The sequence below is a fragment of the Magnolia sinica genome, chromosome 17 (assembly GCF_029962835.1).
Source record: "Magnolia sinica isolate HGM2019 chromosome 17, MsV1, whole genome shotgun sequence".
Classification (NCBI taxonomy): domain Eukaryota; kingdom Viridiplantae; phylum Streptophyta; class Magnoliopsida; order Magnoliales; family Magnoliaceae; genus Magnolia; species Magnolia sinica.
Genome location: NC_080589.1, coordinates 21,138,470 through 21,282,648, shown reverse-complemented (window position 1 = coordinate 21,282,648; position 144,179 = coordinate 21,138,470). Strand labels below are relative to the sequence as shown.

The 144,179-nt window shown below is 40.5% G+C and overlaps 2 protein-coding genes across 4 annotated transcripts; one reads left to right on the top strand and one right to left on the bottom strand.

The window, feature by feature from the left end:
* Positions 1-85,492: 85,492 nt before the first annotated feature.
* On the top strand, positions 85,493-138,904 carry LOC131230225 (adenylate kinase 4). The gene is made up of 6 exons (XM_058226048.1): positions 85,493-85,768; positions 94,691-94,836; positions 94,993-95,112; positions 95,249-95,416; positions 96,985-97,074; positions 138,590-138,904. Exons 1-6 carry the CDS (start codon positions 85,660-85,662, stop codon positions 138,689-138,691), a joined length of 735 nt encoding a protein of 244 aa, XP_058082031.1. The 5' UTR covers positions 85,493-85,659; the 3' UTR covers positions 138,692-138,904.
* On the bottom strand, positions 100,634-108,172 carry LOC131230224 (RNA-directed DNA methylation 4-like). Of its 3 annotated transcripts, none has more exons than XM_058226045.1 (4): positions 107,974-108,172; positions 107,704-107,834; positions 107,080-107,581; positions 100,634-100,924 (listed from the first exon to the last, which is right to left on the bottom strand). In XM_058226045.1, the coding sequence occupies exons 1-4, from the start codon at positions 108,125-108,127 to the stop codon at positions 100,746-100,748; spliced, it is 966 nt and encodes a 321-aa protein (XP_058082028.1). In that variant the 5' UTR covers positions 108,128-108,172; the 3' UTR covers positions 100,634-100,745. The 3 variants fall into 3 exon arrangements, with proteins under 3 accessions (XP_058082028.1, XP_058082029.1, XP_058082030.1); XM_058226046.1 differs by having other exon boundaries at positions 107,083-107,581; XM_058226047.1 differs by having other exon boundaries at positions 100,634-100,891; positions 107,089-107,581.
* Positions 138,905-144,179: the final 5,275 nt, after the last annotated feature.

Below are 144,179 nucleotides of genomic sequence, written 5' to 3'. Positions count from 1 at the left end.
TCCAAATCGCCATCTCCGTTAATTATAAATAGGCCACACTATGAGTGTAGTTAATCAAACCCTAATAATTGTAGAATAATCTCCATCTCGTGGACTTGACGTTCATCGCGGGTGGAGAATCAAGATAGTACCCAAAATTGTGCAACTTCGGTCAGAGGTCGAATGCTTGAAATACGCAAATACTCTAGGCTGAAGCTTGAAACTTAAGTGAAATAAGTCCATTTATTCTTTCATAAAGTTGTAGCTTTCTGACCATCAATTCATGACCAAAGTCGGGGTACTGACTAAAGATATTTCTCCAAACTATCCATATAGCCGCGGCCCCGATCGACTATCGGTGACCGTTAAACAAACTTCTAATCATATCTGTCGATCGGCGCATCCAAATGGTGAGCCGATTATATCCATACGTAGATCATCATTAGGGCTAACTATCCTATGATTTATATCAATATGTACACCCCATAGTGGGCCCTAGAGGTTAGAAAAAAAACTCCTCTCATAGGGTTAGTATAGAAAAAATTCAGCCATTTAGCCCGTTTACATCAAATCTGGCACTATATAAGGGCTTTATTTGAGCACTCTATCTCTCCATACGAATTTGTATTTTCTAAAGGAGAGACAGAAAGAGAATGAGAAAGAAGAAGAATAAGAAGAAGAAGAAGAGTGAGAGTAGGAGTGAGAGGTTTTGATGCTTCTTTTCATTGGTCTCCTCCAACCAAGGCCCTGGCCTCGATCATTTTCATCTACCGAATCTACCATACTTACGATTGAAATGTAAGAAACCAATCATACTTCCTAACCTAGGTTTTTCTAAAATGAATTGCATGAATCACATATAGTTCTTGGTATTTATATAGGAATTTGTGATTTTTTTCAAATCCCTAACCCTATGAGCTCAAAATCGGATATTCCTTCTTAAGCTGCGGACCATTATCTTTAGGTTATTATTTATCAACCCTTGAGGGTCTCAGTTAATGATTAGATGCTTGTAGATAAATCTGTACATGCTAATATGTAAATGTTTTAATTTGTCTATAATATATGTTATTTATTGGATATGGATGCTCAAATGTTTGATGAAATGCTTGAATGATGGAATGTATTGCTTTTTGATGCTCATGTGCTTGATTTAATACTTAAGTGATTGTATTACTTTATATATGCTCATATGTTTGATTTAATGTCTTCGTGAACGTAGTATCCTATGTATGCTTACATGTTCGATGAAATGTCTAAGTGGTTGTGTAGCAGAACATATGCTATAATTATGTGATGTAGTGTTTAGTCCATAGCAATACTTAAGATTGCTATAATGTTGGGTCGGTTGGCTAACCGCCTGAACTAAAAGGGTGGCCCAAGTTAAGGCGACTACCCTGGGCTTGTTCGATTGACCCGGGTTGAACACGGCAGACCAACAGTAGGTGGACTACACGGGCTGCTTGCACCCAATGTCGGTTGTGTCGTAGTTCTCTCAGGTCAATCAAATTAGTCCACTAGCCGACTGATCATGTATGTTCACAATGTATAACACGACTAAATGAAATCTAGGATACCCCGTTCCCATTGGATGTGTTCATTCATAACTATTAGTGCGATACAATCCCACTAAGACTCATGAGCCGGGCATGGTGGTATGGGATACCGTGTCTGAGCTGTCGGCTTACGCTGAGGTGAAGAGCCTTCTTGTGGTGACCAGTGAGAAACTAAGATTTATAAGTCGGGTATGATGGTATGGGACACCGTGTCCGAGCTGTCGGCCTGTGCTAGGGTGACGAGCCTCCCCATAGTGACCAGTAAGCATAATGGTTGAACATAATGGAGGTGATATATCATTGTTCGAATGGACCCCGTCAAATTATCCGACCGATGGTTCCACACCAGAGTACCGTTCAAATGACTCGGGCGTGAATGGGGTGACGAGCCCCTTTCCTTTAAGTGTTTTGGCTTTATGTGACAAGCCCGCACCTCGGAACTGAGTGATCATACCCGGTATTGAGTGACGATTCATACCAGGTTGATCCTCAGACATTTAGGTATTATATCGTACCCTTAGAATTGTCGATTTATGAGATAAACGGGTGATACCTAAAGTTAGATCGAGGGACATTGGTAAGGAGTCATTACATGCGGCAACGAGCCACGTGATCCGGATAAGGACTCATGATATAACGCCGGTATCCTAGCTTCGCTAATATGCTGAATAAATGGAACTTAATAATTACTCGGCTAACATGACCATTTATCGCATCGTATTAGTTTATAATGTGGTGAAATAGGCGTTGAAGTCGCATGTTGAGGAAGTGTTGTCATTTGCGAACCAAGTGGTCGAAGTCGCGTGTGAGGGTGTGTTGTTTGGAAAGGGCATGCATCATGTCATATCTCCATATCCACATTTAATAAGAGTATTTAGGAATTATTTGATTTCTTGTTTATCATTAACCGCGTTGATCGTGTCGATAACATGCATAATTTAAAACTAATGGAATCACGGAATTAGCTACTCACTCCCTCCTGGGATGGTATTTTAAAACACAGACCGGCATATTATTAATGCAGGTTCTATCAAGGCCTCCGTCGGGTAGGCTTAGATTGGTTTGCACCACCACAGTTATGTTCTGGATGATTTGGAATAAACTGAAAACTTTACACTTTAATCATCTTGGATATGTATATTGTGGCTTATATAATCCTCATTAGGGTGGACACCATTTTTCAATTGTACTTTGACTGTTTGCCATATATTTATTAATTTTTATTATCTCTGCCTCGCTTTGGTTCCGCTAAATTGAATTGCGCAACTCTAATTATTCATGTGCGAACTTAATGTGAATTAGATGAAAACGCATGTGCATTTTATTAAGTTAACACCTAGGAACTCGGGATTAGAGTATATGTACTCAGGTGTCGATTTTCGATGCGTTACACCCAAACAATGAACGTTTTGGATTTGAAAACAAAGCATATAGTTGTTTCTATGGTGGTGGCACTCTCAAGGAAGAAACTCAAGCTCTGATGGCAGATTCTAAACGATGGGATATTTCTTTAAGGCGATTCCACTGTATGGCATAGATGGGCCTAAGGAAGCTTAAGGGACCCTAAAATCGAAGATTAGGATCGATTTATGTGATAGGTTTGACCGAAAGGAGGCTTTAGTCAATTTTTTTGGCGCATCCGCAAGAATAAGAGGGGAAAGCATTACTGTTTGATCTTCTTCTTTTATATCAAAACTTAGCTCTCCCAAACCGTTGGATGGATAATGAACGGCCAGGATCCGGTCTATGGCAACTTCTAACCGAAAGAATCTTAAGCTAGTTTCTTCCTTTTGTTGTGAAAGAAGCCCTAACATGGAGGGCGATTATGCTCTGACTAAACGATTAAGATGGATAGGAGGCACACGGATTTCCAGCTCACATAGCTTTAAATGGGATTTTCGTTTTCAAAAGTCTTTTGTCGTAACTCATCTCGCTTGCGAGCCAGCTGCTTATGCACGAAAGTACACTCTCATATGTGTGCCATATCATGGGAAATACCTAGGGTTTTAGTCGAAATTTTGATATGGAAAAGATGGATGGTTCATATTATTCAAACTTTTGATGGTGGTGGCCCATGCCTGGCTCAAACGAACCTGTTCGAGCCAAATCCCTCACACGCACATTGTCTATCCTCTCATTTACATCGCATGCATGCACCAACTAGCATGTGGATTTCCTTGGGTTTTGGTTGGAATTAGATGTCGCATTGGATGAAAGGCTTGAATCAGTCACACAATCAATGAGGGTGGGCCACAGATCACAACAACGAACATTGTCCGTTCGAATCCTGACCAAGTGGGAAAAGAAGGTGAGAATTCCTCTTCTGCCAAAAGGTTTTGGGTCAAACCCTGTTTGACCGGGAGTTTAATTCAATGTTTGGCAAGTGTGCACACGGTGCTTTATTGTGCTTTCCGCAGCAAAGTTCTGCAAGATCAACGGCGATCATACGCTTCTACTGATCCTGCTAGGGCCTCAACTTAATGATGAGGCCAATTAAAAACTCAGGTGGGCCACACCCAATAAATTTTGAATTTGTTTTACGATCTTTAGTGATCTAGTAGTCGAATCAACTTTGAATTTGAACATCAACAATTCAAATGTCCTAGGCTCCATTTTGAGTGAAAATCAACAGTAAATTTAGTGGCCATATGACTTGATGGTGATGATCAAGTGGTGAACTATTAAGTTGAATGTTGTAAGTCTAATAAATAGTGGATATGATTATTTGGATCTCAATTTTAAGATGATCTAAGGTCAAATGGCCCACTAGTTGGACAGTTTAGATTATTACAAGATGTCCTTAACTTATTGATCTAAATCGGTGGTTTAGATTCATTTTGATTCAAAGATAAAGGTTGGAGAGCCTTAAATTTATGATTTGATGGCCCACGGGACTTCTCGACACATGTTATGCATTTGTCAAATTAATGGTTGGATTGTGATCTTGCTAGGTTGATGTATACCATACGATATACACATGAGATTATTGTGTTGCTTTTTGTTTTAGAAAGTGGTTGATGAGTAAAATTCCTCCATGAGATCATTGTGTTATTTTTTGTTTGAAAAAGTGGTCGATGAGTAAGAGTCGTCTTAGATGTCAATGGAGGCCTAAAATGGCATTAGACTTGACCCGGTGGGGGTTGGAAACTAATAGAATTATCTAGCATTATTCATGCATCACAAGGATGGTCATTTTTTGAATTATCCAGCAATGATATGTGTTTTAGATTATATATTTTTCCTTACATATTAAATTAAATTAGCTCTTAATAATAACACCCAAGTACAAACCAACAGTAGGTGTTACAATCTACCTCCTTAAAGAGAATTTCATCCCGAAATTCAACACTTATATCGTAAATAAGAATGACAACAATACATTTTGCAATATTTCTAAACAATTATTAATTTTCAAAAAAGTAAATTTATATGCATGGACTACCTAAACTAGGATTATTACAATCATGGTGTGGTCCACTTGAGATTTGGATCTGCTTAAATTTTGGGACCACGTCCTAAATGGGCTGAAAAAACGGATGGACGGAGTTGATATATAACACTTGATCAAGGTGGGCCCCACGGTACTCAGCTGTTACCCGGGTAACACCTAATCCGCACCTCCAAAGTCCAGGACAGTCAACGGGCCCAGCCGGGCCTGGAGTAGGTTTTGAACTGAATTTTGAATTGTTTCAGGCCGGGCTGTCTTACAGGGCCTATTCAAAAATCTGATTAAGAGGCCCGAGCCCGGCCCATTTACATCCCTAGTCAGGCCGATCAACTCATCCCATGGGCCACACGTGGGAAAACAATCAATGGTTCAAAAAAATGCAAGTTTGGATTCTAGGCCTGGGTCATCGTGGACGCCGGTCCACCTGATACACCTCTCGGATATTTTTCTTCCATGCCATAGTGGGCCACAAGTGTGATAGTACCTCGCACGTGTGATAGAAGGAACATGCGCTTGTCTCTCACGCGCGTCGGCTCGTCAGCATTTATTACCTCGCAGGCGTTTGTTGACCGTTTATTAAACAAATGCGACCAAAAGGCATGAACCATGCGTGCGTTTACCTCAATCCAGACCAACCACAGTGTGGACCCCACTTTCGTTGGTGTAAAGCTCACCAGAAATCCGAAAGCGGATTGAGTGCTAAGTAATTCAGTACCCCTAGCGTACTGAGTAAACTCTGTGGGGTCCACCATTATTTATTTATTTTATCCACTCCGTTCATCCATTTTAACAGATAAATTTAGGCTTGAACATAGAAAATAAGCACATTCAAATCACGAGTGAACCACACCACAGGAAACAGTGTGATTGAACCTCTACCATTGAAAATTTATCGGAGGCCACCGAAGTTTTGGATCAAGCCAATTTTTGTGTTTTCTCTTTGTACATGTCTTTGTGATCTTATGATCAAGTTTGATGACAAATAAACATCGCTGTGGACTCTAGTAAGGTTTCAACAATGGAAAATCATTATTCCACACTGTTTCCTGTGGTATGTTTCACTTAGGCTTTTGATATACTTCAATTTTGTGCTTAACCCCTAAAATTAGTGGGAAAAACGGATGAACAGTGTGGATAAACTACATACACTCGCAGTGAGCTCCACTGACTCAGTGCGCAATCCGATTTCCAGGAATCCTTTCTCCCACGGAGGACATAAAATCTTACCTGCCCCTTCCTGCATTCCACGTGAATAATCAGAAATTTCCTACTGTACGATCCACTTATGGCTAACGAACCTATTTACGTCCACTTATTTTTAGCTTCCAAGAATAAGCCTCTCTGTACGGACGATTTTTCACCGGACCAAAATACCCCGCCATTTCTTCCGAAACCGGAGGGGGCTGGCGTGCGAAGACGAGCGCTGACGCTTCTCAAACTCTGAGTTGTACGAACGGTTCAAAAGAGGTCAAAGTTACATGGGCCCCCACAGTTATGTATTTATTAAATCCACAACGTTCATCCATATTTCGAGATCATTTCAGAGCATTATCAAATAAAAGAAAATCATATCCAACGATCAATTAGACCACACCACAAATAGCAGCGGGTAAATTAATTTTCACCGTTAAAAATCTCATAGGACCCGTCATAACATTTACTTTCCATCCAATCTATTCATAAGGTCACAAAGACCTTGATGAAGAGAAAAAACAAATTTCATATTGATCCAAAACTTCTGTAACCCTAAAAGGGTTTCAATGGTAGACGTTTAATTCCCCACTGCCTTTTACAGTGTGGTCCACTTGATAGTTAGATATTTCTTATTTTTCCTCTCAAGCCTTAATAAGAGGTGGTCAAATAGATGGACGGTTTGGATATAACACAGACCTCATGGTGGAACCCACAAAAGCAATAGGGATTCCGCGTAACTTTTTCCCTTTTCATTTTTCTCCGATACATATCTACCTAAATATGTATACATAAGTATATAGAAATATTTTTCTATCTTTTAATTCATTATTTTCTCTATTTATTTAACAAGTAAATCTCCTGAATTAGAATGAGTTACTTGATGTATCATATATGATTTTAGGGTACGAGAAGCTAATTTAGCCAACCAACTTGGTTATTTTCCAAGATTCCATCAAGCCGATGGTCAAAAATTCATTTCTTTCACTTCACGGTCAATTTCAATCAATTCGCAGTCAATTTCATTCATTTCATTCACTTCATGGTCAATTTCCATCAGTTCACGGTAAATTTCATTAACTTCGCGATCAATTTCATGTATTTCGTGGTGAATTACGGCGAATCACGCTCATTTTACTATCAATTCCATGCATTTCACGGTCAATTCCCTTCACTTCATGGTCAATTCCATGCATTTCGCAGTTAATTCCCTTCACTTCACAGTCAATTCCATTCATTTCACAATCAATTCCCTTCACGGTCAATTCCCTTCACTTCGCGGTTAATTCCATGCATTTCGCGATCAATTCCAACGAATTCCCTTCACTTCACGGTCAATTCCATGCATTTCACGGTCAATCCCCTTCACTTCACGATCAATTCCATGCATTTCACGGTCGATCCCCCTCACTTCACGGTCAATTCCATGCATTTCACGGTCAATTCCCTTCACTTCACGGTCATTTCCATTCATTTCACAGAAAATCCCCTTCACTTCACAGTCAATTCCCTTCACTACATGGTCAATTTCGGCGATTCCCCTTCACTTCACGGTCAATTCCATACATTTCATGGTCAATTCTGGTGATTCTCATTCACTTCACGGTCAATTCCATGCATTTCACGGTCAATTCCCTTCACTTCACGGTCAATTCCATGCATTTCACGGTCAATTCAATGCATTTCACGGTCAATTCCCTTTATTTCATGGTCAATTCCATGCATTTCACGGTCAATTCACTTCATTTCACGGTCATTTCCATGCATTTCACGGTCAATTCCCTTCATTTCATGGTCAATTCCATGCTTTTTACAGTCAATTCCATTCACTTCAAGGTCCATTCCATGCATTTCACGGTCAATTCCGGTGATTCCCCTTCACTTCACGGTCAAATCCCTTCACTTCACGATCAATCCCATGCACTTCACGGTCAATTCCCTTCACTTCACGGTCAATTCTATGCATTTTATGGTTAATTCCCTTTACTTCACGGTCAATTCAATGCATTTCACAGTCAATTCGCTTCACTTCACGGTCATTTCCATGTATTTCATGGTCAACTCCCTTCACTACACGGTCAATTCCAAGCTTTTCACTATCAATTCCCTTCACTTCACGGTCAATTCCATGCATTTCACGGTCAATTCTAGCAATTCCCCTTCACTTCACGGTCAATTCCTTTCACTTCACGGTCAATTCCATGCATTTCACTGATACTCGCATTCAATGCTTCACGTCATTTCCATATCAATTTGGCATGGTCAATCAAGATATCACTCGTGGATTAATTTCGAGATTTCGAGGTCGACCCCATTGGATCAAGACTCTTCTTTGGATATTGGCCCATTGAATGCCAATTGGCTGAAGTTTTCTCAATTCAATTTGGTGTATTAGATAATTATAACTCGGATTGTCCTAAATTGAGAAACGTGTCGACCCTTGGAATTGTCGCATATGAAGAATGTATAGTTTTCTCAACAAGTTTGGGTGGAAATCAAAATCATATGATAAATCCATAACTCAGGCATTGCCTAAAAAGCTTTGAGAGGGAACGGGGTCGACCCCATCTGGACCCGGTCGACCCCGTCTTGCTGGCACTAATTCGGGGTCGACCTTGACTCACTGTCCCACCCTAGTTGGCTTTTGAAATTTTCTGTTGTCCTCACTTTCTTTTACAATAATTTCATAAGCTCTTGCATCTGTCCTTACAATTCAACGAGCATAACATGAAATTCAACGAGCCTAACATGAAATTGAGCGAGCCTAACGTGAAATTCAACGAGCTTAACATGAAATTTATAGAGCCAAACATGAAATTCAATGAGCCTAACATGAAATTCACCGAGTCGAACATGAAATTCACAATATTAACATCTTTTATAGTGATTAACTACATGAGTTTAAAGTTTTCAAGTTTGAGTTGAGAAGAATGCCGGGGCAGCCTAATCAAACTATATGATATATGATATGTCGAAAAACTCATTCCGATTTGTAACATATGACTGTTTTAAGGTTTGACAGACATATAGCAAGTCGGGGTTGACCCCAACTGGACGGTCAATTCCGTTCACTTCACAATTAATTTCATGCATTTCACAGTCAATCCCGGCGATTCCCCTTCACTTCATAGTTAATTCCATGCATTTCACGGTCAATCCCCTTCACTTCACGGTCAATTTCATGCATTTCACGGTCAATCTCGGCGATTCCTCTTCACTTCACGGTCAATTCCATGCATTTCACTGTCATTTCCATTCATTTTACATTCAATTCTCTTCACTTCATGGTCAATTCCATGCATTTTACGGTTAATCCCGGCGATTCCCCTTCACTTCATGGTCAATTCTATGCATTTCATGGTCATTTCCCTTCACTTCACGGTCAATTTCATGCATTTCATGGTAAATTCCCTTCACTTCACAGTCAATTCCATGCATTTCACAGTCAATATTGGCGTTGATGTGAAACACGTTCTTCAGAGAAAAAGCCAACAACATTTCACATTTATCAATGCATTCACCTCCTCTCAGAAAACAAATGCAGGTAGCCTTGAATAGAATGGAACATGGAATATGTAATGTGATAGTAGGATGGAGATTTAATGAAGAGGATGGGTGAAAAGAAGGAATAAGGATGAAAGAGATGAGTTCGGACGTGTATTTGAGGGAATAGGGATGGCAGAGATAAGTTCAAACGTGTATTTGAGTGTAAGGGAGTGAATGGAGTGAAATGCATGGAATTGACCGTGAAGTGAAGGGAATTGACTGTGATATGCACGGAATTGACCGTGAAATGAATTGAATTGATTATGAGTAAAGGGAATCGTCGGAATTGATTGTGAAATGCATGGAATTGACCATGAAATGAAGGGAATTGACCGTGAAATGCACGGAATTGACCATGAAGTGAAGGGAATTGATCGTGAAATGCATGGAATTGACTGTGAAGTGAAGGGGAATCGCTGGGATTGACCGTGAAATGCATGGAATTGATTGCGAAGTAAATGAAATGAATGAAATTGACCACGAACTGATTGAAATTGACTGCGAAGTGAATGAAATGGATTTTCGACCATCGACCTAATGGAATCTTGGAAAATAATCAGGTTAGCTGGCTAAAGTAGCTTCTCCTACCCCAAAATCATATAGGGTACTTCAAGTAACTAATTTTGGTTTAGAAGACATTCTCGTTAAATGAATACAGAAAGAAATTTAAAAAAGAGAATAAAAAATTAATATGATTATATACACATATTTATATAAATATGTATTAGAGAAAAATGTAAGTAGAATAAAGTTCTCCGTATAAAAAATAATAATAATAAAAGTGTATAGACTGCCGCGTCACTACCGCCAGTCCGGTAGTACTACCGCGGCAGTCCATACATTTTTTTCAATGGCTACGGTTATTCCTATGATTATAATACGTAGTTATACGGAGCCCCCGAGATCACATTTTTGAAAAAGCAGTGGCATTTTTGGCATATGAAAAGCTGTCCGTACAGCTGGGGCTTATTCTGGGGACCTAAAAATAAGTGGGTTTAAAAAGGGTCGTGGACCATAAACGGGTCGTACGGTAGGAAGTTTCTCCATGAACAATAGCTCCTGGGGGCGAAGGAAGTGCATTTTCTACAGCTGGCGATTGCAACAAAAAACTGTGGGGCCCACCCTAATGCGTGTTCGACATCCAAGTCTGTTGACCATTTGCGCCTGGTCACGTTAGGACGTGAGCCCAAAAATAAGGCTGATCCGAAATTCAACTGAGCCACAACACAAGGACCCATTATTGAAGCTCCTTGGGGCCCACCGTGATGTTTATATTCCATCCCATCCATTCATGAGGTGATTCTCACCCGATGAAGGGAAAAAGCAAATATCAGCCCGATCCAAAACTTCGGTGGGCCCAAAAATGTTTCAACCCATCCCACTTTTACTTGTGGTGTGGCTCATTTGAGTCTTGGATCCGAATTTTATTTGAACTCACATACTAGCATGGGCTGGTCCAAATGATAGACCGATAGATGTCGAACACACATCACGATGTAGCCGACAAAGCTTTTCGCTGCACAGGGAAATTTGCATCCGTGGAATTTTTTTTAAAAAAAAGAAGCACCAACTCCTTTTAAACCGCCCCTTTTGCGGGCCACCGATCAAACACTATCATAATAAATGGACGGGCATTGTTGGGCCTCTAGGAAGTATCAAGCCGAAAACCGAGATTAGGTGCGAATCCAAAGGTTGGATATCGAGCGTCAGCCCAAATCCGGCCGGAACGCGGATTAGGTGCGACCCCGGATCTAGCCAGGTTGGTGAGGCTCTGAACGTGGGTCCAACATGGATGTCTGTTTTGTATATCAACGCCGTCCATCAGTTTTTAAAGCCCATTTTAGGGGATGGTCCCAAAACTGAAGCAGATACAAATATCAGCGTACCACACCAGAGGAAACAGTGGTCATTGAATGCCCACCGTTAAAAACTTTCTAGATTCCACCGTGATGTTTATTTTCCATTCAACCTTTTGATAGGCTCAAACAGACCTGGATGAAAGGAAAACACAAATGTCAGCTTGATCCAAAACTTTTGTGGTCTTAAAGAAGTTTTTAATGGTGAGAATTTAATCCCAGCTGTATGTTTCACCTGAGATTTGCATCTGCTTCACTTTTAGGACCGTGCCCTAAAATGATGTGGCAAAACTGATGGACGGCGTGGATATACAACACATACATCCAGGTGGGCCCCACAGTCAGGGCCGCGCCCACCTGGCTGGATCCGGCGTCGCACCTAATCCTCGTTCATCCGACCCAGGCTACTTTCTAATTAATGGTGGGCCCCACCGGGAGCAAAGTACGGATGGTAAGGATTTGTGATGGTGGCACAAGTCACGGACGCTTCTAATCTTGGCCCTGTCTCTGTCGCCTCACTCCGCCGTGAACTGCATGAACCGTGTACCCGCCTACTAGCATGAAATGCATGTAACCGTCCTATCTTAAATGTGTGCGTTTGCAACAACTCCTTCAGCGGCACAAACCTGTTCATCGTGCAATTACCTTAAGTAGGAGAAAATCGAGACCGTTCCAAATGGTCCACCACATTGAATGGATAATTTTAAGGTTGTTTGCTACCTTGGATTGGAGAGATTTGAGGGGATTTCGAATCCCCTTATATGTTTGGTACCTTAGAGTAACCGAGGGTTGTAAGGGTCCTTACTCTGAAATCGGATTGCGTACCGAGTTATTCAGTACGCTCTTATCGTACTGAGTAAACTCTGTTGGGCCCACTGTGAATGTATCTAGTCTATCCACGCCGTCCATCTATTTTTACATATTATTTTAGGGGTTGAGACCAAAATTTAAGCATACCCAAAGATCAAGTAGACCATACCATAGGAAACAGTTGGAATAATGACTTCCACTGTTGAAACCTTTCTAGGGCCCATAATGATGTTTATTTCTCATCCAAACTGTTCATGAGATCACAAAGACATGGATGAAGGGGAAAAAAAAAATACAAGCTTGATCCAAAACTTCTGTGGCCCCAAGAAATTTTCAACGGTAAATGTTCAATTGACACTCTTTCCTATGGTGTGATCCAGTTGAAGTTTATATATGCTTCTTTTTTAGGCTCAAGTGCTAAAATTATCTGTTAAAATGGATGGACGGAGTTGATAAAATACATAAATCACAGTGGACCCCACATAGGCGTACTGAGTTACTCAGTACGCAATCCTCTTCCCCTTACACTTGATCCGGTGGTAAAGTCTTTGGAGTTTCAACACCGGGTCAAGTGTTATGGTACGGGCTATATGTGGTGAAATTTCACCATTGTGTGAGTGTGTGGTCGTCAGTGTGCATGTGTAAAAAATAAAATTAAAACTTTATATATATATATATATATATATATATATATATATATATATATATATATGGGGGTTTGAAATCCTCTCAAAGAGGAGTATGAAATTCTAGGTTGAAGCTTGGATTATATGTAAAATCCTTTCAAAAGTGGCATGTGTAACAACATGTGTGTCCCTAAGCTATTAATCTATTGGGAATATGGTCCACTAATGATATCTCAAAACTATCATATTAGCAACATTGTCATATATATGAACATGCTTATTACAACTATTGTATCAAACATTACACATGTACACTAATTAGAGATATTAAAGTTGATTTGGTAATTAAATTCAAACCCCCGTGAATAGGTACTTTTGGATTATGGGTGATTTTGAATTCAGGGTGCCAAACACAATGGGAGGGTTCTAAATTCAGGAGTTCCTAATCCACGCTCCCAAATAGGCCCTTAGCGGTTTGAATTTGGTGGACAACTCGAACCACTGGCTATCAATTTAATAGTCACTTACTTATTTTGGATCATTACTCTTGCTTTGGTGCTAGACTCTAAGGAGTTTCAACAGCCGGTCGAGGGTTTGAGTATCCATAGGTGGTGAAAATCACACTACAGTGTGAGTGTGTGGGGTGTGTGTGTGAAAAAAAATAAAATAGCCACTTATTTGTCATATAGAAATGTTTGATCAGTGTGATTCATGGGGCTAAGATCGATCCATTAATGGGAGCGTGGTTGAGATGGTTTGGATTGAAGTGCATATATGCCACCGGCACCACAAATCGAATACCACAAACTTTTCCATGGTGCCAAAGGCACATTGGAGAACCGCAAATAATAACAAGAGTTTTTGTAATTCAGCCTCCAAAGTGCTTCTAAACTTTTTTCCAAATATCAGCTCAACATTTTCATAGTAATTTCGGTGCCTGCTGTCTTCTAACATTAAATATAATATAATATATTTTCTCAATAATAGAAATACTCTTTCATCTTAAGGCTTTCTTAAATCAAAATTTCAAAACTCTCTCTTCCTTACCACCCATCGAGAATAACCCAGCGCACACCTTCCTCCTTCAACCTTGTTATGAACCTAATATTCTCAAAATATAGATTTGTAATTTCTATAAATAATAAAAGAAACCAAAAATATTAAGGACAGACTAAAGCATGTGTGATCATGTCGTCCTTAAAGCATTATTCACCTCTTCTCATAGTAATTGAGATTGTTGATAGGTTGTAGGCAAATAGTTTATAGGATATGACAAGCCAATATGTGCTTCCGCGTTCAGCAAACATGAAGAAACTACTAATGGAACTTTGTGTACACAGTTTGCTGCCAAATAAAAAACTTAAAGAAAAAATCTCAAATCAGAGAGAAAGTCAAAAAAGAAATTGCTGGCTTAGACCACTACACTGGTCTATTTCTTGAGGACTTGCTTGTTAATGGCTAAGGTTCATATTGAACCTTACTAGCTGATCAGAGAACACTGAGTTATTATTGGTTGGTTCATATGAAAGAATGGTTCGAGTGGTTGGTGATGGTCCAATGAACCACTCAAGCCCTGTTTATTTAGGTTAGGGTTGCTAGACGTTTTGGTCTGAGGTCAAAACTTCAAATGACTGTTTCTGACTGTTGGCGAGAAACTAACCGTTATTTGACAGTTTCTAACTGTTTTACATGTGGGAAAACTAGCTACATGTGCTAGCCGTTTAGACTTAGTGCCTAGCCGTTTTTTACTGTTGTGCTAGCCATATGCAACATTTTCTACATAGTTCGGTTTAATACTGCATGAGCAGTTACACCACCTCTTAGACAATTGATTCCAAGTCCTGTATAAGGTCGACAGGTGTCTCTCATACCTATTACCCACAGCATTCTAACTACTTGACCCATAGCCACTGTCACACTGATTTGCGAGGAAGTGACCCATCTACTACACGATGCGCACATACGAAGTGCAAAGTTCACTACTAGGGCCTTTACAACCACACTACCTCATATGCCCACGCCATTGCTCTAAGCCTGAGCTCGAGACTGAGACTAAAACGAAGACTATGACCATGATCGTGCTTGAGCTCGTGCCCGTGCACGCGCATGCATGCACGAATTCCAATGCTTCTTACTAGAACATGCTAGTCTCGATGCTTGGAATTAAGACACAACCACTGATTTTTTACGAGGCCCATAGTGATGATTATACAAAATCCAATTCAACCGTGAGTAACCCACTAAGATTTATATATAAATACAAAAAATCAAGCTCAAAGGTTTTTAGATAGGCTACCCTAACGAAATCGTTTTAACAGGGAACGTTGTCCTCTACTCTTTTCAATGGTGTTTTCCACTGGAATCACCAATGGATGGTGAATTTGGTCCCTAGGCGTAATGTGGGGTAACAAAGTGGTGGACTGGTTGGATTTGACATTCATATCACATGGGCCACCTCAAAATTTGATGGGGTGAACGTGGACACTTCTTGCAATCCTGCAAGGCAGGTCTCAATTTTGAGGCAGTTGTAAAATCTACGGTCTCATCAAGGTGCATATCTTCTATCCACGCCATCTATTCATTTTGGATCATTATTTTAGGTCATGAGCCTAAACATGAGGTAGATTCAATACTTAAGTGGACCACATCGGAGGAGGAAATATTGGTAATTGAACACCCATCGTTACAAATTTTCTAAGGCTCACAGTCCTAATTTTTTTAGGTCAGATGTTTATGATTTCCCTTCATCTACGTCTGCGTGACATAATCAGCAGGTTAGATGGCAAATAAATATTACCTATGGGCCCACGTAGTTTTGAATGGCAAGTATTCAATTGCCAATATTTTCCAGTTTTGGAGTCTACCTGATGTGTGGATCTTCCTCATTTTTTTACTCATGCCCTAAAAAAATTATTCATAAAATATGAACGGTGTGGATCAATCAAATACATCATTGTGGGGCCTAGGCACGTTCACACGTACAGTGGATTATGCATTGGTCACCGGGAGATGTACCAGTTGAATTCATTTAGTAAAAAGGAGTAAATTCATCTTTTTATAAGACAATGGAATAATGCGTTAGCAATTTGTTGGTCAAAGTCAAACAAAGCAGGTTTCTGGCCATATATTCAAATGTTTAACGGGTACTTAGGAAGAGTTTAAAAGCAAGCGGGTTTTTGACAATGACCCAAAACTTAGGCGTCCACATGACAAAAACTAATAATAAAAAAATATATATACATGCACAAGCACCCCTTTAGATTTGCTCATGCACCTTTTTTTTTCATTTTAGAGCGTAGTCGTTGGATTCCCAAATTAAAAAATTGGTACGTTGGAAATAAAGAAAGAGGGCGTAAATATCAAAGAAATAGGTATTGACCCAACAACCGATGTGTCTACCAAACCTGAAAGGTGATCTCAGACAACGAACCTGGGTTTGGTGGGTGGGTCTAAATGGCCTAAATACCTTAACCTTTTGCTAAAACTACTGTTTGACCATTGAAACTTAGATTGACATAAACACCCTTAACTTTGCATTAAATACCTAAAATCCTTCGTAGTTTTATCTTGCTGACTTAGACAGATTCTCAGCAACGTTCCTTCCTATGAGACACGGTTTGCCTGGTGACCAAATCACAAGAGATATACTTGTGAGCCAATGTGGGCAGCTTTAATTGCGTCATGCAGATGGGGAATGTACAAAGCATGTTTAAAAGTTGTTCTCTTGTTTATCTATTGGATCAGAAATATTTCTAACACCCGCATGTGGATGTTTAGAATAATGTTTGAAAGTTGTTTGGTTGAAAACCATTTAAAGTAATGGTCCCACTAAGGCCTAAAATAAAACAACAATCACTTGAAAGTCAAATAAGGTATTTCTATATAATGTTTTATGGCAAATTTGGATGGTATGATTTAGGTCGTATTGTATGATATTGAATGTATAATGAGGCAAAGTTGTTGTTTGAATTATACCCAAAAGTGAGCTAGATTTCCACCTTTAAATCTAAGTGTTAAACCGGCATATTGGGCTGGTTTTCCAGCGCAATCTGAACCGATTCGCGGGAGATATGGTGATTTCCTGCCAATGCCTTTGGCTAGCAAACCAAGGTGGGGGGCCACTGTGATGTTTGTGAGAAATCCACCCTGGCGGTCCGTCCTGTGAGTTCATTTTAAGACTTGATTAAAAAAATGAGCCAAATCCAAGGCTAGAATAAGCACACGAGGAAAATTTAGAGAAAGAAATGTATATTGTTGAAACCTTCCTGGGCTTTACCTTGATGCTTATATGCCATCCAAACTATTTATAAGGTCATCTCCATTGGGATTATCTTAAAACACAAAATTATCTTGATACAAAACATGTGTGGCCATTTGAATGTTTTAACAGTGGTTGTTCAATTCCCAATGTTTCCTCTCGTCTGCTAGCCCACATGAGTCTTGGATTCGGCTCATTTTTGGCTGCGTGTCCTAAAATGAGCTCTCAAAATGGATGGACGGGTGGATTTCTCACAAGCATAACGGTGGGCCCCACCTAGGTTCCCAGCGTAGGATCTTCCTACCAAAGGCTTTCCTAAGAATTTTGCTTCAGATTTGGTCACATATCCGTGGCACAGTTTGGGTGGATCCCCTGTTGGTGGATCCTATGGGTCCACTGTGATGTATGTGCCTTGCATCTACATTGTTCATCCATTTTGACAGCTCATTTTAAGCTATGATCGAAAAAAAATGAAGTAGATATAAATCTTAGGTGGACCATATCATAGGAAACCATCGTGATTGAATTCCCACCGGTAGAAATTTCATGGAGGCCACCGAAATATTTATTTGCTATCAAACCCGTTGATAAGGTCAAAAGACCTGCGTGAAGAGACCATAAATATCAGTTTGATATTTAAATTTTGGTAGCCCACGAGAAGTTAATGTTCTATTCACTGTTTTCATGAATTACGGTCTACTTTAGATTTGGATCTGCTTCGTTTTTGGAATCACGGATTAAAATAAGTTTTCAAAACGGATGTATGGCGTGGATAAAAGGCATATACATCACAGCAGGCCTCATAGTCAGGGATCCCACCACCCACCTTAGTGGATCCACCAAAGCCACGCTCAATTTGCATGGTGGGCCACGCACTGACCAAGTGGTGTTTTGACATCACCAAGTTCTGTGGGGGCCATCATGATATATATATATATATATATATATATATATATATATATATATATATATATATATATATATATATATATATATATATATATATATATATACACACACACCATCCGTTCATTTGGCAAGATGATTTTAAGGCTTGAGCCTAAAAATGAAACTGATCCATAGCTTAAGCAGACCACACCACAGGTAATAATGGTGATTGAATGCCTACATTGAAAACTTCTTAGGGCCCACTGGAAGTAGATCCGTAATGTTTATTTGTCATCCAAACCATTGGTAATGTCAACCAAAACTGGATGACAGGAAAATACAAAGATAAGCTTCATCCAAACCTTTTATAGCCTATAAAAAGCTTGTAATGGTTGCTCACCACTTTTTTCTAGTTGTGTGGTCCACCGGAGATTTCGATCTTCTTAATTTTTGGGATAATGTCCTAAAGTAGTTGAAAAAATGGATGGACGGCGTGGATATACAGCACATTCATCAAGGTGGGCCCCAGATGGTAAGGGTAAGGTGTTACCTCATACCACCTAATCTACCCCATTTCCAAACACACGGTTTACTTGCTCCATATGGTGACTACAACTATATTTAGTTAATCCAAATGAACACTTATACATTACTTAGTACCAGCTAAACTCTATGACACCCATGATATCATGAAAAATTTCACTCACAACAATACAATACAACCTAAATCGAGAATCCCTTAGAAGTTGATATTGTGGATGCGTTAGCTTGAGTATGAATTTCGGGCAGTAAGATGTTGTGGTGATTTGGCTGAGAACTTGCTAGAGATATTAAGGAAAGTCGATTTCATACAAAAGCCTTTCGCAGAAATTTCTTAGTCCAGGATGCTAGGTGGGGCCATCGTAATGTTTGCTAGAAATTTACTCCATCCATCCATTTTTTGGGATCCTTTTAAGACAATAGACTAAAAATCAGTTGGATCCAAAACTCAAAGTAGCCATATGAATTCAATGACCACTGTTGAAACATTTGTATGGGCACAAAAGTTTCATATCAGGCTAAGTTTTGTGTTTTCACTTCATACTCGTGGGAATGACCTTATAAACGGTTTGGATGGCATATAAACATCAAGTGCAGCTCAGGAAGGTTACAATGGTAGGCAACTCTTTGCCCAGTTTTTCCTCTAGGATGGCTGACTTGAGTTTAAGATGCATATGGTTTTTTATCTCATGTCCTAAAATGATCTCAAAAAATGGATGAATAGAGTGGATTTTTCGCAAACATCACCGTGGGCAGCACAGGAACTTCTGCAAAAGGCTTTTACATGAAATGATCTGCATGGGAAAGTAAACCTAGCCCATTTGACAAGGCTGCAGCAGTGATTTTCTTGAAATGAGTTCCACAAGAAATTTCACTGACAACATTCTAGCTCGGATAAAACACCAGCGGGCATCTTCAGGTGAGTATGGTACAAAAAGGTTCTTGACAATTTATGGTCAAGAACCTTTTTGTACTGAAAAAAGGAGAATGCATGTCATCTCAGAACATGAGATGCAAGATTTAAGCCTCTTTAGGATGTGGACAAGGGCTATCTGTGCACATAGGATGAACAAGTAGGTGATAGTGGGTGACCCTAGTGAAGTCCCCTATTTGGTTTGATGAATCTACTAGGGGCTTCATCGACCCAGATCAAGAAAGATAGGATTTTAATGCATTCTATGACCCCCTCCAGATTTGCAAGGCATGTGGGAACTGGCCAATCTGTGGCTAGTTTCATGCATAGGCATGTAAGAATTCTATATGGTAGGCCTTATTGATCAATGGTCTGCATTGTCCTAAGGGTTGGATAATGTGATTGGGTATACCAGTGGGCCCCACTAAGTTGTGATACATTCGGAAATTCGTGTAAGGGGTAGAGTGCTACAATTGTGATACATACAGTATTATAGAGGAACTAGGATTGTCAAATTTGTGTGGAGCTATAGGGAGAGGAGTTTTGGTGAGTTTCAAACTCCTCTGCCCTCCGCATTATAAAACAGGGCTGGATCCCCAATCCAACACCACCGACAGAAGTTACAGCCCCATCATAGCTTCTCTAAAGGGTGTAAAGAGAGGAAGACTCCAGCGATCCTATCTACAACAAGGACGTCTCAATCAGGTACGCCATGTATTCAATATTCTTGATCTCCATGTCTAATGCACAGCTTGGTCCTTACTATTCCGCATTAAGAAAACTAACAAGGCAATCATACGATGGCGGGTTCCCAGCTGGCCCACTCCAATAGCGACATCTAGCAACTGTAAGCTGATATGGTGAGAATTTGTCAATTTCTCACCGATCCATTTGTACTAGAGTTAAGATAAGATTTGTCATTAGGTTCCCAGAGGCAAAGTTTTAAAAAATGAAAGAGTAAACCAATAAGAAAACTTTGCACGAGTATTCACTGCAGGGTTTCTTTCCTTATGCTTTCAACCGTTTCAACTGAAAATTTCCTCTCTGTCAGGAGCTGCTCCATGCCTCTATTCTGTCCATGTCTCTTTCGATTGAGAAGTCAAAAGCTAGGAATAAAGTCAAAGTCAACAAAGTAAGGCTAGAATCGGGGATATTCGACCATCCATTTTACAAAAAAGGGTGTCGGATCTCTCTTTTTCCTTCCTACATCAAATCAACTCGCATTTTATTCCACACATTACTAGTGCACACACTCACCTTTTTATTTCACTTCTGCAATCATCTCTCCTATCTATTTTCTTTTTATTTTATTTTGTCTATCTGGAACCTTAAACTCCGTGAAGCATGGCTAGATACAATGATGCCGAAACTTTGTCGAATCCCCCTAAAACCGTAAAATCCTATAAAGTAGAAACACTGCATTGCATGGGCGAAAAGAAGAGTGCTTAGTCTCTTTATTTTTCGTAACTAAGGCCCTTACTTAGAATCTACAGTTGCAGATTAATCGCATAAAATCACTTGAGTTGGAAAATCTTACAACTCGCCAACCTTTGAGCGATTCTACGATTTCTGGTCGGCCATAGATTCATAGCTTCATTTAGCTAGTGGCGACTCTAAGTCAAACACATTTTTACCTCTAAGTCAAACCCCCATTCAAACCAATTAAATCGGAATAGAACGGAACCAACGGACAGAAAAAAGCCAAGAAAGTCAGGGCATCATTCTGCCACATCTTCACACATGTGGGAGAGCGTTTACAAGATTCCATTGGGTGTATGCTTTGTTACTTGCAGGAATTTTGGGTTCTATCACATCAAAACTCATGGTCGCCTAATCTTACCAAATGTCATCCTATGTATCATCACATCTTCTCTTGGCCCCCTTCTTGTGGCTAGTTAGAATTTCGCATCCTATTGCATTAAAAATATAAGTTTGCCTAGTCTTATTTTCATATCTTCACATTCATAATAGAATCATCTTATCCCCTAGAAAGATACATGGGCACTATTTCCATCATTCACAGAATGGCGACTCCACTTGGGATTTATGACTAGCCACTAGCCAAGGCCCGACTCGAAATATGAGATTTATAGTTTTTTGGGATTCCACAATTTCAGTCTTTTTACTTTCTTGCAAGCATCTAACATTTTTATTTTCTTATGAGCATCTAACATTCTAGTTTTGTACTAGTCCTTTTTTACTTTCTTACGATCATCTAGTATTTTTATTTTCTTGCATGCATCCAGCATTCCAGTTTTATATTGGTCCTTTTTTACTTTCTTGCGAGCATCCAACATTTTTACTTTCTTGTGAGCATCTAGCATTCCAGTTCTATATTAGTCATTTTTTACTTTATTGTGAGCATCCAACATTTTTACTTTGTTACAAGCATCCAACATTCCAATTTTGCGCTAGTCCTTTTTACTTCTTACACGCATCCGACATTTTTACTTTCTTGTGAGCATCCAGCATTCTGATTATCTATTGGTTATTTCTTACTTTATTGCGAGCATCCAACAATTTTACTTCTACATTGGTTCTTTTTACTTTTTACAAGCATCCTGAGACAGAGAGAGGGAGAGAGAAAGGAAAAAGGGAAAAGAGAAAAGGGAAAAGGGACATGAGGTGAACCAACCTTCCGAAGGCGGTAGACCGTTTTGCAATCATTACACCCAAAAATTAGTCGAGAGTCATTGCCCTGCAAAGTCAACACACACATATCAAAGTATTATCCAAACATATGTACAAGCCAACATGTCAGTCCAAGGAAACGTGCCATAACCCATCCCTGGCCCACCCAGACAACAAGTCATCCGGCCCACAACCGATACTTAAGTAGCCAACCTAGCCCTCAATGTAAGTGGGCTAGAAAACCTGATGGCCCACTTCCTCCAGGCAGGGGCTATTAAATCCATCCATTGCGCACAACAACCAACTGCCTACATGGGTCTTTCCGATCCAACCATCAATCAGTTACATCCCATTCCCCTTGATAGAAATCGGGTCCATTTTTAATACTGTCAAACCATGGCATGTCAAACTCTAGCATAACCTTCCCCTAACGAGAGCTAACCAGTGCCATAACAAGCACACTTCTGCTAGTCTCAATCCAATTAACTCCAGCAACCTCCTCCTAATGGAAGATCTTTTCAATCCTAATTCGAACAACCATGGTGGTTGCATTCCAGTCCAACTCAGCCCCTACTCTCTATACCTGCATATCCAGATAGGCAAACTCGCCCCATAGTGGGGATTCCTCCCCAACCCCTTCAACTGACAGTTCCCTTTCAACAAAATCTCCTCATTAAAGACGACATGAACACTGAAGAGATCAATCACTATAAGGAAGAAGCCAGCCAAGTTTCACAAAAAATAAACCCCCTCCAGTCGAGTCCCTCTGAAATCAATCGGCTTTAGGAATATTTTGAGGAGCAACTCAGGGCCCATGAAAAAAGGGAACTCTAGAAGCAGCATGAGGCGGATCTTCCATCCACAAAATTTATGGATCTTTACACTTTCACGAATGCTAGGGTGCCTCAAAACTTCGAGGTATCAAAATTCAAACGATAGGACGATGCGGGATGCCCTGTAGCCCTCCTTAAAGCATTTTGTAAGGGACTTGATGCTCTGGAAGGCAAGGGCGGATCATTAATCCATTTATTTCAAAAGTCTCTAAAATGTGACACGTTAGAATGGTAGGTACACATCGGTTGATTATCATCAAATCAAGAGTTAGGAATAATTGGGGCAAGCATTTGTAGATGCTTCACGTACAATTTAAATGTAGCACTCGGAAGGATGGATCTTGCTGCCTTAAAACAGAAGGATGAGGAGTCCTTGTCAGCTTACGTTAGACGATGGTGGGCCATGGGTGCTAAAATGAAAACACCCATTGATGAGGAAGAATAAATCTATATGATTATCTACTCAGCAAACCCGAGCATATCTGGATACCTCGTATCATATTTGTAGGCTAATTTCATCCAACTAATCTACATCGAGGAACAAGTCAAAGTCGGAATAATGGTTGGACAATCTCCCCTTGGCCACATCAAGGCGCCCTGGAAAAGTGGAATAAAGTAGATGGAGAGCGTACCAAAATACGAGAGCGATGATGATGATATTCCTATCCACTATCCACTAGAAGAAGACAATCTTGCTGACTTTGCCCAAGGTGCATCGTTCGCCCCTCAACAAGGACAACAACAACAACCGAAGAGATGGAACCCACAATACTCCAATTAGAGTCAACAAATGCGAACAATTTAGGAACTTAGGCGTTTCACTCCATTGGCTCAACCTTATAGTGAAATACTAGCTATTCTAGTCCAAAGGTAATTTCTTGCCCTGTTGCAAACTAGGCCCCCTCCAAACCATTTGCCCTCAAATTATAATGAAAATCAGTATTGTGTATTTCTCAGTCCAAGGGGCACACAACGGATCGTTGTTTTATGTTAAAAACGTGTGGTCCAAAATTTAATCGACCAAAGAAAATTTCGAACGTGACCTTGGACACGGCCGCTAACAATATACTATAGAATCCTCCGTTACCGCACCAAGTGAGCCCTAAGACTTCGGGCACCCCCACCATCAATTTCATATAGGAAAGGTCTCCTCTCCATCCGAACCTATCCATCCATGTTGTCAAATCCCATATGGAGTTTGTACTACTCATCTTGCAAGGTGCATTATCCTCCACTTCGACGCCCTCTCCAGTTTTGGCCCTCCAACGAAGGGCCCATGAACTAGCATACACGCCATCCTCCAGATATGAAGTAACTAAACTTCCAAAGTCTCTCTCTCTCTCTCTCCCTTCTTTCTTTCTCTCAGATATGATTCTCGTCGATTGGATGGCGATCTTATGGCCCAATGTAATGTCCTGGATTTTCGTTATTTTGAATATCCAAAAACCCTTGAAAATATTCAATATGACTAGCCTACGTTGTTGCTTATTGGCCCTTGACGCTTGAAGTGAGCCTATACATGGGTAGTACCAGTAAAGGACCGCACAAATCCAATCAATCAACCGTAGGAAGCCAACAAATCTGTCCGATCACTTAAACATCGAGCTTAGCTTCGGGATTTGTTCGCGTAGGGTCCAAATCTAACCAACCTATCACTGACTAATCGAGACAACCATAACTAAATAAAGATCTACCCAAAGCCAAGACAAGTAAGAGTTAGATCTTAATTAACAAACTAAATCAATCCAGTTACTCCTTCAGCCTAAAAACCAACCGTTTAGGATTATTAAGACAGAATCGTCGTTTTCACTACTTATAAATAGGTCACACTGTGAACATAGTTATTCTAAACCCTAATAATTGCGTACAAGAAATCTTAATACCTAATTCATTCCAGAAATGCCCCGATTTTCTGAACAAGCTCTAAACCGCTCCTTAGTGGGCCATTAGTTCCGAAACTATAGAATAATGTTCGTCTCACTGGGCTTGACTTCTATCATGGGTAGAGAATCAAGATAGTACCCACAACTACACAACTTTGGCCATAGGCCGAGTGCTTGAAATGCGCAAATACCCTAGGCTAAAGCCTGAAACTTAAGTGAAATAAGTCCATTTGTTCTTTCACAAATTTGTAGCTTTTGGACTGTCAATTCATAGCCAAAGTCAGGGTACTGATTAAAGATATTTCTCCAAACATATTCGTATAGCCGCGACCCTGATCGACTATCGGTGACCATTGAACAGACTTCTAATCATATCTGTTGATCGGCGCATCCAAATAGCGGGCCAATCATATCCATACGTAGATCATCATCAGGGCTAACTATCTTATGGTGTATATTAATTTTTACACCCCATAGTGGGCACTAGATGTTAGAAAAGACCCTCCCATATGGCAAGTATAGTAAAAACTCAGCCCTTTGGGCCATTTACACCAAATTTAGCACTATATAAGGGCTTCATTTGGGCACCCCATCTCTCCATACGAACTTACATTTTCTAAAGGAGAGAAAGAGAACGAGAAAGAAGAAGAAGAGGAAGAGTGAGAGTAGGAGTTGAAAGTTTTGGTGCTTCCTTTCATCGGTCTCCACCAACCAAGGCCCTGGCCTCGATCATTTTCCTCCACCGAATCTACCCTATTTGTGATTGGGAGGTAAGAAACAAGTTCTAGTTCCTAACCTAAGTTTTTCTAAAATGAATTGCATGAATCTCATTTAGTTATTGGTGTTTATATACGAATTTATGATTTTTCCCAAATCCCTAACCCTAGGAGCTCAAAATCGGATATTCCTTCTTAAGGTGCTGACCATTATCTCTAGGTTATCATTTATCGACCCTTAAGGGTCTCAGTTAATGATTAGATGCTTGTAGATGAATTTTTACATATTAATATGTAAATATTTTGATCTGTCTATAATATATACTATTTGTTGGATATGGATGCTCACATGTTTGATGAAATGCTTGAATGGTAGAACGTATCGCTTTTTCGATGCTCATGTGCTAGACTTAATACTTAAGTGATTGTATTACTTTATACATGCTCACATGTTTGATTTAATGCCTTAGTGAACATAGTATCCTATGTATGCTTACATGTTCGATGAAATGCGTAAGTGGTTGTGTAGTAAAACCTATATTATAATTGTGTGATGTAGTGTTTAGTCCATAGCGATTCTTAAGATTGTTACAATGTTGGGTCAGTTGGCTAACTGCCTGAACTAAAAGGCTGGCCCAAGTTAAGGCAACCACCCTGAGCTTGTTCGATTGACCAGGGTTGAATACGAACGATCAACAGTAGCTAGATTATACGGGCTGCTTGCACCCAATGTCGGTTGTTTCGTAGTTCTCCCAGGTCAATCAAATTAGTCTACTAGCCGACTAATCATGTATGTTTATAATGTATAACACGACTAAATGAAATCTAGGATACCCCGTTCCCAATGGATGTATCCATTCATAATCGTTAGTGCGATATCATCCAACTAAGACTCATTAGCCGGGCATGGTGGTATGGGACACCGTGTCCGAGCTGTCGACCTACGCTAGAGTAACGAGCCTCCTCGTAGTGACCAGTGAACAATTAAGACTCATGAACTGGGAATGGTGATATGAGACATCGTGTCCGAGTTGTCGGCCTATGCTGGGGTGATGAGTCTCCCCATAGTGACCAGTGAGCACTAATGGAGGTGATATATCATTGTTCAAATGGCTCTTGTCAAATTACCTGGCCGATGGTTCTATGTCAAAGTACCGTTCAAATAACTCAGGCGTGAATGGAATTGGGTGACGAACTCCTTTCCGTTATGTGTTTTGATTTTATGTGACAAGCCCACACCTCAGAACTAAGTGATCATACCCAGTATTGAGTGACGATTCATACTAGGTTGATCCTCATACATTTAGGTATTATACCGTACCTATGAAATTATCAATTTATGAGATAAACGGGTGATACTTAAAGTTGGATCAAGGGACACTGGTAAGGAGTCGCTACGTACGATAACGAGCCACGTGATCCGGATAAGGACTTGTGATATAACACTAGTATCTTAGCTTCGCCAATATGTTAGATGAATGGAACTTAATAATTACTCGACTAACATGATCATTCATCGCATCGCATTAGTTTAGAATGTAACGAAACAGGCGTTGAAGTCGCATATTGAGGAAGTGTTGTCATTTGCGAACCAGGTGGTCGGAGTCGCGTGTGAGGGAGTATTGTTTGGAAAGGGCATACATTATGTCATATCTCCATATCTACATTTAACAAGAGTATTTATAAATTATTTGATTTATTGTTTATCATTAATTGCGCTGATTGTGTCGATAACATGTGTAACTTAGAAGTAATGGAACCACTAAGTTAGTTATTCAGGGATGGTGTTTTAAAACACCAACCAGGCATATTATTGATGCATGTTCTTTCAAGGCCTCCGGTGGGTAGGCTTAGATCGGTTTGCGCCACCACCATTATGTTCTAGAAGATTTGGAATAAACTGAAAACTTTACACTTCAACTATCTTGGGTATGTATATTATGGCATGTATAATCCTCATTAGGGCGGACACCACTTTTCAATTGTACTTTGACTGTTTGCCGTATATTTATTATTTTTTTGTTATCTTTGCCTCACTTTAGTTCCGCTAAGTTGAATTGCGCAATTCCGATTATTCATGTGCGAACTTAATGTGAATTAGAATGAAGACGCATGTGCATTTTATTAAGTTAACACTTGGGAACTCGAGATTGGAGTCTATGTAATCGGGTGCCGATTTTCAAGGCATTACACCCAAACAATAAATGTTTTGGATTTAAAAACAAAGTATCCAGTTGTTTCTATGGTGGTGGCACTCTTAAGGAAGAAACTCAAGCTCCAATGGGATATTTCTTCAAGGCGATTCCATTGGATGGTGTAGATGGGCCTGAGGAAGCTTAAGGGACCCTGAAATCGAAGGCTAAGATCGATTTATGTGATAGGTTTGACCGAAAGGAGACTTTAGCCTTTTTTTAGCGCATCCACAAGAATAAGAGGGGAAAGCATTACTGTTTGATCTTCTTCTTCTTTTATATCGAAACTTGGCTCTCCTGAACCTTTGGATGGATAATGAATGGCTAAGATCCGGTTTAGGGTAACTTCTAACCGAAAGAATCTTAAGCTAGTTCCTTCCTTTTGTTGTGAAAGAAGCCCTAACACGGAGGGCGATTATGCTCTGAATAAACGATTAAAATGGATAGAGATGGAGGCACATGGATTTCCAGCTCACATAGCTTAAAATGGGATTTTCGTTTTCAAAATTCTTTTGTTGTAACTCATCTCGCTCATGAGCCAGCTGCTTATGCTCAAAACTGCACTCTCATATGTGTGCCATATCATGGGAAATACCTAGGGTTTTAGTCGAAATTTTGATATGAAAAAGATGGATGGTTCATATTATTTAAACTTTTGAAGGTGGTGGCCCATGCCTGGCTCAAACAAAACCTGTTTGAGCCAAATCCCTCACACGCACATTGTTTTTGCTCTCATTTACGTCGCATGCATGCACTAACTAGTGTGTGGATTTCCTTGGGTTTCGGTTGGAATTAAAAGTCACATCGGATGAAAGGCTTGAATCAGTCACACAGTCAATGAGGGTGGGCCACAGATCACGGCAACGAACGTTGTCCGTTCGAATCTTGACTAGGTGGGAAAAGAAGGTGAGAATTCCTCTTCTACCAAAAGGTTTCGGGTCAAACCCTATTTGATCGGGAGTTTAATTCAATGTTCAGCAAGTGTGCACACGCTGCTTTATTGTGCTTTCCGCAGCAAAGTTCTACAAGATCAACGGCGATCATACGCTTCTATTGATCCTGCTAGGGCCTTAACTCAATGATGAGGCCAATCAAAAACTCAGGTGGGCCACACCTAATAAATTTTGAATTTGTTTTACGATTTCAGTGATCTAACAATCAAATCAACTTCGAATTTGAACATTAACAATTCAACTGTCCTAGGCTCCATTTTGAGTGAAAATCAACAGTAAATTTAGTGATCATATGACTCGATGGTGATGATCAAGTGATGAACTATTAACTTGAATGTTGTAAGTCTAATAAATAGTGGATATGATTATTTGGATCTCGATTTTAAGATGATCTAAGGTCAAATGGCCCACTAGTTGGACAGCTTAGATTATTACACGATGTTCTCAACTTATTGATCTAAATCAGTGGTTTAGATTCATTTTTATTCAAAGATAAGGGTTGGAGAGCCTTAAATTTATAATTTGATGGCCCACATGACTTCTTGCCACATGTTATGCATTTGTCAAATTAATGGTTGGATTGTGATTTTGCTAGGTTGATGTATACCATACAGTATATACATGAGATTATTGTATTGTTTTTTCTTTTAGAAAGTGGTTGATGAGTACAATTCCTCCATGAGATCATTGTGTTGTTTTTGGTTTTAGAAAGTGGTTGATGAGTAAGATTCTTCTTAGATGTCAATGGAGGCCTAAAATGGCATTAGACTTGACCCGGTGGGAGTTGGAAACTAATATAATTATCTAGCATTATTCATGCATCACAAAGATGGCCTTTTTTTGAACTACCAAGCAACCGTATGTGTTTTAGACTATATATTTTTCCTTACATATTAAATTAAATTAGCTCCTAATAATAACACCCAAGTACAAAACAACAGGAGGTGTTAAAATCTATTTCCTTAGAGAGAATTTCATTCCCGAAATTTAACACTTCTATCATATATAAGAATGAAAACAATACATTTTGTAATATTTCTAAACATTTATTAATTTTCAAAAAAGTAAATTTATATGCATGGACTACCTAAACTAGGATTATTACAATCATGGTGTGGTCCTCTTGAGATTTGGATCTGCTTAAATTTTGGACCACATCCTAACATGGGATGAAAAAACGGATAGACCGAGTTGATATATAACACTTGATCAAGGTGGGCCCCACGGTACTCAGCTGTTACCCGGGTAACACCTAATCCGCACCTCCAAAGTCCAGGACAGTCAACGGGCCGGGCCGGGCCTGGAGTAGGTTTTGGATGAATTTTGAATGGTTTCAGGCCGGCTGTCTGATGGGGCCTATTAAAAAATCTGATTAATGGGCCCGACCCGGCCCATTTACATCCCCAGTCAGGCCGTTCAACTCGGGCGCGGATTAGATACTGACAATGTCAGTAGCCAAATCGCTACTGAAGTGACGTCACCAAGATTTGTGGGCCCCACCATGATGCAGGTGTTGTATCCATACCATCCAACCATTTTTAGAGATCATTTGATGGCATTAGCAAAAGAATGAAATAGATTTAAAGTTCAAGTGGACCCACCACAGAAAACCGTGGGATCAGTAACACCCACTGTTGAAACATTTATAGGGCCCACCATGATGTATTTTTTTAGATCCAACCTGTTCATAAGTTAACATAGACATAGATGAAGTGAAAACAAAATTATAAGCTTGTTCGGAAACTTTTGTGGCCCCTAAGAAGTTTTGAATGGCGGATGTCACTGTCCCCACTGTTTTCTATGGTGAGGTCCACTTGAATTTTAGATCTATCTCTTTATTTTTATCATGCCATGAAATGTTCTCTCCAAATGGATGGACGATATGGATATAACACATTCATCATGGTGGGGGTCCACAGAGCTTGGTGACGTCACTTCAGTAGCAATTTGGATACTGACCTTTTCAGCATCTAATCCACGCCCGTTCAACTCATTCCATGGGCCACACGTGGGAAAACAATCAATGGTTTTTTTTAAAAAAATGCAAGTTTGGATTCTAGGCCTGGGTCATCGTGGAAGTCGGTCCACCTGATACACCTCTCGGATATTTTTCTTCCATGCCATAGTGGGCACAAGTGTGATAGTACCTCGCACGTGTGATAGAAAGAACATGCGCTTGTCTCTCACGCGCGTCGGCTCGTCAGCATTTATTGCCACGCAGGCGTTTGTTGACCGTTTATTAAACAAATGCGACCAAAAGGCATGAACCATGCGTGCGTTTACCTCAATCCAGACCAACCACAGTGTGGACCCCACTTTCGTTGGCGTAAAGCTCACAAGAAATCCGGAAGCGGATTGAGTACTGAGTAATTCAGTACCCCTAGCGTACTGAGTAAACTCTGTGGGGCCCACCGTTATTTATTTATTTTATCCACTCTGTTCATCCATTTTAACAGATGAATTTAGGGCTTGAGCACAGAAAATAAGCAAATTCAAATCTCAAGTGAACCACACCACAGGAAACAGTGTGATTAAACCTCTACCATTGAAAATTTATTAGAGGCTACGGAAGTTTTGGATCAAGCCGATTTTTGTGTTTTCCCTTCATACATGTCTTTGTGATCTCATGAACAGGTTCGATGACAAATAAACATCACGGTGGACCCTAGGAAGATTTCAACAATGGAAAATCATTATTCCACACTGTTTCCTGTGATATGTTTCACTCGGGCTTTTGATATACTTCAATTTTGTGCTTAACCCATAAAATTAGTGGGAAAAACGGATGAACGGTGTGGATAAACTAGGTACACTCGCAGTGAGCTCAACTGAGTCAGTGCGCAATCCGATTTCCAGAAATCTTTTCTCCCACAGAGGACATAAAATCTTACCTAGCCCTTCCCTGCATTCCACGTGAATAATGAGAAATTTCTTACCGTACCACCCACATATGGCCAACGCACCTATTTACGTCCACTTATTTTTAGCTCCCAGGAATAAGCCTCTCTGTACGGACGACTTTTCACCGGACCAAAATACCCCGCCATTTCTTCCGAAACCGGAGGGGCTGGTGTGCGAAGACGAGCGCTGACGCTTCTCAAACTCTGAGTTGTACGAACGGTTCAAAAGAGGTCAAAGTTACATGGGCCCCCACAGTTATGTATTTATTAAATCCACAACGTTCATCCATATTTCGAGATCATTTCAGAGCATTATCAAATAAAAGAAAATCATATCCAACGATCAATTAGACCACACCACAAATAGCAGCAGGTAAATTAATTTTCACCGTTAAAAATTTCATAGGGCCCGCCATAACATTTACTTTCCATCCAATCTATTCATAAGGTCACAAAGACCTGGATGAAGAGGAAAAACAAGTTTCATATCTAAAACTTCTGTAACCCCTAAAAGGGTTTCAATGGTAGACGTTTAACTCCCCACTGCCTCTTACAGTGTCGTCCACTTGATAGTTAGATATGTGTTATTTTCAGTCTCAAGCCTTAATATGAGCTGGTCAAATAGATGGACGGTTTGGATATAACACAGACCTTATGGTGGAACCCACAGAAGCAATAGAAAAAGGAAAAAAAAAAAAAAAAAAGGGCCAGACTGTCGCGGCAGTAGTAGCGCCGCGGTCTTTTTCCACGAGGAGAACTTTTTCCTTGTACATTTTACGTAGAAATATTTTTCTATCTTTTAATTCATTATTTTCTCTATTTATTTAACAAGTAAATAACTTAAATTAGAATAAGTTACTTGACGTATCAAATATGATTTTAGGGTACGAGGAGCTAATTTAGCCAACCAACCTGGTTATTTTCAAAGATTTCATTAAGTTGATGGTTGAAAATTCATTTCATTCACTTCATGGTCAATTTCAATCAGTTTGCGGTCAATTTCATTCATTTCATTCACTTCGCGGTCAATTTCATTCACTTCGTAGTCAATTTCAATCAGTTCGTGGTAAATTTCATTAACTTCACGATCAATTTCATGTATTTCGCGATGAATTTCAGCGAATCACCCTCACTTTACGATCAATTTCATACATTTTGCGATCAATTCCCTTCACTCATGATCAATTTCATGCATTTCGCGGTGAATTCCCTTTACTTCACGGTCAATTCCATTCATTTCGCGGCCAATTCCCTTCACTTCATGGTCAATTTCATGCATTTCATGGTCGATCCCCTTCACCTCACGATCAATTCCATGCATTTTACAGTCGATCCCCTTCACTTCACGGTCAATTCCATGCATTTCACGATTAATTCCATGCATTTCACAGTCAATCACGGCGGAATCCCTTCACTTCACAGTCAATTCCATGCATTTTACGGTCAATTCGCTTCACTTCACGGTCAATTTCATACATTTCACGGTCAATCCCGGCGATTTTCCTTCACTTCACGGTCAATTCCATGCATTTCACGGTTAATCCCGGCGATTCCCCTTCACTTCATAGTCAATTCTATGCATTTCACGGTCAATTCCCTTCACTTCACGGTCAATTCCATGCATTTCACGGTCAATTCCCTTCACTTCACGGTCAATTCCATGCATTTCATAGTAAATTTCCTTCATTTCACGGTCAATTCCCTTCACTTCACGATCAATTCCATGCATTTCACGATAAATTCCCTTCACTTCATAGTCAATTCCATGCATTTCACGATCAATCTCGGTGTTGATGTGAAACACGTTCTTCGAAAAAAAGCCTACAACATTTTACATTTATCAATGTATTCACGTCCTCTCAGAAAACAAATGCAGGCAGCCTTGAGTAGAATAGAACATGGAATATGTAATGTGATAGTGAGATGGAGATTTAATGAAAAGAATGAGTGAAAAGAAGGAATAAGGATGGAAGAGATAAGTTAGGACGTGTGTTTGAGGGAGTAGGGATGACAGAGGTAAGTTCGGACGTGTATTTGAGTGTAAGGGAGTGAATGGAGTAAAATGCATGGAATTGACCGTGAAGTGAAGGGAATTGACCGTGATATGCACGGAATTGACCGTGAAATGAATTGAATTAACCGTGAAGTGAAGGGAAATCATTGGAATTGATTGTGAAATGCATGGAATTGACTATGAAATGAAGGGAATTGACTGTGAAATGCATGAAATTGACCGTGAAGTGAAGGGAATTGACCGTGAAATGCACGGAATTGACCGTGAAGTGAAGGGAATTGACCGTGAAATGCATGGAATTGATCATGAAGTAAATGAAATGAATGAAATTGACCGTGAACTGATTGAAATTGACCGCAAAGTGAATGAAATATATTTTCAACCATCGACCTAATGGAATTTTGAAAAATAACCAGGTGAGCTAGCTAAAGTAGCTTCTCCTACCCTAAAATCATATAGGGTAAGTCAAGTAACTAATTTTGGTTTAGAAGACATTCTTGTTAAATAAATAAAGAAAGAAATGAAAAAAATAGGAAAAAAAATAAAATCATATGCTAATATATACATATTTATATAAATATGTATTAGAGAAAAATGTAAGTAGAATAAAGCTCTCTCTCTCTCTCTATCTCTATATATATATATATATATATAAGTGCACAGGTTGTCGTGACACTACCACCGGTATGGCAGTACTATCGTGGCCGTCTGTACATTTTTTTCAATGGTTACGGTTATGGCTACAATTATAATACATAGTTATATGAGCCCCAGCTTCCAAAGATCACATTTCCGAAAAAGCAGGGGCATTTTTGACATACGAAAAAAGCTGTCCGTACAGCTGGGGCTTATTCTGGGGACCTAAAAATAAGTGGGCTTAAAAAGGTTCGTGGGCCATAGAATGGGCCGTATGGTAGGAAATTTCTCCATAAATAATAGCTCCTGAGGACGAAGGAAGTGCATTTTCTACAGCTGGCGCGTGCAACAAAAAACTGTGGGGCCCACCCTAATGTATGTACGACATCCAGTCTGTTGACCATTTGCGCCTGGTCACGTTAGGACGTGAGCCCAAAAACAAGGCTGATCCGAAATTCAACTGAGCCACAACACAGGAGCCCATTATTGAAGCTCCTTGGGGCCCACTGTGATGTTTATATTCCATCCCATCCATTCATGAGGTGATTCTCACCCGATGAAGGGAAAAAAGCAAATATCAGCCCGATCCAAAACTTCGGTGGGCCCAAAAATGTTTCAACCCATTCCACTTTTCCTTGTGGTGTGGCTCATTTGAGTCTTGGATCCGAATTTTATTTGGACTCACATACTAGCATGGGCTGGTCCAAATGATAGACCGATAGATGTCGAACACACATCACGATGTAGCCGACAAAGCTTTTCGCCGCACAGGGAAATTTGCATCCGTGGAATTTTTTTTAAAAAAACAGAAGCACCAACTCCTTTTAAACCGCCCCTTTTGCGGGCCACCAATCAAACAGTATCATAATAAATGGACGGGCATTGTTGGGCCTCTAGGAAGTATCAAGCCGAAAACCGAGATTAGGTGCGAATCCAAAGGTTGGATATCGAGTGTCAGCCCAAATCCGGCCAGAACGCGGATTAGGTGCGACCCCGGATCTAGCCAGGGTGGTGAGGCTCTGACCATGGGTCCCACATGGATGTCTGTGTTGTATATCAACGCCGTCCATCAGTTTTTAAAGCCCATTTTAGTGGATGGTCCCAAAAATGAAGCAGATACAAATATCAGGCGGACCACACCAGAGGAAAGAGTGGTCATTGAATGCCCAACATTAAAAACTTTCTAGATTCCACCGTGATGTTTATTTTTCATTCAACCTTTTGATAGGTTCAAACAGACCTGGATGAAAGGAAAACACAAATGTCCGCTTGATCCAAAACTTTTGTGGTCTTAAAAAAGTTTTTAATGGTGAGAATTCAATCCCAGCCGTATGTTCCACCTGAGATTTGTATCTGCTTCACTTTTAGGACCGTGCCCTAAAATGATCTGGCAAAACTGATGGACGGCGTGGATATGCAACACATACATCCAGGTGGGCCCCGCGCCCACCTGGCCGGATCCGGCGTCGCACCTAATCCTCGTTCATCTGACCCAGGCTACTTTTCTAATTAATGGTGGGCCCCACCGGGAGGAAAGTACGGATGGTAAGGATTTGTGATGGTGGCACAAGTCACGGACACTTCTAATCTTGGCCCTGTCTCTGTCGCCTCACTCCGTCGTGAACTGCATTGAACCGTGTACCCGCTTACGAGCATGAAATGCATATAACCGTCACATCATAAATGTGTGCGTTTGCAACAACTCCTTGAGCGGCACAAACCTGTTCATCGTGCAATTACCTTAAGTAGGAGAAAATCGAGACCGTTCCAAATTGTCCACCACATTGAATGGATAATTTTAAGGTTGTTTGCCACCATGGATTGGAGAGATTTGAGGGGATTTCGAATCCCCTTATATGCTTGGCACCTCAAAGTAACGGGAGTTTTGCTCCGGTGGTAAACTCTCTGAAGTTTCAACCCCGGCTCAAGCGTTAGAGTACCCATAGGTGGTGAAATTCCACTATGGTGTGAGTGTGGGGTGATCAGTGTGCATGTGTATGGGGGTTTCAAATCCTCTCAAAGAGGGGTTTGAAATTCTAGGTTGAAGCTTGGATTGCATCTAAAATCATTTCAAAAGTAGCACGTGTAACATCATGTGTGTCCCTAAGCTATTAATCTGTCGGGAACATGGCCCACTAATGATATCTCAAAACTATCATATTATCAACATTGTCATATATCTGAACATGCTTATTACAACTATTGTATCAAACATTACACATGTACTGTAATTAGAGATATTAAAGTTGATTTGGTAATTAAATTCAAACCCTTGTGAATAGGTACTTTTGGATTACGGGGGATTTTGATTTCAGGGTGCCAATCACAACAGGAGGGCTCTAAATTCAGGAGTTCCTAATCCGCGCTCCCAAATAGGCCCTCAGCTATTTGAATTTGGTGGACAACTCGAACCCCTGGCTATCAATGTAATAGCCACTTACTTATTTCGGATCCTTACTCTTGCTCCGTTGGTAGACTCCAACAGCCGGTGGAGGGTTCGAGTATCCCATAGGTGGTGAAATCCCACTACGGCCTGAGAGTGTGTGCGGTGTGTGTGTGAAAAATAAAAATAAAATTAAAAATTAAAAATAGCCACTTATTTGTCATTTAGAAATGTTTGATCAGTGTGATTCGTGGGGCTAAGATGGATCCATTAATGGGAGCATGGTTGAGTTGGTTTGGATTGAAGTGCATATATGCCACTGGCACCACAAATGGAATACGACAAACTTATCCGTGGTGCCAAAGGCACATGGGAGAACGGCAAATAATAACAATACGAGTTTTTGTAATTCAGCCTCCAAAGTGCTTTTAAACTTTTTTCCTAATATCAGCTCAACATTTTCATAGTAATTTCGGTGCCTGCTGTCTTCTAACATTAAATATAATATAATATATTTTCTAAATAATAGAAATACGCTTTCATCTTAAGGCTTTCTTAAATCAAAATTTCAAAACTCACTCTTCCTTACCACTCATCCAGAATAACTCAGCGCACACCTTCCTCTTTCAACCTTGTTAAGAACTTGATATTCTCAAAATACATATTTGTAATTTCTATAAATAATAAAAGAAACCAAAAATATTAAGGACAGGCTAGAGCATGTGTGATCACGTCGTCTTTGAAGCATTATTTACATCTTCTCATAGTAATTGAGATTGCCAATAGATTGTAGGCAAATAATTTATAGGATACGACAAGCCAATATGTGCTTCTGCATTCAGCAAACACAAAGAAACCACTAATGAAACTTTGTGTACACAGTTTGCTGTCAAATAAAAAACTTTTAAATTTTTTTTTTCAAATTAGAGAGAAAGTCAGGAAAGAAATTGCTGGCTTAGACCACTACACTGGTCTATTTCTTGAGGACTTGCTTGCTAATGGCTAAGGTTCATATTGAACCTTACTAGTTGATCAGAGAACACTGAGTTGTTATTGGTTGGTTCGTATGAGAGAATGGTTCGAGTGGTTGGTGATGGTCCAATAAACCACTCAAGCCCTGTTTATATAGGTTAGGGTTGTTAGACGTTTTGGTCCGAGGTCAAAACTTCAAATGACTGTTTCTGACTGTTGGTGAGAAACTAATCGTTATTTGGCAGTTTCTAACTGTTTTACATGTGGAAAAACTAGCTACATGCTAACCGTTTAGACTTAGCGGCTAGCCGTTTCTGACTGTTGGGTTAGCCACATGCAACATTTTCTACATGGTTCGGTTCAATACTGCATGAGCAGTTATACCACCTCTTAAATAACTGGTTCCAAGTCCTGTATAAGGTCGACAGGTCTCTCTCATACCTATTACCCACAGCATTCCAACTACCTGACCCATAGCTACTGTCACATTGATTTGTGAGGGAGCGACCCATCTACTACACGATATGTACGTGCGAAGTGCAAAGTTCACTACTAGGGCCTTTACAACCACACTGCCTCATATGCCCACACCATTGCTCTAAGCCTGAGCCCGAGACTGAGACCGAAACCAAGACTATAACCGTGATCGTGCTCGAGCCCATGCCCATGCATGTGCATGCACGCGTGCGTATTCCAATGCTTCTTACTAGAACATGCAAGTCACGATGCTTGGAATAAAGACACAACCATTGATTTTTTACTAGGCCCATAGTGATGATTATACAGAATCCAATTCAACCTTGAGTAACCCTCTAAGATTTATATATAAATACAAAAAATCAAGCTCAAAGGTTTTTAGATGGGCTACCCTAACGAAATCGTTTTAACATGGAACGTTGTCCTGTACTCTTTTCAATGGTGTTTTCCACTGGAATCACCAATGGATGGTGAATTTGGTCCCTAGGCGTAATGTGGGGTAACAAAGTGGTGGGCCGGTTGGATTTGACATTCATATCACATGGGCCACCTCAAAATTTGATGGGGTGAACGTGGACACTTCTTGCAATCCTGCAAGGCAGATCTCACTTTTGAGGCAGTTGTAAAATCTACGGTCTCATCAAGGTGCATATCTTCTATCCACGCCATCTATTCATTTTGGATCATTATTTTAAGTCATGAGCCTAAACATGAGGTTGATTCAATACTTAAGTGGACCATATCGGAGGAGGAAATATTGGTGATTGAACACCCATCGTTACAAATTTTCTAAGGCTCACAGTCCTAATTTTTTTAAGTCAGATGTTTATATGCTTTCCCTTCATGTACGTCTGCGTGACATAATCAGCAGGTTAGATGGCAAATAAATATTACCTTTGGGCCCACGTATTTTTGAATGGCAAGTATTCAATTGCCAATATTTTCCAGTTTTGGAGTCTACCTGATACGTGGATCTTCCTCATTTTTTTACTCATGCCCTAAAAAAATTATTCATAAAATATGAACGGTGTGGATCAAACAAATACATCATTGTGGGGCCTAGGCACGGTCACACGTACAGTGGATCATGCATTGGTCACCGGGAGATGTACCAGTTGAATTCATTTAGTAAAAAGGAGTAAATTCATCTTTTATAAGACAATGGAATAATGCGTTAGCAATTTGTTGGTCAAAGTCAAACAAAGCTGGTTTTTGGCCATATATTCAAATGTTTAACGGGTACTTCGGAAGAGTTTAAAAGCAAGCGGGTTTTTGACAATGAACCAAAACTTAGGAGTCCACGTGACAAAAACTAATAATAATAAAAATATATATATATTCATGCAGAAGCACCCCTTTAGATTTGCTCATGCACCTTCTTTTTTTTTCATTTTGGAGCGTAGTCGTTGGATTCCGAAATTAAAAAATTGGTACGTTGGAAATAAAGAAAGAGGGCGTAAATATCAAAGAAATAGGTATTGACCCAACAACCGATGTGTCTACCAAACCTGAAAGGTGATCTCAGACAACGAACCTGGGTTTGGTGGGTGGGGTCTAAATCGCCTAAATACCTTATCCTTTTATTAAAATTACTGTTTGACCATTGAAAGTTAGATTGACATAAACACCCTTAACTTTGCATTAAATACCTAAAATCCTTCATAGTTTTATCTTGCTGAGTTGGACAAAATTTCAGCAACCTTCCTTTAGACACGGTTTGCCTGGTGACCAAATCACAAGAGATATACTTGCGAGCCAATGTGGGCGGCTTTAATTGTGTCACGCTAAAGATGGGGAATGTACAAAACATGTTTGAAAGTTGTTCTCTCGTTTATCTATTGGATTAGAAAACATTCCTAACACCTTTACGTGGATGTTTAGAATCATGTTTGAAAGTTGTTTGGTTGAAAACTATTTAAAGTAACGGTCCCATGAAGGCCTAAACTAAAACAACGATCCAGTTGAAAGTTAAATAAGGTATTTCTACATAATGTTTTATGGAAATTTGGATGGTATGATTTAGGTTGTATTGTATGATATTAAATGCATAATGAGGCAAAGTTGTTGTTTGAATTATACCCAAAAGTGAGCTAGATTTCCACCTTTAAATCATAAGTGTTAAACTGGCATATTGGGTTGGTTTTCCAGCACACTCTGAATTGATTCGCGGAACGTATGGTGATTTCCTGCCAATGCCTTGGCTTACAAACCAAGGTGGGGGACCACTGTGATGTTTGTGAGAAATCCACCCTGGCGTTCCGTCCTGTGAGTTCATTTTAAGACATAATTAAAAATATGAGCCACATCCAAGATTAAAATAAGCACACGAGGAAAATAAAGAGAAAGAAATGTGTATTATTGAAACCTTTTTGGGCTTTACCTTGATGCTTATATGCCATCCAAACTATTTATAAGGTCATCTCCATTGGGATTATCTTAAAACACAAAAAATTATCTTGATACAAAACATGTGTGGCCATTTGAATGTTTTAACAGTGGTTGTTCAATTCCCAATGTTTCCTCTCATCTGGCCCACATGAGTCTTGGATTCGGCTCATCTTTGGATGCGTGTCCTAAAATGAGCTCTCAAAATGGATGGACAGGTGGATTTCTCAAAAGCATAATGGTGGGCCCCACCTAGGTTCCCAGCGTAGGATCTTCCTACCAAAGGCTTTCCTAGGCATTTTGCTTCGGATTTGGTCACATATCCGTGGCACAGACTGGGTGGATTCCCTGTTGGTGGATCCTATGGGTCCACTGTGATGTATGTGCCTTGCATCCACATTGTCCATCCATTTTGACAGCTCATTTTAAGCTATGATCCAAAAAATGAAGTAGATATAAATCTTAGGTGGACCATATCATAGGAAACCATCGTGATTGAATTCCCACCATTAGAAATTTCATGGAGGCCACCGAAATATTTATTTGCTATCAAACCCGTTGAGAAGGTCAAAAGACCTGCATGAAGAGACCTTAAATATCAGTTTGATATTTAAATTTTGGTAGCCTACGAGAAGTTAATGTTCTATTCACTGTTTTCATGTATTACGGTCTACTTCAAATTTGGATCTGCTTCATTTTTGGAATGACAGTCTAAAATAAGTTTTCAAAACGGATGTATGGCGTGGATAAAAGGCATACACATCACAGCGGGCCTCATTGTCAGGGATCCCACCACCCACCTTAGTGGATCCACCAAAGCGGCGCTCAATTTGCATGGTGGGCCACGCACTGACCAAGTGGTGTTTTGACATCACCAAGTTCTGTGGGGCCCATCAGGATATATATATATATATATATATTTAAACCATCCGTTCTTTTGGCCAGATTATTTTAATGCTTGAGAGCAAAAATGAAACTGATCCATAGCTTAAGCAGACCACACCACAGGTAATAATGGTGATTGAATGCCTCCAATTGAAATCTTCTTAGGGCCCACTGTAAGTAGATCCGTAATGTTTATTTGTCATCCAAACCATTGGTAATGTCAACCAAAGCTGGATGATAGGAAAATACAAAGATAAGCTTCATCCAAACCTTTTATAGCCTATTAAAAGCTTGTAATGGTTGCTCACCACTTTTTTCTAGTTGTGTGGTCCACCGGAGATTTCGATCTTCTTAATTTTTGGGATAATGTCCTAAAGTAGTTGAAAAAATGGATGGATGGCGTGGATATACAGCACTTCATCAAGGTGGGCCCCACATGGTAAGGGTAAGGTGTTACCTCATACCACCTAATCTACTCCATTTCCAAACACACGGTTTACTTGCTCCATATGGTGACTACAACTATATTTAGTTAATCCAAATGAACGCTTGTACATTACTTAGTACGAGCTAAACTCTATGAAACCCATGATATCATGAAAAATTTCACTCACAGCAATACAATACAACCTAAATCGAGAATCCCTTAGAAGTTGAAATTGTGGATGGGTTAGCATGCGTATGAATTTTGGTCAGTAAGATGTTGAGGTGATTTGGCTGAGAACTTGCTAGAGATATTAAGGAAAGTCATTTTCATGCAAAAGACTTTCGCAGAAAGTTCTTAGTCCAGGATGCTAGGTGGGGCCACCGTAATGTTTGTGAGAAATTTACTCTATCCATTCATTTTTTCGGATCCTTTTAAGATAATAGACTAAAAATCAGGTGGATCCAAAACTCAAAGTGGCCATATGAATTCAATGACCACTGTTGAAACATTTGTGTGGGCACAAAAGTTCTAAGTTTTGTGTTTTCACTTCATACTCATGGGAATGACCTTATAAACGGTTTGGATGGCATAAAAACTTCAAGGTGCAGCTCAGGAAGGTTACAATGGTAGGCAACTCTTTGCCCACTTTTTCCACTAGGATGGCTGACTTGAGTTTAAGATGCATATGGTTTTTTTTATCTCATGTCCTAAAATGATCTAAAAAAACGGATGGACAAAGTGGATTTCTTGCAAACATCACCGTGGGCAGCAGAGGAACTTCTGCAAAAGGCTTTTGCATGAAATAATCTGCATGGGAAAGTATACCTAGCCCATTTGACAAGGCTGCACCAGTGATTTTCTTGAAATGAGTTCCACAAGAAATTTCACTGACAACATTCTAGCTCAGATAAAACACCAGCGGGCATCTTCAGGTGAGTATGGTACCGAGGATTACCCAAATTAATATATTAACTCACTTCTATGTAATAAGTGTTTATGGTCGAGAACCTTTTTGTACCGAAAAAAGGAGACTGCATGTCATCTCAGAACATGGGAAGCAAGATTTAAGCCTCTTTAGGATGTGGACAAGGGCTATCCATGCACATAGGATGAACAAGTAGGTGATAGTGGGTGGCCCCAGTGAAGTCCCCTATTTGGTTTGATGAATCTACTAGGGGCTTCATCGACCCAGATCAAGAAAGATAGGATTTTAATGCATTCTATGACCCACTCCAGATTTGCAAGGCATGTGGGAACTGGCCAACCTGTGGCCAGTTTCATGCATAGGCATGTAAGAATTCTATAAGGTAGGCCTTATTGATCAATGGTTTGCGTTGTCCTAAGGGTTGGATAATGTGATTGGGTATACCAATGGGATCCACTAAGTTGTGATACATTCAGAAATTCGTGGAAGGGATAGAGTGCTTCAACTGTGATACACACAGTATTATAGAGGAACTAGGATTGTCAAAATCGTGTGGAGCCATAGGGAGATGAGTTTTGATGAGTTTCAAACTCCTCTGCCCTCTGCATTATAAAACAAGGCTGGGTCCCCAATCCAACACCACCGACAGAAGTTATAGCCCCATCACAACTTCTCTAAAGGGTGTAAGGAGAGGAAGACTCCAGCGATCCTATCTACAACAAGCACATCTCAATCAGGTACGCCATGTAATCAATATTCTTAATCTCCATGTCTAATGCACAGCTCGGTCCTTGCTATTCCGCATTAAGAAAACTAACAAGGCAGTCATACAATGGCGGGTTCCCAGTTGGCCCACTCCAGTAGCAACATCTAGCAACTGTAAGTTGATATGGTGAGAATTTGTCAATTTCTCACCGATCCATTTATACTAGAGTTAAGATAAGATTTGTCATTGGGTTCCCAGAGGCAGAGTTTTAAAAAATGAAAGAGTAAACCAATAAGAAAACTTTACACGAGTATTCACTGCAAGGTTTCTTTCCTAATGCTTTCAACCGTTTCAACTGAAAATTTCCTCTCTGTCAAGAGTTGCTCCATGCCTCTATTCTTCCATGTCTCTTACGATTGAGAAGTCAAAAGCCAGGAATAAAGTCAAAGTCAACAAAGTAAGGCTGGAATTGGGGATATTCGACCTTCCATTTTACAGAAAAAGGGTGTCGAATCTCTCCTTTTCCTTCCTACATCAAATCAACTCGCATTTTATTCCACACATTACCAGTGCACACACTCACCTTTTTATTTTACCTCTGCAATCATCTCTCCTATCTATTTTCTTTTTATTTTATTTTGTCTATCTGGAATCTTAAACTCCGTGAAGCATGGCTAGATACAATAATGTCGAAACTTTGTTGAATCCCCCTAAAACCGTAAAATCCTATAAAGTAGAAATATTGCATTGCATGGGCAAAAAGAATGGTGCTTAGTCTCTTTATTTTTCGTAACTAAGGCCCTTACTTAGAATCTACAGTTGCAGATTAGTCGCATAAGTCACTTGAGTTGAAAAATCTTAACCTTTAAGCGATTCTACGATTTCTGGTCGGCCATAGATTCATAGCTTCATTTAGCTAGTGACGACTCTAAGTCAAATGCATTTTTACCTCTGAGTCAAACCCACATTCAAACCAATTAAATTAGAATAGAACGGAACCAACGGATAGAAAAAAGCTAAGAAAGTGAGGGCATCATTCTGCCACATCTTCACACATGTGGGAGAGCGTTTACAAGATTCCATTAGGTGTATGCTCTGTTACTTGCTGGAATTTTGGATTCTATCACATCAAAACTCATGGTCGCCTAATCTTACCAGATGTCATCCTATATATCATCACATCTTCTCTTGGCCCCCTTCTTTTCTAAGCTTATACGGACACATGCTCTGTGGCTAGTTAGAATTTCGCATCCTATCGCATTAAAAAAATATAAGTTTGCCTAGTCTCATTTTCATATCTTCACATTCATAATAGAATCATCTTATCCCCTAGAAAGATACATGGGCACTATTTCCATCATTCACAGAATGGCGACTCCACTCGGGATTTATGACTAGCCACTAGCCAAGGCCCGACTCGAAACATGAGATTTTATAGTTTTTTGGGATTCCACAATTTTAGTCTTTTTTACTTTCTTGCAAGCATCTAACATTTTTATTTTCTTATGAGCATCTAACATTCTAGTTTTGTACTGGTCCTTTTTTACTTTCTTATGATCATCCAGTATTTTTATTTTCTTGCATGCATCTAGCATTCCAGTTTTATATTGGTCCTTTTTTACTTTCTTGCGAGCATCCAACAGTTTTACTTTCTTGTGAGCATCTAGCATTCCAGTTCTATATTAGTCATTTTTTACTTTATTGTGAGCATCTAACATTTTTACTTTCTTACAAGCATCCAACGTTCCAATTTTGCACTACTCCTTTTTTACTTCTTACAAGCATCCGACATTTTTACTTTCTTGTGAGCATCCAGCATTCTGATTATCCATTGGTCATTTTTTACTTTATTGCAAGCATCCAACAATTTTACTTCTACATTGGTTCTTTTTACTTTCTACAAGCATCTTGAGACAGAGAGAGGGAGAGAGAAAGGAAAAAGGGAAAAGAGAAAAGGGAAAAGGGACATGAGGTGAACCAACCTTCCGAAGGCGGTAGACCGTTTTGCAATCATTACACCCAAAAATTAGTTGGGAGTCATTGCCCTGCAAAGTCAACACACACATATCAAAGTATTATCCAAACATATGTACAAGCCAACATGTCAGTCCAAGGAAACGTGCCATAACCCATCCCTGACCCACCCAGACAACAAGCCATCCAGCCCACAACCGACCCTTAAATAGCCAACCTAGCCCTCAACGTAAGTGGGCTAGAAAACCTGATGGCCCACTTCCTCCAAGCAGGGGCTGCTAAATCCATCCATTGCGCACAACAACCAACTGCCTACATGGGTCTTTTCGATCCAACCATCAATCAGTTACATCTCATTCCCCTCGATGGAAATCAGGTCCATTTTTAATAATCTCAAACCACAGCATGTCAAACTCCAGCATAACCTTCCCCTAACGGGAGCTAACCAGTGCCCTAACAAGCACACTTCAGCTAGTCTCAATCCAATTAACTCCAGCAACCTCCCCCTAATGGAAGATCTTTTCAATCCTAATTCGAACAACCATGGTATTTGCATTCCAGTCCAACTCAGCCCCTACTCTCTATACCTGTATATCCAGATAGGCAAACTCGCCCCATAGTGGGGATTCCTCCCCAACCCTCTCAACTGACAGTTCCCTTTCAACAAAATCTCCTCATTAAAGACTACATGAACATTGAAGAGATCAATCACTATAAGGAAGAAGCCAGCCAAGTTTCACAGAGGATAAACCCCCTCCAGTCGGGTCCCTTTGAAATCAATTGGCTTTAGGAATATTTCGAGGAGCAACTCAAGGCCCATGAAAAAAGGGAACTCTAGAAGCAGCATGAGGCGGATCTTCCATCCACAAAATTTATGGATCTTTACACTTTCACGAACGCTAGGGTGCCTCAAAACTTCGAGGTACCGAAATTCAAACGATAGGACGATGTGGGATGCCCTGTAGCCCTCCTTAAAGCATTTTGTAGGGGACTTGATGCTGTAGAAGGCAAGGGCAGATCATTGATCCATTTATTTCAAAAGTCCCTAAAATGTGACGCGTTAGAATGGTAGGTACACATCGGTTGATTATCATCAAATCAAGAGTTAGGAATAATTGGGGCAAGCATTTGTAGATGCTTCGTGTACAATTTAAATGTAGCACTTGGAAGGATGGATCTTGCCACCTTAAAACAAAAGGATGACGAGTCCTTGTCAGCTTACGTTAGACAATGGTAGGCCATGGGTGCTAAAATGAAAACACCCATTGATGAGGAAGAATAAATTTATATGATTATCTACTCATCAAACCCGAGCATATCTGGATACCTTGTATCATATCTGTAGGCTAATTTCATCCAACTAATCCGCATCGAGGAACAAGTCAAAGTTGGAATAATGGTTGGACAATCTCCCCTTGGCCACATCAAGGCGCCATGGAAAAGTGGAATAAAGTAGATGGAGAGCTTACCAAATACGAGAGTGATGATGATGATATTCCTATCCACTATCCACTAGAAGATGACAATCTTGTTGACTTCACCCAAGGTGCATCGTTCGCCCCTCAACAAGGACAACAACAACAACCGAAGAGATGGAACCCACAATACTCCAATTAGAGTCAACAAATGCGTACAATTTAGGAACTTAGGCATTTCACTCCATTGACTTAACCTTACAATGAAATACTAGCTATTCTAGTCCAAAGGTAATTTCTTGCCCTGTTGCAACCTAGGCCCCCTCCAAACCATTTGCCTTCAAATTATAATGAAAATGAGTATTGTGCATTTCTCAGTCCAAGGGGCACACAACAGATCGTTATTTTATGTTAAAAACGTGTGGTCCAAAATTTAATCGACCAAAGAAAATTTTGAACGTGACCTTAGACATGGCTGCAAATAACATACTATAGAATCCTCCGTTACCGCACCAAGTGATTCCTAAGACTTCGGGCACCGCCACCATCAATTTCATATAGGAAAGGTCTCCTCTCCATCCGAACCTATCCATCCATGTTGTCAAATCCCATATGGAGTGTGTACCACTCATCTTGCAAGGTGTATTATCCTCCACTTCGACCCCCTCTCCAGTTTTGGCCCTCCAATGAAGGGCCCATGAGCTAGCATACACGCCATCCTCCAGATCTAGCCAGTAGTGGGCTAATCAACCATTGGTCCTCCAGGGGCAGGCCCTAGATTCGGCATATTCCCCATCTTCCAATATCAACCAGACATGGGCCAATCAACCACTGGTCCCTCGAGAAACCCACCCCCCCCCCCCCCCCTCCGCCAACATTCTGTTGCGTAACACGCTAATAACGCTAGTGAACCGAGATCCAATCTCCAGTCTCAACCATAAACGATAAACAGAAAGAAATATGATCTAGAAGAAGAATCAAAGCATTTCAAACAAACCACAAGACAAGATATATATGAAAAAACCCCAACAAGGGTAAAAAACTATGGGTGCAAACTTCTACTATGAAGAAAAAATGAAGATTACAAGCAATATATTAACCTCTTAATGCTCTCATGCACAGAGATAACCCTTATCCTAGCTTAGAAAATCATTTCTCATCCACTAAACTAACCCTAGGACCCCTATTTATAGTTTAAGCAACTTTTCTTTCACACCCTTTTAAAACCGCCTCAAAATTCCGCAGTCCATGTGAAATCTGCAAAACGAATTTGCGTAACTTCGACTGGTTGAGCATGCTACTCGACCAGTCGAACGAACCCTCGACTAGTCGAGCATGGACCTTGACCGGTCGAGCACCTCGAACCCAAAAAACTACAGCTCGCTGGACTTTGAGTCAAGCAAACCCTCGACTGGTCGAGTAGCCCTGTCCAGATGTGGCTTCACATCTCAACAATCTCCCACTTGGAGACACATCACCATAAACCTTTGTCTTTTACATCCAGAGTGCACCACCTCCCCATCTTCAAGCCTGAAGACCAATCAAAGCTGAATAAAGCTTCTACTTTTCCCATGTGACCGCTTTGGTCAGCATATCCGCAGGATTCTCACTTGTATGAATCTTCTCCAGAGCAATCGATCCATCTTCCAGTAACGAACTATGAAGTGATATCTGATGTCAATATGCTTGGTCCTTGAATGAAAGGCTGAATTCTTAGCCAAGTGTATTGCAATCTGACTATCACTGTACAACTTGCAATCTGCTTGCTTCTTACCCAACTCTTCCATAAAACCTTGCATCCATACCATCTCCTTACATGCTGCTGTAGCTGCAACATATTCTTCTTCCATTGTACTGATAGATACTATCTTCTATAATTGAGAGACCCAACTGACTATAGTACTACCTAGAGTAAAGGCATATCCTTTAATGCTTCTTCTGCTGTCAATATCTCCTCCCAAATCTGAATCTACGTAGCCTTGTAACTTGATTTCTGATCCACCATAACACAGCCCTACATCCTTAATGCCTACCAGGTATCTAAGGATCCACTTCACAGCTTCCCAATGTTCCTTCCCAAGGTTGTTCATGAACCTGCTAACAACTCTCACTACTTGAGTAATGTCTGGCCTCGTACTCACCATAGCATACATAAGACTCCCAATAGCTGATGCATATGGGACTTTAGCCATGTAGTCCTGTTCCTTCTGCATCTTCACACCTTGCTCATTATAAAGCTTGAAGTGATTGCCTAATGGAGTGCTAACCGACTTAGCACCTCTTATACTGAATCTATCAAGTACCTTGGCTATGTACTCTACCAGTGACAAACCTAGTTTCTTGTTTTCTCTGTTATGCTTTATCCTCATGCCTAGGATTTATTTTGCAGCTCCTAAATCCTTCATAAAAAATTCTTTAGACAGTTGTCTTTTAAGATCTGAGATATCTTTCATCCTTGATCCGGCCACAAGCATATCATCAACGTGCAGAAGAATGATGATATATGACGTATCAAACTTCTTCAAATAGCAACAGTGGTCAGCATGACATCTCCTATAACTGTTTCCCGACATGAAACTGTCGAACTTCTTGTACTATGTCTTGAGGTCTGCTTTAGGCCATATAGACTCTTCTTCAATCTACACACCTTGTTCTCCTTTCCTGGTGCCACGTATCCAGTCGGCTGATGCATGTATATCTCTTCTTCAAGGTCCCCATGAAGAAAGGTTGTCTTAACATCTAGCTGCTCTAGATGTAATTCCTTTGTAGCCACTATACTCAAGACCATGTGAATCATAAACATTTTCACTACCGGTGAAAATATTTCAGTGAAATTGATACCTGCCTTTTGTTAAAATCATTTCACAACCAATCTGGCCTTGTACCATTTCGAACTAGCATGCTCCTCCTTCAGTCTGTAAACCCACTTGTTATAAAAAGCTTTCTTACCCTTACGTAGAGTGACTAACTCTCATGTATGATTTAACTTAAGAGAATCCATCTCATCATCCATGGCTTGCTCCCACTTGACCCGTGTATCTGACTGTAATGCCTCTTCAAAACACTTTGATTCACCATTATCTGTCAGCAGTAGATAATGTAAGGAGGGTGAGTATCGGACTGTGGGTCTCCTCTCCCGAGTAGACCTCCTCACAACCGGTGTCTGCGGCTCTTCCTCATAATGTTCCTGTGCATGATCATCCTCTAGCACTGTAACACCCGTGTCCGGTAACTCTTCCAACTTTATGAATTCTTTCTCCTTGGCCTTATTTTGCTGCACATTATCCTTATGCATCACTTTTCATTGAAGACTACGTCCTTGCTTCTGATGATTTTTCTATTCTTTGTATCTCAAAAACGATAGCCAAAATCATGCTGTTCGTAGCCTATAAATGTGCACATCTTGGATTTCGCATCCAACTTGTTTCTGTGCTCTGCATCAATGTGAACATATGAAGTGCAACCAAATACTTTGAGATGTGTAAGGTTCACTTCTTTCCCAGTCCACGTTTCTTCTGGTAGCCCACCATCCAATGGTGATAAAGGACTTCTATTGATGAGATATGCGGCAGTATTCACAACATCTGCCCAAAACGTCTTGGGCAACCCTGTATGTAACCTCATGCTCCTAGCGCGCTCAAGGATAGTCTTGTTAATGCGCTCAGCCACACCATTCTGTTGTAGTGTCCCTGGAATCATTTTCTGATGTTTGATTCCATTTGTTGCACAATACTCCTTAAACCTCTTATCAGAGTACTCTCCCCCATTATCTGATTTGAGATATTTTACTGTTTTACCTATCTTGTTTTCTACCATTACTTTTCACTTCTTAAATACATCAAATACATCAGATTTGTGCTTTAAGAAATAAACCCACAGTTTTCTACTAGCATCATCAATAAAGGAAACAAAATAACGTGAACCATTAAGAGATGATACTTGTGTCGGACCCCACATATCGGTGTGTACAAGCTCCAACAGATACGTCTTTGGAGCACGTCATGTTTCCTTGAAACTTACCCTCTCTTGCTTGCCATACATGCAGTCCTTGTAGAATTCCAAGTCAATAGACTTCAGCCCTAGTAGCTTCCCTTTTGACAATAACACTTTCATCCCCTTCTCACTCATATGTCCCAACCTCTGATGCCATAACTGCCCATTCACTCCAGTTAATGCAACCGTGAGTGAACTATACGGTCCTGAAGTCACATACAAAGTACCTTCCTTCTTGCCTCGAGATATCACCAAGGTACCTTTTATGATCTTTCAGAATTCACTAGTGAATGTCGTCACATATCTGTTATCGGCCAACTGCCCCACTGAGATCAAGTTTCGTTTCAAACTCGGTACGTGTCTAACATCCTTCAATTTCAAAGTTGTTCTATCTTTCTGACTTATGATCGTCTCCCTTTCCAACAACACTGCACGGCTCATCATCACTCAGGTAGACTCTCCCGAAGTCACCTAACATATAATCACGCAGAACTTCCTTACACGAAGTGGCATGAAACGAAGCACCCAAGTCTATGACTCAAGACTCATTCCTTGCATCAAGAGATAAGATCAACACCTTTGTGTCACTCTCCTTAGATAGATTCACTGAATCCTTCCCGCCTTGAGAGCTTCCTTCTTGTTTCTTAAGTGCCCTGCAATCGCGTTTCATGTGCCCCTTCTTCCTGCAATGCCAACACCCGTCTTTGTCTTTTGGTCCCTTGGACTTTTTCCTTGACTTAGAACGTCCGTGTTTATTGCCTCCTTTGTTCAGCGATCTTCCTCTTCCTTCAACGTTTAGAGCATTCCTTGAATCCCCTGAAACTCCTGATGTCTTTCTTCTAGATTTTTTGCTGAGAATTAGACCGACCATATCATCAAATTTTAACTTTGTCAACCCTGAAGAATTGCTCACGGCAATCACCAGACCATTCCAACTGTCTGGTAAACTGGACAAGATCAATAATGCCCCGACCTCATCTTCAAAAACTATGCCAACGGATTCCAACTGGCTCGTCACTGTATTAAACTTGTTTAGATATTTAGTCACGCTCCCACCATCTAATATCTTCATGTTGAATAGCCGTTTCATAAGATGAACCTTATTATACGCTGAGGGTTTTTCATACATCGTAACTATGGCTTCCATTAATTCTTTTGTGGTTTTCACCTTGAATATATTGAAGGCGACGCTCTTAGACAAAGAGAGTCGGATCGTTCCTCAAGCCTTCTGATCCAATAAAAACCATTCATCATTTGTATCCTCTCTGGTTTCTTCTCTTTTCCTTCTAGAGGAATATAAAGGTCCTTCTAATACAGATAATCCTCCTTCTGCATCTTTTAGAAGGTAAAGTTTGAGCCATCAAACTTTTAATTCTAGTATTTCCTTCTTCCGTCATCGCTCCCACTTGAACTAAACCAATAGCTCTGATACCAGTTGTTGCGCAGCATGCCAACAACGCTAGTGAACCGAGATCCAATCTCCGGTCTCACCACAAATGATAAAGAGAAAGAAATATAATCTAGAAGAAAAATCAAAGCATTCTAAACAAACCACAAGACAAGATATACGTGGAAAAACCCCAACAAGGGTAAAAAACCACAAGTGCAAACTTCCACTATGAAGAAAAAATGAAGATTACAAGCAATATACTAACCTCTTGATGCTCCCGTGCACAGAGATAACACTTAGCCTAGCTTAGAAAATCCTTTCTCATCCACTAGACTAACTCTAGGACCCCTATTTATAGTTTAGGCAACTTCCCTTTCGCACCCTTATGAAACCGCCTCAAAATTCTGCAGTCCGTGTCAAATCCGCAAAATGAATTTGCATAACCTCGGCTAATCAAGCAGGCTACTCGACCGGTCAAGCGAACCCTTAACTGGTCAAGCATGGGCCTCGACCGGTCGAGCACCTCGGACCCAAAAAACTGCAGCTCACTGGACTTTAAGTCAAGTGAACCCTCGACACAGGCCACTCGACCAGTCGAGTGGCCCTATCAGATGTGGCTCCACATCTCAACACATTCATCACTGCACCCCACTATAATCAAAAGTGGTCAAGTCAACCTCTCGTCATTCGAGGAAAGGCTCCTGAGTTGAATCTCATACCGCATGTCACGCCCCAAACTCAGAAACTGGGCTCACAAAATTTTCGATCGCCGAATCCGGCCTTGACAGCCTCCGTAGTACCCCATTCTCAGCTCTTGGCACCCATACACCAGGTTCTGATCCTGGGATGCTACAAGGAGGATTTCTTACATGATTTTGATTCGTAATGAGTATAACCATAAGCATAACCCATGAACAATAACCACAAGAACACCATCACAAAATTTATTATGATAACTTTGAGTACAATGCGTATGAAGGAAAATACAAGATAATGATAATAACGAAAACTCTTGAAGCTTGACTGCACGCTCCTGCTGTGACTAAGATGCGGCTGCGTCCTGGCGTCACCTACACGCATCAATCATGCATAAGCTTATAGAAAGCTTAGAGGGTGGTGTAAGTGTGTGCGCAATATGAGCGTGCTCAGAATGCAATGTCAAAGTAATATGGAATCATGTACATGAATGAAATCAGCTGTACCAAGGCTATGCGGTGTAAAATATGAATGCTATCGGCCATGTCAAGGCCATGCGATGTGAGATGCAACTCAAGCATACCAAACCTCATCCAAATCCACATATCAATGCAGCTCATCACTAGAGCATCAAATATTAGTATAGTTCTCAGTCTAGATAATATCAGGGTTTAGTACACTCCAAATGGTATTGCCCCTTTCCCAAATACACAGTCCAAGTGAGCGTAAGAAACCTCACTATCCGCCTGGCCAATAGTCTGTCAATACCTATCCGGCATGTCGATAGCAGACCCATTCACGAGCTGGTCAAACTCAGCCTAGTAATGCCCCCTACACTCGGGCAAGTAAGGCCACACCCCTTTCCAACCGACCATGACACAATGGTAGATGCGGCCTCCTGGTATGTGGCCCTCGTGCGCTCATGTATCCACTCGGTCTCAACGTTGGAGTCATCCTCTGGTACTATCAGGTTTAGAAATTTTCACCCAGGGACATGTATGGCGCCCCGATGCTAGAAACAATATTTTCGGTATCCAATCCGACCACCCACGATGTATAGCCCTGATGTCGTTAGGGCATACAGTAATCACAATCACACAAATGCAAAGTGCATGAGTCACGCAGTCCAATCATGCATCAATCCTACGCATATTGTGTGCTCATGTGGGGTAACTCTACCTATCAGGGAGTCTCATAAACTACCTACACTAGGGCATATGCAATGACCAATCACACCTCATAACAAACATACAGATGATGCGTATGGGCATGTATCATAATGCTATGTTGTCACAAACTCATAATCGGCAACGGTAGCCAGTATCAGAAATCAGCACCGATAATCGGCATTGATAAGTAACCTCGACGCAAGGCGGGGTCCATAGATAGACAGCCAATGATGGATTGATTAAAATTAATGGGGCCTAAGCGATTGGGTTAGCCCACTAGAGAATGATGAGCATAGGCCTAACAAGGCCTAAGGGAAGGTCACAATGTGGACATCCAACCATCATTGCCCATCAATGTGGACCTTTAACCAATATTACTCTCAAGGAATGATGCTCATAGGGCCAATCGTATAATGGGCCCATGGCCTTATACAAGGGCCTTCGAATCAAATGGGCTGATTCAAATGGGCTGATCAAATGGGTCGAATCAAGTGGGCCGATTCAAATGGGCCAAATCAAATGGGCCGAGTCGATTGGGCCGAGTCAAATAGGCTGAGTCGAATGGGCCGAGTCGAATAGGCCGAGTCGAATGGGCCAATTATAACACAATTCATCTACGTTTAGAGATCAATATAGTGTATCATATAAAAAAATGAATCATATCAAAAGATCAACCAAACCATTCCACATCTAACAGTAGTGATAATGATTTCCACAGTTAAAAATTTAGAGGGCCCACCATAACATTTATTTCCCACCCATACTGTTCATAAGGTCACAAGGACCTGGATATAGAAGGAAAAACAAATATCACATTGGTCCAGGACCAGGACCCTATAACCCAAAGGGGTTTTTAATGGTGGACGTTCATCCCACTGTTTTCTGCAGTGTGGTCCACTTGATATTAGATCTGCCTTATTTTTTTTAGTCTCAAGTCTGGAGACAAGCTCGCCAAATGGATAAACAGTAGGGATACAGCACATGCATCATGGTGGGGCCGTACCTGGCGTGGCACGCCAGTTGATGGATGGTCAGGATGGATGGACGGTAGAGGTACAACACATACATTATGGTGGGGCGGTGTGCACGTCAAATGGATGGACGGCATGGTATAAAATGCATGCATCAAAGGAGCCCACCGTCCCAGCCTACGGACGGTGTGAATTAAGCCCATACATCACGTGTGGTCCACACGTGTGGACCCATACACCTCGTAAGATCCCTGGCCGTCCAGCGATAGTGGGTCCCACCAGATAGATGGACAGCTTGGGTTTACTCCCACGTACAGAAGCTGACAGAGGGTGGGTCCCACGTAGCAGTGGCCCACCCATTTAATATTATTAATATATTATATATTCTATAATATAATAGTATATTATGTATATGTATGGTGGCAGAGGGCTGCCCATTCCCACCATCCAGATCCATCTGGACAGTGAAGATGTCATGATAAAGGTGGGTCCCACGTAGGGCCCACTAGCATATATATAATGATATATATATATATATATACATATATATTATAATAATATTATCTTATATTATATTATATACATTTGTCTTTCTTTCTTTCTTTCTTTTTTCAGGACATTACACTCCACTGCCAGATCACACTTCTATGGAGGCCACGTCCAGCGTCCAGGGACGCTGGATGGATGGGTACATCACAGGCATCATGGTGGGTCCCACATGGACATGGCCCACCTGTTTGGATTAATCTAATATTTGTGTTTTTCCTTTCGTCCAGGCCCGGTAATGGGCTGGACGATGTAGATCCAACACATCCGTCAGGTGGGTCCCACGAAGGCGGTTGGCATGGATAAAATATATACTTCGTGGTGGGCCACACACACAAACACACCATCATCCATACAAGAGAGAGAGAGAGAAAGAGAGAGAAACGATGAGATAGAGGGACCCCGCCACTATGAGCCACTCTCTACATTGCATACATCAATGTGGGTCCCACAACAAGTGAGTTCTAAAATTGAAATCAACGGTGGATCACCCACCTATCGACATCCTTCTTTAATTCCTTGGACTGCTATGCTCATTGCCTTCAATTTTGATGGAGGTAGATGATGAATGAATGGTTGAGATGGGAGATGAGTGAGTGGGAAAGTGGGCCACCCTTGAATTTGGGAGAGAGAGTTTGGACGTTTGGAATTTTGTTGCTTGGGAGATTATTTTGAGAAATGAGGGAGAGAGAGAAGTGATGGGATGATTAAGGGATAGAGTGATGGGTGACGGGTGATGGCTGGAATGATGGAGTTGTAAGAAAGGGATGGGTGGAGAGAGAGAGTTGACTTTAGGAATGGGAAAGGGATGGGTTGCTTGTACTTGTGGTATGGTGTGTACTTAACTTGATTGATTGATTGATTAATAGGACATATTGTAGAGATTCTCTCAAAATTCGCAACATGCAGCGTTTTTCCTTGAGATGAACATGGGCCCACATCTCCTGGCCTGGGTATCAGATTGGTGCGCGAGTCGCGACGACGGCGAGGTCACTAGGGTACAAGTTTCGGGTCAATCTGACTTTGGTATGCAGGACTCGGCTTATGATCGTGCGCAAACATCGGATACAGGTCGAGGGTTACCGAAATTCGACCGGGAGGACCGCAGAAGCCTACGGAACAGTACGGACTATGATACGGGCCTTACAACTCTCCCCTCCAAATAAAAATTTCATCTTCAAAATTTACACAATTATTGTAAATAGACGTAACTCATAAAGAAGAGAAAACATTGCATCATCATATAAAATCAGAAACAGCATACAAGATACAAGATACAACACACAATCAATCATCAAAGAGATGAGGATAGCGCTCTTAATCTCAGCCTCGCGCTCCCAAGATGCCTCATTAACAAAATGGTGACCCCACTGAACCTTCACCAAGGGAATGACCTTGGTCCAGAGGACCTGCTCTTTCCGATCAAGGATACGAACTGGCTGCTCAATGTAAGAAGTGTAACGTCCCGTCCAACCAGAACAGTGTCTTGGGGTGTCCATGTAGGATTTACCGCAGGACCATTCATTTAAACTACGCCAGGTGAGGTACCACAACTAAATTAATCTAGGATTAGCCCAATTGAGTAGATCAGACAGGCCATGATAGAACCAAGTATGGGCCGTCAAGCCAAATGGCCGTTTACACTTAGCAACAGCCTGTGCGGGCCATACAGCGACCAAGGAAGGTCAGAAAAATCTAAAAATTTAGGGAACCGAAGATCTTACTGGGCTTGTGGTCCATCGCGGACCGCGGACTCAGTGGACACTCAGAAATTAATCATTAGCACCGTTCCAGCGACACTTTCCAAATGCAACCCACCCAAGGCCATAATTGAAATCTCGCACTTGTAAATAAAACTGAGATTCCAGGATTTCTAACCATTGGATCTCTTCTACATTTACGGTGAAGGTTTAATGTATTTTTCTACGCCCGTCCACAAACTCTAGGACCTGATCGTGGAACGGTGACCGTTGATCGCAAATCGGACCTGTACAACCAAACCCCATATCCGATCGTCCCCAAATTTTACATGGCCCTTCATCGGGCCGTGGAGTACTTATACTATAAGTTTCATGGCCAGAGGACCACCAGAACCTCCCCAACAACTGGAATGGACCCCACAGGGCCACTTAAAGGTTAGAACCGTATGATCAAACCCCATATCCATTCATCCGTTTGTTTTCAAATTTTGCATGGCCCCTCATCGCGCCATGAGGCACCTACAACCAAATTTGGTGGCATAGGGGGCATTAGGGCTGCCTCAAAGCCAATATGGAGTCCTAGATGGCCATTGTGGGCATTTGAGGAAACTTAAGGCCAAATGGCCCAAGTCTAGGAAATAAAACCCTAGCTCTTTTTCTCATAACTTCCACCATTACTCCACAACCAAGGAGAGTAAAGAGAGAGCAAAGGGAGTGGTGAGAGAAGGAAGAGCAAGGGTGGACCATAGATCGAGGTGGGGCCCAAGGGAGACCGATTTTTGGAACTCCTCACCCTCTTCTTCAACAAATCCTTCACCCACAACCGGGAGAAACCCTATCCACCGATCGTATAGGTAAGATCTCTCATCTCTTTTCTTGAAACCCTTGTGTTAAAAAGAGATTTGCATGAAATTCTAACATGCAAATGTGTGCTTTAGGGATTCCAGCCGGTCGACCCCAAAGCCCTCATTTCATATGTGCAGATTATTATCCTTAGGTGGCCTAGCACTAATTATGCTATGAGTCTAATGATTTTGATTACTTGGATAATGTATTTGAAAAAAAAACTAGAGAAGACTCAGGATTTGGATGTTTGTTTGGGGATTGTAAGGGATTGTATGTTTTGTTTAGTTCTCACATGATGTTTTTCATGCTTCTTACATGATTAGGTTACAATAGATTATTACATGCTCATGTCTTGTTTGATTTTCTCATATGGTGTTTCTTTGTAACATGTATGATTCGTTAACTCTTATGCATTTGATCTACGAGTCATAGGAAGTGCTTAACTTCCTCACTAACCCGCACAACACACATGCACCTTTATTCATGATAATGTTAGTTTTGCTCGTTAAAAGATTTGAATCGTATGTTGAGAAGTATGAAAACATGATATTGTTTATGCTAGTTGATACATTGATAGTTGGCATGTTATGGATCACCATAAAAAATCCTTGGGTTGGTCAGGAACATAAGAAGAGCGAAGGTGGTCCCGTTGGTAGGACTATCCTGAGGCTAAACCCATGAATTTGGGCGGGTGCGTGTAGGTGACAGTAGTTAGACTACATGGGTCGCCTGTACCCGATGTCATTTGTCGCGTACTTACCTGAACCCGTGCGGTTTAGTCGACTGGCTGGCCAACCTTGTTTGTTCACTTATGTTTGGAACCTGGAACACCCTACAACCGTGGTAGCCCATTGATAACTAATTGAAGCTGATCCACTGACTTGTGAGCCGGGCATGGTGGAATGGGACAATGTGGCCAAGCTGTCGGCCTACGCTGGGGTGATGCACCTCCCCATAGTGACCGTGAGCAATCCCTTTCTTAGCACTCCCTAAGTGCTTGAAGTCGGAGATGGTGAACCTGACGGGATCAAGGATCGCGGTGCCCTGGCCCGCACGTTGAGGGGTCTTGACATCACAACCAGTTGAGGGCATTGATACATGGGGTGTATCAGTTTTCCCAACCTACTGGATGACTGGAAGTAACTAAGAACTCGGCTAACACTATCATCGCATCGCACTAGCTAGGGTGGCGACTAGGCAGTCGAAGTCGTAATAAGGGAGTGTTGTTCATACGTGATCATTAGACAGAGTCGCTTGAGGGAGTGTCGTGATGAGGGCATGCATCATATCATCTATCATACATACGCATTAATAAGATTAGTCAGGTGTTTATGAATGATTACCTTTCATTAAATTCATAATATAACTGATGTCTGTTACAACTTGAGACTAATAGCACCCACTAAGTTGATCACTCACTCCCACTCTAGGACGGTGTTTTAAAATACCAACCAGACTCTCCCGTAGTTGCAGGTGATGAGGAGTATGAGGAGCCTAACTGCACGAGCTTAGACGAGGAGGACGAGCTGTCCTACTTTCAGTTGATGGGAGGCTCTCCATCGGCTTGACAGGAGGGATTTAGAGCGCTGAGTTGTGAACTCAGCTTTATTCTTTTGGACATATCATTCTTTTATGATTTTATTGGGCAACGCCTTGTGTGACCCATTTATATTCTTTTGGACCTATATATACTTGATTTCTTTCATTTTAGTAGACTTGTGTGGTTGTGTTTCATGTTCCAGGGAATTCTAGGATGTGCATTTAAACCAGATTAAACACATATTAATGAAAATCGGTTACAAGTGATGCCCTGAAACTCGGGAGTCGAGTGTATGCACGACCCCCAATTTTCAAGGTGTTACAAGAAGTGTCATCACGAACCTCCAACGGCTGTCAATCAATAACAGGAACGATGTTTGACTCATACTTCCTTAGCATAGATACATGGAAAACATTGTGAATGTCAAACAACTGATATGGTAAGGCAAGCCGATAGGCCACGGCACCAACGCGCCTAGTGATCTCGAAAGGTCCTATAAATCTCAGGGCAAGCTTACCTTTCACTCTAAATCGAACTACGCCCTTCATGGGCGAGACCTTGAGATACACATGGTCCCCTACAGCAAACTTAAGGGACAATGCCGGCGATCAGCAAAACTCTTCTACCGGCTCTAAGCTGTGTGCATCCTCTGTCTGATGATATCGATAGCTTCTGACGTCTACTGCACAAGCTCGGGACCTAGGAGACGCTGCTCTCCGACCTCGGTACAACAACTCGGAGATCTGCACGGTCTGCCGTATAATGCCTCAAAAGGAGTCATGTCAATGGTCGCCTGATAGCTGTTATTGTATGCGAACTTAGCCAATCGCAAATGCTTATCCCAACTACCCAAGAAGTCGATCACGCAAGCTCTGAGCATATCCTCAAGGATCTGGTTAACCCTTTCGGTCTGCCCATTGGTCTGCAGATGATATGTGGTGCTGAGCTGTAAATCAGTACCCATCGCTCTCTGAAAGCTCACCCAAAACTGAGACGTGAACTTCGGGTCTCGGTCTGAAATGATCGAGACAGGAACACCATGCAGTCTCACGACCTTATCAACAAACAGCTTGGCAAGTCGGTTCGCATGCTGAGTCTCATGAATCGTAAGAAAATGTGCCGACTTCGTCAGACAGTCCACGACAACCCAGATGGCATCATGACCGCGCTGAGTCCTCGGTAAACCCATGATAAAATCGGTAGATAGGTGCTCTCACATCCACATCGGGACTCTCAACGGTTGTAATAGACCAGGGGATCTCTGATGATCAGCCTTTATACGCTGGCATGTGTCACACTCGGCCACAAAACTAGCGATCTGGCGCTTCATCCCCGCCTAAAAATACTGTCGTCTTATATCACGATGCATCTTCGTTGAGCTAAGGTGGACAGAAAATCGCGATCGATGTGCCTCGATCATAAGATCTTTCCACAACTCAGGAATATCCAGGACACATAGTCAGGCTCTGAAGCGAAGTCCACCATCAGAACCAATCTGCCACTGTCTGACTCTCAGATGCTGCCTCTACTCAGTAATCCTGTAATAACTTATCTGTCTGTTGAGCCTCGATCACCCTTGCGACAAGAGAGGGTTGAATCGATAGGCTCGACAGCTGAACGATAGAAGACTGCAGACCAAAATCGAAGTCATACTCTACTATATCCTCAAGCATCCTCCGCTCCTGAATCATCATGTGTGCCACCAGGCCTCGTGGCTGACGGCTGAGGGCATCCGCTACCATATTTGCCTCGCCTGGATGGTACTGGAGATCAAAATCATAGTCTTTTAGGAGCTCCATCCAGCTTCTCTGCCTCATTTTCAGCTCGGACTGAGAGATAAATATTTCAAGCTCTTATGGTCAGAGAAGAGCTTGAACCTGACCCCATAGAGATAGTCTCTCCACACATTCAGTGTGAAGACGACTACTACCAGCTTCAAATCTGCATAGGGTAGTTCAGCTCATGGACCTTGAGCTAGCAAGACGCATAAGCAACTGGTCTCCCGTGCTGCATCAGGACAGCACCCAAGCCAATACGCGAAGCATCAGTAAATACAATAAATCCATCACTCTTAGAGGGAAGAATGAGGACAGGAGCGGACGTGAGGCGGTCCTTCAACTCCATAAATGCTTACTCACAGGCGTCACTCCAAACAAACTCTATGCCCTTCCGAGTCAATCTAGTCAACGGGGTTGCGATACGAAAAAAGCCCTCAATGAAACGCCGATAGTATCTCGCTAAACCAAGGAAACTGTGGATCTCAAATGCAGTCGTGGGTTGGCCCCACTGACGTACTACCTCAACCTTCGAGGGGTCCATTGTGATACCCTCCCTCGTCACCACGTGACCAAGGAATCTCACCTCCTTTCGCCAGAACTCGCACTTCTCCAGCTTCGCATATAGCTGGTGGATACGAAGGGTCTGTAGTGCAATCTCCAAATGCTGCACATGCTCCTCACGGGTCCTTGAATAGATCAAAATGTCGTTGATGAATACCACAATAAACTGATCGAGATACAGACGAAAGACCTCATTCATCAACTACATGAATACTGCGGGCGCATTGGTCAGTCCAAAGGACATGACCTGAAACTCAAAATGACCATAACGTGTCCTGAAAGCCGTCTTCGGGATGTCCTCCTTTCGAACCCGAATCTGATGATAACCAGAACGCAGGTCAATCTTCGAAAAGAACTGTGCACCCTACAGCTGATCAAACAAATCATTTATCCTCAGGAGAGGGTACTTGTTCTTGATCGTGACCCGGTTGAGCTCGCGGTAATCTATGCAGAGCCTCAATGAGTCATCCTTCTTCCTGATGAAAAGTACCAGCACTTCCCAAGGTAAACTGCTTGGACGAATGAATCCTAACTTACGCAACTCGTCCAACTATCGTTGCAGCTCACGCAACTCCATTGGTGTCATACGGTACGGGGCCTTCAAGATAGGCGCGGTACCGGGCACAAGATCTATCTGGAACTTAATATGACGGCGCAGCGGCAATCCTGGAATCTCTTGGAACACGTTAGAGAAATCACAGACAATCGGCAACTGATCAATACAAGTGGCAACAAGCTTCTCAACAGCATAGGACATCAAATAAGACAACGGCTCTCCTTTAGGCTCGGCAACAAACTGAAACTGCGGCAAGCCTGATATGCAGAATGTGACTGTCCTCGCGGAACAGTCCAAGATGGCGTAGCACTCGGTAAGCCAATTCATGCCCAAGATAACGTCAAAATCTGACATCAGCAGCACGTACAAGTTGGCGGGCAAGAAAATCTCTCCCACTAACACGGGATAAGACGAACAGAAGCGGCCTAATACTGTACTCTTCCCCAAGGGCGTCGATGCGGTCAACTCCTCTCGAGCAGACTCTATCGGCAATCTAGTCGAACGGCAGAATCCCTTGGACATAAACGAGTGTGAAGCACCGAAATCAAATAAAACTCGAGCGATGCATGCAGAGACTGCAAGTATACCCTTAACGACTCCTCCAGAGGTCTGCAGGTTCTTCTAAGCTGTGTAGAACCTAGCTTGAGCTAGCTGGGGAGGTGTCTGTCCCCTCTGAGGTCTCTTGTGTTGCTGCTGCCTCTGCGGCGCCCTGTACTGTTGTCTCTGCTGCTAATGGGGCCTCGGCGGCTGAGGTGGCTGCGGTTGTTGCTGATGGGGTCACTGCTGCTGCAGTCGCTGCTGCCCTGGGGGCTACTGTGGCCCTCTCGGCTACTACAAATGAGGTCGGGAGCACTCATACACGCGGTACCCAGTCCCACCATATCCATAACAAGTCCATGTAAATGGCTGCTCGGGTGGCGCTGGAGGTATTGATGGTGCTACTGGTGCACTAGCGGATGGGTGGATCCTGTGCCTCTATGGCTGTCGATGTTACTGGGAGCTACTGGAGGAGGCTTGCCTCTTTCGACTTCTCCTCTGATCTTAATCACTCTGTGTGTCGTCCCACTCAGTCTCGTAAATTTAGGCCCTCCGTACTACTACCTAGAAAGTCGGGAGCTCATGCCCAATAACATGGCCTCGAAGATCGTAACGCAAGCCATTCTCGAAACGGCAAGCCTCCACCCCTCATCATCAACCAAATACAATGTGAACCTCGATAACACCACAAAATGAGCCGCATACTATGCCACGAACAGTCCTCCTGCACCAGAGTCTCGAATTCTAATGCTCTCTGACGATGAATGTGGTCAGGGAAGTACTGCTGCTCGAATCGATCAATAAAATCCTCCCATGTCCAGACAAAATCAGGCCCTGCAACACGGGTAATGGAGGTCCACTAATGCTCGGCCTCACCCTGGAGAAGAAATACTGCCAACCGAACTCGTTGATGGGTCGTACATGCCATAGTATCAAAAATCTTCTCCACATCAGAGTGTCACCTCTCAGCTGCAGTCAGATCTGGCTCGCCCTAGAAACGCGAAGTATGGAGCTGTTTGAACTCTCGAAGAAGGGTGCTCGCGCGATCCTGCTCTGCCTGGGCTGGAGAAACAACTGGGTGCCTGCCCAATCCCTGAAGCGCAGCCGTCACAGCCTACAACATCTATTGTAACTAAGAGGCACTCACAGGTATGGTCGGATCCGCACCAGTCTTAGGTGGAGGAACGACATCCTCACACTGAAGAGCAGAGATCTCTTGGGGTGGAGTGAGAGTCGTAGGTGGTAAAGTGGGAGCCCCAGGTGGTGGAGCCGAAGTCGCTCTCCTGGGCAGCATGTCCTATAGGAAAGAACAAGGACGCCAATCAACCTTAAGAATCTTCGAAGGCATGCACGTTAGGGAATTAGATTGGAAGGTTACGCACTCAGAACCTAATCATCCTGAACTCATAACAAATGTGTGATGTTGTTCTCGGTTATTCCCAAGTTATGCTCGGATACCAACTTCGTTAATATATTATATAATATATAATATATTAAGAATATTTAATGAGTAGGCTATTGCTACATGGGACCCACCCTCTGTCAGCCTCTGTACATGGGAATAAACCCACGCTGGCCATCTATCTGGTGGGACCCACCGTCGCTGGGTGGCCAAGGGTCTCACGAGGTATAGAGGTCCACACGTGTGGACCACACATGATGTAAGGATTTTATCCACACCGTCCGTAGGCTGGGACGGTGGGCCCCTTTGATGCAGACATTCTATATCACGTCGTCCATCCGTTTAATCTGCTTCATGTGCCCCACCACGATATGCACATCAAATCTGCACCGTCCAGATGGGTCTGGACGGTGAGTAAGGGCAGTGCTGCCACCTGCTCACTTATATATAATAAATAATGTTATATTATGTAACATATATATATATTATTAAGATTATATTGGTGGGCCACCTACGTGGACCCCACCCCCCTGATGTATTTGGATATTTATGCCATCCGTCCGTTTGGAGTAGGACACCACCATGATGTATTGTTTCATCCACATCGTCCAGCTACATGGGGCCCACCTTAGTGACATGCTGAGTGCAGCACATGGACTCCATGATGAATGTGTTACATTCAACCGTCCATCTCTCTCTCTGAACGTGGATCTACCCCATATGTGTGAAGGTGGGGTTCACCCTAATATATGTATTATATACCTTAGCCGTTCGTCCGTTCTAGATGGGCGGGGCCCATGTTAATCTACTTATTATATCCCTACCGTCCATCTGATTTTCGGGACGATGGGTCCAGTCCTGTGGGCCACCAAATGTATGTGTTTTCCTTAGCCGTCCATCAAATGGGCGTGCTAGATTAACGACCAGCAACCCTGCGACCACCATGATGTATATATTTTATCTAAATCGTCCATCTGCTAGTGGGTCGGTATCTACAGGTGTTGTACATGATATTAACAGTGCTGTGGAGCCCACGTGATGTATGTTTTGTATTCCAGGCCGTCCGTGCCTGGACGGTTCTGTGGGGCCCCACCATGTTGTATGCATTTCGTCCACACCATCCACATATCTGGACAGTGCTAGACAATGTTTGGTTAGTGCTGATTTACATGGACAATGTTTGGACAGTGCTGATCACATTAGTGAGCCATGTACCCCTATGATAGTGTACAGTGATACACATGTTACACCTTCAACTATTAAAATGATTTTAAATGTAATCCCAGCTCATTTGAGACCCATTGGTGCGGCCCATCCTTGAGGCCCACCATGATGTATATTTGAGGCCCATGTGATAGGGCCACCTGTTTGAATCTGAGGCCCATGAGCAAGGCCCAATGTGATGTATTCGAGGCCCATGGGCAAGCCCAATGTGATGTATTCGAGGCCTATGAGCGAGGCCCATTATCATATATTTGAGGCCCATGCGATGCGGTCCACTTGATGTGTATCTGGCCCTTATTTGAGGCCACGAGCTCATTATATGTTTTGAGTCTATATGTAGGCCACTACTTGGGAGCAATGTTGGTTAGATGTCCACATTGATGGGTAATGATAGTTAGATGTCCATATTGTGACCTTCCCTCAGGCCTTGTTAGGCCCATTCTCATAATTCTCTTGTGGGTTAACCCAAATAAGTGGGCCTCATTCACCATAGACGGATAGTTTTCGCTATTGGATTTGATATAACCACGGCTGAGGGTCGATATTTATATTATGGTTGATCGGATATTCATCTATGGATCCCGCCTTGTTTATATGCTAATTATCGGTGCCAATTATCGATGTTGATTGTTGGTGCCGATCGTCAATGCTAATCATTGGTGCCAATTGTCGAGGTCGATCCCGGTTGTCGAGACCGATTTTGATTGTCGAGGCCGATTCTGATTGTCGATGCCGATTCTAATTGTCTAGGCTGATTCTAATTATCGAGGCTAATTTCGATTATCGAGGCCAATTGTCGAGGCCGATTGTCGAGACCCATATGATATATATGCGGCCCGTAGTTGAGGTCCATTGTGATGTGTATTCGTCCTGTGTTTGAGGCCCAATGTGATGTATATACAGCTCGTGTTTGAGGCCCAATGTGATGGATATGTGGCCCGTGTTTGAGGCCCAATGTGATGTATATGTGGCTCGTATTTGAGGCTTATTGGGATGTGTATTCAGCCCGTGTTTAAGGCCTAATGTGATGAATATGAGGTATATGTGATGAGGCTCATTGTGGTGCATTTGAGGGTTAGGCGATAAAGCCCATTGCGATGTATATTAGGCCCATGTGAGAGGCCCATCGTGATGTGTATTAAGCTCTTGAGTAAGGCCCATGGTGTTGTATATTAGGCCCTTGTGCGAGACCATGGGTCCACTATATGTTAGGCTCTATGTTGGTCATTCCTTGGGGGCAATGTTGGTTAAATGTCCACATTTTCGAGGCCAATTGTTGATGCCGGTTATTAATACCGATTATGAGTATGTGACAGTATAGCATCATGATACATGCCCATATGCATCATCTACATGTTTGTTATGAGATGTGGTTGACCATTGCATATGTCATTAAGTAGGTTGTTATGAGACTTTCTGATGGGTGGAGGTTATCTCACATGAGCACACGATATGTGTAGGATTGATGCATGACTGGATTGTATGACTCATGCATCTTGCATTGTGTTGTGACTACTATACATCCTAGCGATATCAGGGCCATAGCCTCCACAGGCATATCATGGATGGCCAGATGGGACACTGAAAATGTTTAGTTCTAACATACGGGCACCATAGATGTCCTTGGGTGAAAATCTTTAAACCTCTGTGGCCAGGAGACGCCCCAACGTCGAGACTGAGTGGATATATATGAGCGCATGAGGGCCGAATACCTAGAGGTCGCGTCTCTCACTATGTCGTGGTCGGTTGGGAGGGAGTGTGGCCTTACCCGCTCGAGAGTAAGGGGCGTTACTAGGCTGAGTTTGACCAGCTCATGAATAGGTCCGCTATCGACGTGTAATATCTCGAAAAATTTCGTGCAAAGACCCGAGTACTACCTCAATCAAGATTCTCTTAGGACTCAATCCTTTAGAAGTTAAGTGTGAGTTAACTAGTACTAAACTCGATTACCTATGAAATTGGTACCGATCACTTTAAATTTGATCTGTAAGACCCAAAACTTGTAGAATCATTAGCACTACGTTACCCTGAAATCTAGGATTCAATGCTAAATCCAGTTGCTCTCGGGAGTACTTGAAAACTTTGTATCGGGCCTGGACCGCGCGTCGAAAGTTCGATAGCGATCATCTTAAACAATTATGATCACCTTGTTGGGCTTGACAATCACCTTAAAAATCAAGTCTAGATGATGTCCTGAGACGATTTGCTTGAGTCCGGAGTAAAGAGTGTGAGAAAGGTGAAATTGTTTAGAAATTAAATATGAATTTAAGAAATCTGAGTCGTATCGCTTGCGCACCGATTTTAAGCATTCTGACTGTTGGATTCTGACTTAAATTTACCCTCGGATCAGGGAAGATGGCCCACACCTGTCAAAGTGCTTGTGGCCATGATCGAGTTTCGGTGACCGTTGAATTGAAATTAGTCCGCCATGAGCGATTTGGAAACCCGATAGGACTGAAAATTTAACTTGCTTAAGATCCAATATTAGTGAGCTTAAGTCCGACCACACTCAGAAAAAGGACCTCCAGAAATGCTCCATTAGATCGAAATAGACCCGATTTGGTCATACCATAAGTATACATTGGTCCTGGGGCTATTTCCATCAATTTTAGGCCTATATAAAGACCTTAAACCCTCACTCTCAAACTCCATACGAATTTTCTAAACCCTAGCTAAGAGAGAGAGAGAAAGTGAGAGAGAAGTTAGTGAATCATCTTGGCATTCTTTCCTGTTACTCGGCATACTTAATCCATCGCATCTGAATCGTTATTCCGACGATTCTAATCTCATTCTTGGGTAAGTCAATTAAACCCTAACCTGTTTTGGAGCTTAGAATAGTTTAAGTATTGATGAAGCTAATTTAATTCATGCCTTAGGTTGTTTAGTCACCATTGACGAAGACTTATCGTCTAAATCAGATCTGTTGCACACTTTCTTGTGTAAGGTGCGAACTATATTCGTATAGGTTATGGTTTTCAAGCCTCTTAAAGTCGGTTGATGGTTTATTATTGTTGCGGGTGAAATTTCACATGCCAAATGTGATGTTTATATTATGTTTTTGATATATATGAACTATATTGAGATTTGTGTATTCCGTGTATAGGTAGAAAGTACCGTATACATATGAAATACGAGCATATGTTTGCCATGATCAATTGTCGTGTGTTTGTGCTAGTTGTACGTGTATCAATTCCTTGGCGAAAGGAATTGTCCAAATGTGTGTTATCACCAACATACGTCATGTATGTTGGAACATGTAGTCTAAGTCTTTGTAGAAATATCTGAATGATCAAGTGTGTAATATATTATCCTGTTTATGGGCATTGAGAAGAGATTCTCAACTATCTTATTGATGTGTATGATTTCCTACATGCAATTTACATTCTTTATTTGTTTAAATTCAGGCGTTACTTAGGTGTGAATTCATGTTAAGTTGAAACCCATCAAATTGCTCACATGCTTGTATGATTGGGATTGTTGTTCCTTTACTGTTCTGAATTGCTCGTATGAATATCTGTTATAATTGAAGGTGTTTGGGACTATGAAATAATCCAGAAAATCGGTAACGAGCTTAAGTTCGTGGTTGAGATTATTTTCACCACGTAGGATGTGTTTGACGAACCCGAGTCGTATTAGGGTTGTCGGCAATGGTTTGGCCACACGGGGTGTTTACACACTTTATGTCGTTCAACTCAACGTGCGCTCGTGCTAGTCGAGCTCGTCAAGTAACCCGATTGTCCCGGTGGATGTTCACCATGTATGGACGCTACTGTCTGAATCTAGGATACCAAACTTACCAGTGCAATCCCATTAACCATTGTACCTTGATCCGCTAAGACTCATGAGTCGGGCATGGTGGTATGGGACACCGTGGTTGAGCTGTCGACCTACGCGGGGTGACAAGCCTCCCCGTAGTAACCAGTGAGCAATTTAGACTTGTGAGCCGATTATGGTGGTATGGGACACTATATTCGTGCTGTTGGCCTACATTGAGTGACGGGACCTTTGTAGTGACCTCGAGCATACCTTGATACTGCATTGAGGCGACGAGCCTTATTGTAGCAACTAAGGTATGATTAGGCATGCATTGATTGGTGACGAGCCCTTTGTAGCGACCTAGAGCCATAATATCGTATGAGATTGTCTAGGACTGACGACCCTAGAATGAATCACTGTTTGGGAACCGATATAAGGAAGGTACCTTAGCTTCCCAATCCTGCTGTATGAAAAGGACTAATAACAACTTGGTAATTATATTCATGCACCGCATTGTATGTGCCTTGGCGTCGTGGAGCACTGCGGGAGGTTATCATGCGTACCGTAAGATGAAGATGCTGAGGGAGTGCAGGCGAGAGCATGCATCATTTCTACATACATCCTTGCATTAACAAGAGTAATTAGGACATGTTTGATTGTATTGCCTTATCATTACTGCTTGATTGAATTGATAATATGTTAACTTTTACTGTATAGTTCCACTGAGTTGATCACTCACTCCCACGTTCTGGGACGGTGTTTCGACACCAACCAGACTCTGTCTTAGATGCAGATGATGATGCGACCCCCGAGGGAGAGCAGGAGTATGAGGATGATGAGGAGGCGTTCTCCTCTATGCAGTTCTCAGGCGGGTTCATGTGAGCCGTGTCCTGATCTACGGGGATTTAAGGTTTATTTTGTAATGGTTTATTTCATTTTGATACTTATATTTTGAGACAAACACTTGTAATTATGACCTGGCAGAGCATACTTATCTCAGGGACTTATACATATACACATATTTCTTCAGTCTTCCGCTTGCGTCTTTCACCTATCCTTGGATTATGTTTGCAATTTGGCTTAATCTATTCCATGTTTTATGCACTATTACAGACAACATACATCCATTATTGCATATGTTGTATAAGTGATGTTTTGAAACTCAAGAGCTGAGTTATACTCGACCCCCGAATTTCAGGGCGTTACATGACGTGCCGGGTAGATATTGGCTAAATACTGGCCAGGCGGATGGTAAGGTCTCTTCCACTCGCATGGTCGTTTGCCAGTGGCCAGCGATTTGCATGTAGAGTGTACTAGACCCCGGTGATGATACCAGAGAAAAACTGTACTGATATGTGGACTTATCGAGTAGGAGTTGATAATTCATTCATTTATTCATTTACTATCCACTTGGGTTGGTGGTGCGCAACTGATTGTTGTGAACCGTCGTAATGGTAAGGATTTTGGTTGGGCGCGCGACTAACCTAAGATCAAGAGTCTACTACATTGAGTCTGGCTATCAAAATTTAGGTATGAGACCAGTTTGGATAGAAGTCCCTTGTGATGGACCTCATAGTCTACAATACTACGTACTATCATCGACTTCACTTCAGCTTGGTCATTTCATTCGCACCGCATATTGCATTGCATCATCAGCATCTGATATTTGGCTTACTGTCCCCGCATTGCATAGCTGATCTACATTACCTCATCAGTATATGATATTGTTTTTATTATATTTTTACATTGCATAGCCTGGATAAGGCTAATGGTATTTATGGGCCTATCGGCATGTTTTCGCATTATTCTGATATTGTATGATCATAGGCTTATCAGTATTTTCGCTTTCTCTGATTACTCTGATATTGCTTACTAGGCACTTACCTTGTGCACACACTTTCACCACCCACTAAGCTTTTTATAAGCTTATGCACGATAGATGCGTGCGGGTGACGTTAACTTGTAGCAGCGTTGAGCTTGGAGCATGCAGTGGACCTTTGGAGCTTTGATTTTTTCATATGTATTTCCCTTTCAGCACTGTATTTAAATGTTTATATTGGTGGATATGTGATGATGATGTTGCCTTTGTGATTTAGGTAAACTTGTGGTTTTGTTTATTACGAGTTAAATGTATGTTGGAAAATCCTCTTTGTAGGATCCCAGGATCGGAATCTGGCGTATGGACGCTGAGAGCCGAGAATGGGGTACTACGGAGGCTGACGGCACTAGATTCGGTGATCGGAAATTTTGTGAGCCCGGTTTTCAAGTTTAGGGCGTGACACCGCATACCTTAGCAAAGTTAGAATGCCCCTACGGCCAACCAATTTTCTTCCAAGCTTGGAGCCCAGCTTCCTCCTCAGGTCCCCCCGACATGCAATGAGCCATTAGTCCTCCAAGGAAAGAGCTTGGTAAGTCACTCTGATTCGCTAGGCTCCATCTCTATTTATCCTCAAACCCTAGTTCTCAATCCTCGGCCATAACCATACAATAATTTGAAGAGGACGCTCCACACCACAATTTTTAACTCGAAATTGTTAACTATATTACGACTGCGTGTCCCATCAGATCAAACTATGTCTTCCTTCCCATCTAGCACCAAATTTTTTATTATCAAATTGAATAACAAGACTCAACCCAAGTCGTTGATGTTTGAGAAAATTCAGGCGGACCGGATCAAGATAGCAACCTACTTCAAATACGAAGCAAGTGCAACAAGGTCCTATAAAAAGAATGAGTCCATGGAAAGGAAAATGATCCATTCACTTGCACCCCAATCAGACATATCAGTGTAGGAATCGTCTATCCCAATGACAAGTCAGACTCCTCCCTAAAAAACCAACTGTAGCGGCCAACCTTGACTAAGTTGATCAACGAAGACCCGAGCAAGGAGCAGAAACTGCATTTTATTGATTAGACCATTGTCCACATCCCATTTGAGCTGCAAGAACCCGAGGAGCCCCAATACCTCTGGAATACCCAGACGCTACTACATCCTCCACCGCGGAACCCAATCCCAAATTCATCATGATGCTTGGGCACGATGGTGAAGATCTACCTATTACATTATCTGGCCTTGCCTCCTAAGGGGAAGGAGCGTAGGGCATCAATCAAACCACAATCCCCATGATGACGAAATAAGCTAACCAATCCTCTAATGATGTCATTCACAGTAAAGGGAGCCCCTGGTTCGCTTTGCCATCCTTCTTGGGTACATAAAAATTCAAAAGTCATAAAACTCAGAAAAAAATTAAAATTAAAAAAAAAATCAAAAATTTCAAAAGATGCTAAAAAAATTAGAACATTTACATAGCTCTATAAGTAAATAAATAAAAAAATTAATCCAAAAATATCAAATTTTGTAAAAACGCAATAAAAATATTCTAAAACAAACAACAAAAAAAATTCTATTTTTTTTTCATATTTTCCAAAAAGAAAGCAAAAAAAAAAAAAAAAAAAATCCAAAATCCAAAATCCAATTTTTTTAAAAAACTGTAAAAATCCAGCAATAAAGTGTTAAGCCTGTCTGACAATCCACGTGAATTCAAAGTCAACATTTATGATTTTGATCTAGAATTTGATATGGAACTCATGGGTTTAGATGAAGTCAAGGAAGTGGGAAATGATGATTCAAATCCCAAACTAGAGGACCTACTTCAAAAACCAATGTCTTACCTATTGACTTTGAGATCATAAACTTGGGGGCATCTAAAATTCCTAAGGAAGTGCGTATTAGATGAATCCTACCCCTAAGCCAAGGAAGATCGAATTCTTGAAATCACGATTATCAGAATCTTACCTTTTCCCATGAAGACACATTTGGACTCAACCAGGACCCAACATTTTGCCTACAAGTCAAACTGTTACAAGACAACCGCCCTCGATACATTGACGCCAAGCCCTGAATCGTCATACCATTTGTCATTAGGCAGCCCAACGCATGATCCACAATGACATTCCATACAAGCAAATCTCTCAAGTAGGTCTTTTAGCAATACGTGGACAAAATAAAAAGAGTATAAAAAATAGTTGAAGTACATACACGAATAAACACATGATGACTAAGAAGGTCTAGCCACAAAGATACCATTGGATGTTTATGGAGACAGAATGCTCCTAGCAGGTCAAGAAATGTTTCAAACGTCGGGATTATGTGAGTCACATCCATGCGCTCACTTATGAAATTTACAACTTGACATCATTGGCTAAAGTGAGCTTGAAAGCATTCAACGATTGTGATTGCATCATTGAGGCAATCAGTTACGTCACTAAATGGGTGGGAACAACATCTCACGCCACCATAGCAACATCTCTGAAAAGCAACGTCACTAGCCATCACGAAACCATGCAAGTCATCATTTGAAAATGGGACACCCTTCATGCCCTATAAGAAAAAGAACTTCTTCGAAGCATAGTGGCCATTAGCTCACTGCGATCAAACACATTGGATTGACGAGAATTTCACACGAGCACCATCACACTTTCTGAGACACCAAAGAGGAATTGCGAGAGTGCCCGATAAGTGAGTTTGAACAAGACTTCAAACAAGGGGCATGATAGTCAAAAGTCATGTCCCCTCACCTGCTTAATCTTAAGCCAAGTTCAAACCCATGTGGGGGTGGCGCGCTAATTGTCAAAGAAGTTCTTTCAGGAGGCGCTTCTCGTAAAGATATTCCTAAGCCGATCAATGCCAACCATGTTAAGGTCAATCACAAATAGTGTGCAAGATCATGAAAGAAATCCGAGGTTAGCAATTAGAATGAAAATTTTCATCCTTCCCCCAAAATGTCCCCTGGGTATAACAAAAGAAAAGGAATAAGAAAATGAGAGGAAAAATAAAAAAATAGCCCAAGCTCTCAAGAATAATAATGGCATACAATGAAGAGAGAGAGAGAGAGAGAGAGAGAGATAAAAATTGGCCCCTGAGGGCAAAACTCTCCACCCATGTCATAAAAGTTTCTCAGACTAGTCTAAAGCCATAGATTATGTTGCCCAAGGTCTCTTGCTCCCTTAAAGACACCATTTAGGTCAAAAATGAAAGAAATTCCACCATCGATCACAGCTTTTAAAGAAAAAAAGTATGTCCAAAGCAGAATAGGGCAAGGTAAAAACCTAAAAAGACCTCTAGAGTAAAAATAATGGACATATAGTAGAATTGGTGAAAACTTGAAAGAGCACCATGAGCAAGAAGGTACAACTACTAAAGGGCAGGCAAGATCAAATACCCGGGATGTGGTGAAAAACTGAAAGAGCGGCATGGGCAAAAATGATAGGCAGATTAGACGTAGCGAAAACTCAAAAGGGCACTACAAGTAAAAACAATCAAAGAAAGAAAAACGAAAGAAAAGTTACATATATAGGGAGGCAGTTTTTAAGCGAGGTAGATATGACTGTCTTGATGTTTCAAAATCCTTCAACCATGCTCAAACTTATGGCAGAGTTTCCTTTAAAGACTTTTCAAGGATATCATAACTCCTAAGAATTCACCCAAAAAATGTGTATGATCCTTGTAATCCAAAGCACTAAAACTCAAACCATGGATCGTACAGACGAGACTGGCACAAAGACTTTTCATTTAATTTCTTTCATAAAATGTTATATTTGTCTTTCCAAAAAAAAATGGGTGCACATAAATGTATATAAATAAATACAAAAAAAAATCCATCTCTTCAAGCCATGGCGTCTCCATGAAACACCCAATCAGGCAACAACCTCACTCGACTACCTAAGTGAGTCTTGCTCCATCTACTCTAACTCTTCAACCCTCTAACTAAAGCGATCTCTTTCTCTCTGTGGGCTGCACACCATTGATAATAAAGAATAGATCGCTACAAAACATGTCTGAAGTTGGACACCAACCAGTAAGCCCATCTAAATAAAAGCTTATATAAATCACATTCATTGGATTATGAGATAAAAAAGCTAGATTTTTTTTCTTTTAAAGACTCTGATTGTAACCATTACAATCCCTAGTGGAAATGAAAGTTAGTCAAACTTATTTGAAAATCTAGAAAAAAAGAGCCAAAATAAAACTACCTAACGACGCCCACTCGTAAGATTGAGCAAATATTTTCAAAACAAATGACACAAAAAAAATAATCTTTCAAAGACATTTTTCAATATAAAAAATAAATTTAAAAAAAAAAAAACCTCATCAAAGAATGTTCTACAGATGAGGATTCTTCTAAAATTTTTGAAAAATTTAAAATTTTCAAAAACGCCAATGTGTGTAACATTCGAGGCATTAGGCCGTCTTTCATACTTATCGGTGGGTGCCAATGCAATATCAACAATTGATTTTGGTTTTTTTTGCTCATCGGTCTTCTCTGAGGTCATAAGTGGAACCTAAGATGGCTGACCTAACTTCCAATGTTAACTCGATCGTCCCGGAATGCAAGATGATTATGTCCAGGTTAGCGCAACCATACTTAAAGTTGTTAAAAAAGTCTATTAAAACCTAAGTGTCAAAATCAAGAGCTCGAGTGGTAAAAGAATAACTCAGGTGACTCTAATCCCGGACACTTGTATGCCAAATACACTTGTAATGTAGGAGATCCGTAAAATCGCAAAATGTGCATGCAATTGTCCGTTACAAATGACTCATCTTACAAGTAATCCTAAGGGATCGTGCATCATCGAGAACAACCTTAACATATCCAAATAGGTTATCCTCGTAAGGCCATAAAAAGCGTGGGGGCTCTAACCACAAAAATTTAGACTCGTACACACACTTGATGTACAAATGCTAATTATGGTGTGAAAGGGTTGCGATTCAATGCCCCCATAAAGCTACAAAAAGCGCAGGGACAAATCTCAATATTTTCCTCAACTCTCGAGAGATGCACGAGTTATCCCTTATCCAAACAAACATTTCGATAATGACACTTCGGTTGGATAGACTAGACCACATTTATGTCTAACCCGGAAGGTGAGGTATCCACTCACTTTGACATTCGGTTGCATCCAACCTCTGCAAAAGGGGGCATCTGTACACACCCCACTTGGGAACCGATCACTTCATGACCGGTTATGAGTGATATCGATCACTACATGACTGGTTCTGTGTGATATCGGTCACGGCAAGATTGGTTTATTTTTAGATGACTTCGGATGACCCCCGATCAAGGCACGTGTAAGGCTAAAGACATATCCTAAACACACTCATTGGAGTATATCAGCTGCCGCTAAAGCACACAAGAAGGTGGACCCAATGTTGTGCATGGCCCATTTATCACTAACAAAGAAAAAAAAATCAAATACTGCTTTCCACAGCCCCAGGTTTTGTGAAAGCTTTGTAAAACTAATTGTATGGGAACCAGCCACCCTATGGCCGGTTCTACGCATAACTAGCCACCCTATGGTTGGTTTCAGGCATAGTTGGGCATACGGTGATCAGTTCCCAGCTAGTCCACTCTAGTCGCAACATATGGCAATCGTTCAGTTGACCGATGACAATTTGTCGATCTCTCGTTGATTTGTTCGTACTAGAGTTAAATAAGCTTTGCCATTGGGCTCACCCTCAGTGACTATTTTAAGGGGTCCCCATAGTGAAAGAAAGAGGAGGGGCATATGCATAGCCAATTAAAAAAGAAAAAGAAAAAAAAAAGAGAGAGTATAGTTACTCTGAGTCAGTAACGACAGAAGAAGCCAAGAAGAAAACTCTATACGATTATTCACTGCAGGGTTTCTTTCTTTTTTGCTTTTAACCGTTTTAACTGAAATTTTTGTGTCTTTATTAGGAGCTGCTCCCTGCCTCTATTCTATCCCTTTCTCTTTCAATTGAGAGGTCAAAAGCGATGAATAAAGCCGAAGTCAACAGAGTAGGGTTAGAATTAGGAATATCTGACCATCCATTTTATAGAAAAATGGTGTCAAATCTCTCATTTTCTTTCTCACATCTCAAATCAACTCGTATTCCAATCCATACATTCCAAGCATATGACCAATACACATACACACACACATTCACCTTTTTTACTTTACTTTTGCAATCCTCTCTCCTATCTATTTTCTTTTTTTATTTTTTTTCTTGTCCGGAGTTTTAAAGTTCGTAAAGCATGACTAAATGTAATAATGTCGAAATTCTGTTGAATCCTACTAAAAATTGTAAAATCCTGTAAAGTAACGAGTGTATATTGCACTGGTAGAAAAAGGGTGCCTAACCCCTTCCTTTTTCGTAATTGGGGCCCTTAGAATTTATGGTCGCAAACCAATCACAAGAGTCACTTGAGTTGGGGAATCATACAATTCTTTGACCTTTGAGTGATGTTATAGTTTCTAGTCGGCCATAGATTTCAAGCTTCATTTGGCTAATAGTGACTCTAAGTCAAACACATTTTTTTCCTCTAAGTCAACTCCACATTCAAGCCAATCAAATCAAATCAAATCAGAAGATAATTGATGGATGGAAAAAGCCAAGAAATTGAAGGCATCATTCCTCTATGTCTTCTCTTATGCGGGACGGCGCTCACAGGTTCCTATTGGGCGCATGCTCTGTGACATGTCGAAATTCCGGATCATATTACATCAGAAACTCATGGTTGCCTAGTCTTCTCACATGTCATCCTATGAATCATCACATCTTTTCTTAGCCTCCCTTTCTTTTTTAAGCTCTCTCTGGACATATGCTTTGTGGCTTGTCAGATTTTTGGATCCTTTCACATAAAAATTTTGAGTTTGGCTGGTCCCATTTTTATATCTTCGCATTCATAATAAAATTATCCCATCCCCAAGAAGGACACATGGACACTATTTCCAACATTCACAAATATGAAGCAATATAATCGAAAATAAAAATTAAGCAAAAGAGAGAGAAGGAGAAGTGATGAATAATTTTACATATGTTCCACACTCAACAAGTACATGGTTCACACTTGATAGAGTCGACTCGACTCGATCAAATTTTGAGCTAAGTCACTAGGAAACTTGCTAACAGGTGAGACTAGATTATGATTCGGAAAGACTCATCAAGTTGGCTTGACAACTCACTTAACATGTATGACTGGGCATGACTCAATTCGAGTCACTAGCTGTGTGAACGGCTATCTAGTAAACAATTATCAAAACTAGCTAATGAAATGCATCTATAATTCTTGTCTTGCCATTCACCATATATCTAACGAAGTAATTAATTAATTAATTATTATTTCTTTATACACTCATGCTTTCATTAGCATCTATCATGAATCTAAACACTTCTTAGTTCACATGGAACCAATCAAATTGTGCCACATCACCATGCCATGCTAAGTGTGTCGAGGGCCTCGCTACCTAATTCACATCTATTTAAAATTAGTTTGGGGTAGTATGGAGCTGGTTAAGTGTGGCCTTGACCATGAGCCCACCTTGATATATCATTAGTATATCCACTCTATCCATCCATTTTTCAGGGTCATTTTCAAGTATGATATTGTTGTAGCCTGATTTTAGTCGAGTTGATTAGAAAGGACACGCATTACTATAGGGAAATATGTAGCATGATCTTTGAGGAGACTTGGAGACGCGGCCGAGAAGCTTGGTCGAGCGAAAATGTATGAAGAGATGTTGAGCAGAAATGTGCGGGGAGCGGTCGAGAGAAAAGCGACCAAGAGAATTAGAAGCAGAGTGCAATTAAGAGAAGAGGAACAGTTAGGAAAAAACGTAATAAGAGAAGGATCTAATGAGAAGCTTTTTTACTACTATAACCGCTAGAGTAATGAAAGAAACATACAAAAGAATAAGTTATACAACAGAAATCTATAAATAACATATAAAGTCTATAGAGAAAATAAACCAACACATACCCAAATCAAATATCAATCAAATCGAATCTAATTTATTAATTTATTTTATCTCAACTATCTTATGAGCACCGATAATCCAATAGTAATAGTTCTTAGTTCTTAGTTATAATTTGAATCTACGCTTATACATTGGATTTGTCTTTTATCCAATACTAAGTAGTTTTTTCAAGAGACGTATTTTTACTATTGCTCGTAACGATCGATTGTGAGTTTTTCATTTTATTTGATTGCATTAGTATTTTGAAAAAAATTAATTTTTACATAAGTCACAAAGTAATTCATCTTTAGAGAAACAACCCCACCTTCCGAATATCACTTGACTATTATAAATTTATATAAGTGGTTGAATAAGTGATTGATCTTCTCCTATTTTAGTCATACGCATTCATTTTAGGCATATAAGCCGCATATGCTTATTTTGGTGCTTAATACCAAAAGTTGATTTGATTTAGATTGAGCTGCTTTATCATTCCTGGCATGCAGTGCATTCACACGCTTGAGAAAAGATAAACTAAAGAAAAAAGAGCACCAATAGATACCAAAACTGGTCCAAAACTCAAGGGGGCCAAGGTGATGATAGCATTTTTCTCTTCATCGAGGCCCTATTGTCAGGTTGAATGGCAAATAACCGTTACGACGGGGCCTTAGGAAGTTTTTAAATGTAGGCATTCAATCCCCGTTATTTGCATTCATTCCCCATTATTTCATGTAGTGTGGTCCAGAGATATTTGTACCTGCTTCAATTTTGGGTTTACGCAAAAAAAAAAATAATAATAATAAAAAGAGCTGGCAAAGTAAATGGACGGCACAGATAGACTAGGCACACGTTAAGGTATACCAGGCCTGACGGTCAGGGCTGTACTGTGTTGGTATGCTGGGGCGTACCTAATCTGCTTCCGTGCTGTACATATACGGCCGACATCTCACATGGGCAGGGCCAGTCAAATCTCACCACGCAAGGCCTCCCTCATTTTCCTCCCTGCCTCAACGAATCCGGTTCCGCCCGGGTCGATGAAGAATCAGACCCGCTCAGGGGTGGATCCTTGATTGTTTGTCCCACCGTGATGTATGTATCGTGCATCCATCCATGCTGTTCATCTGTTTTGAAGCCCATTTCAGGGCATCATCCCAAAAAATGAAGCAGATTCAAATCACATGCGGACAATACCACATGAAATAGTGGTGATTGAATACCCACAGTTAAAAACTTTTTAGAGCCATCAGAATGTTTATTTGCCTAAGCCATCGGAATGTTTATTTGCCATCCAACCCGTTGATAAAGTCACAAAGACATGGATGAAGTGAAATATCAACTTGATACAAAACTTTTGTAGTCCATAAGAAGTTTTTAATGGTCAATCACCATTGTTTTCTGTGATATGGTCCATGTGAGATTTCGATCTACTTTATTTTTGGATCATGTCTTAAAATGAGCTGTCAAAATGGATGGACGGCCTGGATGTAAGGAACATACATCACAGTGGGCTCCACAGTCACGGATCCTATGTGGATCGGGGGATCTACCGAAGCCGCGTGCAGAAGCATCGGTTCCATCTATACGGACTAACCGGGGCCCATGGCTGCGAACCGCGCTGTGTACCGAGAGCGGCTTAGGTGAGATCCGGGATCTACCGAGGTGGTTGGCACCTTAATTGTGGGGCTCACAGTGATGTATGTACCTTAAATCCACACCGTCCAAACATTTAAAAAGATCATTTTAGGGCATGAACCCAATAATGAAGCATGCCCAAACCTTAGGTGGACCACACCACAGGAAACAGTCGAAATTGAATCTTCACCATTAAAAACTTCATAGAGGCCACTAGAATGTTTATTTTCCATCCAACCTGTTGATAAGGTCACAAAGACCTATATAAAGAGACCACATAAGTATCATCTTGATCCAAAGCTTTTGTTGCCACACAAAGTTTTTAATGGTCAATTAATAATGTTTCCTGTACTATGGTCCATCTGAGATTTGAATCTACTTCATTTTTTGTGTCACGACTTAAAAGGAGTTTTCAGTACAAATGGACGGCGTGGATACAGTCATATACGTTTAGGTGGGCCCCACGGTCAGGGGTCCCACGCACGCGACCCCATGAACCCATTGGGATTCCGAGCGACTCGCGCGAGCTCATATTTAAGAGGTGAGTCGCAGCTCACATGCCAACTTGACATCCATTGAGAGATGCCATCCAATTAACAAGCGGAATAAAGTTAACATGTACAGTCACAAAATCTAAGGATGGTCTACCAATCAGATGTCCAGCATATTGGATTGATATCCGCCGTTCATTTTTCTGGTAATAGCTGGTGGTAGAATTTCCACCGATGAACTAATAAATTAACGCAAACCTTTTAATATGCGTCGATACACGTGTCACACGCGGTTCTCCTTCTTTATTCCTTCTTGCGCGAATCACCCCACTATTTGTAGAGATAAAAACGCTACCACCTCGAGATGCGAGATAATAAAAGAGAGATGAATAAAACTTTGACGCTCTCATAGGGTACAAGGATAAATACACGCGCACTTAGAATTTTACAGGTTGAATGCAAGAAACTCCAATCAAATTGTTGAAATTGCTTGATTTAATTTAGCTGTCTTACAAAAGGAAAAGAGCACTTTCATTAATGTTGGCTGAATTCAATCAAATACAAGTCCACACAGGTAATAGATGGACCCTTTATTTAAATTTTGTGTATGATTACGACGGGTGGGCATGATAAAATCTTAATGGACTCAATATTTGATTAAACATTGGTACCCTTGCGTTGAGTTGATTGATTTAAGATTGGAGATAGAATACATTTATCCTCTTAACCACTGGTTGAGATCAATAGTCAAGTGATTTGTGAAAGAGTAATGATTAATCCTTCATCATGGATTCTTTTTGTCTAGTATATGAGGATTTATCTTTCAACATGATACATGATAGTGCATAAGTTTAATAACGGAAAATCTATATAAAAGCTGAAAATTATTATTCTATAATAAATTTTACAATATTGGCACTCATAATTAATTTAAGGGACATTGATTCATTTGTCTATCCAATCATGGACCGAGCTTTATAACAAAGGAGTTGTAATATGTGTGGTGATCGTCCGTTCATTGCTCAATTAGAAATCTGGCCTCGTGGCGAGATGAACAATGGATGGTGGATCTTCGACAAATTTGTTTGTTAATTAGTCGGAACCAAGCTTCGTTGTGAGATGACCGTTGAGGTGATTGTCTGTTTATGGTCTTGGTGAGAATCGAGCACATGGTGAGACGATTGTAAATCAACCATTCATTCGTCGTCTGATTTGAACTAAATTTCGCGACGAGATGGCAAGCGGAATCATCTGGCACGTAATAGGAAAGCCTCTACAACCTTCCATTCAAAACTGGTTGATCTTCCTTGCTGTCCAACAGTATTGTTAATAGAGGGTGGAGAGCTAAACCAATGATTAAAAAGTAGGGTCACATGGTATGATTAGTGATTAGGGTTAAACTAAAATAAAATAAAATGATAAATATCCATGCTGAATAGGTAAATAAAGCCGGGTTTGATTGTTGTTGCGTGAGGCCTGAAGCTCTTCGTGAAGTGTTGTTTATATAGGTTTATGGGCTATAGCATCTTTGCATAGCCTTTAGCATCGTGAAGTATTTGGGTGATTGGCTGTGGAAATTTCCTTAATGACTATGTGTATAAGAAATATATTTGGCCAAAGTACTTGCATTTTTAGACTCTCACGTTGAAAAGTTATTGTGGTGCTTATGTCATTTGGCTTTGGCATTGGTATATAGTAATTTTAATAAAATTCCATCACTTTATGCTATATACAAGTATGCTTTGATATGACCATAATATTTAATATAGATAGAGACTTGTTTTAACAAGACTATTACTTTTGTAGAGAATATTTTTTTATAAAACTCTGGCATTTGCTCCTCTATCATGTGTACATCTATAATTCATCTTCAAGTCATTTACACCACATGCGACATGGGTGCCATGTGATATTTTTTGAATTATTTGATATGGGCATACTAGATCAAGTGTGAACAATATTTTCGGTATGCGAGTAAGATTTCGCCCATAATTTAGCACGTAGTGACAACGTGTGACAATATCTCATTAGCCTGTGCCAGTGTGCCAAAAACGAATATAAACATTAACCAAATAATAAGTAGCAGCTCTAAATTATTTGAAATAAGGCTTTATATGAAGATGATAACTATTGAGAACACGATACCTAAGTGAGTAGTATAAATAAATTCCTGTAAAAACTGTCCTTTGGAATTGATATTAGAATTATTCATATAGCCTAATTTTGATACAATAGTTTACCAAGAGGAGCTATGTTACTCTATAGCTAACAAAGTACACCCCGCATCAGATCCAACCCGGGTGTGCCATTATGTTTTCACTATGGATCCTAAAACTCAGACCAATCCAATACTTATGTGGGCTACGAAACCGGAAACAGTGTAAAATCATACCTAGAAGTTTAAATTCTTGTGAAGTGACCTGTGTCCTACCCCTGCCTTCTCGGAACACTGACATGCAAATCTATGTGGGAGCCCACCTTGGTGTATGTTTATACATGCAGTCTATACCTTTTCTCAAATCATATTAAGATTTAAGCCCAGAAATATCCAGCTCCGACACTCGAGTAATCCACACCAACCAATAAACGTGGGTTGCTTTAAATGCAAGTTGTATTAAATGAGAATCATATGCAATGTGGTCCACTTGAATGAATGTTAGATCTGCCTCATTTTTGAGCTCACACCATAATTATGGTCCGAGAAAAGTATGAATAGCATGGATAAGCAGATACATTGAGCCCCACACGTGTCTGCCAGTTCTTGGCTAGAGACAAGTGGGGTAGGACTGTCGCCTGCTTGAATCTTGGGCTCTGAGAATCCATTCTCATCCCTCTGGTACGCAAGGGATCTGTAGATTGCGTGTCCACATCACGGTAGGCCTCAAACAGGATTTGGATGATTCTGACGGTGTATTTCCCAAGCTCACCTTTGTTATTGGATCGGCCTGATTTTTGGGTTCTGGTTGGCGCCTTCACATCTAGAATGTGGACGGTTAATTTGAGTTGAAGTATGCTACGCTTGCAATAGTGATCCGGGGTGGTTTTTGTGGCTGTGGGACCCACCGACATGCACGTGTTTTATATCCATGCTGATTTATCTGTTTTTCAGCTCTTTTTAGTGCACGAGCCCAAAAATGAAGAGGACCCAAATCTCAGGCGACGTGAAACAATGGTGATTGAACACTCACCGTTAAAATTTTGTTGAGGGCCACAGAAGTTTTGGATCAAGCTGATATTTGTGTTTGGGCCTATTTGACCTTATCAAAGGGTTGGATGGCAAATAAAAGCTGCGATGAGACCTTAGGAAGCTTTTAGTAATGTGTCTAATCTCCACTATTTCATGTGGTGTGGTCCACCTGAGGTTTAAGATCATCTTTTTTGGACTCAGGTCCTACAAAGATCCGAAAAAACGGATGTACGGTGTGGATATTAAAAAAAGTACATCAAGGTATGCCATACAGGCATGGACCCACCGAAGCCGCACACATATTGAAGAGCGTGCATAGCAACCATCATGCACGTTCAGAGCCTTATTATGTCTTTCTAAGAAAGTTAGAGGGCATTTTAGTCATTCTACTCTCTTAGCTTTGAAGTATTGCTGGCGGATTAGGTAAGACCCCGATCTAATGAATTGGGACCCTGACTGTGGGGCCTGATGTGATGTATGTGACTGCATCTGCACCGTCCATCTCTATTGAAAGTTCATTTTAGGTCATGATCCAAATAAAACTAAAGCATATCCAAATCTCGGGTGGGCCCAATATAGGAAACAGTGTAACTGACCATTAAAAAGTCACCGTGGGCTACAAAAGTCTTGATCTGACCTTATGAATACGTTAGATGGCAAATAAACATTCCGGTGGTCCATGATGTATTTTAATGGTGAGGATTCAATCAATACTGTTTTCCAGTGGTATGGTCCATATGAGATTTGGATCTGCTTCATTTTTGGGATCATACCGTAATATGAGCTTTCAAAACGATTGGATGGTGTGGATTTAAGGCACGTACATCACCGTGAGCCCCACAGACAGGGTTCACACCTACCTCGGTGGATCCACGGTCTCACCTAATCCGCCCCCTCGCAGGACCGTCGCGGTATCTGCCGCTCTTCAAAGCCCCAAAACCCTGCGATCGAACTTGGAGAGAGCGCGCGCGCGAGAGAGAGATTTGCAGGAGAAGCGAAGAGAAGGAGAGATGGCGAGCTCCGCAGATTTGGCTGAAATCCCATCCGTCGATCTGATGACGGAGCTCCTCCGCCGTATGAAATGCGCCAACAAGCCCGACAAACGCCTCATTCTCGTCGGTAATCTTCTGAAACCCCGCCTCATCTCTCCCTTTAAACGCCTCACCCATCAAGATGGAGTTTTTGGGTTGATTTCGACATCAAATGCTTTAGATGCATATCCCCCCCTTTTTTTTCAATCTCTGGGTTCCATCATTCATGATTTTTGTTGTTGTTGGTGTTGTTGTTGTTGTTGTTGTAGTAATTTCCTTAAAATGGTTGTGAGCTGCAGCTGCATGAGGTGTCTATTGATTAGTGGGTCTGTTGTAACATGTGCTGATAGTTGCTTTTTGGTTTTTAATTTGTGCCATGGAGTTTTTTGGTTAATATTGATTTCAAATACATTCAGTTGCCGTTTCCTCTGCTTGTTATTATTTATCGTTGTCGTCGGCATCATGACAACTTTTGTCGACTTGTCGTTGGTTGCAATCTACGTCCGGCTGAGATTTCTCATATCTTAGTGGGTTTTGCTAATGCATGTCCCAAGGGTTTGCATCCCATATTTTATTTTATTACGGTGAAATTCAACATCAAAATTCTTTGAACTCATGCTCTGAAATCTGTTGCTTTGATGGTCGTATTTGATTGCTTTTGGGTATTGGTTGCTTTAATCTGTTTGCCAGCTGCAGCTATATGAGATTACTCATTTGCTTAGTGGTTTTGCTCATAGATAGTTTGCAAAGTAGAAATTGGGTTGGGACTGGTAAGTCACTGGTTCAGGTGGTCGTAGGACTTGATTTGTCATCTTCATTGTCATCATCGAAGCCTTCTCCAAACTAATTGGGGTCAGCTACACGAATAATGTTTGCTATTCCTCTCTATCAAAGACTTTATCTTCAGCAAGGTCTTCCGTAATGGTTACGGTGGCTGAAATGGCCACTGTTGTTACTGTTATGATATGGGCTGTAATGGCTGTTACAACCCCTTTTTTTTTTTTTTGAAAAAAAAATGGTTTTGGAGCGTTATAGGGCTGTTACGGCTGGTTTTTTCTGTAATGGCCGTCTTGAACCAAAACCAGCCCAGGTTTCCCAACCTAGTCACCTAGTAAGTGATCAGTTGAGTTGCAAAGTGATGTAGAGCGGGTCGCGGACAGTTTCATTGCCAAGATGGATCAGAAAAGGCCCGGTCGACGACAGAAGTGATCCGGACCATCGGACCTTAGATTGGGCGTATCTCGCAATTCGGAATGAGTTAGCTGACGTAAAATATATGATTTTGGGGTAGAACGAGCTACTTTAGCCAACCAACCCAGCTATGCCGGGTTGCGCAGCCCGGAATTGCGAAAAACCCCTTGATCGATGGTCGTTTCCCTGTTTTAATTTCGTTTTTACTATAAATAGTAAGTTTTAGTTTGATTATAACTCTTCATCCGTTGGGCTTTAGGAGTTGCGCCCAACGTGAAAAGAGCTTAGAATAATTAGGGGAACGGTTTGGTGAAGCCAAATAGGACACTTACTATTTTTGGCCGAAAACCTTGCGCACTAGTAGACATCACGACCGTCTATAAATAGTAAGTTTACTATTTATAGTAAGTCGCGGATTCTAGGAGTTTGAGTTGTAGTTTGATTATGATTTCTTTCCCATTGCTTGATACCCTTATTTAAAGGGTTGTGAACTCGTTTTTAATCATTCATCAATCAATTTCGAATTTATTAGAATTTACTTCTATTTTCTGCTTTCTTTCCTCGTGGATTCGAGAAGTCTCTGTGAGGAGTCCAGAGAAGTTCCGTGGATTCGGAATAGTTATCCTCTTGAGGAAGACGGTGCTCGACCTCACGTCCTCCCCTGCGTCACAAAGGGTCCGAGGTTAACCAGCCCTCACTTGTGAGTTTTCTGTGCTTTGTCGATCTGTTATAATGAGATGGATCCCTTTTGGAGCTAAGCTGAATTATTCGATCCTTGACCTGATGATATGCATATCATCCTTTTGATTTGTAGTTCTGCAGGTGGGGTTCATGGATTAGTGATCTAGATGGTATTATAGTTGGTCTAATGGGACCAGTAGTGGAGGTAGTGTGCCCTGAAAGTCTCCTCAATATGATTATGCTAACCCTTTGATTAGCAGCCTGCAAGTAGACATTTGAGAAAGGTAATATAGTTTCAATCCACATTCAATTGAAAAAAAAAAGATTGGATGGCTAGGCTCTTCCAACTTCAACTTATGGTCCATGTTGTGGCTTGTCAGACTAATGGTCTGGATCACTCAACCACGGACCCCACTAGTAGAGACTGAAAAGTCAGAGATTCTATGCATATCCTCGGTTTGAGGGTCTCATAATCCCTCGAGGGACTAATATTTGAAGGCAGTTTTTGTCTTTTCCAACTGTCCTTTCACAGGATGTTTTTATGTATGTTGAAACCAGTGGGACCTGTAAAAATCTATAGTTTCATGATTTTGGATGAATTCCACCTTTAATATGTACTTCGGGATTGTTTTTACAAACATGATTTTTAAATGAATGCAAGCTTATGTTAATGTGGCCTTTAACCACAAGGAAATTCTAGGCATTAACGTACATGAATTTGGTTTTGATTTGGTTAGATATTGGTTTTTATAATGGAACTCCATTCTTGTTTTTCTTGTCTTTTGAATCTTTCAATTGTGCATGTTAAATATTAAATGGACCCATTTGTGGGCTCTTTGGTTTGTTTGGGCTTAAATGTATGTTTTGGGTAGTATTTAGGAGCATGGGTGGTTTGCATTATATATTACTTAAGCAAGGAGGTTACTATTGTAATTTTATCTCTTAAACAAGTAAGCCCTAATAAAATAGAGAGTTGGCCTCCATGGGGACGTGTTTGGGCAAATTAGAGCAGCCATCCCCCTCTCTCCTTTTCTCTCTTCTCTCTTTTTCTTTCTTTTCTTCTCTCTCTGTCTCTCTGTCTCTCTCTCTCTCTCTCTCTCTCTCTCTCTCTCTCTCTTTTTCTTTCTTTCTATTAATCTCACAAATTTGACATGATATCATAGCTAACTTGTGTGTGATTCTATATCAAGTCTCTCCCATTTAAAACCCTAATATATAACATCAAGTCTTAGAGGAACCCTAGTGTGTTGATTGGACCTTATAAAAGAGTGTTTCAGGACCTTAAAACATGCAGGATGATTGGTGGAGGTTGTGAGCAGAATGGTCTGTGCCATTGATTCCAATATCAATAATATCGGCCGATATTATCGGTATTGCAGGTCTTATATGAAACCTTGCCAGAGTATCTAAAATCTTTGATATTGCACTATGTATCCTTGGATATCTTCTAATATCGTGATATATTGCTCGATATCGTCACAGTTCCCTTTGTATTTTTCTTATGTATGGATGATGCCTGTCGATATTGACAGATATTATCGATATCGTCAGGGAAACCGTAGTTGTCTTCACAAAAACAGTAAAATACTCAATTTTTTGCATTTCCTTCTTTCTTCCCTCTTCTAAACACCTCTAGGGTGTATTTCGGTCCATCCTTTTAAATCTTTTGGGAGAAAAACAAGGTTTTCAGGCCGGAATCAATATCGAAGTGGATTTGGGGCCTGTTTTGATTAGGTGAGTATTTTTGTATTTGATCCTTATTTGTTTAAATCATACCAAATTAGTGCTAAAAGGTTAGACATGTAAAAATCAAGGATTTAAACCTTTGATTTCAAGATTTGAAGGTAGGTGGTCCGATTTGGGAGAAATTGGGGAAAAATTGAAAATTCCCCAATTTCTCATAAATTAGTTGCATTCTTTTAGTCCAAACATGAAATCAAACATGTATGAGGCCTAATCTACTACTTCATATAGTTTCGAAGAATTTTTGTAAAAAATATTTTTAATTAAAAATAGTTAAAAAATAAAATTTTCCTCAAAATTCTATTTCTATTAGCAATCAATTGGGCCTGATTTTAGAGTATGTAGGAGCGTTTGATAAAATTATCATCACAAACACTCTAATTTTGGGATTTGGGGGTAAGAGGTCCAATTTGGGGGAAATTGGGAAAAATTCAAAGTTTCTACAATTTCTCCTAATTTGGTTGCAATCATACTATCCAAACACGAAATCAAACATGTATGAGGTTTTATCTACTTGAGTCATGTAGTTTTGGAGATTTTTCGAAAAAATAATTTTTAATTAAAAATTTCTATAAAGTTATTGAATTTTTTTTTTTTCAAAACTTCTTTTCTATCAGCGGTCATTTGATTGCATTTTTAGAGCATTTAAGAGTGGTTAATGATTTTTATAAATATAATTAATAATTTAATTTAAAAATAATTAATATATGTTAAAAATTATAGATGTAGTGTTGTGCATTTGCTAACATAATGTTCTTTTGCATTAGTTCAGTTAAACAACACATAGCTTAGAACCCTAATACGCAGGAAACTAATTATGTGCACTTGTTTTTTGTGATGTTATGATTTAAAAGTGAGTATTAATATGTGTTTTTAAACAATCCCAGAACTTTCATTGAAAAATTCGACCAATTTCCTAATGTTTCCCAAAACGTGCATTACTTGATACAAATGATATGTCCCATGCGATAACTGATATGTATCTAAATCCCGATGGTGTGATATGTAACGCGATATCGATACGATAAACATTGGTCTGCACTAATTGGAGAGAGAATCAGTATGGGTTGTAGATTGTGGTGCTTCTTAAGGATCCTGAAATCTAGTGGCATCATTTTTTGGGTCATTCGTCTATCCCGAAACTACAAACTCCTTTTCTATTCGTTTCAAGGTTGTTAAGTTTGGAGTGCGAAACATGCTGGCTGAGTAAACATCATACAATACATTTTCCTTCTAGAGTTGATGAAAGAAGTGATGTTCCATTTAACTTAAATCATTGTGACGTGTGGGGACCAGCTCGAGTTTCTAGTTTGTTAGGTTTTAAGTATTTTGTTCTTAAGAGTACATCTTCCTGTTAGAGTTGATGAAAGAAGTGATGTCCCATTTAAGTTAGTTCATTGTAACATGTGGGGACTAGCTAGAGTTCCTAGTTTCTAAGGTTTTAAGTATTTTATTCTTTTTATTGGTAATTATTTTAGAATGACTTGGTTAATCTTGCGAAATATGTCAGAAGTATTTTTTATATTTTAAAACTTACAAAGTAAAATAAAAATTCAGGTACAAATATTTGCATATTTTGATTTGATAATGCTTTAGAATTTAATTCTGAGAAAAAATAATTCTTTGGAATCTTAGGATTTTCGATCCTATTTACAATGAACATGTATAATTCATCAGACTTCTTGTGCTTTTACCTTAGCAAGATGGAGTGACTGAGCGCAATAATCAAGATATAATTGAAGTCATTTGTGCTTAGTTATTGTAAATAAATGTTTCACAGTCTTTCTGGGGTGATGCAGTTCTTTTTTCTTTTTAAGATTGTAATATTATTAAGGGGCCGCACCCCCAAAACATATCAATAGAGACACCCGAGGAGGGGCCTAGAGGCACCTAAATCGAAGGAGGGAGGCAAGCTAGCCAATCCGCAACATCCCTCGAGATCAGAGCAATAACTCGAGCAAGGGAAGACGCCGAATCTAGAAACATGGGTGATGCAGTTCTTATTGCATGTCATTTGATAAATTGAAAGCGTTCATCAATTTTGGACGGAAAAACACCCTTCTCCTTGTTGTTCTTTGATCGGCCAATTTTTTTTAGTTCCTCACAAAGTCTTTGGTTGTATTTACTTTGTTCACCTATTTGGGCTTGGCCAAGGTAAACTTGCTCCGCATTTTGTTAAATGCATTTTTCTGGAGTACTCCCATACTAAAAAAGGTTATCGATGATATTTTCCTTCACTTAAAAAGCATTTTATCACGGTGGGTGCAACCTTTTTTGAGTATGTCCTATTTTATGTTAAAACTAAACATGTTCCAAAAGTCACTTCTTTGGAAGTTCCTTTGCCTAATGTGTTTTTGATGGATTTTGTTACCGAGGAGTTGTCACCTTAGTGGGATTTCATGCAGACATATTACATGAAAATGAAAAAAGACCAAGTATTATGGACTCTTTCCCCTCACTCTTCATTGTTGTCTACAGCACCTATCGAGGTTCCAACTTCTTTCATGTCAATTGAGGTTGTTAATGATCTACCTATTGTTATTCATAAAAGTAAACGTTCTTGTCTTCCACATCTATTTTAATCACTTATCCACCAATTGTTAAAAGTTTGCTCTTACCTTATTTGATGTTTCCATCCCTAAGTTCAGGATGCATAATTGGATGAAAATTGGAAAAAAGGCTATAGTTGAGGTGAAGAACGCCATGTATTTCAATGGTACATTGGAGTTAGCTGATCTTTCATTAGGGAAGACATCGGTTAGATGTAGGTGGGTTTGCAGTGTTCGGTTTTTGCCCGATGGATCCATTGATTGTTACAAAGCCAGGTTGGTAGCTTAGGGAAGCACCCAAGTTTATGGAGTGGATTATTTGGATACCTTTTTAGTGGTGGCTAAACTCAATTTGGCTCGAGTTATTATTTTTATAGCTGTTAATTGTGATTGGCCTCTCTTTCAGCCAAATGTGAAGAACGTGTTTCCGCATGGGGACTAACAAGAAGATGTGTTTATGGAGCAACCTCTGAAGTATGTTGCTTAGGGGAGTCTTCTAAGGTGTGTGAATTAATCTATTCTATCTATGGGCTGATAGTCAGTAAGAGCTTGGTTTGAGAAATTCAACGGTGTGCTAGTATCATATGGGTTGAAGAGGAGCAAAGTGGATCATTCAATTTTCTTACAACATATTACATCTAGTCATATTATGCTTGACATTGACGATATTGTAGCTACAAGTGATGACTTGAGGGTATTGATAAATTGAAGTCATATCTTCACTCCCAGTTTCAAATTAAAGACCTTGGTTTTCTTTGGTATTTTTTGGGTATGGAAGTGTTGAGATCTGAAGTTGGGATAAATTTGTGCTAGAGAAAATATGTTTGTAATTTGTTGAAAGAAACAAGCATCCTATGTGCCAAACCTGCAGATACACCAATGGATCTTTATCTTGAACTTCATTTAAAGGAAGGAAAGTTATTGACAAATCAGGGATGTATAGAAGACTCATTGGTTAACTCATCTATTTAACAATTACTAGACCCGATATTGCCTTTTTTGTAAGTATGGTTAGCTAGTTTATGTAAAATCCCAGAGCTCCACATTTAGCTACACTTATGAGGATTCTTAGATACTTGAAGCGTGCACCTGGGAAAGGTATCTTGTATAGATACTCATGACCATTTTGAGGTAGATGGATATTTAAATGTAGATTATGTAGGGTCGAGATTTAATAGGCGGTCGAGTATAGGCTATTGCATGTTTCTTGATGGTAATGTGGTTACCTAGAAAAGCAAGAAGCAAAATGTTGTTGCCAAGTCCAGTGTTGAAGTGGAATATAGATCTGTGGCCCATACAACTTGTGAACTTATCTGGCTGCAATCACTTTTGAAAGGCATGGGATTTGTGGTTCAATTTCCAATGTTTTTATACTGTGACGATCAAGCTGCTATGCATATTGCCAACAATCTAGTGTTTCACGAGAGAACAAAGAACATAACTGCCACTTTATTCGGGACGATCTCTCACAAAGAAATTTCCACTCCATATATTCATATGTTTCATCTCATGATCAGATTACAGATTTGTTTACCAAAGCACTTGGGAAGTCTCAGTTTAAAAAACTTATATCCAATCTAGACATGTACGATATCTATGCCCTAGCTTGAGGAGTGTTAAATGTTAAATGGACCCACGTGTGGGCTCTTTGGTATATTGGGCTTAAATGTACGTTTTGGGTAGTATTTAGGCCCACAGGGGGTTTACTTATATGTATTACTTAAGCAAGGAGGGTATTATCATAATTTTATCTCTTAAACAAGTAAGCCATGGTTCTGAATGGTGGTATCAGCCGCCGTATCGGCCCTGCGGAAAAATGATACGATACAGCGTTGTGTATCGGAATCGGGGCCGTTTCGGTCAGATTTTATTTTATTTTAGTTTATTTATTTATTTTTTTTGAAGTAAAAAAAAGAAAAAAAAAACGAGATATTCATGAATCTATCAATTTTTTTTTTTTTTTTTTTTGTTTCGACATTATATTCAATGGTGTATTGGACCATTCTTTGATAAGAACGTTGTTTGTCGATTTGACTTGTTGAAGGTAAACTAAATGGGCCCTGATTGAACACAAATTAAACATGATCTAGTGAACAATGGCCCATTACATTGAAAATACAAAAAAGAAGAAGATGAAAATATAAAAAAGAAAGTGAAGGTTTACCCTTCTTTCCGATTTTTCCCATAATGGTCCACTTCACTTCAATTAGTCGAATCCCATTCAAATCATTTATTTTGATCCCAAAATAGGCCTAGATGAATCTAGCCTAAAATGAGTTTTAAAGATTTTCCATGGTTTAAATGAAAAGAAAAAGAGGATAAATGCGTGAATTTTTTATTTTTTATTTTTTAATTCAAATTTGAGTTTACTGGGCATATTGGCACTATATATGTTGATACGGTCTAACCGATACCAATACGGCCGATATAGCCCCGTATCGTGTATCGTATCGAGCCGATGTGGACACGATACGCTCGTATCGGCCGATGCGATACTGTTTAATGGAGTGGTGGGGACGTGTTTGGGCAAAACTAGAGCAGCCGTGCTTCACTCCTCCTTTTCTCTCCTCTCTTTTATTTTCTTCTATTAATCTCATGAATTCTGAGTGTCCATCTATTACTTCAGCAGGATCATAATGAGAGCCTTCTTTCATTGATAAAATTAGTAAATAATAATATGGGAAATATCATGATTCATAAAAAAAGGGGAAATATCATCATCTTTATCTTTAAAAAAAAGGATTTTTATTTTTTTTTTAATTTTTTATTTTTAAGTTCTGGATCTGGTTATTTTTGGTTATGAGTCTGGTTACACTGTATAGTAACGAAGATTAGATGACTGGCAGGTCCACCTGGATCCGGAAAAGGCACCCAGTCCCCCATTATTAAGGATGAATATTGCTTATGCCACTTGGCCACTGGTGATATGCTGAGAGCTGCCGTTGCTGCGAAAACCCCTCTTGGGATAAAAGCAAAAGAAGCTATGGATAACGTAATACTTCACTCATTCACTGGACTGTTTGAATCTATTATTTGGTCATGAGATTTGTGGAATGCCTTCTATAATTCTCTGTCAACTCAGCTTATTTTGGAGAGTGAGTTTACTTTAATGGCATATTTTTCTTGTTGTTCTGTTGTGGTTCTTCAGGGAGAACTTGTCTCGGATGACTTGGTTGTTGGGATAATTGATGAGGCAATAAAAAAGCCCTCATGCCAGAAGGGTTTCATACTTGATGGTTTCCCAAGGACAGTAGTGCAGGCAGAAAAGGTTCTACCATTTTATTTTGGAATATTAGATTCAAATTACATTATATTGGATGCTGCTTTCTAGTGACATCTGTTGAAGCAGATTTCCATTCTTTTGCTTGTATTGATCTCATGCTTTTATCGTTTCTTGGATGCAGCTTGATGAGATGCTTGCGAAGCAGGGGGCTAAAATTGATAAGGTCCTTGACTTTGCTATTGATGATGCCATCTTGGAGGAGAGAATTACTGGTCGTTGGATCCATCCTTCTAGTGGTCGGACCTACCACACAAAATTTGCACCTCCAAAAGTTCCCGGCGTTGATGATGTAAGCGAGTGTACTCAATATTATATAAAGTTATGAAGTGGCTTTGATCCTCTGGATCCCTCATTCCTTGAACTGCCAATCTTCAAAGAGTATTCATCATCATCATCATAATAGCCTGGTCCCAACTATTTGGTCTGGCTTTATGAATCCTGTTATGCCAATCATTTGAAATTGGAATTCCCATGGTTGCTTGGAAACTGTATGAAAATTGAAAACTGGCATCCATCTGACTTCAGCTTTCTTTTATCTGGGCTGGGGTCCAGAAAATTAGATACATGCCTATAAATAAGCAAGCCCATTCTTTCTGGTTGCTTGGCAAGGGCATGACTACTGGCTGTCTGCCTGAAATTAGACCTCTTTTATCTGGGCTGGGAACAGGGAAAATAGATACATGTGCATAAATATGCAATGTTTTTTTTGAAGGGTAATAAATATGCAATTCTTTCTGGAGAATCTGGAGATTCTCATGATTAGGGGAGATCCATATTTCTAATGAGCAGATGACCTTTTGATCACACTATTAATAGATGTCTTTGTCCTTGAAGGATAAAATTATGTGCCATTAACTGATGTCTTTATGCTGAAAGGATAAAACTATGTTTGCAAGGAATCTTTATTTACACGTTGATCGAACTATGTTGTGATATGCGACAAACTACTAAGGCTATCCATTTCTAGATCCTGTGGTCGACTTTCCATGTTTATGACAGTGCTTCAGAAAATGTCCTCATTACTTCAATTTTTAGGCAGATATCTTGCTAATGGGCAGGTGACAGTGGCAATCCTTCTTGTTACAAGAATACCCTCATGTATGTAGAAATTACTGGAATACCCCCACAGAAATGACACCATACTTAAATGCAATATGCCATAAAGTACCGAATTAAGTTATCCACCTATATGTCCTTGTGCACCACTTTCCTTGTTTATGGTAGCATTTTGAAAATGACCTCTGTATGTCATGTGTGAGGCATCATATCTGTTACTTCACTTGGCGAAGGGCAGGTAGGACTGTCAATAGGAAATATATCTTATGGTTGATTTTGCCTAGCAAGTTGCACCATGCGAAAAAAAAGGAAAAAAAAAAGAAAGAAAGAAAAGGAAAGGAAATGAAAAAAGAAGAAGGAGAATGATTGTTTGTTTGTGTTTCCTTCCATTAATGGCATGTAATTTGATGGATGCAAAGCTGCTCAATATTCATGTTTATCATTCTGTCATAACCAAACAGTACACTTTAAAATGGGTAAGACATCTGTGTCTTATGTGTCTGATTCTTCAATATTGACTATTAAGTGCTGTGGCATTCGCTTTAGTATCTGGGTGGTGTAGGTATAGTTGATGCATTTGTACTTTATTGCATGACTGCTATCCGGGTTGCAACTTCAGTAAGTTTTTGTGACACAGTTGATGAAAATTTCTGGACATATCCTCCTTATGTAGAAGGCTCATATGATTTTGCATCAAATTCTCCAGCTTTATCAGGTTGTAGGATGAATGCATATAATCAAATCTATGAGTTATGATCATGTCTGTTCTTATGGTTATATACCTTTTTTCCCCCCTTGAAGCTCACTGGAGAGCCCTTGATTCAGCGGAAAGATGATACTGCAGCAGTTCTCAAGTCGAGGCTGGAAGGTTTCCATAGGCAAACTGAACCTGTATGCTTACTGTCTCCTTTTTGTTTAAAATTGTTTCATCTGAGTTTTTTTTTTCTTGATAATAATTTTCAGTTTCAGATTATATCTTGGCTTCTTGGTTTTTTTTTTTTTTAAAACACCCAACTGTTCTTCCCTTTGTGATCCGTTCTTGTTTGGATTTCTCATCCGAGTGAAATGCTTCATCAGTCAGTGCATGTATATATGAAATGTCAGGACCCAAGTTGGCCTAAAGGCACTTCACAGCCTGACAATTCCTTACCCGTTTGGTGGTTGTTTCTTTTTTGTTTTCCATTTGAATTATTTAGGTGTACCATGGTGTTTTTGTTCCATGATTCCATCGCATAAAGACTCATGTCCAAGCTGGCAAGTGCATGAGTATTCCGTAATTTGTGTTGGAATCAGGTTCCATTTTGCATTAGTATTACTTAATTCAATTATCTGACATTAAGGTTTCATTTAGTGCACAGTTTAACTCGAGTCAATGCATTACTTGGAGCTAGTGTATTCAATTGCCATAGTTATCATTATCATTATCATAATAAGCCCACCCCCCCCTCTAAAGGTGACTACATCTTCATTGAAGTGAAGGTAACAAAAATACAAGGGGACCGAGGCCTAGGAGCAAGTGACCCGTTTTCTTTCCACCTCAAAACCCACCAAGGCATCCATAAATAACATAACAAAGCAAAATTGGAAAAAAAAAAACATAAAAAATGCATCTAGAAAAATGAGATGGAGAAATTCATGGATACCATCTCATTTCCTTAGTTACATTGAAAACAAACATCCCTTCAAATTTGGTTAGCCACAGCCGATCCTACAAACCATGAAGGAAATTCTCCATGCCATTTTCTCAATCGACGATTGCTCATCGTTGATGTTTCTTCCATTTCTTTCTTTCCAAATGACCCACAAAGTTGCAAAGGGAACCATCTTCCAAAGCACCCTTTGCCGAGCATGATAATGCCTAGGAGGCCATCCATCAGTGATCACCTTAATAGGCCTGTTTATGGTCCATACCATGACCAACCTTGACCAGGAAATGCCCCAACAAAACTAACTTCGCTGTGATGAAGAAAGAGACGATTAACAATCTCCTCACACTCATGCGAAGTACACACCTGTTGGGATAGTAATATTTCGCTTAATTAATATTTCATTTCATGATAATGCCCAGGCGGCGATCCATCAATGATCTCCTTAATCGGCCCTTTTATGGTCCATAACATGACCAACCTTGACCAGGACATGCCATAACAAAACTAGCTTTGCTGCAATGAAGAAAGAGATGATCAACAATCTCCTCATACTCGTGCGAAATACACACCTGCTGGGCTAGTAAGATTTCATTTCATTTTTTTGCTTCTTGGGATAGCAATATTTCATCCTTGCCTTGTCCAGTTATTTGGGTTTTGGCCTGACCATCTTGATTCATTAATCAAGATTTGAAGCAGGGATTCTGAAGATTTGATTGGTCAAGCTAATACAGTCAATATTGGCAACAAAATCATTTCATTAATGAAATGGGAAGGAAGAAAAATCCAGCAAGGTAATGGATAAACATCTGCGATGAGAAATGTGGTGTAGCAAGCCCCTCTTTTTGTCTTTGCATCCATGGTTTGCAAGGATTTGTAGGAGGTGATATAAACCATACATATGGCTATATATAACCATATGAATTTTTAGTGGCTTTGGAGATTCGGTGAGGAAAAGGAAAACCTTTGGAACAGGGTTATTTCTTGCAAATATGATGAGGAAAGTAGGTGATCGTTTTCTGCACCGTCAAGATACCAAGGCTTCAAGGTTGTGGAGGGCAGTTCTAGGAGTTAACCAATTCCTTCAAAGAACATATTTCATTAATCCAGATGATGGGTTGTGTATCCAATTTTGAGAGGACAGGTAGTGCGAGGACAACCATTTCAGTGAATTTTCTCCTCGTTTATACAGTGTGGTTATGGTTAGAGATGTTTCCATGTCTCAATGTGTTTCTAGAGAAGGGGAACAACTGGTGTGGAATCTCATCTTCAGAAGAAACCTCCTTGATGAGGAGATCAACGAATTTGTTAGGTTGATGGAGATGTTGCATAACCATGGGAATATAATGGTGGAAAGGGACAGATGGGTTTGGACCTCAAGCAAAAATAGGGCTTTTACAGTTGAGTCCTACTCAGTTCTTCAAAACCCTTCCTCACCTCAAGCTCAGGATCCTATCCGTTACATTTGGAAGTATCTGCGGCCTTCTCGGGTAGTGGCTTTGTGGGAAAGAATAAAATCCTCAATTAGATTACTCGAGGAAAAAAGGCAAACGATTCTCCCTAACAGATGCATCATATATTTGCATGGCGAGGAAGCGATGGATCATCTATTCATTCATTGTGAGTTCACTCAGATAATTTGGGAGAGATTCTTTATGCTGTTGGAAATATATTGGGTGATGCCCCAAAAAGTCAGGGATCTGTTATCCATGTGGCTCATCGCTTGTTTAGTAAGGAAGAAAAGGATTACATGGTGCCTCGTTCTTATTGCCATTTTGTGGGTGACTTGGCTGGAAATTAACAACAAGACCTTTAATGAACCGAAGGGAGCATCAAGATGAATGTAAGGGTGAATTCATTGATGATTAGTAGAGGAATCTTACACGTGAATCAGAGGACGGAACAATGACCAAAATGAAGAGTCCTGCATAGAAGAAGCCATAAGGGCATCATTTATCATCTTTACTCTCACTTCGAATAAGATTTAGAAAGCCAATCACGTGCGAAAAAAAAGAGCCACAAGGGAAACAAATATTCTAGGAAAACAACTCCAATAACAAGGAAAAAGTTGAAACTTTCATGGAGGATACAAGCAGCAAAAAAAGGAAGTTGTGTACACTACAACCCCAACATATGATGGAAATTCCTACATAACATATGGGTGTTCATTACAAGCTCCTATTGGAGTTGATGGAGCGAGACAAGAGGCAAAGCGCAAAATGGTCAAGCATCAATTTGAGGATGAGTTCCTTCGAGCTGAGTGGTTTCATGATTTAGGGCCGTGGGATCAGCAAGTAGGGTCCGCCGTGGACCCAATCAATGTTGTCAAATAGCATATGCGATCCTGTGCGATTGCATATGCGTGTGCGCATATGGATCTCACAATCGCATATGCGGTCGCATATATATATATTTTTTTTCCGCATTTTTTCAAAAAATTAAAAAAAATCAGAAAAAATTCAAAAAAAATCAGAAAAATCAAAATAAATTATTATATGTCATTGGGACATGAAATACATTTAATTTAAGTAAAAAAAAATAAAACCATATTCCATACATGATACATGCATCATACATTTACAAGTTAGGAATTTACAAATTACAATATAGTTAACTTCTTAAATGATCTTAACAAATTACAATATAGTTAACATTTTAGTTAGTACCAGTAGTTACATATTTACATTTAACAAATAACAATAACAAATATGAAATATCCATATTCAACATTCAACACTACATGTACATGATAGTGATACAAATACAATACATACTATATCAAGTTATCAATGATTAATATCAAGTTATCAACAAACAATCGACAACATCAACACACTTAGACTTATGAGACAAGACAACCATTAAACAAAATTAAGAAGTTATGTATTTATTATTTATCTAATCATTAATCAATAATCATGATATACATTGATCTAGCATCCATTGTGGCACATCACCACCAAGTCCACCACCACCACCATCATCATCATCATCATCATTCGAGTCATCTCCTTCTTCCACATACACTTCTTCTTCTTCCATTTCTTCGTCATCTGTACGTACTAATACTTCATCAACATCCAATGGTGGATGATCTTCAATTTGATCATCATTATCACCTTCTCCTTCTTCAATCTCCTCAATCTTATCAATGGGTTGACGGCTACCACTCGCCCCTCGGCTTCCCCCCGTCCTTCGCCTTCGAGTGGTACTACTACCTTCACCAGGTGTCGATCCATATGCGGCATCTTCAACTTGTGCCCATGTCAGATCCTCTCTAGCAAATACCGGGTCCTCCGTTTCTACGAGCCACTCGTTATCTGCATCCAACTCATCTAAGCAGATAGGGTCAAAGAAGCCGGGCTTTTCTTTCTTACTTTGGAATCTTTCTTGCAATTTTTGATTGTATTGAACGAAAACTAAGTCGTTGAGCTTTTTTTGCTCAAGGCGATTCCTTTTCTTGGTATGAATCTGCAAGAAAGAAAGCGCATTTGGCATTAGCTATTTAGGTAATTAATTTAGCTTAGGCCACTAAAAAATTAAAGTTTCCAAAAAAACAAAACAATTACTAAACAGTCTAAACTTTTACTTACCGACTCGAACGTGCTCCAATTGCACTCACAACCACTGGCGGAACACGTGAGTCCAAGAATCTTCATAGCCAGCTTCTTTAGAGCTGGATCATTCCTGTTCGGGTCCACTCCATAGGTAGCCCACCAGTCAGCTGAGAAAAACAGTTTAAGTATAGGTTAGAATTGTTAGATCTCTTAGAGACACTTTGTAGAAAAACTTTTTGTAAGAGTTCAGTACACAGTTGACATGCCTACACTAACATAGAACATTCATTCATAGAAGTACTTACTGGGTAATTTCATTGTCCGATGTCTTATTACGATATCCCTTAAGAATATCCTTTCACTTTTTGTGTAGAAGTCCAGCAAAGTTAAGATCTTGTCCTGTTCTCCTCTATCTGGAATCATTCTTTCCAAGACCTCAATAAATCCAACTATATGCATAGTTAGTGCTTCTGCTGGATCAGCAGAAGCGAATAAACAGGCTGGGTTAAGGATATAAGCAGCCGAATACAATGGGGATGACATTTGGCTGCCATATCTTCTATCTATAATATCTAAAATTGGCCTGTAATCACGGTCTTTATAGTTAAAATGGTCTATGATCTTATTTTTCGCTCTCTCCATTGCACCATATATGTAGCCCATTGCGGGCTTCTCATCCCCGTCCACCAATTGCAATGCAGAGACTAAGGGCTTGGATGATTTTAGCGCCTTTACCACCTGAGTCCAGAAACTTTGAGAAAGAATTGTTTGTTGAACCCGTTTCCCGTCAGCTTTCTTTGATCAAGGCCCACTTGTAAAATCAGCCGACACTACAAAGCTTCTAAGTTCTGATTTCTTTACATGTAGCCTTTGTAGTGTTAAAAAGGCTGTAGCGAAATGGGTGACTGTTGGACATAGCAAGTTACCCCCAATGTGTTTTCTCATTCGACTGAGAAGAAGGGTGTGTTTGTACATAAAGACCGTGATTCTTCTAGCCCTTGCAATCACGTTTATAAATAATTTACTTATATCTTCTAACATAAGATCAATACAATGGGCCACACAGGGGGTCCAAAATAAATGTCGCCTCTTCTTCATAAGAAGACGACCGACTATTACATACGAGGCTGCATTATCTGTAATTACTTGTACAACGTAGTCCTCACCCATTTCTTCAACTACACTATCTAGTAAGTTAAACAAATATTCTCCTGTGTGTGAATGACCCGACGCATCCACTAACTTCAAGAACATTGTCCCAGCTGGACAATTTACCAAAAAGTTAATGAGAGACTGACCGGATCTATCGGTCTATCCATCGGCCATTAGTGAATAACCATATATTTTTCATGATTCCCTATATTCAGCTATGAAAGATTGTGTATATTCAACTTTAGTTTTTAGGCATGTCTCCCTCATTTTATGATATGAAGGAGGTTTAAGCCCAGGTCCAAGTTGACCTATAGCCTCAATCATTACCTTGAAGCTTTTCGATTTAACGGCGTTGAAAGCAACGCCAATTTGGTAAAACCACTTAGCAATATATTGAATTGTGGTTTTCCTATCTTTTTGTTTATACCGGTTCTCTAAAGTTGTTTGAGCCGGCCCTTTCCCTTTACCCCTTTGGTCGACCACATCCTCGGGGTGTGGTCTACACCATCTATCTATGGGCCCATGCCCTTGGGCTCTTTTCGATTGTTGTACTTGTAGTCTAGACCGGCCTGTTGAAGTAGGAGGAGTGAGACTAGCTTCATCTACATTAACTACATTTATATCTTCATATGCATCTTGTTCCATATATTCTTCCTGACGTAGGGCACTATCACATTTCTTTCTTGATTGTTTTTCCATATACTCCACGATCTCCCTTCGGATTTCTGGAGTAATTTTGTCGCATGCTTTTGCATTTGACCCCAGTAAATGTGCAAGGTGTTGCTTGTGTCTTGCAATGCCACCGGAACTTACAAACCCACATAACTCACATACTATGTGAGTTTTTTTTGGTAGTACTACGGTAGTGCCCATACTTTCAACCCGGGTCATTCGACTTGGGCTTCAAAGAGGAAGATTGGGAAGAAGACATTATGATGGTGGATAGTGGTAGTGTGTGTGTATTATTAGCACTAAAAAGTAACTAGCTAGAAACTAGAAAGTAAACTACAAATAAAAAGAAAAGTAAAGTAAGAGACTAAGAAGTATAAGAAGAACTAAGAAGTAAGAAAGAAGTAGATCTAAGAGACTAAGAGAGTAAGTAAGAGTAAAGACTAAAGACCCTAAAGAGATGGGACTTGGGGGAGAGAGAGAGAGAGAGAGTTACACACACACACTTACACACACACACTTACACACTTACACTTGTAGAAACTAGAAAGGGAGAAGAAGAGGGAGAGAGAGAGTTGAGTTACACTTACACACTTACACTTGTAGAAAGGGAGAATAAGAGGGAAAAGAAAATGAGAAAAAGAGAGAGAGTTGAGTTACACGCTTACACTTGTAGAGAGAGAGAGAGAGAGAGAGAGAGAGAGAGAGAGAGAGAGTTATACACTTACACTTACACACACACACACTTACATACTTACACTTGTAGAAACTAGAAAGGGAGAAGAAGAGGGAGAGAGAGAGTTGAGTTACACTTACACACTTGTAGAAAGGGAGAATAAGAGGGAAAAGAAAATGAGAAAAAGAGAGAGTTGAGTTACACACTTACACTTGTAGAGAGAGAGAGAGAGAGAGAGAGAGAGAGAGAGAGAGATTTACACACAAATAAAAGTAAAATTACAAATGTAACAACTAACAAATCTAAAAGAGGTTCCCAACTTCAAATCTTGTTGTAAATTGTAGTCTTGTACTTGTAATCTTGAAATCTTGTTGTAACTTGTTGTAAGTTGCAACTTGTACTTGTAAGTTGTAAGTTGTAACTTGTAACTTGTAAGATGTAACTTGTAGTCTTGTAATGTAAGTTGTAACTTTTTACTTGTAAGTTGTAAGTTGTAAGTTGTAACTTCAAACTTGTAAGTTGTAACAACTAACAATTAACAAAGTCAGTAAGTAACAACTAACAAATCAATTAACAAACAATATATATATATATATATATATATATATATATATATATATATAAATGATAGAAAGAAGTTGTTAGAAACTTAGAACTTAGAAGTTAGAACTTAGAAAACTTAGTGGATGGAGATTGGAGAGGACTAGAGGAGTGAGGAGTCTCTTGACTCTTGTCTTGACTCTTGATCTTGAATCTTGAATCTTGAATATGGATGGTATGAATCATGTATAATGTATCATGTATCTTGGATTCTTGAATCTTGATTCTTGATTCTTGTTGTACCCTCTTGATTCTTGAAAGTTGAAAGAAAAGAAAAGAAATATGGAAACGGAATATGGATGGAGAGGAATGGATGGAATGTAGAATATAGATTGTAAAATGTAAAGTGCTTAGTAAGAGAGGATGTAGTAAGAGAAATAGAGAATAGAGAGAGTGTTTGAGCTTTTTTTGTAAGTAGGAATGCTTAGAATGCATATATATAGAGTAAAAATCCGGATTTTTTTTTTAAAAAAAAGGGTCAAAAAATGGTTAGAAATCTGACTGTTGGCCAGTATGCGATCGCATATGCTGGTACATGTGGCATATGCGATCGCATATGTGCAGGGATCGCATATGCCACTGCCGCATATGCGATCGGGCCAAATACATGCGCATATGCGATCACATATTCGCATATGCGACCGCACATGACAACAGTGGACCCAACTAATGCCTAATAACAAATCATGAAATTATTTATGCTCTCATGAGACTGTGCAACCTATACACACATTCTAATGCTTCATCCAATGGACTGGTTGACCTTTGAAGCTCATAGTTTGTTGGATTCAGTGTTTTCAGTATCGACAATATCAGCCGATATATCCCACGATATATCTTGTATCCCATCTGTGCAATATGAAACACACAAGTAGTGAAATATATCCCATATGTTCAATCTGGTGAGCATTAAATCCATGATTTTTCATGAAAAACATGAAAAATTATGGATTGGGAGCTTTGATTTTGAGATTTGGAGGAGATGGGCTGAGTTGTGGAAAATTGAAAAAAAATAATAATTCCAAATTCTCGCAAATCGGTAGCAATCTTTGTGTCCAATCATAAAATCAAACATGTATGTAACCTGATCCAGTGATTCTTCTTTTGCTTTTGAATGTATTGCTTGTATTTCCACACATCTTCTTACATTTATAAATTATATGAATATACTTGCATCAATTCAGTTAGACAACACATAGATTAGGACCCTATACAAAGAAAACCTATTATGTGCTCTTGTTTTTCGTAATGTTTTGATTCATAATGTGTATTGATGTCTTTTTTAACAATCACTGAAGTTTCATTGAAAAATTCCACCAATTTCCGAATATTTCCCCATGTTTCCAACAACAACTATACATTACGCGATACAACCGATACATCCCATGTGATAACCGATACATATCCGTACCCCAAGGGTGCGATACGTAACGCGATACCGATATTTCGAACACTGGTTGGATTGTTAAAAATATCAATTGATTGGAATTTGAGGCCCATGAGTCTATCCACATGCCAATTTTATGCTTTATGTACGAACCGTATGAAGTTTCGACAGGTTTTATACAATCCTATGGACTATATACACCATACAGCCGTGCATACACCCACCTACAGTCTGCATATACAGAGTTGTGGTGATATTAAAATTGTTTTTTTTTTTTTTTTTAAGGATAACAACTTTTATTAATGAGCTGGTAAAAAGTAGAAAAGGATACAACCCTCAATACAATTCACAAACCGAGCATGAGCGCTACTAATACTAACATTAATGCTTACATTTTTAGCCACAGATACGAGTTGATGGAGCAAGACAAGAGGCAAAGCGCAAAATGGTCAAGCATCAAATTGAGGATGAGTTCCTTCGAGCTGAGTGGTTTCATGATTTAGGGCTGTGGGATCAGCAAGTAGGGTCCACAGTGGACCCAACTAATGTTGTCAAATAGCATATGCAATCCTGTGCGATTGCATATGCGTGTGCGCATATGCGATCGCACAATCGCATATGCGGTCGCATATTTTATTTTATTTTCCGCATTTTTTCAAAAAATGAAAAAAAAAATCAGAAAAATCAGAAAAAATTCAAAAAAAAAAATCAGCAAAATCAAAATAAATTATTATATGTCATTGGGACATGAAATACATTTAATTTAAGTAAAAAATAAATAAAACCATACTCCATACATGATACATGCATCATACATTTACAAGTTAGGAATTTACAAATTACAATATAGTTAACTTCTTAAATGATCTTAACAAATTACAATATAGTTAACATTTTAGTTAGTACCAGTAGTTACATATTTACATTTAACAAATAACAATAACAAATATGAAATATCCATATTCAACATTCAACACTACATGTACATGATAGTGATACAAATACAATACATACTATATCAAGTTATCAATGATTAATATCAAGTTATCAACAAACAATCGACAACATCAACACACTTAGACTTATGAGACAAGACAACCATTAAACAAAATTAAGAAGTTATGTATTTATTATTTATCTAATCATTAATCAATAATCATGATATACATTGATCTAGCATCCATTGTGGCACATCACCACCAAGTCCACCACCACCACCATCATCATCATCATCATCATTCGAGTCATCTCCTTCTTCCACATACACTTCTTCTTCTTCCATTTCTTCGTCATCTGTACGTACTAATACTTCATCAACATCCAATGGTGGATGATCTTCAATTTGATCATCATTATCACCTTCTCCTTCTTCAATCTCCTCAATCTTATCAATGGGTTGACGGCTACCACTCGCCCCTCGGCTTCCCCCCGTCCTTCGCCTTCGAGTGGTACTACTACCTTCACCAGGTGTCGATCCATATGCGGCATCTTCAACTTGTGCCCATGTCAGATCCTCTCTAGCAAATACCGGGTCCTCCGTTTCTACGAGCCACTCGTTATCTGCATCCAACTCATCTAAGCAGATAGGGTCAAAGAAGCCGGGCTTTTCTTTCCTACTTTGGAATCGTTCTCGCAATTTTTTATTGTATTGAACGAAAACCAAGTTGTTGAGCTTTTTTTGCTCAAGGCGATTCCTTTTCTTGGTATGAATCTGCAAGAAAGAAAGTGCATTTGGTATTAGCTATTTAGGTAATTAATTTAGCTTAGGCTACTAAAAAATTAAAGCTTACCAAAAAACAAAACAATTACTAAACAGTCTAAACTTTTACTTACCGACTCGAACGTGCTCCAATTGCGCTCGCAACCACTGACAAAATACGTGAATCCAAGAATCTTCATAGCCAGCTTATTTAGAGCTGGATCCTTCCTGTTCGGGTCCACTCCATAGGTAGCCCACCAGTCAGCTGAGAAAAACAGTTTAAGTATAGGTTAGAATCGTTAGATCTCTTAGAGACACTTTGTAGAAAAACTTTTTGTAAGAGTTCAGTACATAGTTGACATGCCTACACTAACATAGTAACATTCATTCATAGAAGTACTTACTGGGTAATTTCATTGTCCGATGTCTAATTACGATATCCCTTGAGAATATCCCTTCACTTTTTGTGTAGAAGTCCAGCAAAGTTGAGATCTTGTCCTGTTTTCCTCTATCTGGAATCATTCTTTCCAAGACATCAATAAATCCAACCATATGCATAGTTAGTGCTTCTGCTGGATCAGCAGAAGCGACTAAACAGGCTGGGTTAAGTATGTAAGCAGCCGAATACAATGAATAATATCTAAAATTGGCCTGTAATCACGGTCTTTATAGTTAAAATGGTCTATGATCTTATTTTTCGCTCTCTCCATTGCACCATATATGTAGCCCATTGCGGGCTTCTCATCCCCGTCCACCAATTGCAATGCAGAGACTAAGGGCTTGGATGATTTTAGCGCCTTTACCACCTGAGTCCAGAAACTTTGAGAAAGAATTGTTTGTTGAACCCGTTTCCCGTCAGCTTTCTTTGATCAAGGCCCACTTGTAAAATCAGCCGACACTACAAAGCTTCTAAGTTCTGATTTCTTTACATGTAGCCTTTGTAGTGTTAAAAAGGCTGTAGCGAAATGGGTGACTGTTGGACATAGCAAGTTACCCCCAATGTGTTTTCTCATTCGACTGAGAAGAAGGGTGTGTTTGTACATAAAGACCGTGATTCTTCTAGCCCTTGCAATCACATTTATAAATAATCTACTTATATCTTCTAACATAAGATCAATACAATGGGTCGCACGGGGGGTCCAAAATAAACGTCCCCTCTTCTCCATAAGAAGACAACCGACTATTACATACGAGGCTACGTTATTTGTAATTAATTGTACAACATAGTCCTTACCTATTTCTTCAACTACACTATCTAGTAAGTTAAACAAATATTCTCCTATGTGTGAATGGCCCGACGCATCCACTGACTTCAAGAACATTGTCTGAGCTGGACAATTTACCAAAAAGTTAATGAGAGACCGACCGGATCTATCGGTCCATCCATCGACCATTAGTGAACAACCATATATTTTCCATGATTCCTTATATTTAGTTATGAAGGATTGTGTATATTTAACTTCAGTTTTTAAGCATGTCTCTCTCATTTCATGATATGAAGGAGGTTTAAGCCCAGGTCCAAATTGACTTATAGCTTCAATCATTACTTTGAAGCTTCTCGATTTAACGATGTTGAAAGCAATGCTGATTTGGTAAAACCACTTAGCAATATATTGAATTGTTGTATTCCTATTTTTTTGTTTATACCAGTTCTCTAAAGTTGTTTGAGTCGGTCCTTTCCCTCCACCCCTTTGGTCGATCACATCCTCTACACCATCTATCCATAGGCCCATGCCCTTGGGCTCTTTTCGATGGTTGTACTTGTGGTATAGACCGGCCTGTCGAAGTAGGGGGAGTGGGACTAGCTTTATTTACATTAATTACATTTATATCTTTATAGGCATCTTGTTCCAAATATTCCTCCTGACGTAAGGCACTATCGCATTTCTTTCTTGATTATTTTTCCATACACTCCACGATCTCCCTTCGGATTTTTGGATTAATTTTGTTGTATGCTTTTGCATTTGATCCCGGTAAATGTGTAAGGTGTTGCTTGTGTCATATAATGCCACTGGAACTCACATACCTACATAACTCACATACTATGTGAGTCTTTTCAGTAGCACTACGGTAGTGCCCACACTTCCAACCCAGGTCATTCGACTTGGGCTTCAAAGAGGAAGATTGGGAAGAAGACATTATGATGGTGGATAGTGGTAGTGTGTGTGTATTATTAGCACTAAAAAGTAACTAGCTAGAAACTAGAAAGTAAACTACAAATAAAAAGAAAAGTAAAGTAAGAGACTAAGAAGTATAAGAAGAACTAAGAAGTAAGAAAGAAGTAGATCTAAGAGACTAAGAGAGTAAGTAAGAGTAAAGACTAAAGACCCTAAAGAGATGGGACTTGGGGGAGAGAGAGAGAGAGAGAGTTACACACACACACTTACACACACACACACACACACAAACACATGTAGAAACAAGAAAGGGTGGAAGTGGAGGAAGATGGAGAGTTGAGTTAAACTTACACACTTACACTTGTAGAAAGGGAGAATAAGAGGGAAAAGAAAATGAGAAAAAGAGAGAGTTGAGTTACACGCTTACACTTGTAGAGAGAGAGAGAGAGAGAGAGAGAGAGAGAGAGAGAGAGAGTTATACACTTACACTTACACACACACACACTTACATACTTACACTTGTAGAAACTAGAAAGGGAGAAGAAGAGGGAGAGAGAGAGTTGAGTTACACTTACACACTTGTAGAAAGGGAGAATAAGAGGGAAAAGAAAATGAGAAAAAGAGAGAGTTGAGTTACACACTTACACTTGTAGAGAGAGAGAGAGAGAGAGAGAGAGAGAGAGAGAGAGATTTACACACAAATAAAAGTAAAATTACAAATGTAACAACTAACAAATCTAAAAGAGGTTCCCAACTTCAAATCTTGTTGTAAATTGTAGTCTTGTACTTGTAATCTTGAAATCTTGTTGTAACTTGTTGTAAGTTGCAACTTGTACTTGTAAGTTGTAAGTTGTAACTTGTAACTTGTAAGATGTAACTTGTAGTCTTGTAATGTAAGTTGTAACTTTTTACTTGTAAGTTGTAAGTTGTAAGTTGTAACTTCAAACTTGTAAGTTGTAACAACTAACAATTAACAAAGTCAGTAAGTAACAACTAACAAATCAATTAACAAACAATATATATATATATATATATATATATATATATATATATATATATATATGATAGAAAGAAGTTGTTAGAAACTTAGAACTTAGAAGTTAGAACTTAGAAAACTTAGTGGATGGAGATTGGAGAGGACTAGAGGAGTGAGGAGTCTCTTGACTCTTGTCTTGACTCTTGATCTTGAATCTTGAATCTTGAATATGGATGGTATGAATCATGTATAATGTATCATGTATCTTGGATTCTTGAATCTTGATTCTTGATTCTTGTTGTACCCTCTTGATTCTTGAAAGTTGAAAGAAAAGAAAAGAAATATGGAAACGGAATATGGATGGAGAGGAATGGATGGAATGTAGAATATAGATTGTAAAATGTAAAGTGCTTAGTAAGAGAGGATGTAGTAAGAGAAATAGAGAATAGAGAGAGTGTTTGAGCTTTTTTTGTAAGTAGGAATGCTTAGAATGCATATATATAGAGTAAAAATCCGGATTTTTTTTTTAAAAAAAAGGGTCAAAAAATGGTTAGAAATCTGACTGTTGGCCAGTATGCGATCGCATATGCTGGTACATGTGGCATATGCGATCGCATATGTGCAGGGATCGCATATGCCACTGCCGCATATGCGATCGGGCCAAATACATGCGCATATGCGATCACATATTCGCATATGCGACCGCACATGACAACAGTGGACCCAACTAATGCCTAATAACAAATCACGAATTATTTATGCTCTCATGAGACTGTGCAACCTATACACACATTCTAATGCTTCATCCAATGGACTAGTTGACCTTTGAAGCTCGTAGTTTGTTGGATTCAGTGTTTTCAGTATCGACGATATCAGCCGATGTATCCCACGATAGATCTTGTATCCCATCCGTGCAATATGAAACACACAAGTAGTGAATTATATCCCATATGTTCAATCCGGTGAGCATTAAATCCATGATTTTTCATGCAAAACATGAAAAATCATGGATTGGGAGCTTCAATTTCGAGATTTGGAGGAGATGGGCTGAGTTGTGGAAAATTGAAGCAAAATAACAATTCCATATTCTCGCAAATTGGTAGCAATCTTTGTGTCCAATCGTAAAATCAAACCTGTATGTAACCTGATCCAGTGATTCTTCTTTTGCTTTTGAATGTATTGCTTGTATTTCCACACATCTTCTTACATTTATAAATTATATGAATATACTTGCATCAATTCAGTAAGACAACGCATAAATTAGGACCCCATACAAAGAAAACCTATTATGTGCACTTGTTTTTCGTAATGTTTTGATTCATAAGTGTGTATTGATGTCTTTTTTAATAATTACTGAAGTTTCATTGAAAAATTCCACCAATTTCCCCATGTTTCCCCATGTTTCCAACAACAACTATACATTACGCGATACAACGGATATATCCCATGTGATAACCGATACGTATCCGTATCCCAAGGGTGCGATACGTAACGCGATACCGATATTTCGAACACTGGTTGGATTGTTAAAAATATCAATTGATTGGAATGTGAGGCCCATGAGTCTATCCACATGCCAATTTTATGCTTTATGTACGAACCGTATGAAGTTTTGACAGGTTTTATGCAATCCTATGGACTATATACACCATACAGCCGAGCATACACCCACCTACAGTCTGTATATACAGAGTTGTGGTGATATTAAAATTGTTTTTTTTTTTTTTTTTGGAAGGATAACAACTTTTATTAATGAGCTGGTAAAAAGCAGAAAAGGATACAACCCTCAATACAATTCACAAACCGAGCATGAGCGCTACTAATACTAACATTAATGCTTACATTTTTAGCCACAGATACCCACTCTAATACATCCCTTTTTATTTTTATTTTTTCCATAATACCCCACTCTAACACATCCCCCCTTTTTTAATGTTTATTTATATATTTCCGTACTACCTCTTTCCAAGATGCTTGCTTACTAAGGGATGTTCCATAGAACTGTTCCGACTTCCGAGCACATCAAATATTCCATAGAACTGCCATGGAGACCAAACTGTTTAGTTAGTTATCCCAGGAACACTTCTTATGCACCATGTTTTTGGCATTATGCAATTTTCCATTTCTTACTTAATTGTCATTATCTTCGATTTAAAGATGCGGAAATTTGACCGGATAAGCTTGGATCCTCTTTGTTACACCGTCTGGGATTTAAAATCTGATAGCTTGTATTGAAGGTGTAATTGTCTATATTCTTTTTTATTAGTTTATCTATTGGTCTTTTTTACAGGTTCAATCTTGAGCTTATCTTAACAAATGGTCATTGAACACCCACCATTAAAAACTTCCTAGGGTCCAATGTAATGTTTGTTGATAAGGTCACCAGGCCTAGATGAAAGGAAAAAACACTCACCATCCAACCTGTTGATAAGGTCACAAATGCCTGGATGAAAGGAAAAATAAAATAAAATATCAACTTGATCAAAAACTTGTGGCCCAAAAATGCTTTTTAATGGTGGCCATTCAATGATTCACCGTTTCATGTGGTGTGGTCCACCTGAAATTTGTATATGCTTCATTTTTTGCACCACACCCTAAAATAGGTTGGCAAAACAGATGGACAATGTGGATATACAATGCATGCATCTAGGTGGGCCCTACGTTTAGGGTCCCATGGTGGGCTAACCCACATCACTGGTTTAGGGTCGCGGCCTAATTGAGCTATATTTTTGGATAATGAGGAATTCATATTGCTTGTTTACCATCATGCATCGCCAGACCGAGCCCACATGCAGAAATATTTAGATGATCTGATCCGTCCTTCATCTTGGAGCTTGAATGGATTGGCCACAACTCATAACTCAATCCAAAATTCTTAATGAGTGGATGAGTCTATATATTTTTATAAAAGGTTGCATACTGACCCTTTACACATGGAATCTTGTAATACTTGTGTGAGATCTAAGCCACTCACTAGATTGGACCAATTGTTTAGATGCCTTATTTCAAATAATGGGACATTCTCATTATGTGGGACAATTGTATGATGCCCACCAATCTGATGTCTTAAGTGGCCACGCCACAAGAAAGTATTAGTCATTGAATGCCTACCATTAAAAAACTTCCTTGGGGCCACAAAGGTTTTGAATGGATGGATGGATACATAGAATGGATGGATGGATGGGTGGGATGATTGAATGGATGGATGGATTAGATGGTTGGTTGGATGGATGGATGTGATGTTGGATGGATAGTAGGATTTTGGTTACTATTGGTGTGATTTCTTACGGTAGAGCATGCTTTTAGGCCCTCGTTAAATAAAAACTTATTATGTATGCATTGTTTTTACAATATATATATATATGGAAACGCTCACCTGCGAACCAGTTCGTACGAACTACATACGAACTTTTTTGAGAACCCATCATATGTGATGTGGATCCAAAATCTGAACCGTTCATGTGAAGCAGCACCTCGTGAAACCCCCTAGGACCAAGTTTTACTTTGATCTAAAGCTTTGATGGGCCATGAAAAATGAAAACAGTTTCCTCCCTTGATTTGCATCTCTTTGCTATGGCCCACCAGAATTTTAGATCAGGGTGAAAATTTGTTACATGGGGTTTCATGGGATTCCGCATCACATGGACCGTTCAGATTAGACACCCATGACACGTGTGCAAAGGTGCGCACGTGCGTAGGTGTGCAGGGGAGCATGACTCTCTCTCTCTCTCTCTATATATATATATATATATATATAAATGCAAATATGTGTATTTAGGCGTCTCCTAAAGTCTCACTAAAGAATTCTATTGTTTTCCCCATGTTTCCTTTTGTTTTCCCTGCATTTCCAGTTATCGGCGATAATGATATTGTTTCTATCTCCAGCAAGTGATATTTGTAGCGATACTGACAACTAAAACACTGATCCAAACTAACAAAATGGTAGCATCTTTAGTAGTTGCTGCTCACCTTAAGTGGAGGTGGAACCTCCAAACCAACAAAATGGTAGAATCAAATGATGGATGGTATGCATGAACTTCGATTTTCATCCAACTCCCTGATGCTTTCTTTAGCGAATTATCGGTTAGTCATACAATGTGAAAGATCTCTTTGAAGACGACAAGTAGAAAACAGAAGATAGATGAGGAAACCATCCTCCAGTTTTAGTGCTTACTAGTTGGAAAGAAAAGATAGTTCCTGTCACTTAGAAATTTTTATGGTATCAAGGAACTCCTATTCATTTGTTAAGATAAGCTCAAAATTGAACCTGTAAAAAAGATCAATAGATAGACTAATAAAAATGAATATAGACAATTACACCTTCAATACAAGCTATCATATTTTATTCAGTCGAATTTCTTTTTTTTTTTTGGAGAGGCAAAAGGAGAATTCATTAAGAAAAAAAATAATAATAAAAAAAATCGAGAGGGGAGAAATCAGACCACTGAGATAGCGAATTGAAGCCCCCAGCTACAACGAAAAAGAAAAGAAAAGTAGAACAAGAAAAGAAAGCCCGCGGGAAGCGCAATGCCACTACTCCCTGAAAGATTTATCGGACGCAAAGGGGGTCCTGCTAAGATTGACAGAATCGCAGGCCCATTTGATAACGAGCTGATGAACTCTTTTTATCACCCAAACCACCTGATGAGAAGCATATCTAAAACAACGACTATTTCTCTCTTCCCAGATAGCCCACTAGGTGGCCAAAGAAGGGACCTTATACTTCCAGATGTTCGCTGTGGACACTTCCTCTAACGTTCCAGGCTTCCTCTCAAAACATCGGTATAGGGATTTCACTGAGAACAGTCCCTTGCTGCCTAAAGTCCAGATGAGATAATCTTGCCGCTGAGGATTAGGACGACATGTGTCAATTCGCTGAAGGAGGGCCACATAATTAGCAACTTCCCAATCGTACAGGTTTCTTCTACAAGGAGGGAGCCGGACCACACCATTACCTTGGAGAGAATAACAGTCCACCACTGTTACAAGGGGATTAGGGGCCAAATTGAATATGGCAGGAAAAACGTCTTTAAGAGCCTGTGATTCCTCCCAAATGTCCTCCCAAAACCGCATTCTGTCTCCTTTTCGTATTAAGTATCCAATATGACTAGACGCTTGCGGCTTGGAAAGAAGAACACCACGCCAGATAACAGACACGTTGTAGGACGAAGCGCTTTTAGTCCACTAGCCTTCAAGAGATTGCCCGTACTTGCTTTTAATGAACCTATTCCATAGGGCCCCATTTTTGGAACCAATTCTCCACCACCACTTGCCAAGGAGAGCCCGATTCATGGCTTTGAGATCTCTAACACCTGCCCCTCCCTCTTGAAACTGTTGACAAACTTCCTGCCAGCCCACCAGATGAAATTTCTTCCTATCCTCACTTCCATGCCAAAGGAAATCATGTGTGAGTCTTTTGAGAGTGGATATGATCTTCGCCGGACATTTAAATAAAGACATATAATATAGGGGGAGGTTCGAGAGTGCTGCTTTGATCAGAGTGAGCCGCCCCCCTAAGGAAAGATACTTGCACTTCCACCTTGCAAGATAGGATTTAAACCGGTCTATTACTTTGTCCCAAAGCGTTGCCGAAGGCTTGCCCAAGATAGGGCAAGGCCGACGAAGAAAGTGGGGAGGGAGCCTGACGCACAACCGAAGAAATCAACAAAATTTATTAGTATCGACATCGCTGATGTTTATGCCGAGCATTACCGACTTGCGCAGGTTGACTTTTAGACCCGACACCGCTTCGAAACATCGGACGAAAGTGCGAAGGTTGCTTACTTTTTCCATGTCAGCTTCACAAAATAGGAGCGTGTCATCTGCATATTGAATATGGGATATGGGCTGATCCATATCTTTAATATGGAATCCTCCAATTATTCCTTCGGTTTTCCCTTTGATCAGCATATGGGAGAATGCCTCTGCCACAATAAGAAATAAGAAGGGGGAGAGCGGGTCCCCCTGCTGCTGCCCTCTGGAGCTCCTGAAATAGCCTTTGGGGGAACCGTTTTTAAGGATGGAGAACGTAGATGATCCAACGCACGTCTTAATCCAAGCTGACCATCTGGGTCCAAACCCCATCCTCTTAAGCATGTAAAGAAGGAAATTCCGGTCAACGTGATCGTAGGCATTTTTGAGGTCGAGCTTACATATTATCCCTTTAGCCCTGGACTTGTGGCTGGAGTGCAAACATTCGGAGGCGATGAGAGCACTATGAATGAATTGCCTTCTCGGGATGAACGCACTTTGATGGTGAGATATGATTTTATCCAGCACCCCTTGAAGATGCGTAGCTAGGATTTTGGCAAGGATTTTGTATGGGCCTCCGAGAAGGCTGATCGGTCTGAAATTGTGGAGGGCATCAGCCCCTTGGACTTTCGGAACAAGGGGGTTAAAAGTAGCCCCTAACGCTTTGTATAAGGTTCCCTTGTCATAGAATTCCTGTATGAAGGCCATAATATCCCCCTGTAATAGCTCCCAGAAGTGTTGAAAAAATAGAATTGGAAACCCATCAGGACCTGGGGCTTTGTCACCTTCCAAGGACTGAATCACATTCTTGACTTCGTCGATGGAAAAGGCAACTGCCAGGGCAGCAACATCCATCTCAGAGATGCAATTGATAGGCATGAGGTCCAGGTTGGGTCTGCAACAGTCGTCAGCTGTGAGAAGATTAGAGAAAAATCTGATAGCTTCATCGGAAATTTGCTAATGATCTTCAGTTCGCGTCCCCATTAATCGACAAACAATTGATCTTATTGATTCTCGCCCAGGCACTTGCCATGGCATGGAAAAAGCGAGTGTTTCTGTCACCTTCCCTTATCCATTTACATCGCGCCTTCTGCCTCTAAGAGATCTCATCTTCAACCACCCTGCCTGAATATTCTTGAACCGGCTCAACTCTTCTAACCCAAGTGACTTTATCGATCGAACCATCTTCACCTGCTGCATCAATGTCTTGGATTTCTGCCAAAATAGCTTCAATATCGGTCTGTCTTTTGCGCAAAAATTCTGATTTCCAGCTTCTGAGCTTCTCCTTTAGAAGAATAAGCTTTTTATTGAGTCTGAAGCCCGGATGGCCCTCCACCTTAAAACCATTCCACCAATCAGAGATAAGCTAATCAAAGCCATTGATTTTCAGCCACAATATATCAAAACAAAAAGGCTTTGGACCCTAGTTTTCCTCCTCCATAGCAAGCACTATTGGCACCTGATCAGACGTTGGTCGGGGGAGCGCCGATTGCAATATGTGGGGGAAAGCTTCTATCCAATCTCCAGAGACTAAAAAACGATCCAATCTAGCCAGGGAAGGGGCAGGTCGTTGACTTGACCAGGTAAATCTGGCACCAGTGAGGGGCAAATCCACCAGCTCATGCTCGTCGATCCAATGAGAGAAAGAGTGCATGGCAGCAGAGACTCTTCTTGGATTAGATCTCTCTTCTGCATATCGAGTGATATTGAAATCCCCTCCGATACACCACGGGCCTTGAAAAATTTGCCTGCCTGCTTTTAAATCCTCCCAGAAGGCAGACCTCCTGTTTGCAAAATTAGGGCCGTAGACTGAAGAGAAAAGACATGAGAAGTTGGATCCCACCTTATGAAGAACGACCGTGACCGAGAAATCACCAATCCGACTGTGCTCCATTTTCCAGAGGGCCGCTTTCCAGGCTATAAAAATACCTTTCGCGCTGCCTGTCGGCTGCCGCTTTAGAAGACACCCACTTCGCGTCCCCCACCTTCCAGAGGGAGCCCGAGAGCTTATCCGAGAAGTCCTGGACCTTCGTTTCCTGAAGGCAAATGATTTCAGCCTTACTTCTACCCATGATATCTTTGATTAGACATCGCTTCTGCTTCGACCCCACTTTAACATTCCAGGAAAGAATTCTCATTTGGGAACTAATCTTCCCCGGCGACTGCCTCAGAAAATTCCCTCTGAATTTTCATTGATTAGAAAAGGACTGGATTGAAGATTCTGAAGTTCTCTGTTCCTGACAGGCTTAGGGGAGCTTTTCCTAGGAGATTTCGGGCTTAACATAGGCCGGCTGCAAGATTCAATACAGTGGAAAAGAGCAAGAAAATCTTCTAGGTGATCTCCAAAAGAGAGTCCCAGAGATCTGCCAATGTGGCCCATAGCATCCCTAATCCAACGTTTTCTCTGAATAGAGACCACTAACTTGGCTCTCTGGGCATCCGTGTCCTTATCGTCTTCATGTGGCAAGCTTCCCATTCTGATCTGCAATGGCTCGGCTTCAATTATATGGCCCCCTTCTGCTTCTTGGAACAACGTAACCAACGCTGAGTTCGACCTCAACTCAGAGCAAGAGCGAGGGGAGATGCTGAAAACTGAGTTGTCGCGCTCTGTAGAAGGGATGGAGGCTTCGGATAGAGAGTCAGAGAGATTTGCAGGTCCCAGGGCCAGAGGGAAAGGGTCACGGCGAAGATTCATAGCTTCGGAACCACTCGTGGCCTGTAAGGGATGGGCTGCGCAGCGCTCGGATAGGGGGAAGATCGGAGCAAGAGATTCAGGTTCAAAGGATGGAAGAAAGGGGCTGGGAGATCTTTCTTTATTGGAACGAAGGCTCTAGAAGAGGGAGAGTCGTGGGGCCCTGGATGAGCGCCATTTGTCTCAGGGAGTGATATTCTCGACAGGTGGAACGATTAAAGCGATAGTGCTAGGATCGAGGCAAGGCCGATAGCTATCAGAAAAATTCTCCGCCGTCCATGTGTACGCCAGATCCCCCTCCAGATCATCAACCTGACACACGTCCGGGGGAGGTGAGACGTTTCCACCTTTATTAGCCCGACACGTGATCGCTAAATCCCCTTCTGGAAAGACGACTCGACACGCGTTCGAGGAGAAAAAAACGAGATTGTCTTTTTCTACCATCTGCCCAAACTCGTTTGCAGCGTCCTCGTGGTTTGCATCTTCAAGAGAGAGCGACACCTATCTCTGCTAGGATATGGTGGGTCTGAGGAGCACCGATCCTGGTTGGCCCTCTGAACCGGTACTCCAGGGGTGCATCTGGATTGAACACTTACATATTCTTCTCCATGAGCTCTAAAATCGAGGAGCTTCTTCATCGCTTCTCGGGACCTCCAGAGATCGCCCCATTTAGGGATCGGATCGTCCCTACGTTCCATCTGAATGGGAAGAGAGATGAGATGATCATCTGCCTTAACCTGAATGGCAGATGGGGAATGGCGAACCCTTTCTTCTACGGACCAATACCTTGAGGACACCCATCTCCTCCCGTGATAGAGATTTGGGGTCCACCTGGATGAGGGTGCCGAGCCAGGATGTAGCGGCAAGAAAAAACCTCCTTGGTCCAAAGCTCCAGAGGGACCGACCAGATTAACATCCACACTTCTTCAAAACCAAACATGGAGAAGTCTTCCCACCTCTGGATAGAGATGATCGGACCATCCTTGAAAAGAACTCCTGCCATGATAAATAGATCTATATTGCACTCCGGGTTGGCCTTGATCCACAGCTCGTTAAAACCGAGAGGTTTGATTGTATAGCTATCGGTTGGGACACTGCAATAGTCTTTGAGCCATTGAATGACTTGAGGGATGGAAACACCCTCTCTGGTGATGGCGACCACCGAGTTGATGAGGGCTTTCTTAGCTTTAGCTATGGATGATGTAGCAACACATGCAGTTTTCGTCCTTGATCTCTGATTGGATAATCTCCTTTTCCTTTTCCTGCTGGCCCATGTCGCTACCATTTGGGAACCCCCCGCTGGGGTCTACATGCTTGTTTAGGAGGGCTTCTTTGAAGGAGCCCATCCGAAGTTTGTCTCTGGGATTAGGTTCCTTTCGGTCATCACTTGGGGAGGAGGGGAAAACTCCTCGTATCACCCGATCGAAATCTACGTTCCGGCCCAAACTGCGCCCTGTGTACCCGCATCTTCTCACCCCCGAAACTCTCACCATTTAAGGTGTGTATCGCCTTGTGGAGTTCACTCTCGGAGCTCATTCTAACCAGAGCGAAACCCTGCAGGGACCCATCTCCCTTATTCCTTGGCAGTTCCTCATCCATCACTGTACCGGCCCTCCCGAAGACTCTAGCGAAGTTGATTGGAAGCCACCCTGCCGGAAAGCCCTTCACGAACGGGGTTGGGTTGCTGGCTACGTCTCTTTTGCGCTGTATGGGATTAGGTCTCTTCCTGGGGTGTGCTTTCTTTGCTACAAGAAGCCATTCTTCCTTACCACCAGTGGGTATGAGGGATGAAGATCCTCCCCGTTCTCCTTCCGAATCATTACCTATCGGAAGTTTTCCTTTTGCCGTAGTTCTCCGTGTTAAACTGTTTTGTTCCCCTTGAGCGATAGCGTCGGGTTCTACTTCCGCATCGTCTCCTTCTCCATCTTCATCAATCGTCTTAGATGCTGTGGTCTGCTTCCGCATCGTCTCCTTCTCCTCAGTCGAATTTCTGCATCTTCAAATTGAAGATCATGGCAATTAAGTAAGAAATGGAAAACTGCATAATGCCGCCAAAAAAATGGTGCATAAGAAGTGCTCTTGGGATAAATTGAAAATGGTCTTTGAACCGCTGCTGACCAACAGCCTCTAGGAGGCTTGTTAATGGGCCAAATATAAGGTTCACTTGGGCCCGAAATTTGAACTGATCAAGCTGGGCCAGATCAGATTTTTTATTCTGCATGGCCCATAGTCAGCACATCAACAGCCCTAACCAATCTCACCTACCAGCAACCGCACCATAAATGGGTTAGCTATGCATACCAATCAGTAGAGATTATGAAGAGAAACTATTGACTGCATTGAGCAAGTTATTTTGACTTTATTTGCAAAACAAATAATAATTGATGTGTTGTTACAATTTTTTAGCTATGGATGAACTCTGACGTTTAAAACCGATTTAAGGTGCCTACCTAATCTGATGCATCTCATATTCCTTGCCACTTAAAACCCGCATAAGGAAAATTAATAGTTTATCTGGTCGAATTTTCGCATCTTTAGGTCTGTATAAAGTTGCATCTTTGTTGCATCGACTTCATGTAAATTGGTCTCGATGGAATCCGGGTGGTTCTCACCATCAATTATGGCCTTGTCCTACTCTGGATCGGATCACTTGGCTGGACCGTGTCGAGTCTGCATACGAGGAATGCTGGAGAAACATCGGGATCTTCAGCTGCATTCAACTTTCCCGGATTTGGACGGCCATGCACCCTACCTTGTTGGCAACAACTATCTATTTCTGGAACTCTTCTACAAATAGCTTCATTTTTCCTTGAGGATTCATGAGTCCTACCATCCTTGGCGTCTATGCATTCATAGGTCTTCCTGCCTTGGGTGAGTATGTCGAGCTGTCAAGCTCATGGTCCCCCTAAAGGCCAACGTCGTGTACACTACCTACCTTCAGGAGGAAATGAGTCAGGGTCCAGTGTCGCATCAGGAGCAATGTGCCTTTTTGCTGATGTGATTGTCACCCCCTAGTAATAGCTAATCTGCTCCCCCATCTCCTTGCAAACATGGGTTGGAAGTAACACTAACATATTACTTGTATTTACAATAGGACTCAAAAAAATAAACACCCCCTACTGCCACTCAAACAGTAACAAAGATTCAAACAGCAAGAAGCTTGCATAAGAACCCCAGCTCTTAAACTCACCTTCTGCCTTGCACTATCAAGAGATCGCCAGAGAGAGTGCTGGAAATAAGCTGGAGACTGTTGGAAGTTTCACTGGGCCCACCGAACTTCCCAGAATTTCGTCGGAAATAGGGTTTCCTTATGTGGATCGGCTTTGGTAGCGATCCCTACAGTACCAAACTCGGTACTGGTGGTGATTGAATGTCCACCATTAAAAAAAATGAGGTTTTCATTTAGAAAACCTCATTTTTTAGGAAGTCTGAGACAGTCTAGGATAGTTATGTCTTACACTCAAGAGACTACATTGTGGAAGACATGGAGAGGAGTTAAAAAGAGGAAAGTATTTTCTTCACATCTCTCCCCCTCGACTAGCTCCTATTTATAGAGCACTTGTTATGAAAGATAAGCTCAAAATAAATGCAAATGAAATCTAAAAGACACATCATTATCTCCAAGGTTATGGCGCACCACAGGACAACTAAATGTGTACTCTCACACTCAAATGCACATACACCAAAAATTGTATTCTCTAACACTGCAATCTAAGGCATATATATGATATGTGCCAAAGCTTGCCGATGATTCTGGGACTGTGGGAGAATCTATTTGGATGATTCTGGTGGCTGGGATTTTAATTGTAGGCAGTTCTGGTGGTTGGGCAATCCACAAGCAGTTGGGCCGACCTAATTAAAAGAAGATAAACTCCCAGCTCAGATCGACAGGGAAATCGATCCAAATGTCCAGATTAACTTGGGGGTCATATGTATTTGTCAGATTGTGGTGGGCCACACCATGTACGTAATGGGTAACTGTGGGTACCTTCATGCATTATGGGGCGTAACAGATGTTACGAAAAAATGGCCCTTAATGATCATTATAGCCCTGTAACCCATAACATTCCGTTATTAAGCTGTTGCAGTTATCTATTTATTTAATTTGGCCATAATTGTATTATGGGGATCATAACGGCCCTTACGGCCTGTATCATAATGGTAATGGCGGTGGTTGTTATGGTCACTGTTACTGTTATTGAATACCTTGGGCCACATAGACTTGTATCGGATCATGAAATCTGGACTGTTCAATCAACGAGATCAGTTTGTGGATAATGCACAAAAGTGCGTCAACAGTGCACGAACAACGCACTTGCAGTTGTAAGCAGGTCACCTTGGAACCTTGAATCTCCTCCATTCTACATTGGTTTTCAATGGTTTTTGTGCCGTTGCAGAGATTTTATGAAGAAGAATAGAAACACCATTAAAGATCATGATAAGTGGGTCCTGCGAAGTGGTGGGGAAGCTCCAAAGCCAAAAAATGTGGACAAGCAGACTTAGGAAGTTGCATGAACGCATTTTTGGCTGTGATTATGTATTTTATCAGAATATTCTATATGGTTTTGTAGGTCCCACATTGACTTGTCAAAAGGTGATTTGTTCTCAGGATTTGGTGGACCCCACGTGAAGCACTTGCCATCCAAAGTTGGCCAAAAACAAAATACGCAACAAACAATGCATTTGAGACTTCAGTATTGTCTGTGGGAGCATATGATTTCAGGTTTTAAATTCAAGTTATTTCCAACCCTTCCAAGACACGTGGCACGTTCTAATTGGCGGAGAGGGATGTGGGCATGTGGGTCCAACACATACCCTATTGGGATGCAGAAATAATTTTTTCGTGTCCATTGGACATCTTGTAGGGACCCAAAATATGGTTTTTTTGTGCCCGTTAGTGCGTCCCACCACGTGCACCCTTTTGAAAATCACTTCCTCTGAATTAGAAGCGGACTTGTATGGGGAGGAATCCACATTTGTTTTGTGGCATGTTCGTACACTTGCCAAGAGGATATTACAAGGACAAGATTCATGGGTCCCACTCAACACGTTAAACTCCAAATAGAAGACCTCTCTCCGATTTGCCTTTCCTTATATGTTCCCTTCTTCTTTGTTAGTTGTTATCTTCTTTACGATTGGTCCTTTGGTTATCATAGTCTTTTGATTGGTTCCTTTCATAAGAGATTGTAACAAGTTGTATTATAAACATTGTTTTGAGTATCAAAGATATTATCGATAATATCATTGATATTATCGGTATCGCCAGCTTGACAATACCAATAACATTGGAGTATTAGAAATTCCTGGTACTGTTGATATATCGCCGATATATCGCAAAGTATCACCAATGTATCACAATATTTTTGACTAAATAAATTCTAGATGTTGCTTATATCGGTGATATTATATATAATATCACTATTCAAGGGTAATGCAAGAATAGAATAGGAGAAGGAGAGAGAAGAAGAGAACTTGTAAATGAAGGGAAGTGAGATAGATCGGGTTACCTCAACCCTAACCCTCTTTTCCTATTTATAAATAGAAGTTTCCGTGTACAAACCGTGTTTGCTTATTTGGGCCTTTATAGTGGGCTTGGCCCATTACTTATTATTTATTCAACCGTGTACAAAAGACCTATTGAATTGAACCTTAGTTTTCTTTCAACACTCCCCTACAAGCTATAGCTTATATATTAAACATTCCTGGCTTGATACTGATAGGCAATCCTTGGGAACGTGGAAGAGGCTTTGTGAATATGTTGGCTAACTGTGACTTGGATGCAAGGTGTCCCGTATCGGTATCGGTTGGCGTAACGGTGCCCTCCGAAACCGATATGGATACGGGGGCGTAACGGCGATACGGAGGTGTAATGGCCCGTAACGGCGCAAAATTTTTTTTTTTGCCAAAAAAATATGAAAAAATATTGATTAAATCCGGAATATTCTAAGCATTCCAAATATGCATTCATTTATAAATTGGAACATGTTTTTGGTGGTGTAATGGTCCACTCTTTGGTGAGAAGTTGTATTGGACTGTCTGATTAATTTTTTAACCAGGTAACTTGAATTTGACTACAAAATTCATATATTTAATTTTTTTAAATATGTAATTTATATATTTAACAACTTGATATCATTTCTCCCAATAGTTCTTTAAAAAAAATGAAATTAAATTCAGGCAGATGGCGTTACCAATTTGGGGCTGACTTGGACGACCAATCTATTCTCCAAATCAGCCTCAAATTCATGTCATTTATTGTCATTATTCCACTTATAAATTGATGGACATTTATTGGATAGTGAATCATAAAAAAAAATAAAAAATCAAAAGGCCCTATTTTAAAAAAATAAAAGCTCACAAATTAACAATTAAAACTATTCAAATAATTTGATTTTGGCATTGTGAGTTAACAATTGCAGTCCATAATTTAATTGTCAAATTTTAAGTTAATATATGTCTCGTGTACAATTTTTTAAGGCTTGAATTAGGAGGGACTCAGATGTAAAGTGTAGCATACGTGTCAAAGTTTTTTAGGCCCCACCCGTGATGAATGTGTTATATCCACAACGTCCATTCATTTTGCCAAATAATTTTAGGGCATGAGCCCAAAAATGAGGCACATCCAAAGCTCAGGTGGATTGCACCATAAAAAACAACAATAATTAAATGTTCACCGTTAAAAATTTATTGGGGGCTAAAAAAGTTTTAGATCAAGCTGACATGTATGTTTTCCCTTCATCCACGTCAATGTGACCCAATTAATAGGTTAGATTGAAAATAAACATTACAGTGGACTTTAAGAAAATTTTAATGGTGAGCATTCTATGACCACTTTTTCCTATGGTGTGGTCCACCTAAGATTTGGATATTACTAATTTTTTGAATCCTGACCTAAAATGACGTGGCAAAATGGATGGACGATATGGATAAAAAATATACATCATAGTGGGGCCCACCTGGGTCTGATCAGATTGGATGGAAAAGAAACGTTACCGTGCGCCCTACGAATAACCGTGAAAATCATTATCTCTGTTGCTATTTTTGGTGTGGTCCAGATGATCTCTGGATATAATTCATTTTTTGGGTGGTGCTCTAAAATGATCTCCGAAAATAGACGAACGGTGTAGATGTAATAAATACATCACTGTGGAGCCCATATAACTTTGATCTCCTTTGAACCGTTCGTACAACTCGGAGCTTGAGGAGTGTCAGCGCTCGTCTTTGCGTGACACGTACCTACAGCAGTCAGCAGAAATTAAAAAAAAAAAATGGGGAGAGGGAAACGAAAAGAAAAAAAGAGGGAAAGAAGAGAAGAAAAAAAGAGGGACAGGGTACAGCAGTATTAAAAAAAAATGGGGAGAGGGAAACGAAAAGAAAAAAAGAGGGAAAGAGGAGAAAAGAAAAAAAAGAGGGAAAGGGGCAAAGAAGAGATTGAGAGAGAGAGAGAGAGAGAGAGAGAGAGAGGAAGAAGAAGAAGAACAGGAAGCAGAAAGAAGAGAAGGAAGAAGAAGAAGAAAGAGAAGAAGAAGAAGAAAAGAAAGGAAAAAAGGTAAGTTTTTTTTGCTTTTTTATTTTTTGTTTTGTTTTTTTTTTAAAGGCCCGTAACGACCGTTACCGTATCGCGTAACGGGTCTCACCGTTACCGTTACGTATCGGCCGTAACGGCCGATACGTAACCGATTTGGGATACCTTGCTTGGATGGGACGTACTGGGTGAGAACTTCCTTGGATGCTATCATCTCTCTGATCAAGTGGCAGTTCGCCTCTATATGCTTTGTCTGTTCATGAAAAACTGGTTTATTGGCTGTGTGATGTTGCTTGGTTCTCACAATATAGAATTATTAGTTCTTCACTGAAGAGCTGAAGTTCCTATAAAAGTGATGGAATTCATAGTAGCTCACATTCTGCATATCCCATGGCCCTGTATTCTGCTTCAACGTTTGATTTGGCGACAACTATCTATATGTATATCTCTTTAAAACTTTCCCTTGTTACCAAGTTACCCCCTACGAAGGTACAATAGCCTGATGTCGATTTCTATCTGAGACATGATTCAATTTTAAGGTGTCCATGTGACGCAAGGGAGGACGTGATGAGGTCGATCACCATCTTCCTCAATCGATAATTACCTTAAATCCACGAGAATCTTGAATCCACGAGAAAAAAGAAGAAACTTCTAAAGAATTGCTTTACTGAATTAATGAATAATTAAAAACGAGTTTAACACCCTTTAAATAACCCTAATAGACCTTAAAATGTAATCAAAAGAGTTCTAATCAATAAGGAAACAAATTTAAAGAAATTCACAACTTCCCGCCGCTTGTTGACTATAGTCGACCGGTCGAAACAACCTAAAAGTGTCCAGAGACTTTTAGGAATTCTGTGATTTTCAACCTATCGACCTATTGAACTAGGTTTTCGACCTGTCGACAAAGATCTGTTGACCTGTCAAAACTGGCAAAAACCAGACAGTAAGTAATCTGGAATTCTGGCGGACTTTTGACCCGTCGACTCAATCCATTGACCTGTCAAGCAAGATTTTGACTTGTCGAAAAGATTTGTCGACCTGTCGAAACTGATAAAAACTAGACAACAAACAATTTGGAGGAATTTCGACCTGTGGACAAAATCTATCGACCAGTTGAACTACGTTAAGTGTGTTCGATCCTTCTTGGCTTCTTTTCTTCAGTCCATCTTAGACAAATGAATCCACAACCCGTCCTACATCAATCCCCTCCACTTCAAAAGAACTTGTCTTCGAGTTATTCGTCGGATTTGGTTCATAATACTTGTACAGGTCCGCCATGTTGAACGTGTGTGAGATCTCCATATCTTTTAAAAGATCAACAACATAAGCATTGTCATTGATCTTACGAAGGATGGGTACTGGTCCAATCTTCTTGTTTTTCAGCTTGTTGTACGTCTCGGTCGGAAATCTCTCTTTGCGCAGATGAACCATCACTTTGTCGGCCACATGGAAGATCTTCAAACGTCGATGCGTGTCAGCTTTCTCCTTGTACTTGTCGTCGGATGCCTTCAACTGGGCCTGAACATCAGAGTGTATTCTTATGATTCGGTCCGCCATATGTTTACGGCAATGCTCACGGCCACAAGTTTGGGCAAGAGAACCAAGTCAAGGGTGTGTTGAGTTACTCACCCGTACACAATTTCAAATGGGGACTTGCCGGTGGAACGGTTTAACATGTTATTAGTGGTGAATTCTGCTTGAGCTAAGGCTAAGTCCCATTGTTTGGGCTTATCACCCGAAATGCACTGTGTAAGGTTTTCAAGTGTACGGTTCACTATTTCGGTTTGTCAATCAGTTTGCGGATGATATGCACTACAGAATTGTAACTTGGTGTCAAATTGTCGCCACGAGGTCCTCCAAAAATGATCGAGGATCTTAGTGTCACGAACTGAGGTGATGGATTTTGGGATCTCATGTGGCCGAACTTCTTGGAAAAACAAATTTGCAACATTTGTAGCGTCGAGAGTTTTCTTGCACGGTATGAAATGGGCCATCTTGGAAAATCTATCAACCACGACGAATAGTGAGTCCACACGGTGTTGGGTTTGTGGGAGACCTAGCACAAAGTCCATAGATAAATCCTCCTAGGGGTCGTCAGGGACAGGTAATGTAGTGTATAGGCCAATATTCTGTGACTTTCCCTTAGATGCTTGACACGTGTGGCACCGCTGTACTGCCTTTCCTACATCTTGCTTCAGCTGCGGCCAATAATAATATTCTTCCAGGAGAGCTATTGTCTTGTCTCGCCCTAGATGGCTGTCGAGGCTACTTCCATGTAGCTCTTCGATGATGCAGTCTTGCAACGAACTCTGTAGAATGCATAACTAATTTCCCTTGAAGAGATTCATCCTGAATTTGGAGGTTGCTGAGTTGACCTTCTCGGCGTCTAATCCATTTGTCCTTGAAGTCGTCGTCATCGTTGACATATAGATCGTTGAGACATTCGAATCCGACAACTTCATTACTCATGGTCAGTAACAAGGTTGCATGTCAGCCACCTTGTTCTGCTGACTGGACTTATGTTTCGGCGCAAATGTGAATTCTTGCAAGAATGAAATCCACGTAGCATGCACACGATTCGCGTTAGTTTGGCTATTTATGAATTTGAGAGTTTGATGGTCTGTGTAAAGAATGAATTCCCTCTGAATCAGGTAATGTCGCCAATGCCGCAATGCCTGGGCCACTGCGTACAATTCGAGCTCATACGTCAACCACTTTTTGTGTGCATCACTGAGCTTTTCGCTGCAGAAGGCTACCGATTTGCCCTCTTGTGACAAAACTCTCCCAATTCTAACATAGGAAGTGTCGAATTAGATCTCAAACAATTTGTCGAAGATGGGAAGTACGAGTACCGGGGTTGTGAACAGCTTGTGCTTGATTTCAGCGAAGCTCTTGTTAGCTTCGTCAGTCCATTGAAATGGTCCCTTCTTCATACAATCTGTAATCGATGACACAATGGTGCTGAAATTCTTCACGAACCGACGATATAACGTCGTCAATCCATGAAAACTCTGCACTTCATGGATGTTTGTCGGAACCAACCACTCTTTGATGGCTCTCACCTTTTCGTTGTCCACCTGTATGCCCGTAGACATTACGACAAAGCCTAAAAACAATTGGCTGTCAGTAAAAAAGCTGCATTTTTTAGATTGAGATACAACTTGTTCTCGGTGAGTACTTGAAGGACTTGTTTGAGATATTCGATATGACTTGCTTCATCCTGACTGTATATCAAAATGTCATCTAAGTAGACCACCACGAATCACCCAATGAATGATTTCAGAACTTGGTTCATCAACCTCATGAATGTACTAGGCACGTTCGAAAGACCTAAGAGCATGACTAACCATTCATACAATCCCTCTTTGGTCTAAAAAGCTACTTCCACTCATCACATGGCCGTATTTGGATATGATGGTAGCCGCTCCTGAAGTCCAATTTAGAAAACAATTTTGCACCCTCTAGCATGCTCAACTTATCATCCAGCCGTGGTATGGGAAACCTGTACTTTATGGTAATCTTGTTGATCACCCGATTGTCAACACACATGCGCCAACTCCAACTCCCGTCTTTCTTAGGAGTTAATGGGGCCGGAATGATGCATGGGCTTATGCTTTCTCAGATTAGACCCTTCTATATCAATTCCTCCACTTGTCCTTGTAATATATCGCACTCCTTCGAACTCACCCGATAGTGAGGATGATTGGGTAGGTTGGACCTTGGGACAAGGTCGATGTGGTGCTAAATATCTCGCATGAAGGTCGTTGGGCCAGATTTCTTTAAATTTATGTAATATGGGTTTTAGTTTTTTGAGAATGCTGATGGGTTCATTTTCTTTCCCCTTTACAATTAATGCATAGACTTGTCTTGTCTCCTGGCACACTATCACAAAGTCTCGTATGGTTAGGAGAGATCGTCCCTCCACTTTAGAAGTTTCGAGTGGCTCCTTTGGGTCCATAGGGGCTAGTATGGCTTTCCGGTCATCCTTGACGAAAACGTACACATTATCTTGTCCTCTATGAGTGGTGTCACGGTCGGAATGCCATGGTCGACTGAGTAGAATGTGACAGGCCTCCGTGTTAACAACGTCGCATACGATTTGGTCTTTATAGTGTTTGCCAATCGAAAAAGATATAGTGCATACGATTTGGTCTTTGTAGTGTTTGCCAATCGAAAAAGATATAGTGCATTGATTAGTTACCTTCGTTTCGCTGACTTTCTTAATCCAACCATAACCTTGGAGATGATGTTCTCGCTGCTTCCTTAGTCAATGTTCATATTGTAGACTTTTTGATACACCGTACACATTGTTTGAAAGATGTTGTATTGCTGTGGGTGTACCTCATTCCTTGGTGCATACAATAGCCGTCTCACGACAAACGACTCGCCATGACCCCGCAGAACCCAATCTACTTCATCAACTTCGCCATCCGCGGTGTGCTCCAAGTCATCATCTTCCGGGTCTTCTTTTGCGTTCTCAACGCCACCATCATTAATGGTGAGGTTTGCTACTTATCGCTGAGGGCAAGTGTTTGATTAGTGACCCGATTGGCCACATCGATAGCAGTGGTCAGGCCGTGGCTGACCATAGGGGTTCTGGATCCTACTTGGATCAGCCGCAGTGGTTGTTGCTCTTTGAGGCCTTACTTGTCCACTTTCCACCTCTTGGTTTACTGGTGTAGGAGGCCGAGGCCATCCTCCTAGAGTTTCTTTTTCCTTGGTCTGTGGAGCTCCTTGTGAAGTACCTGCCGTGGCTACCCTAGTAATAGGTTAGGTTTGAGTGTTGGTGCGCTCGAGTTGCGTTTCTGCTCGGGTGGCTAGCTTGATCGCTTCGTTCATCATCCAAACGGGTTGCATCTAAACCCGATCCTGGATTGCAACACGCAATCTGCCGTTAAATCGGGCGACTTGTTGCAATTCAGTTTCGACCAAATTGTTTCGTGCTGCCAAGCGGTAGAATTCTTCCACATAATCTCTCATTGATTGAATACCCTGCTGACGGTTTTGGTATTGTTGGAATTATACTTGATTGTAGTCATTGGGGAGGAATCACACGCACAGTAATTGCTTCATTCATTGTCTTGTGTGGATTTGTGCTTTCATCTGTCTCCTCCGTGCAAGCTAAAGTTGCTCCCACTAAGCTGAGGCTCCGCCTTTCAATTTATAAGCTACAAGCTTAACCTTCTCTTCAGCAACATCCATGTAGTCGAAGAACCGTTCGACTTCAAGTAGCCTATCGAGGAAGTACTCGATGTGGAGTTGGCCGTTGAAGTTAGGGAGATTAACGTTCATCCTAAAGTAAATTAGTCCAATCTACCGATCGCCACCTCGTCCGGGATGTTGGAGGATCATGTCATCGATCTCCTCATCGCTGGATTCCACCTCCTCAAGCGTTATCCTGCGATTCACTGTTGGCATTTCCTTGTGATTGGTGTGGTTACGAATTGCAGCGCCTATTGGGGTGGATCACCGCTACGAATACGAAGTTGCCTGAACGTCTTCGTCATGCAATCGATGGCAGCTTACAACCCTTGTATGATTTGCCGATTCTCTCGCTGCGCCGCATCAAAAGCTGCAATTGTTAAAGGAAAATTTCCTGAAGCACCGTCTATGGGAAGGTTGCTTGATCCGTCGTTAGAAGCCATAGATCCGAGGTGAAAGCCTCTCTTTGATACCAGTGACAGAGGGGAGGATGTGATGAGGTCGATCATTGTCGTCCTCAATTGATAATTATCTTGAATCCACAAGTGAAAATCTCAAATCCAAGAGAAAAAAGAAGAAACTTCTAAGGATTTGCTTTACTGAATTAATGAATAATTAAAAACGAGTTTAACACCCTTTAAATAACCCTAACAAACCCTAAAACATAATCAAAAGAGTTCTAATCAATAAAGAAACAAATTCAGAGAAATTCGCAACTTCTCGCCGCCTGTCGACCGGTAGGTTCGATAGGTTGAAACAACCTAGAAGTGTCCAGAGACTTAAGTTAGGAATTCTGCAATTTTCGATTTGTCAACCTATCTAACTGGATTTTGACTTGTCGACAAGATCTGTCGACCTGTTGAAATTGGCAGAAACCAGACAATAAGTAATCTGGAATTCTGGCGAACTTTCGACATGTCGACCCGATCTGTCAACTTGTCGAACTAGATTTCGACCTATCGACAAGATCTGTTGACCTGTCGAAACTGGCAGAAACCAGACAGCAAATAACATGGATTTCTGGTGGAATTTCGAATTGTCGACAAAATCTGTCGACCAGTCGAACTACGCCGAGTGTGTTCAATCCTTCTTGGCTTCTTTTCTTCAGTCCCATCTTATCCATGAATGGATCCGCAACCCATTCTACATCACCATGGGATTTATAGAGAAGACCTCGTCGAGGAGCATTTTTTAAATATCGAAGGATATGAATAATAGCTTCCCAATGCTGATCTTTGGGCTGATGCATGAATCTACTCACGACCCCAATTGCAAGTGAGATATCTGGTTGAGTAACAATTAAATAAATAAGCTTTCCAACTAGTCTTCTATATTGCTCAGACTCTTCAAATGGTTTATCTTGATCATCACAAAGCTTAATGTTTGGATCCATTGGAGTGTCACATGGTTAATATCCTAAGAGACCAATTTCTTTTAATAGATCCAAAACATATTTTCTTTGGGACAGGTTTATCCCTGCAGCTGACTGAGCAACTTTAATCCCTAAAAAATATCTTAGAGGGCCAAGATCCTTAGTTTGGAATTGTTCTTTGATGTGTTGCTTGACTTTAATTATGTCGTCTTCATCATTTCTTGTAATGATTATATTATCCACATATACAATCAATGCTACCATTCCTTTGGATGTCTTTTTCATGAATACAGAGTGGTCCACATGACATCTATGGAAGCCAAATGTTATAAGAACTCAGCTAAACTTTTCAAACCATGCCCACTCGGCCTGTTTAAGTCCATAGTTGGCTTTCCCGAGTCTACATACTTTTCCATTCTCCCGCTGAGCAACAAATTCAGGAGGTTGCTCCATGTACACTTCTTTAGCAAGGTCACCATTAAGGCATTCTTGACGTCCAATTGATAAAGCGGTCATGACTTGTTTGCTGCAATAGAGAGCAAGACTCATATAGAGTTAAGTTTAGCCACATGAGAAAATGTGTCCTCATAATCCAACCCAGCAGTTTGAGTGTAACTTTTGGCAACCAATCTCGCTTTTAAGCGTTCAATTGATCCATCAAGTTGGTATTTAATTGTATAGATGATGGGGACATCAGAAGACCTACTTGGGTGTACCAAAGACGAAGACGACCACCCACATTAGCGCAACCTTCTTTAATATTGGGAGACGAGTTTCAGATGGGGCCCGCTGGGCCATTTTAAAGACTCCACATGCATTGGACTTGCATCAGGAAGACCCCACTTTGGGATGATGCATGTGGGTTGCTTAGGAGAAGATTTTAATCATAGGGTTTTTATTTCGTGTTGATTTAATTGTTGGATCTTGTCGATCAGGCCATTGGGCCACCAAATCTTTCAGATCTTGGCCCCTTGGACTCTGATCTTGCTTTGAGTTTTTTTTTTTTTTTTTTTTTGGTTTTTTAAAGGATTTATTTGATGGTTGAGATTGATAATAAGTATTTTAGTTTTCTTAGTTGGGATGATGGGTCATTTCACTCAAGTGAGTGGCATAATTGTAATTATTCTGAATTTTTAATTATAAAAGCATAGGGGGGTGGATGTCCAACCCTAGTGGAGTTATTGAGAAGAAGAAGAAAAAAAGAAGAGAAGCTCTCTTGTGTGGAGGAATTTTCCTCATTGTGTTTTAGGGTTTGTGAAAAACCCTCCATTCCAATTGAATTGTGAAAGGATAGAGGGAGGCTTGTTTGGTGGTGGATTCCCTAATGTGCATCCTTCCTCTTTCTCTTCTTTAAAAGGTATTCTTCTTATTCTCTTTTCTTCTTCCTTCCCCTTCCATTACAACCCTCTCAACCCATCAAAACCCTACTCGATCCTCCCTCTCTTTCTTCCCCTTTTACCTAGCCACACACGCACGTGCATCCGTATGGGCAGACGTGCGTGGGCCCCGTTTGGGGTTTTCCGTCTTTGATTTTCTTCCAAACCTCCCTAATCCTTAGATCATTCGTCCGTATGGGCAGCCGTGCGTCGGCCCCCGTTTGGCGTTTTCCATCTTTGATTTTCTTCCAAACCTCCATAATCCTTAGATCATTTGAATTCCTAAAAAATCCTAAATCATCAATCTCCATCCATGAACCCAAAACCCTAATGAAAATATGAATTTTTGTGATACTTTCCCCAAATCAGAATTTTGATTGCATCATCGTTTATTCACGTGGTTGTGGCACTACCCACGCTAGATTGGAAGTCCTTACTTCAAAGTGGGCCACTCATGAATTATTTTATATTTTCGTGCACCGCGTATGTGATAACCTAGAACCTTCATATTATAAATCTGAATTTTTGAATCTATTATGTGGTTATGTTTGATTTTACCTATTGATTACTGAAATTAATGTGTAAATTGATCTCTCATCTTGCATCTTAGGGTAGTTTACATCATCCTACATCAATAGCCCCATCAATTCCAATCGTTTTTTTCCTAAAAGGTAAACGAACCCATAGACCCATCAAATTATGAAAAGCCTTGATCCACCCTGAATCCCCACAAATGTCATTTGCACAAGAAAATAGAGAAAATTAAGGTATAAAATAGTGGAGTCACACTGCCAAAACCTAAGAGAATCACTCGTAAGCGCTGGAGGGTGCTTAAAGCATCTCAGCACTAGTCCATGTTACCAATCACAGGAAACAGAAAAAGGACTACAAATTTTCAATCAAATAAATCCTAGCGCAATCCCTTAAGTTCACCTATGGCTTTACATAGGCCTTTGTATATAGTCCTACTTAAAACCAAAGAACCTACTAGGCCTAAAGTAGCCTGACAATCTAATATAAATCTTGGCTATTTTTTCCCCTCAAATTTGTGAGAAAGTAGAATAAATAAATCATCATATCATCATCATCTAAGCCTTATCCTAACCAATTGAGGTCAGCTGCATGAATCCTGTTCTGCCATTCCACTCTATCAGGGACCATATCTGTAATTAAATCATAGGTCTTCAAATCTTTTCTTACTAAATACTAACTCTACCCACGTCCTTTTGGGCCTCCACCTGTTGTTCTAGATCCTTCAACTTGAACCAACTCACTCCATTTAACCAGTGCAGTTCTTGGTCTCCATTGCATGACCAAACCATCTAGATTCTAGTCTACTTCCCCTCATCTTATTACCTATTAGTGCTACTCCTAGATTCACTTGAATAAGTTCATTTCTAATTCTATCCTTCCTATCTTGCTAGTCATCCATCTCAACATCCTTATTTCAGCTACCTATCTTGCCAGTCATCCATCTCAACATCTTTATTTCAGCTACATTCATCCTATGAACGTGTTGCATCTTAACTGCCCAGCATTTAGTACCATAAAGCATGGCTGGTCTTGTAGCTGTCCTAAAATATACCCTTTGGTTCGATTGACGTACTGATCACATAAAACTCCAGAGGCATTTCTCCACTTCATCCATCCAGCTCTAATTCTATGAGCGACATCCTTCTCTGGTCTCATGGATTATTGATCCAAGATATTGAAAATGGTCATTTTGGGGTACTTCTTGGTGAGTGATCTCAACAAAATTCTCGTTTCAACTACTATTGTTACTAAGTGTTTTACTCCGGCTGATTATACAACTATTAGATTTTAAAGCATCCATCCATAGTTCTGGCTTTGCATTTAGTTGCTCCCTCTCGTCAATCAAAACTGTCATCTGCAACCATGATACACCACAGGATCTCTTCATGTAAATGCCTTGTTAACTTGTCTATAAGAAATGCAAAATAGAATAAATAAATAGTGAAACTAAATAAAGTTCAAAATTCAAATCTTATAGAACTCTGTACAAAAGCTTCAAAGCACCACCTGGTTTGTATATAAGCCCATACCATCCAGTTGGAGTTGTGGCCCCCACCAAGGTTCTGAATATCGCTATCAAGAGGAATATCAGCCTAGACCTAGCTGCTAAATAGAGACACAATATGATCATATTTGACCCATTTGCTGAAAAATAAAAAACCAAAAAATTACAAGAAAAAAAAGAAAAGAAAAGAAAAGAAAAGGGAGTAAATTGTAACCTCAAGAATCTATCATCTTTTTTAGACGTGTTGAATGGTGTATCAGACTATTAGATAGACTATCTTATTGACTCCATAGGCCCACAGGTCATTCAGACTATTAGATGGACTATCTGATTGGATCTGAGGGCCCCAGAGTCCAATTGCAACCACAAATTGTGGTCTGATTTGTATTCAGGCAGCAGTGGGGTCTAACATCGACCCGAACTGAAGGATCAAATGATCCTGCATCAGATGCTTTTGCAGTCCTAGTGGCTTTAAAGTTGGCTTTTGCCATGTTATGGTGTGCTTGCTCGGATGTTCAAGTTTGAATGTATGGGGTTGGGTGTGTTCAATCAAGTATTGTCCAGTGTGAGCCTTTAAATGTCTTGTCCTAGGCATATGCATATTCTGAAACTGCATGTTTTGGACTACAGAATAAAGCACTCCTGTGAAAAAAAAATGAACTGTTTAAGTTATGGCTAACAAATGGGATTGATAACAATTTAAAGCCACATAAATATAATTAAATGAGAATGGTGTTAATCTTAATCACAGCTGGGTTGATGAGCTCCTCCCAGGCCCAGCAGTCGCCATACTGTCACTGCTTTCTCACTGGCGAGAGGTTTAAGGGGCACGCTCCCGTGGTACCAGTACAATCACAGCCTTACAGTTGCTGTCTAGATGTGGGCCACATGATGTATTCACACCATCCAACCCATCCCACATGTGTCACCTTAAGAAATGCCTAAGACCTGATACTCATACTGATCCAGAACTGAAGTGGGCTGCAGCAAAGGAAATAAGCTGGGAGGAAGCGCCCACCCTTGAATTTGACTGGGGCATACCTGAGTCATAAAACAACCTGATTTTTGACCTGATCCTTCATCTGGCCTGGATAAAGGGTCTGAACGGATTGGATTCTTTATATACAACACAGTAGGTCTTCCCTCTTAACATGTTCTGTTTCCTATGGCCCACCTGAGTTTTGGGGGCTGGGTATTTTGAGGTGAAGCATCTGATTGATGGGTTGAATTCCATGAAAACATCACTGGGCCTATCTAGCTGGTGCGATGATTAGTGACTAGTGACAGTGGTACCTGTACCACTGGAGTGTGCCCCATAAATTAAATGGACATTCAGGTGAAGCAAGTAGTGACAATGACATTAAAGTGACGAGTTTTTGACAGGCGATGAATATGGTGGAGAAGCAAAATTTGCTATAAGATGACAAAACAGAAAAAGAATGCTACATCAGATGGAGGAACATTCCTACCCTTCATTGAAACCTGCTTTTCAATCTTTCATAAAATCTGAGAAAGAGAACCCCTGAAATTCCAGTTTAACAAGAGTCCATAATGAAATTACGGAGGTGATTTTTCTCTAAATCTAAATCATGCAAAATGATTCTTTCCATAATAGACATGGGACTCGGACCCATTATGCATTTGGGGCGGTGCAGAAAACTGGAACCAAATTACAAGGGATTCAGCTTTTCCACCTTTTCTGTCACATAAAAAAAAAATAAAAAAAGAATGTTTAAAATTTGGGGTGAAAAACATGCCGCCTGCCCCGTTACACGGGAAATATCTGAATAGGCCTTTAATAAATGGAAGAAGGGTAAAAGAATGTCCATAACGTCTCTCTCTCTCTCTCTCTCTCTCTTTTCCTTCTGGTCTTTGCATGTATCTATGTCCAATGGCTATAGATTCTCTTATTTTCTTCTTTGGTGAACATTGCTGACATTGCAAGCAATTCACTGGAACTGCGTGCAGGTCATTGATTATTACTCGAAGAAGGGTGTCGTTGCACAGCTGCATGCTGACAAAGCCCCAAAGGAGGTGACTGCTGAGGTCCAGAAGGTGCTTTCCTCCTAAAAAGTTTGAGTTCCTTTTATTGATTTTGTATGAACTTTCAGAACCTCTATAGGCTTTTGATAATACTGTATGCAATTCCGATGCATTGTCGGATCGGCCACTCGGTTTTCTCCATTTGTCTAACTGCAGGCGTGGATCTCACGCTATGCTGAGCTTTTGCTAAATTTCATTCCAAAATAAAGTTAACAGTGAAATGCAAGCATTTTGTAGCAACACTTGAAGATGGAAATTGCTTGTGGGTTCATCTTCCAATCAGTTGGCTCAACTAGAGAGAGAGAGAGAGAGAGAGAGAGAGAGAGAGAGAGAGAGAGAGAGAGGTTTGCTGTTCTTCCTGGAGTACATTGTATCGGCTCCTGTCGGCCCCACCTCTTCTAACTAGTACATTGTTGAAGAGCGCTCATTAATCTGTATTGTCCAATCAGTTCATCATGTATTGGCTGTCTTGTAACTTGTGCACCGGTCTAATGGCTGCAGCTCTCTGGGATGGACTATTTCATTCAGTTGGTTCTAATTCTCCAGACTGGCCAATTTAGGCCACTGATGGGATGGATAACATCATCTGTTTGGTGAGATTATTGGGCAGTGGCCAATCCGTGGGACGTGGATCATTTAACAGACTGATTTCAAGATCATTCCCCTTGTTGGATTTGTGTGAAACCATTCCTGATGGATAGGGATGACTCAATTGAAATTTGAGGAACTGTACTCTTGATGTTTTTGTTGAATCATTTCGATGGATGATTGTGCATGTGGCACTTCTTTATGGTTATCAGGTGCACTGATTTGGTAGGCCATCATGTGGGATTGGCTACGTATCGGAAAGCAGCAGCGTTGTCGGAATTTGTGGCCATCCATTGAAATGATGCTGCTAAAAATTGGCACGGGCAAAACGTGACAAGCAAAATTTGAACCACGGAGCGCACGCCATAGAGGGGCAGTGGCACGAGCCATTGCAAATGTGGCATGTGTGAGATCTGGGCCATTTGATGTGTAGCCTTTCTGTGCTAGTTTTGGGCGTATTGTCTAAGGATCTTTGTTGTGGATTTTTGATAGGATCACCGTTGAGTGTAGTCTAAGGATCTCCATTGTGCATTTTCAACAAAATCCCTGTTGAGATTGGCCTTGGATCTCCGTTGTGCACTTCCAATAGGTTCCCAATTGAGTGTCGTGTAAGGATCTCTGTTGTGCATTTTCTAATAAGATTCATGTTGAGCTTTGTCCAAGGATTTTTGTTATAATTTTTTGATAGGATCACCATTGAGCTTAGTCTAAGGATCTCCATTGTACATTTCCAACATGATCCCTATTGAGCGTGGCTTTGCATCTTCATTGTGCATTTTCAAAAGGATCCTAACCGAGCTTAGTCGATGGATCTATATTGTGTATTTCCAATAAGATCCCCGTTGATATTGGTCCAAGGATCTCTATTGTGCATTTCCAACAGGATCCCCGTTGAGATTAGGTCCAAGGATCTCCATTGTGCATTTTCAACAGAATCCCAATTGATCTTAGTCCAAAGATATTCATTGTCCATTTTTAATAGGATCCCCGTGGAGATTGGGTCCAAGGATCTCCATTGTGCATTTCCAACAGGATTCCAATTGATCTTAGTCCAAAGATATTCGTTGTCCATTTTTAATAGGATCCCAATTGAGCTTGATCCAAGGATCTCCTTTGTGCATTTCCAATAAGATATCCATTGTGCATTTCCAATAGGATCTCCATTGAGATTAGTCCAAGGATCTCCATTGTGCATTTTCAACAGGATCCCCATTGAGCTTGGTCGAAGGATCTCCATTGTACATTTTAACATGATCCCAATTGATTTAGTCCAAAAAATATTTGTTGTCCATTTCCAATAGCATCCCCATTAAGCTTGATCCAAAGATCTCCGTTGTACATTTTCAACAAGATATCCATTGAGCTTGGTCCAAGGATCTTCATCGAGCTTGGTCCAAGGATCTCTGTCATGAATTTCTAACAGGATCACCATTAAGCATAGCATATGAATCTCCGTTTTGCATTTTTGATAGTGCAAGGATTGAATCTTGCCGGGGTCCCATTCTTTGGAAAAGTTGCCAGAAACTCGCCAAAATGAAGGGATTAACACTGGATCCACGCCAGAAGCTTTCCAGAGTGGGTCCACGAAGGTGGCAGCAACGTTCCTAACGACCTTTCGCAGTGGTGGTCCCCTCTCTCTAAAAAGACTTTAGATAAAAAACTCAAATGCGTGCCAAGTTTTGTTCTGGTCCTGCATATATGTTTTCCAACTCATTTTGCGAGGCCCACCATGACTTCCTGCGAAAATCTACTCTGACCATTCGAAGTTGGAATTAATTTTAGGGCATGACTGCAAGAATGAGGGAAGAAAACATCAGTGATAGAACGCACTGAAGTAAAAGGCTTGGAAAGAAAGGCCACCATCATCGCCATTAGGGGGCCACGCATGGCTTGGATAAGGATAAAATCAACATCTTCTGAGTTCTTAAGATGTCGTGAATAAAATGGATGGATTGGATCTCCCATAAAGTGGGCTCGACCTCATTTAGTGGGACATATTCTCTATTTTTTAGAAAGGCTTTTCAACTGGACAAGCTACAACCAAACCTTCCAGCAGTTGACCGGAAGGGCATTTTTGTCCCAAAAAAAGTACCCCAAGACCGAAAAAAAAAAAGAAAAAGGAAAAAGAGAACAAGAGAAGTTACGAAACTAAGGCCAAAACCTTGATTTTACAATACCTTAGAGCCATTCTTAAAAAAAAAAAAAAAAACCCTAGGGATACCCAACAATCTATTATTAGGCAACTATAGAAGGGTTAGGATCCTCATGTTGGGAGAAATTTGAAAAATCGTCCACCCATAGGGCCCATGATTCAAAGGTTAATAAATCCGATCCATAGGCCGCCCACATTTACGGATTAAGGGTTAGCTTGTACAATTTCCTATAAATTAAAAAAATCAATTATGTGATGCTCGGATGGAGGCAACTAGTTCCTTTTTTCACTCAGGTCTCATTTTCTGTAATCTGATCATGTTGTGGCCACGCCTGAATAGACCAATACCAAATGAGGGTACGGATGGTGCGATGGATAAACATTTTTTTTCTTCTTTAAGGAATGAAACGAGGAATGGTCTAGAGAAGCCTCTTATCCTACTCACGGGATACTACCACCTGCCAATGTGGCGTCTGTCCTAAATCTCAAACATTCATAAAGTGGGCCCTGGCTCTTGTGTTTGATGGTCCAACAATATATTACAATTGTTCCACAATTAAAACATGTTGTGCTAGCTTCGCCACAGCAAATTAACCAATCCAGAAGCTTGCCTACCATGTACAATCCAATGTGAATGCATGCACAGTAATTTGGACTAGAATACAATATGCATTTGCAGAATCGACTAGTGATAATTTACTGACTGTCCATCTAGCATGCATGCATGGTGACTCAGTAGTCAAACTTTTGGACCACACTTAAAGAATGATCCTAACCATCCAATTGCGGTTATTAAATAGACATGGAAAAGAAAATGGCCAGCAGTCCAATTTCAAACTGCAAAATCAGACTATTACAGCATGATTGGGTTATTTTGGAGTGCCATACATTCCTGCACAATGATGCAGGGATAGGTGTGTTCAATGTACACCCCATTAATGGACATAATTATCATCATTCCACTACCTTTGGTCATGACTGGTGCCTTTTTTAAACTGGTATTCCAGTGCAACGAACTACTTAATTAATATGCAATTAGTATTCCGGTGCCTTTTTTAAACTGGTTTTTGAATAGTTACCTCGTTAATGGACATAATTATTATCATTCCACTACCTTCGGTCATGACGGGTGCCAACAAATAATTAAGTCAGTGGCTTGGGTGGGTCCCATGTGATGTTTATGTAAAATCCACCTTGACCACCGGATGCATAACTCCATGTTAGGTATAGGGCCCAAAAATCAGCTCCATCTATGATTTTGGCGGACCACGTGATTGAAAAAGTGTATATGGTGACACTCACCCTCCAAACTATTGCTATTAGTGTGGCCCAAGTGAATCATGGATGGGCATGATTTTGAACCATTGGCTTAAATTTTTGTTGGAATCTAATGGTTGGAGTGGATTTTATATAATTATCATGGTGGGCCCGATAAAAATCAAAGGTGGACGTCTCTCTCCCAACCTTTTCTTTTGATGTAGCCCACCAAACTCGTAGGTCAGCTTGATTTTTGGTCTCTTGGCCTAATATAGGACTAAATATCTAATGATGAGAGTGAATCTTCCATACATATCATGGTAGGCCCAATTTTCTTTTCTTAAATAATCTCTCTAATGATTGGAGATATGTAATTTTTGGTGGCACCCACCCTGATGTGCATGTGAAATTTACTCCCACATTATATGCATAATAAGTATAGGCCTAGGTTAAACATCGGACTAACTTGTGATTTAAGTGAGTCACACCAAAGAAAACAGTTGGGAGGATATTTATATTGATTAATGAAGGCGTGTTTTGAAACTCTTTTTAAAAAAGGTATCGAAATGTAAATTATATATTAATAATGTATTTTTATTATAAAATTCCCTATAATAAAATGACTCATGAACCACAACTACAAGGCATATAAAAAAGGACAAATGTGCAACAATGGACATAGGACATTGATACACGAAGTCTTGAAATTCACAAACTAGTTTCATTTAGAGCAAGTTTGGATTTGCGAAAAGGATGGGAAAGGAAATTGTATTTTATGAGAAATCTTATTTCCATGAAAGTGTGTGAAAGGAGATATTATTTCTCATGTTTGTTTATGAACAACATTTTCTCAAGAAAATTATGGTCTATTTTCAAATCATATGTTTGGCAAAATAAAATTCTTTTGAATTTTTTTTTTCAACTTCAAATTTCAAAATATTAAGGATGCAATGCAAACCCTACTCTAAGGGCTCGTTTGAAAGCTTGTAAATGGAGGTAAATGGGAAATTGAATTGGAGGTAAATGAATTCGACTAAATGGCTTACTTTGTCGTGTTTGGATGGGGGTAAAGGTATTGCATTTGAAATCCAAATAACATTCATCCCCATTTACTTTCAATCACTCTAGTTGTGAGACCTGACCCGAGTTCTCTTGTGTGCATGTGTGTGTGTAAGTATGCATTTTGTTCATTTTGGTCCCGCGGTCCTACCGGTCAAATTTCGGTGACCCGCGACCTTCGGATAGTGTTTGCGGATACCCTTGAGTTCGGTCATGTAAACCCGACTCGGGTTGACTTGAGACCTATGTCATTGCGTCCATTTCGTCGACGCGATTCCAACGCCGCGTCCCGTGCGTTAATCCGATATGTACATCTCAAGTTATGATCATTGATCGATATGGGCCATTGATTGCATGATTGGTGGACCCCACCATGGGTTGCACATTTTTTCATGCCATCATTTCACCCTAGGCTGAGATTTCTAGAAAGGCTATGACCCTAAGCCTTGTTTATATCAC

What these genes read in the sequence shown, in the direction of transcription:
- LOC131230225 (XM_058226048.1), top strand. Translation starts at nt 85,660, where the DNA reads ATGGCGAGCTCCGCAGATTTGGCTGAAATCCCATCCGTCGATCTGATG. An exon ending in CAAAAGAAGCTATGGATAAC is followed by an intron (nt 94,837 to 94,992) that starts GTAATACTTCAC and finishes GTGGTTCTTCAG; the next exon opens with GGAGAACTTGTCTCGGATGA. An exon ending in TCCATAGGCAAACTGAACCT is followed by an intron (nt 97,075 to 138,589) that starts GTATGCTTACTG and finishes AACTGCGTGCAG; the next exon opens with GTCATTGATTATTACTCGAA.
- LOC131230224 (XM_058226045.1), bottom strand. Translation starts at nt 108,127, where the DNA reads ATGCATATGGTTGGATTTATTGATGTCTTGGAAAGAATGATTCCAGAT. An exon ending in TCGGACAATGAAATTACCCA is followed by an intron (nt 107,835 to 107,973) that starts GTAAGTACTTCT and finishes TGTTTTTCTCAG; the next exon opens with CTGACTGGTGGGCTACCTAT. An exon ending in TGATGATGATGGTGGTGGTG is followed by an intron (nt 100,925 to 107,079) that starts GTGGACTTGGTG and finishes ATCAAATTGAAG; the next exon opens with ATCATCCACCATTGGATGTT.